At 42.1% G+C, this 124,995-nt stretch overlaps 1 protein-coding gene and 1 non-coding gene across 2 annotated transcripts; both read right to left on the bottom strand.

Annotated features, from left to right (window-relative positions):
- Positions 1-13,500: 13,500 nt before the first annotated feature.
- On the bottom strand, positions 13,501-46,759 carry LOC106577945 (sterile alpha motif domain-containing protein 9-like). Its single transcript, XM_014156422.3, has 4 exons — positions 46,706-46,759; positions 17,308-20,299; positions 16,868-16,903; positions 13,501-14,354 (listed from the first exon to the last, which is right to left on the bottom strand). Exons 2-3 carry the CDS (start codon positions 20,225-20,227, stop codon positions 16,887-16,889), a joined length of 2,937 nt encoding a protein of 978 aa, XP_014011897.1. The 5' UTR covers positions 20,228-20,299; positions 46,706-46,759; the 3' UTR covers positions 13,501-14,354; positions 16,868-16,886.
- A 6,300-nt stretch (positions 46,760-53,059) lies between these two features.
- LOC106577978 (uncharacterized) lies at positions 53,060-109,253 on the bottom strand. The gene is made up of 9 exons (XR_014381316.1): positions 109,172-109,253; positions 106,057-106,342; positions 105,613-105,751; positions 86,459-86,474; positions 71,809-72,079; positions 69,306-69,451; positions 68,576-68,855; positions 67,925-68,073; positions 53,060-53,968 (listed from the first exon to the last, which is right to left on the bottom strand). It is a non-coding gene; the product is annotated as an uncharacterized LOC106577978 (transcript).
- Between the last annotated feature and the right edge of the window lie 15,742 nt (positions 109,254-124,995).

Raw genomic sequence — 124,995 nt, forward strand, 5'->3', positions numbered from 1 at the left:
GTCACCTTCCCTGACTATCCTGGCCCCCAACTGAGGCCTGCCCTAGTGGACTCAGGTGCTGCAGGCAATTTCCTAGACCGGTCAGTGGCCTTATCATTACGCATTCCTCTAGTCCCTATCCCAGTCCTTGCCCTAGACAACCATCCCCTAGGAACAGGACTGGTGCGCCAGACCACGATTCCCATTTCCCTGACTGTTACTCACAACCACCATGAACGCATCACTTTCCTCATCTTCGACTCTCCTGCACACCCTGTAGTTTTAGGTTTCCCCTGGCTACAGTTGCATAACCCCAGTATATCGTGGACAGAGAAGATGTTGTTAGGAGTGTCAGGGGAGGTGTCGCTCTGTGTCACTCTGTGCCACCTCCGTGGAAAGTCCAGACCAGGCCACCCACGTCCCTATCCCGGAGGACTACCGGGACCTACAGGTGGCCTTTTCGAAGACTCAGAGACCGAAGCCATGGAGGCCTACGTCCAGGAGGCGCTGGCCCAAGGAATCATCCATCCGTCCACCTCTCCGGCCGCCTTCAGCTTCTTTTCCGTGAAGAAGGAGGGAGGTCTCTGCCCCTGTATCGATTACCGGACACTGAAAAAGGCTGCTGTTAAATTCAGTTATCCCCTGCCTCTCATACCCACTGTGATCGAACAGATGCACGGTGCTAAGTACTTTAATAAATTGGATTGACGCAGTGCCTACATCCTGGTGCACATCAGAGAGGGGGATGAATGGAAGACCGCCTTCAGCACCGGGCACTACAACTACAGGGTGATGCCCTACGGTCAACTATTTCAGGCGCTACAATAGGGGTTTCAGCACAGTGGTGGCCACTCTCACCTGAAGGGAGGTCATCGACAGCTGCGATGGACTGGGGAAGCCAACGAAAGCCTTCTGTGTGTTCAAGGAATGTTTTACTAACCTGTTCTGGTTCATCCTGACCCATCCCTGCCCTTCATCGTGGAGGTGGATGCCTCCGAGGTGTTTTTTGAGCACAACAGTGTTTGGGTTTTGTCCCGCTTTGATCTATGGTGCTTAAATACATTCAGTAGTTCTAAACCTGTGACTGCCTCCTGCATACTCCTCTCTACACCAGTGACAATCTAGCGTGATCTTGTTGTCAGCATGCACATTAATTATACTTCCAGAACATTGATGTTCTGCTATATAAAAGTAATGTAAACTTGACTTGGTGAAGAATGTGAACAGTGATGACAGTTACAGATGATTACCTGCAGTAGTGCCATATACTTCCAACTCACACAGAGTGAGAGTCTTGTTCTGTCCAGGGATGACCACAACAACATAGCGACCCTCCATCTCATTACATTGGAAGGTGTGGGTCTCTCCTGCTGGGATGTGGGAGATGACAACACATCTGAAAGAGAGTCAGAGAGAGAGAGTGTGTGTGTGTGTGTGTGTGTGTGTGTGTGAGAGAGAGCACATTAGAGGGAATGAGGACGCTCTACAATGCACCATAGAGAATACAATCATTCTGTTAAACATATAGCCACAGAAGCATGGATGAAGACCAATGTATCGAAACACCTTCAAGACAGGACATAAAAATGTACAAAGTTGTTGATGCCATTGTAATATAGCCACAGAATAGCTCCAGAAGCATGAAGACCATATCTGAACACCTACAAGAGAATAAATATGTACAAATGTCTACAGTATGTGTCACCTGGGGTTGTTGATGCCGTTGTTCTCCAGTGAGTTACCGATGCGGATCTCAGCACCATCAAGTCTCTCAGGAACAACATCTCCTCTGTTGGTGATGGTGACAGCTGTCACTCTACACATCCAGCAGGTCCACTCTCCACCAGAGGTTGGTGTTAAACACAGTGCTGCTGCAGGATCCACCACTGTTAAAGTTAGAGTTGCGGTTTCCATCGATGACTTTGCTTGGACTACACCATAAATCCCAAAGGGAAGACTGAGAGGCCACTCCTCTCAAAGCCACGTTGTCTGTTTGAGTGACAGATACAGATTTAATAGACATGTTTATTTATTAGTGAACACCGTAGCAATATGTTTTGCAACTGAAAATGTTTTGCAGGTTAGTTCAGATGAGTCTCTCCCTATTTGGTCCATTTTGTTCCGTTTGGTTCCTAGTGAATATACCTCAGATAAACCCATCCCCATCCCCCTGTACACACACCTGCACCAACTTGTATTAAATGTAAGTAGTTACCGTTAATTGGGCACTTTAAATCAATGAAAGTTATTACTAGGCCTAGCTTCTGTCACAGCGGCCAATGCTTGTACTTCATGCAGTGAATCATTGATTTATTAATTTATTTGTTTACTTATTCATTAATATTTAAAAAAAAAAACGTAATGCATTTACCTATTTGCACGGTAACCCTCAGAAAGTAGGTTAGTCATAATTAATAATATGTGAATGATTAGTCATAATTAATCATATGAATGTGAATGATTAGTCATAATTAATCATATTAATGTGAATGATTAGTCATAATTAATCATATTAATGTGAATGATTAGTCATAATTAATCATATTAATGTGAATGCACTATATGACAAGTTGTGTAATGTGCTGGAGGGTAATGCTGATCATCAGAGATCTCTGACTTAGAGATGGAAGGGTTGGGGTCAATTCAATTTCAATACATTCAGGAAGTTCACTGAAATTCCAATTTCTCCGTTAAACTCTGAGTGGTGGTTTTGGTCCCTGCCCGGTGAGTTAATCAGAAAATAGAAAGTGACACATCATTTGAAAGCTACAGGCCTTGTCATTTTGGAAATGGAACTAAAATCTTACTGCTGACAATGTCATAATAATCTCTCAGAGTTTAACAGGTTAATTGGATTTTGGTTTACTTTCTAAATTGACAGGAATTGAAATAGAATTGACCCTAACCCTTGTAGGTATTTAGTTCTCACCAGAGACAGGGATAGCTCTCCTACTCCACTCCATGGATCTGGGGTGTAGCAACATATTCATCAGTCAATATGAATTAATAACATAAAACATTTCCCCCTTTTAATTATCAGTTAATATGATCTATTTCTGGATATCCAACACCTGCCATGTATAGGATGTGGATGTACTATTCTTGTCCTTTTCAGCATTAAACATTACCACACATACCACAACAACAATAACCTTTCACTAATGTGATAATAACCCATTTTCTTTACTTATATATTATCATCATTCTTTATTATAGTATTAGCCAAGGTTTTGAATAATAAAACAGTATATCCAAACATAAAATTAACATACCTGTATTGACAGGGCTATCTTGTCCTCCTCTGAATCCCTCGCTCCTCTCCTCTGTCTCAGTGTGCGTGATGGATTCTTCTTACTCTCTTTTCTCTCTGTCTGGACAACATGCAAACCTGAGTCATGTCGTGTCAAATCAGCATCACTACTCTGGACGGCTCTGACTTAGAATACGTGACCAACTACAAATACCTAGGTGTCTGGTTAGACTGTAAACTCTCCTTCCAGACTCACATTAAGCATCTCCAATTCAAAATTAAATCTAGAATCGGCTTCCTATATCGCAACAAAGCATCCTTCACTCATGCTGCCAAACATACCCTCGTAAAACTGACCATCCTACCGATCCTCGACTTCGGCGATGTCATCTATAAAATAGCCTCCAACACTCTACTCAACAAATTGGATGCAGTTTATCACAGTGCCATCCGTTTTGTCACCAAAGCCTCATACACTACCCACCACTGCGACCTGTACGCTCTCGTTGGTTGGCCTTCGCTTCATACTCATCACAAAACCCACTGGCTACAGGTTATATAGAAGTCTCTGCTAGGTAAAGCCCCGCCTTATCTCCGCTCACTGGTCACCATGGCAGCACCCACTCGTAGCACGCGCTCCAACAGGTATATCACACGGGTCACCCCCAAAGCCAATTCCTCCTTTGGTCGTCTTTCCTTCCAGTTCTCTGCTGCCAATGACTGGAACGAACTGCAAAAATCACTGAAGCTGGAGACTCATATCTCCCTCACTAGCTTTAAGCACCAGCTGTCAGAGCAGCTCGTAGATCACTGCACCTGTACATAGCCCATCTGTAAACAGTCCATCTATCTACCTCATCCCCATAGTGTATTTATTTATTTGCACACCAGTATCTCTACTTGCACATTCATCTTCTGCATATCTACCATTCCAATGTTTAATTGCTATATTGTAATTACTTCGCCACCATGGCCTATTTATTGCCTTAACTCCCTTATCTTACCTCATTTGCACTCACTGTATATAGACTTTTTGTTTTCTTTTTTGTACTTTATTATTGACTCTGTTTTGTTTATTCGATTTGTAACGCTGTGTTGTTGTATGTGTCGAATTGCTATGCTTTATCTTGGCCAGGTCGCAGTTGCAAATGAGAACTTGTTCTCAAGCAGTCTACCTGGTTAAATAAAGTTGAAATAAAAATAAATAAATAAATGTTCATTAGGGCACACAAACAGAAATAAATTGGAAACTTTTTACAGCGGAAAACAAACGTTTGTGTTTGTAAATTGGATAAGATAAGGTAGTCCCTCACTCCTGTTTTCAATCTGTTTTCTTCCGATTGGTGCCTTATAAACACAACCCTCTATTAGCCAAACATGGGGAAGGTAAGGTGAAGTGTATTTGGTTGGCAGTGAGCTGTAGCTCAGCACCGTGTGTGTGTGTGTGTGTGTGTGTGTGTGTGTGTGTGTGTGTGTGTGTGTGTGTGTGTGTGTGTGTGTGTGTGTGTGTGTGTGTGTGTGTGCATGTGTGTTTGTGTGCATGTGTGTTTGTGTATGTGTTTGCATGTGTGTTTGCATGTGTGTTTGTGTGTATGTGTCTGTGTGGTGTTGTTTGTCGGGAAACTTATTGGAGGAGGGGTCTATACTCAAGACAATTATTAGCTAATTATGCTCTTTTAGTATTTCATAAATTTGAGGATTCCATTGATCATTTTTTGTGTCTAAATCCAGTGTAATTTGTTGTTACTGTAACTAATTGAAGGGAAATAACATTGTGAGCATAATTATTCATAATTTCACTTTAGTAAATAATAGTTTTATGATTGATTTCAGAAAAACCTTCTTTACCTGAAATGTCTCATTGGTGTTACTACTCCTACTGGTGGCACAATGTTATAATGGTAAGAAATATTTAATGTCATTAAGCTATGATTTAGAATGGGGGGAAAAGTAAAATGTTTCGCAAGAATATTACATTTTTTTTTATTTAACTTGGCAAGCCAGTTAACCCCTTTGGAAACTGTGAATCTGATGGAAACTTTGTGAAGCTGTTGGAAATTCAATATTTCATTGTAAATATTCAAAAAACCATGAGGAAGGCCAATAGCCAAAACAAGTTGGTTCCACTTTTAACAATAATTAAGCTTTTTTATTTGTTTCCGTTCTCCTCCAAGTTGCTGAATCTGCTCTCTTCTTCAGTTTCCTCCTTACCTCCTAACCAATTGTCTTTACTTATACTGTATCTTATCAACATTATTATTTATAATATTAGCCAAGGTTATGAACAATCAAATAGTATATCCAGACATAAAATAAACATACCTGTATTGAGAGTCACTCAGTCCCTGTTTCAATCTGTTTGAAGTGTTGCTACCTGGGTGTATTTCATTTAGTGATGGGTCATTCGCGAACAAAAGCCGGCTCTTGTAGGTAAACGTTGGGAGATGGCTCGCATGTCAGAAGAGCCGAATCTATTTATAAAAATATAAAAAATGAAGATATGAATAATCAAAAGATTTAAATAATAGAATTAACTAATTCAAAGAATGAAAAAATAAATAAAATAATATAGGCCTAAATGCTCAAGCGCACACACATTCATTCTGACTGTCTGCTCAGACTAACAGCCTCACTTGTTGTTCCTGTCAATCAGACACGCAGTGTCAACCAATGAACCAAAGATGTGTGAGGGAGGTCCGAGCCAACTCACTCACAGTCACACACTTAGCAGCGAGGAGAGAGAGGAAGGACAGCTGTGAAAACAACAGCTGGAAAATGAGTCGGGAGCACAGGAGCATTTGGATGCATTTTAATAATGTAGACAATGTTAGAGCAGTGTAGTGTAGAATTTGCCAAAACAAAATCTCATATAAAGCTGGTTCTACGCGCAACCTACACCGGCATATGCGAACTGAGCACCCAACTGTGAAGCTAGCTGTAGCGGAGGTTCGAGAAACTAGCGGGCCTGCTAGTGATAGTGGTGGAGCCAGCACCTCCACACATGGAGATGTTTCCACTCAGTCAAGTAGACCTACTCCGCAACCCACAGCAACGCAGTCTTCTATGGACCAGTTTATGCCAAAGTCTATGTCGGTAGCAAAACAAGGCCAAATTGATATTGCATTGGCTAAAATGATTGCCACAGATTTCCAGCCATTTTTGATCGTAGAGGACAGAGGTTTTAGAAATTATAGCAATAGTCTAAATCCAATGTACACAATTCGAAGCAGGAAAACTCATTTAAAATCGCTTATTCCACAACTGTATGAGAGCGCACAGGCTATAGTGCGGGAAAGAGTCCAAAAAGCTACTGCAGTTTGCCTTACCTCTGACTGCTGGACATCAAGGGTAACCACTTCTTACATGTCGGTTACATGTCACTTCATCAAAGATTTTTTTTGTCTTCTGGACTGCTTTGAGTTCAGTGACAGACACACCTCAGAGAACTTGGCAGAGGAACTGTTGAGAGCAGCCAGAGAATGGCAAGTAGATGGAAAAGTGGTCTGTTGTGTTAGCGACAATGCAGCTAACATAACCAAAGCCATGAAAATGTTAAAATGGACCCATCATCCATGTCTTGCCCACACAATCAACCTGATTGTAAGAGATGCTCTGAAGGTGATGAAGCCCACTGTGGACAAAGTGAAAGCAGCTGTGGAATACTTCCACAGGAGCACAGTAGGTGCTGAAAAACTAAAGTCTACACAACGCCAGATGGGGATGCCTGAGCTAAGGCCTAAACAAGACTGCACAACAAGGTGGAATTCAACATTTTATATGTTGAAGCGGTTTCTTGAGTCAAAGGATGCCATCATATCTACCCTGGCCATTGTCAACGCACCTGTTGATTCTCTGACCCAAGAGGAATGGGAGGTGGAGGAGGAGGTGTGTAGAGTCCTGGAACCCTTTCAGCAGGTCACTGTAGAGATCAGTGGAGAGAGGTACAGTATGCAGTTATTACTACATCCTATTTAAGCCAGCAGCATACCACCCTGCATCCCACTGCTGGCTTGCTTCTTAAGCTAAGCAGTGTTGGTCTGAGTCAGTCCCTCGATGGGAGACCAGATGCTGCTGGAAATGGTGTTGGAGGGCCAGTAGGAGGCACTCTTTCCTCTGGTCTAAAAAGAAATATCCCAATTCCCCAGGGCAGTCCACTGTGTAGGGTGCTGTCTTTTGGATGGGATGTTAAACGCGTGTCCTTACTCTCTGAGGTCATTAAAGATCCCATTGCACTTATCGTAAAAGTAGGGGTGTTAACTCTGGTGTCCTGGCTAAATTCCCAATCTGGCCCTAATACCATCATGGCCAACTAATCATCCCCAGCTTACAATTGGCTCATTCATCCCCCTCCTCTCCCCTGTAACTATTCCCCAGGTTGTTGCTGTAAATGAGAATGTGTTCTCAGTCAACTTACCTGGTAAAATAATGGTAAAAAATGTAATCCAGTATTATATATGTATATGAGAATGTAGTATCAATAGTCAAAACCTGAATTAATATGTTACTGTTCTCTCTTTTCAGCTATGTGACAGCCTCACAAATGACACTCCTGTGTAAGGGTCTGCAGTGAATCACAGCCAGCCGCCAGAGAGAAGCAAATGTAACCACAGGACATGTGACAGAGTTGATGGACGCCCTATGTTCATCAATGGACAGAAAGTTCCACAGAATGGAATATAATCATGTGCTATCAGAAACCGCTGCACTTGACCCCAGGTTTAAGAAGTTAGCCTTCAGTGATGCCAGAGCGATTGATGAGGCTCTTCAAAGAATAACCCTGTTCCCTCTGAGAGGGTCTTCTCGAAAATGGGACAAATAATTACTGAGAGAAGAAACCGCATCAGCCCCTCGAAAGTGAGGCAGTTTGCATTTCTGAAAGCAAATCTCTAATGAAAGCAAAATATGGTCAGCATTGCTGTGTGCTGCTGGTTATAACATGGTAATAAAGAGAGAGAAAAGAGGGACCAGTTTAATGTTTTAAGTGGGATGCTGCAGTTTTGCACATTGTTATTTATTTTTCTTTGATATGGTGCAATATTCTATTATGCTGTTCAGATTGTATTACTTTTGAATTGTTAGATTTATATGCACTTTGTTTATATACATTAAAAAGTTATACTTTAAATGCAAATGTTTAATAGCATTCTTTTTCATAACAAACCAATGCATTTTTAAATACATTGTGGTTAAGGTAGAGTAAGATTTCATTTAATAATTTAATTAGAATTGTTTTAACACCAATCATAGTCAAACTATCGCAAACTGTTTGACTTGAAAAAATACACAACATATTTTTTTTTAAAGAGCCGTTTGGGAGCCAAAAGATTTTATATAGGAGAGGTCGCAATTTACGCGATAAATTGGTTCATACCAACTGCCGGCCACAAAAGAAAATCAGCCAGGCTCTTTTACGCCCTCTTCCAAATGGTAGCTATAAATGCAGAGGATGCGCAAAGTGCAACAATATGATGAAGTGTGAATATTTCTGCCACCCACATACAGGAAAACGGTTCCAAATAAATGACATTATTACGTGCTCCACCACCCATGTTATCGACATTAATAAATGTCCACGTGGGCTGTGTTAAGTAGGTAAAACCTCTCGTTCTCTCAAACAGAATTAGTGAACATAAAAGTTCAATCAGGAGAAACGACAGGGATTATCCAGTCACAGTACATTTTAATGATTTAAAGCATGACATGTCTACCTTTAGATTTTGTGGCATAGAGAAAGTTAAGATATCAGACAGGGGAGGTGATAATAATAATACTCTGAGTAAAAGAGAATGTTTTGGGATTTTCACCCTCCAGACATTGTTTCCTAAAGGTCTTAATGATGAAATGCCTATGTATGTTATGTTGTGATTTTGAACATGAGTTATGCCCCTATTTCAGATTACTCTTCTTACACTGTAGCCAATGATTTATGAAAACTTGCTCAGTAGCTCGATGTCCTCATTGTGGTTTTACAGACGTGTTTAATACGTCTTTACACACTTTATTCGAATAATAATGAAATGCATATTGTTATATTTGGTAGCACTTATTTGTTTTTCATTCGCCTCCAACCCCTTTCGATGTGTGGAACGGATGTGGGTGGGGCTTGGTCTACATAAGGGTGCTAATTTTGAAAAACTCACAAAAGCTCTGACGAAGGCCTTGAGGCCGATACGTAAGCTTATTAAAGATCAGTGATACTATCAAGAGCAGTGTGCGGTTTCCTTTTTCCCTCATCTTGTAACTCTTATTTAATAAGAAAACATATATAAGTCCTTTATACTGCAAAACATATATTTTTATGCGCTGTAGAAACAACAGGGGACTAGCAAATCAGCTTGATCCACTGGTGATGTGTAGAGGTGTAGTGACATTCTTCTGGGATATAGAGATATTTATCTATTATTTTGAATGATTGAAAGTGAACAAAAGTATTTATTATATTGTTTAGATCAATAAAAACATAGGAAGATATTAAAATGCATGTTGTATTTGTTACATTTCTGAATCGTATTCCACACTGCCCTTTCCCACCTGGACAAAAGGAACACCTATGTGAGAAAGCTGTTCATTGACTACAGCTCAGCGTTCAACACCATAGTGCCCACGAAGCTCATCACTAAGCTAAGGACCCTGGGACTAAACACCTCCCTCTGCAACTGGATCCAGGACTTCCTGACGGGAGAACCCCAGGTGGTAAGGATAGGCAACAACGTCTGCCACGCTGATACTCAACACTGGGGCCCCTCAGGGGTGTGTACTTAGTCCCCTCCTGTACTCGCTGTTCACCCACGACTGCGTGGCCAAACATGACACCAACACCATCATTAAGTTTGATGATGACACATCAGTGGTAGGCCTGATCACTGACAATGAGGAGACGGCCTATATGGAGGAGGTCAGAGACCTTGCAGTGTGGTGCCAGGACAACAACCTCTCCCTCAATGTGAGCAAGACAAAGGAGCTGATCGGGGACTACAGGAAAAGGAGGGCCGAACAGGCCCCCATTAACATTGACGGGGCTCTAGTGGAGCGGGTTTCAAGTTCCTTGGTGTCCACATTACCAACAAATTATCATGGTCCAAACACACCAAGACAGTCGTGAAGAGGGCACGACAACACCTTTTCCCCCTCAGGAGACTGAAAAGATTTGGCATGGGTCCCCAGATCCTCAAAATGTTCTACAGTTGCATCATTGAAAGCATGCCATCACCGCCTGGTATGGCAACTGCTCGGCATCTGACCGTAAGGCTCTACAGAGGGTAGTGCGAACGGCCCAGTACATCACTGGAGCCAAGATTCCTGCCATCCAGTACCTATATAATAGGCGGTGTCAGAGGAAAGCCCAAAAAATTGTCAGAGACTCCAGTCACCCAAGTCATAGACTGTTTTCTCTGCTACCGCACGGCAAGCGGTACCGGAGCGCCAAGTCTAGGACCAAAAGGCTCCTTAACAGTTTCTACACCCAAGCCATAAGACTGCTGAATAATTTATAAAATGGCCACCGGACTCTTTACATTGACCCCCCCCCCCCTCCATTTATTTTGTACACTGCTGCTACTCGCTGTTATTATCTATGCATCGTCACTTCACCACTACCTACATGTACCTTGACTAACCTGTACCCAAGCACATTGACTCGGTACCAGTACCCCCTGTATATAACCTCGTTATTGTTATTTTGTTGTGTTACTTTTTATTACTTTTGACTTTGGTTTAGTTGGTAAATATTTTTTAACTCTTCTTGAACTGAACTGTTGGTTAAGGGCTTGTAAGTAAGCATTTCGCGTTAAGGTCTACACTTGGTGTATTCGGCGCATGTGACAAATAAAGTTTGGTTTTATTTTAAATCTCTCAAGAGCACCTTGAGACTCTGGGTGATAGGCACTAGTGGGGCAATGGGTTACACCCAAGTGTTGTCGTAGCACTTGCTGGAAGACCTTTGACATGAATTTTGAACCTTGGTCCGACTGCACTACCCGCGGAAGTCCAAATGTTGAAGATCATTTCACCAGGGCCTTAACAATAATGAGAGCCGTGATTTTCCTCAGTGGAATGGCCTCAGGGAAACGAGAGTCAGCACAAATTATGGTTAAGAGAAACTGGTTACCACTCTTGGCTTTGGGCAAAGGACCAAAACAATTCACCAGAACCCTATTGAAAGGTTCATCAAAAGCATGAATAGGCTGCAAAGGTGCCATCAGTACAGCTTGGTTCGGTTTACCCATCCGCTGGCAAATGTGACAAGATTTACAGTAAGCCACAACATCCTGTTTCAGACCAGGCCAGAAGAAGTTACGCAAAATACGGACATACGTCTTGTTGACCCCAAGATGGCCTGCCATGGTAACATCATTAGCCAACCTCAGTATCTCTTGTCGAAGTGTAACTGGAACGACAACGAGCTGTCGACTCATGGGCATTGTAGAATTTGGCTTGTCATTTTTCTTTACTGTCCAAATACATACTGAGGGGAGTGTATTTGTTTTTTATATATATTTCTATTATATATTTTGTTGTCTGTAAATCCAGGGCATCTAGGTGACATGGTTGAGCATTTATCTTTTCAGAGGACTTCCTTGCTGGAAATTCCAAGCCAACTCCTACATTCTTACATATCCTATATTTGAGATTCTTCAAACTAACCACCCTTTGCCTTGATGACAGCTTTGCACACTCTTGGCATTCTCTCAACCAGCTTCATGAGGTAGTCACCTGGAATGCATTTCAATTAACAGGTGTCCCTTGTTAAAAGTTATTTTGTGGAATTTCTTTCCTTTTTAATGCGTTTGAGCCAATCAGTTGTGTTTTGACAAGGTAGGGATGGTATACAGAAGATAGCCCTATTTGGTAAAAGTTCATATTACATATGGCAAGAACAGCTCAAATAAGCGAAGAGAAACGGCAGTCCATCATTACTTTAAGACATGAAGGTCAGTCAATCTGGAAAATGTCAAGAACTTTAAACTTTTCTTCAAGTGCAGTCGCAAAAACCATAAAGCACTATGATGAAACTGGCTCTCATGAGGACCTGCCACAGGAAAGGAAGACCCAGAGTTACCTCTGCTGCATAGGATAAGTTCATTAGAGTTAACTGCACCTCAGATTGCAGCCCAAATAAATGCTTCACAGAGTTCAACAGACACATCTCAACATCAACTTTTCAGAGGAGACTGTGTGAATCAGGCCTTCATGGTCGAAGTGCTGCAAAGAAAGTACTACTAAAGGATACCAATAATAAGAAGAGACTTGCTGGGGCCAAGAAACACGAACAATGGACATTAGACCTGTGGAAATCTGTCTTTGTGAGATCCAGAGTAGGTGAACGGATGATCTCTGCATGTGTGTTTCCCACTGTGAAGCATGGAGGAGGTGTGATGGTGTGGGGGTGCTTTGCTGGTGACACTGTCAGTGATTTATTTAGAATTCCAGGCACACTTCACCAGCCTGGCTACCACAGTATTCTGCAGCAATACGCCATCCCATCTGGTTTGCGCTTAGTGGGACTATCATTTGTTTTTCAACAGGACAATGACAAACACACCTCCAGTCTGTGTAAGGGATTTTTGACCAAGAAGGAGAGTGATGGAGTGCTGCATCAGATGACCTGGCCTCCACAATCAGCCGACCTCAACCCAATCAATTGAGATGGTTTGGGATGAGTTGGACTGCAGAGTGAAGAAAAAGCAGCCAACTAGTGCTCAGCATATCTGAGAACTCCTTCAAGACTTTTGGAAAAGCATTCATTAAGCTGGTTGAGAGAATGCCAAGAGTGTGCAAAGCTGTCATCATGGCAAAGGGTGACCACTTTGAAGAATCTAAAATCTAAAATATATTTTGATTTGTTGAAAACATTTTGGTTACTACAATGTAGAAAATAGTAAAAATATAGAAAGCCCTTGAATGAGTAGGAGTATCCAAACTTTTGACTGGTACTATATATTTACTTTTGAGTTTGTCAGTATTGGGTATTGAATAAGGCTGTAACGTAACAAAATGTGGAAAAAGTGAAGGGGTCTGAATACTTTCCAAAAGCACTGTATGTATACATTTCAGTCATTTAGCAGACCCTTATCCAGAGCAATTTACAGTAAGTGAGTGCATACATTTTTTTGTATTTGTCCACCATGGGAATTGAACCCAAAACCTTGGTGGTGCAAGTGATATGCTCTGCCAGCTGAGCCACAAGGGCTCAAATGTATATTCATTTTAGCACACTAACAAAATTGCATCATTTCAGTTTAGTCTCATTTAAATCAGGACAAAGCCACATCTGTAGGTAGATATTTATTTCAATACATATTCTAAAACCTGTGTTGTGAAAATGTCACAAAAATTCTCACATATCATTACTGTTTAAAAAGTTGTATTAGGCTTGTACATAAAGCTTTACAAAGTCATATCATCATATATGTATTTAGATCGCTGGTATTCCTTACCCTCACTGACTTGTCAATCACTTAGTAGCCAAAATAAAATAATTGAATTGTTCTTTTATCATCAATTCTTTACACAGTATACTTTTGTATTTTCATAATATATTTGCTTTATATATTTTCTTGTCTGTAAATTATCCAGAGTATCTAGGTGAGATGATTGAGCATTTATCTTCCAACCGAACTTTTACCAGACCCCCAAGCTCCCCCAAAATGTTATATCTTTGGCAAAGCCTCTAGGCTAAAACACTGGGTTGCAGTTCTGCTGGCTACTAATATTTACATGTGGAAAAATAAGAATGATAAAATAATCATGCTATACTCCTCTTAGGTTGTGTTTTACTGTAAGCACAAAGTAATAAAACAAAGCGTAACTGCCATAATTTATGCCCTTTTCCCCTAAAACAAACTTTAAATGTCCCCAATTCACCATTCCAGCTCCTCATTCACCCTTCAGGTCTTAGCAGTGGCCCCAACTCCTTCAGGATTTCATAGAAAATATATTTTGCTCTAATGCCGCTTGCCCTCAGTGGTCCCGTGGAGAGCTCCCTCATCTTGTCCTGTGTGGTGCGTTCAGCCAGTACTGAACTTTAGCCCTTGTCAGTGATGAGTTTATCCAAGATGGGCTTCACTTGGTTCACTCTCTGGATCAGGTATGGCCGGTGGAAGTCCTCAAAGTGCTGGCCTGAGGTCTGAGGTAAAGATTGGTCGCAGAACAACTGCATTTAAACACGATGACATCCACAAATGTAATACACTAAAAACGAAATTAAAAACATGATAAATGGTGCTGAAGCTTGGATGCTACTGAAGATTGCTAGGCCCAAGTGAAGATAAAAAAAATTATGAACGGCAATAGGTGGTGGTACTTGGATTATTATATATTTTTTAAATGATATAAAACATTTAAAAAATCGAAATAGTCTAAATTCAATTTTGTGAATAAAGTCGCAATATTTCGACTGTAAAGAGGAAATATTTCGAGAACAAAGTGTCAATATTTAGAGAATAAAGTGGCAATACTTTGAGATCAGTCTAAATTAAATTCTGTGAATAAAGTGGCAGTATTTCAAGAAAAAGGTATCAATATTTCAAGAATAAGGCGGCAGTAGTTCGAGAATAAAGTGCCAATATTTCGAGAATAGACTCTAAATGTAATTTTGAGAATGAAGTCAACGTTTTGAGTATAAATTAAGTTATATTTCAAGACAAAGTATGGGATTTGGTTAAGTGCATGTCTCCCTGGCTCCCTGTTGCTGTGCGCGCCACCGTTGAAATTCCTGCAGTTTGATGACCTGGTGAAGCTATACTTTAGAATTGACTTTAGTAACAAGGAAATCCTTTCACTTTTAGCACATACTAACCATATTATTATAAGTAGACCTTTTAGGACCTGCAAGAGGTTGTGCCATAGATTATTTTCAGAAGAAGGAACCACACGGAATTGCGTGCTCAGCCCCCTCCTGTACTCCCTGTTCACCTATGACTGCATGGCCATGCACGCCTCCAACAAACGGAAATTGTCCACCCACACAGACAGCGTGGTGAAGAAGGCGCAACAGCGTCTCTTCAACCTCAGGAGGCTGAAGAAATGTGGCTTGTCACCTAAAACCCTCACAAAGCTTTACAGATGCACAATTGAGAGCATCCTGTCGGGCTGTATCATTGCCTGGTACAGCAACTGCACCTCCCACAACCGCAGGGCTCTCAAGTGGATGGTGCGGTCTGCACAACGCATCACCGGGGGCAAACTACCTGCCCTCCAGGACACCTACAGCACCAGATGTCCCTGGTAGGCCAAAAAGGTCATCAAGGACAACAACCACCCGAGCCACTGCCTGTTCACCCCGCTACCATCCAGAAGTCGAGGTCAGTACAGGTGCATCAAAGCTGGGACCGAGAGACTGAAAAACTGCTTCTATCTCAAGGCCATCAGACTGTTAAACAGCCATTGCTGCTGCCTACACACAGACTCAAATCACTGGCCACTTTAATAAATGGATCACAAGTCACTTTAAATAATGCCATTTTAATAATGTTTACATATCCTACATTACTCTTTTCATATATATATCTACTGTATTTTATACCATCTATTGCATCTTGCCATCGCTCATCCATATATTTATATGTACATATTCTTATTCCATCCCTTTACATTTGTATATATAAGGTAGTTGTTGTGGAATTGTTAGATTACTTGTTAGATATTAATGCACTGTTGGAACTAGAAGCACAAGCATTTCGCTACATTTGCATTAACATCTGCTAACCATGTGTATGTGACCAATAACCTTTTATTTTATTTGAAAACAAGAAAGAGTTGGCTTTAAGCACGAGCGCATCGGCCATCGCAGGTGAATGAGCTGAGCATCATTGGGTGATTCAGTACAACTAGAAAGCTTTACTTTCCTCCTTATATTGTACAGTATGTTTCTCCACACACCAATGGCGACCCATCATTCAGGGCAGGTGGGGCAGAGATCTATTTAGCAACAAAAATTATAATTTTTTTTATTGTGTAGTGACTTTGCTGGAAAGCATCTAAACATTTTTGGGGGAGTTTGCCCCACCAAGATTTACATGCTAAAATCGTCACCGCCTAAGCTATTGATGGATACAAGACATGGTTGTTTTTATTGATCTCAGATTCTCAGTTTGTCGGTGTCAAAGTAGCCTGACATTTCGATAATTTGTGAGGTATTATAGTCTGCTAAGGTCTCCAGTCATCTAAAATTATGTAGAATTGCATGAAATGCATGCAAAAAACTTTCCTGAACCCTAGGCTTACATTTTTTCCCCAACGTGTGCAACTTCTGCAAGAAGCTCTGCTCTACTGCTGTATGCTAGCACGCAAAAGCGATGATAACGCATGCAATGCTTGATTATAAACGTTTTTTTTTCATGTGTTCTGGCACCTGAGAGGCCCCCAGGTAACACCCCTTTCGCGCTCACTTTTTGTTCCATCACCTCCCAATTTGACAAATTATGCACTCAAATTACGAATTCTAAGAGTGCAGCTGCCAGCTGCGAAACTGTAGCAAAATGTAGGATTTCCCCATCCCATTTGTTATTTTCATGAAAACTATTTAATATTCATGAATACAGAGCTCAGTCAACATAGGTAATGGTAAAGTTGCATTAGTCAAACATTTATCTATTACTATTATACGCTCTATGAATACTGTAACAAACATTAACTCACCATCACATTGGCACGTTGTTCAACTTCTCACAGGCCCTGGGGACAGACACATCAATCAGAAAATCAGACACACCAAGCACTAACCTCAGTGATAATACAGTGGTCTTAATTTCCTGGTACACAAAGCATTTTAAAATCAATGATATCACAAATATCATAACAATGATGTTTAGTGCTAACAATGATCTCCTTTGAGAGGAGTAAAAAATACTCCCAGCGTCACTGTTTCCCCTGTGTAGATTTTGGACGTCTCATGTTTATATTATTATTATATTATACTATCTTATATTATTAGCACATTAAAATATAAAGAACTTGAAAGAGTAAGAGAATATAGAGATGAAAATTAGAACATTAGAATTAGAACTGTACCGGTCTTTGATCAATTTGATGTCTGGTACTTCCAACATTTTTGTGAGGCTCCTCCTCTTTAATCCTACCTGAATGGGATGGGTAGTGGATATCGTAGGCCACAGGACCTCTAATGGTGAAGCCAAGGTAGAAGCAGACGTCTCCGGACTTCCAGACTTTGCTTTGTTGGTCGGCACAAACTTTAATCTCCTTGCCATTAATGCACGCAAACACCCTGTGCTGTCTAACAACTCCATTGACTGGAAGTAGAAGATCCTGGACACTGGGTTCTCTCCACACCTCACCACTGCTCCACTTTTGAGAGGTAAAGTCTTGCCTAGCCTGTGGCCTTGCCATTGGTTTCTCCTCTACCAATAGGTTGTCTATTTTTGATCTATGAACCAATCTGCTCAAACCCTCACCCTTTCCCAGGAAAATAAGGGGGCGAAGGTACCTTGAGCGAAGATGCTTCTTGTATGTGTTTTTGTAGGACTCTTGCATCTCCAGAACACATTTGTTGAGGTCAATATTGAAATCCATTTTCTTATGCTCCTCAGGCCAAAACAGCAGAAGGACTAAGAAGTAAAACTCTGGGGTTTGGTTACTGAGATTAGCCAATAGATTTCTCTCCAGAATTCTTTTTAGGATTGGCAACGAGGTAAGCATTGGAGATGCTGCTTCCACTTCGCTTAAGATGATGTTGGCAAGGATGAAGTTTTGGGAAGCGTTATTCTCACCATCACCATCTTTCTTTTTTTCCCACTCTTTTTTTATTACCTCCCTCCCCTCATCATAGCCCTTATCAAGACAGCAAAGCAGTCCAGGGAAGGCAATGGCCATTTCTTCTTTGAGCTTCTGGAGGGGTACATCTATTGCAGACTCTGAGTGTATAGGTTTGCATGTCCCCACGTATTTGTGGTAGCAGTTCTTGACATCAGTCTGAAAGTAATGCGGTTCATTTTCTTTTTTGCTGGGCTTGGAGTAAGTCAGGTAACCATCAAAAAACTCACATTTCCTCTCCACCTCATCCCTGAGGCTGATGATGAGTGGCTTGTACTTGAAGAGCTTTTTCTGTCCGATTGATATGAAAAAGGAGTCAGCGGATATTTCCATGGTAAGGACCTTTTGCCAGTTTTTATCAAGAGAGACAAGCGAGTCAAAAACAATGTTGGCAACCTGTAGATAACCAAATAGTCCCCTGTTGTTATAGATGTGTGAGACGTTGTTAATACCATCGTATTGCGTGTCTGCTCCCTGCTCATTTTCAGCAGCCTTTTCCTCATCTTTGAAAGCCTCAAAGGCCATTGTTGATAGTTGCAAGATTTCTTGTGCAGAGATGGAACCCAGCTCTTCAGGAACCTTAAAGGAACCCTGCGGTTTAGTAACCCTGTCCCAGCCTTGTTCTTTAGGGACCCTGATGGAACCCTGCTCTTTAGAAATCCTGAAGGAACTCTGCTCTACTTTCACCCTGCTCATCAAATGGTTCTTGTATACTTGCCCCAGTGTGTCAGCAACAAATGAATTGTTGGGATCTCTGTCTTTTGCTATTTTTGCCCACTTCTCCGCTTTGGAATAGGCTCTCTTCACAATGTAAAAGAAACGAGCAAGAGCTTGAGGAAAGAATGGGTTTTGCTTGAATTTATTTGAAGCTAGTTGTAAAACAGATACACAGTTGCTTTTGGATTCTTTGCCTTCAGTATCTTGAATATCTTGAATCAACCTGGAAAACTTGCCTTTTCTCTCTTCTCCCATTTCCCCTTTCGTTAACATGTCTTGTTTCCATTCTGCATTCTGCTGATCATCCACAGTGATTTCCCTTTTAGTTAGCATATCTTTGATGACAGACATCAAATGTTGCTGCACCTCTTCTACACAAAAGTCTGTCAGAAAGTGCCTTGCTGTATCACTCCTGGTCACACCTGCTGAAGCCAGTAACTCAAAACACTGCTGTGCAATCAGTGGGTGAGCCATGCGGACATGTTTGTCTTGTCCTTGTTTTGAAGGGAATGTCACTATCAGATGAGTGAAAGGCTCCATTCGCTGCTCAAAGGAACGATATCCGTCTTGATGTCCAAGAAATGCCTGACATTGAGACTGCAGAAGGTGGGATCCAGGGACGTAGGCATTCACCAGTGATAAGAATGCAAGAAGCTGGGAATTTTTAGGTCTTCTTTTTTTCCTGACATTTAAAAAGGCACACGTTTCTTTAACATAATCTCCACAGAATTTTTCTTGCATTATGTTAAAGCCATGAAACTGTTTGTGTTCATTGCCGTAGCTTCGACTGATCTCAATCTGTTTCTCCTCAAACTGTTGTCTCTCTGCTTCAGAAAGTTCCATCCTGAGAATAACATGTCTTGAGTTGTTACGGTCCTCTTGTTTGATAACTGCCTTACGCAAACAGTTTAAAATGATGACCACTGGCATGTGGGTTGTAATGTTTCGGTCTGTAATCTCTTTCATGATGGCATCCTGCAGATTCTTCTGAATACACACATCATTCAGCAGTAAGAGCACAGTGTTCTGCTGGCCTTGATCCCCTGCAGTGAAAAGGTGAATCACCTGCTTGGCGATAGCGGAGATGTCTGACGTAGGGCCTGTTAGAACAGCACATCTGAGCGTTTTACGCATATCCCAGAGCACCTGCTTGGCCAGAGTGGTTCCTCCGCTGCCTGGCTGATGCAGCAGCTTGATGGTAGAAGTCAGATCGCCCTTACGCCGTTTCTGAATATTTTGTATCAGCTCAGTGTACCCGTCTCTTTTGATAAAGGGGGTAGTTTTATCAGCTGACATTGGCCTTTCAGCCCAGCAGAAGTTAAGCCATTGAGGTGGGGCTCCTCTGTAAAAATCGGCCTCTGCCTTTTTCGCTACTGCTGAGTCTATGTCCTCTTCTTCAAATGCATTTGCGTACAAAACATCCAGAAGTGAAATGGAATCCCTGATTTCACTTCCAACATAAATATTACTACCACGGGAATTGGACAGGGATGGCCCCTTGCTGTGTGCCATCTTTGTTGTCTCCCGTCCCAAGCTGAACCAGTGTTCTGAATATTAGTTGTTCTTCATGTGGTGGCATGGACTCTGGGGAAGGAGACAATAGTGTTTAAGTAAGAATGTTGAAGGTCATTCATGGTTATAAACAAAAGGCTGATTACAGTACATCTTTGACTTTGTTGGACTTTCATTTATATAGCTGATAAGTTGGACATCGGTTGGATTTATCTACTGACACTGCATGGAGCTGACCAATACAGACTGTGTTTTGCTTCTTGTTGCTACCCTCTCTAATAAATAGGCATCTATTGGATCAACCCAACACCTAGCGACCTTGTGAAGAGGTTCGGATCTCTTCATGTAATGGCTAAGGTGTTGGGTTGAAAGTCGTGGGACCCAGGGTCATGTCCCGGGGCAGGGCTACACCCCGAATTCGGTGCATTGGTGTCAGAAGTTGGATGGCACCTGAGGCCATCGGAGGGGCGTGTACACATGAGGGGCGTGGTATAGCGAAGCATGGGGACACACTCTTCCAAGGAACGGGGAAGCGTTATGAACTTAAACCAACATCTAGCGATGGCTGGGTTGACAGTCATGGGACTGTCCGGAAATCCAGACATGTTTTGTGCTAAAGTTACACTCCTTAAGCTCCGTGTCATACAGTGGCTAGAAAATGTATGTGAACCCTTTGGAATTACCTGCATTTCTGCATAAATTGGTCGTACAATTTGATCTGACCTTCATCTAAGTCACAACAATAGACCCACACAGTCTGCTTAAGCTAATAGCACAAACATTTATACGTTTTCATGTCTTTATTGAACACACCGTGTAAACATTCACAGTGCAGGGTAGAAAAAGTATGTGAACCCTTAGATTTAATAACTGGTTGACCCTCCTTTGGAAGCAATAACCTCAACCAAACATTTTCTGTAGTTGCGGATCAGACCTGCACAACGATCAGGAAGAATTTTGGACCATTCCTCTTTACAAAACTGTTTCAGCTCAGCAATATTCTTGTGATGACAGGTGTGAACCGCTCTCTTGAGGTCATGTCACTGCATCTCAAATCGGGTTGAGGTCAGGACTCTGACCTGGGCCACTCCAGAAGGCGTATTTTCTTTTGTTGAAGACATTCTGTTAAGGGATTTATATGTTTGAATGTAATGATTAAATAATTCTACCCTGAAACTTAACTATTATGGATATGGTCTATGTAGCATGTAGAATGAGTAAATAAAGGGTTAAGCATAAATCTAACGAGGTTGGACTGGGAAAGAGAAGAATGTGTCTCTGTGTGTTTAAGTAAACACCAAGAACTGTTAAACTGTGGTTGACCTGCCCTAGCTTGAACTCTGAGGGTTTAAGATATGAGAGGGAGTACCCCTCAAGATTTCCCTAATCTCAGAGGAATGAAACTGTCAGCTGGGTAATGATCTACAGTGTTAAGAGATCTGGGGCCTTAATGTTTTTGGGTATGTGTGTGCGTAAGGAAGGAGTGAACTATAAAAATGATGTCTCTGTACAATGGACTTCAGAACGTTCTCGTGAATAAACATTCTGCCTCTTGTAAGTTGGGACTCTGTCTGTGTTATTCAACCAGAATCTTACCAATTCCGGGTTGCAGATTGAGTATTTTAATTGAAGTTAATATTGAGAACATAATTCTCCTAACACATTCCGTTGTTGATTTACTTCTGTGTTTTGGGTTGTTGTCCTGTTGCATTACCCAATTTCTGTTGACCTTCAGTTGGTGGACAGATAGCCTTACATTCTCCTGCAAAAAGTCTTTATAAACTTGGGAATTTATTTTTCCGTCTGTGATAGCAAGCTGTCCTGGCCCTGTTGCAGCAAAGCAGACCCAAACCATGATGCTCCCTCCACCATACTTTACAGTTGGGATGAGGTTTTGATGTTGGTGTGCTGTGCCTTTTTTTCTCCACACATAGTGTTGTGGGTTCCTTCCAAACAACTCAACTTTAGTTTAATCTGTCCACAGAATATTTTGTCAGTAGCGCTGTGGAACATCCAGGTGCTCTTTTGCGAACTTCAGATGTGCAGCAATGTTTTTTTCTTCTTCCGTGGTGTCCTCCCATGAACACCATTCTTGTTTTGTGTTTTACGTATCGTAGACTCATCAACAGAGATGTTAGCATGTTCCAGAGATTTCTGTAAGTCTTTAGCTGACACTCTAGGATTCTTCTTAACCTCATTGAGCATTCTGCGCTGTGCTCTTGCAGTCATCTTTGCAGGACGGCCAGTCCTAGGGAGAGTAGCAACAGTGCTGAACTCTCTCCATTTATAGACAATTTGTTTTACAGTGGACTGATGAACATCAAGGCTTTTAGAGATACTTGTATAACCCTTTCCAGCTTTATGCAAGTAAACAATTCTTAATCTTAGGTCTCTTGATATCTATTTTGTTCGAGGCATGGTTCACATCAGGCAATGCTTCTTGTGAATAGTAAACTCAAATGTTGTGAGTGTTTTGTATAGGGCAGGGCAACTAACCAACATCTCCAATCTCATCTCATTGATTGGACTCCAGGTTAGCTGACTCCTGACTCCAATTAGCTTTTGGAGAAGTCATTAGCCTTGGGGTTCACATACTTTTTCCAACCTACACTGTGAATTTTTAAATTATGTATTCAAAATAGACAAGAGGAGTACAATAATTTGTGTCTTATTAGTTTTAGCACACTGTGTGTGTCTATTGTTGTGACTTAGATGAAGGTCAGATCAAATTTTATGACCAATTTATGCAGAAATCCAGGTAATTCCAAAGGGTTCACATACTTTTTCTCGCCACTGTATGTCAAACATTTGTTAAGACAAGTAGTGGAATGTTGGCACAAACAGACTGGTCCCTTAGCCTCATCTGAATGAATAAAACAAAGAAATCTTGTTTATCAGGTCTTAACCCTCTCTATGAACGGTTACGCTTCATAGGTAGGGCCTTCCCACTTTGCACAAACTGGTTCAATCAATCTTGTTTAAATGTAATTTGTCAATGTATTGTGACGTGGAATGCATGTTTAAAATACATTGGATTTGCAAGTCATCAACATTGTTTTGAGCATGACATTTTCATCACAGGATTATATCATTATGGTAACCAATTTTCAACATAGATAAACCTTGTATAAAATATGTTGACTTTGTACCTTTGAAAAAACATCATATCTTCAAAGTCATATCCACTATCAGAAAAAAACAACAGGCTGTGCAACACTTCCTACTGGAGTATTGATCGATCTACAGCTATCCCTTTTGTCTCCCATCCAGGATTTTAACCAAGCCCAGCCATGCTTAGCTTTAATATTTGTCACTAACTACCCACTGGGCACACACTGGTTGAATCAAAGTTGTTTCCACATCATTTTAACAAAATTTTGTTGAACCAACGTGCAACAGAGGTTGAATTGACATCTGTGCCCAGTGGGTATTACCAATGTGCTATCGTTAGAAAAATTGTTGTGATATCTCCACTTAAAAATGTAATAGATTCAATTTTGCTATCAAAGTCATTCCAAAGGGTACAGAGCAAATTAAATGTAACCACACTTTATCAATCATATCTCATCAATTATGGTATTTAAACCTATAGCATTTTCGAAGTCATGAACAGCTATTGTTTCAAATCAACCCAGGATTCACCTAAAAATAGACAATGCATATAAGCCTATAGAGTTTCAAGCTTTGGTTGGTTTAAAATGTAATCTACAAGTTAATAATTTATTTGTTGGATTCACGTCTCCATCTGAACCAAAAATCTAAGTTAAAGAATAGGACTAAATCCAATCCAAAAAAATTGAAAGTGTATATAAAGTTTGATTTGATTTAATTATATTATTTCACTTAGATTTTTGTTTGAGATGGCGACGTGAATCCAACATATAAATTATTAAATTATAGACAAACTGGAATTAAAGCCAGATTAAGTCAGTGGAACAGATGGAACTATCCAAGCAGAAGATACAGTACATGTCTTTGAAATGTTGATATTTGGTTGTGTTGACAACCAAACATAATTCAGTATCACTTTTGCAATAAAGTAAATAGCATATTAACTTGTCGACAAGTTAACAAATTATATGTTGGATTCACATCTCCAACTGAACCAAAAATACAATTAAAAACTATACAAGCAGACGATACATCTCCTTCAAATGTTGATATTTGGTTCCGTCAAGGACATTTTTATTTGTACATTTTTTTAGGGGGTAGATCAGCTTTAATATTGCAGATAGATTGTAGCTTCCATCAATGTAATTGTCTGCATCATTTCCAATCCCCCATAACTTTTTGGGGGTAAATATAAATACACACACATACCCACATACATATATACATACATACATATATATATATATATATATATATATATATATATATATATATATATATATATATATATATATATATATATATATATATGTACTTTTAAAATATATTTTCCTTTATTATTTCGCACAAATCAGTCTGAATGTCAACAGTGAAGAGGCAACTCCGGGATGCTGGCCTTCTAGGCAGAGTTGCTAAGAAAAAGCCATATCTCAGACTGGCCAATAAAAAGAAAAGAGTAAGACGGGCAAAAGAACACACACACTGGACAGAGGAACTCTGCCTAGAAGGCCAGCATCCCAGAGTTGCCTCTTCACTGTTGACGTTGAGACTGATGTTTTGCGGGTACTATTTAATGAAGCTCCCAGTTGAGGACTTGTGAGGCGTCTGTTTCTCAAACTAGACCCTGTAATGTACTTGTCCTCCTGCTCAGTTATGCACTGGGGCCTCCCACTCCTCTTTCTATTCTGGTTAGAGACAGTTTGCGCTGTTCTGTGAAGGGAGTAGTACACAGCGTTGTACCAGATCTTCAGTGTCTTGGCTATTTCTCGCATGGAATAGCCTTCATTTCACAGAACAAGAATAGACTGACGAGTTTCAGAAGTAAGTCCTTTCTTTCTGGCCATTTTGAGCCTGTAATCAAACCCACAAATGCTGATGCTCCAGATACTCAACTAGTCTAAAGAAGGCCAGTTGTACCACTTCTTTAATGAGAAGAACAGTTTTCAGCTGTGCTAACATAATTGCAAAAGGGTTTTCTAATGATCAATTAGCATTTTAAAATGATAAACTTGGATTAGCTAACACAATGTGCCATTGGAACACAGGAGTGATGCTTGCGGGTAATGGGCCTCTGTACACCTATGTAGATAGTCTGTGCTTTTTCACAAAAGTTCTGAACCTATATACATTTTACAGACACAGTATATTTTACATTTGTTATCTTGTTGTTATTAGTCCGACCCTTCAGCTCAATTCAACCCCTCCCATCTATCTCTTAACACCATCCACATTGGATTTCTATTTGCAATATATTTTTCTACTGTGCTGTGATACTTCACAAAAGTTCTAAACCTTTCTATTCTCATGGTTCCTACAGATTGTAAATTAATAAAGATACACTTTTTTGCTAAAAGTATTATTATATTATTGATCGAATGACTATGGCTTTTCAAATCAGCCAGTATTGCTATCTGCAAACCACGCGGAGTTCCAGGTCTCCGGCAGCCTCTGGAACTGCCGGTCTGCGGCCAACAAGGCTGAGTTCATCTCAGCCTATGCTACCCTCCAGTCCCTAGACTTCCTGGTGCTGACGGAAACATGGATTACCACAGAAAACACTGCTACTCCTACTGCTCTCTCCTCGTCTGCCCACGTGTTCTCGCATACCCCTAGAGCATCGAGCCAGCGGGGTGGTGGCACTGGAATCCTCATCTCTCCCAAGTGGACATTCTCTCTTTCTCCCCTGACCTATCTGTCTATCTCCTCATTTGAATTCCATGCTGTCACAGTTACCAGCCCTTTCAAGCTTAACATCCTTATCATTTATCGCCCTCCAGGTTCCCTTGGAGAGTTCATCAATGAGCTTGACGCCTCGATAAGTTCCTTTCCTGAGGATGGCTCACCTCTCACAGTTCTGGGTGACTTTAACCTCCCCACGTCTACCTTTGACTCATTCCTCTCTGCCTCCTTCTTTCCACTCCTCTCCTCTTTTGACCTCACCCTCTCACCTTCCCCCCCTACTCACAAGGCAGGCAATACGCTTGACCTCATCTTTACTAGATGCTGTTCTTCCACTAATCTCATTGCAACTCCCCTCCAAGTCTCCGACCACTACCTTGTATCCTTTTCCCTCTCGCTCTCATCCAACACTTCTCACTCTGCCCCTACTCGGATGGTATTGCCCCGTCCCAACCTTCGCTCTCTCTCTCCCGCTACTCTCTCCTCTTCCATCCTATCATCTCTTCCCTCTGCTCAAACCTTCTCCAACCTATCTCCTGATTCTGCCTCCTCAACCCTCCTCTCCTCCCTCTCTGCATCCTTTGATTTCCTCTGTCCCCTATCCTCCAGGCCGGCTCGGTCCTCCCCTCCTGCTCCGTGGCTCGACGACTCACTGCGAGCTCACAGAACAGGGCTCCGGGCAGCCGAGCGGAAATGGAGGAAAACTTGCCTCCCTGCGGACCTGGCATCCTTTCACTCCCTCCTCTCTACATTTTCCTCTTCTGTCTCTGCTGCTAAAGCCACTTTCTACCACTCTAAACTCCAAGCATCTGCCTCTAACCCTAGGAAGCTCTTTGCTACCTTCTCCTCCCTCCTGAATCCTCCTCCCCCTCCCCCCCCTCCTCCCTCTCTGCGGATGACTTCGTCAACCATTTTGAAAAGAAGGTTGACGACATCCGATCCTCGTTTGCTAAGTCAAACGACACCGCTGGTCCTGCTCACACTGCCCTACCCTGTGCTTTGACCTCTTTCTCCCCTCTCTCTCCAGATGAAATCTTGCGTCTTGTGACGGCCGGCCGCCCAACAACCTGCCCACTTGACCCTATCCCCTCCTCTCTTCTCCAGACCATTTCCGGAGACCTTCTCCCCTACCTCACCTCGCTCATCAACTCATCCTTGACCGCTGGCTACGTCCCTTCCGTCTTCAAGAGAGCGAGAGTTGCACCCCTTCTGAAAAAACCTACACTCGATCCCTCCGATGTCAACAACTACAGACCAGTATCCCTTCTTTCTTTTCTCTCCAAAACTCTTGAACGTGCCGTCCTTGGCCAGCTCTCTTGCTATCTCTCTCAGAATGACCTTCTTGATCCTAATCTGTCAGGTTTCAAGACTGGGCATTCAACTGAGACTGCTCTTCTCTGTGTCACGGAGGCTCTCCGCACTGCTAAAGCTAACTCTCTCTCCTCTGCTCTCATCCTTCTAGACCTATCTGCTGCCTTTGATACTGTGAACCATCAGATCCTCCTCTTCACCCTCTCCGAGCTGGGCATCTCCGGCGCGGCCCACGCTTGGATTGCGTCCTACCTGACAGGTCGCTCCTACCAGGTGGCGTGGCGAGAATCTGTCTCCGCACCACGTGCTCTCACCACTGGTGTCCCTCAGGGCTCTGTTCTAGGCCCTCTCCTATTCTCGCTATACACCAAGTCACTTGGCTCTGTCATATCCTCACATGGTCTCTCATATCATTGCTATGCAGATGACACACAATTAATCTTCTCCTTTTCCCCTTCTGACAACCAGGTGGCGAATCGCATCTCTGCATGTCTGGCAGACATATCAGTGTGGATGACGGATCACCACCTCAAGCTGAACCTCGGCAAGACGGAGCTGCTCTTCCTCCCGGGGAAGGACTGCCCGTTCCATGATCTCGCCATCACGGTTGACAACTCCATTGCGTCCTCCTCCCAGAGTGCTAAGAACCTTGGCGTGACCCTGGACAACACCCTGTCATTCTCCACTAACATCAAGGCGGTGACCCGATCCTGTAGGTTCATGCTCTACAACATTCGCAGAGTACGACCCTACCTCACACAGGAAGCGGCGCAGGTCCTAATCCAGGCACTTGTCATCTCCCGTCTGGATTACTGCAACTCGCTGTTGGCTGGGCTCCCTGCCTGTGCCATTAAACCCCTACAACTCATCCAGAACGCCGCAGCCCGTCTGGTGTTCAACCTTCCCAAGTTCTCTCACGTCACCCCGCTCCTCCGCTCTCTCCACTGGCTTCCAGTTGAAGCTCGCATCCGCTACAAGACCATGGTGCTTGCCTACGGAGCTGTGAGGGGAACGGCACCTCCGTACCTTCAGGCTCTGATCAGGCCCTACACCGAAACAAGGGCACTGCGTTCATCCACCTCTGGCCTGCTCGCCTCCCTACCTCTGAAGAAGCACAGTTCCCGCTCAGCCCAGTCAAAACTGTTCGCTGCTCTGGCACCCCAATGGTGGAACAAGCTCCCTCACGACGCCAGGACAGCGGAGTCAATCACCACCTTCCGGAGACACCTGAAACCCCACCTCTTTAAGGAATACCTGGGATAGGATAAAGTAATCCTTCTAACCCCCCACCCCCTTAAAAGATTTAGATGCACTATTGTAAAGTGGTTGTTCCACTGGATATTATAAGGTGAATGCACCAATTTGTAAGTCGCTCTGGATAAGAGCGTCTGCTAAATGACTTAAATGTAAATGTAAGGTTAGCTCCAGGTAAATGTTGCAATTCTTCAGACATTCCTGGACCTGTGACCAAAAACGAGCTACATATGGACAGTACCAAAATAAATTATCTGGGAAGGTTGTATCCCCCACATATATAACAATGTCTTGGTTGCAAGAATTTTGTATAATAATTTCAATTGAAAAATTCTACGTTTTGAATCCGGCGTCGTTTTTCGTGTCAGTTCATAAACCATCGAAAATATCTTCCCAAATATTTTGCTATCTATATGGCACAGCTGTCAATTTTTTGGTTCTTAAATGAAACTTGTATATTTATCACAACCAATTTCGGTCTTTAATGCAGGGCCGACAGAAAAGTTCCTTACTTTTCCCCCTTCCACTTGCCTCTTCCATTTTTGCGGTAATGCTGCAATTAGTTGGTTGTAATTTTGGGTAGAGCAGACATTTCCATATATGTGTGTTAGCTGCATGTGTGACATAACTCCACCAGTTTTATTTATGATATCATTTTCAAAGATTATACTTAAAAAACAAAAAATATAAAAAAATAACGTTTTTTTAATCAATTAGTTTGAGTTTAACCACAATATTTGCTGTATTATTTGTTCTGTCTTTTCTGGTGAATTAAACTGAAATTGAAACAACTTTCTATGGCGTGTTTAAAAAATAAAGACATTTTGGAGATTATTTCGTTTTCAAATAACTGAAAGTGAGCAGTTGTAATCTGAAATCAGGGAAAAGGGCCATTTTTGAACATGGGGTGAGACATTGTGTCACGTCCTGGTCTGTTTTACCTGTTCCTGTGATTGTCTCCACCCCCTCCCAGTTTCCCTTATTTTCCCCAGTGTATATATCCCTGTGTTTCCTGTCTCTCTGTGCCAGTTCATCTTGTATGTTTAGTCCACTAGCATGTTTTTCCCGTACTCATTTTACATTTACATTTTAGTCATTTAGCAGACGCTCTTATCCAGAGCGACTTACAATAGTGAATGCATACATTTCATACATTTAAAAAAATAAATAAAGTCCGTACTGTTCCCCCGTGGGAATCGAACCCACAACCCTGGCGTTGCAAACACCACACTCTACCAACTGAGCCACACGTACTCCTTTTGCTATTCTCCTTTTTCAAGTCCTCCTGGTTTTGACCCTTGCCTGTTTTCTGGACTCTGTACCCACCTGCCTGACCATTCTGCCTGCCTTGACCACTCTGTATCTCCTGGACTCTAATCTGGTTTTGACCTTTTGCCTGTCCACGACCATTCTCTTGCCTACCCAGTTGGATTATTAAACATTGTAAGACTCCAACCATCTGCCTCCTGTGTCTGCATCTAGTTCTCGCCTTGTGTCTTGATACATTGTTACTAATTTGCTAGAGAACCAGTTCGGATTTAAGTATAACTTTTGTATGACTGACGCCTTAAGTGAGCGGTCTAATGCTTTAATAATTTCTGCCCCCCGAATTCATATTCATTATATAAATAGGCCCTTTTAATTTTGTCTGGCTTGCCATTCCAAAAAAAATGTATTCTATTTTGCTCATTCATTTAAAAAAACAGGACAGGCAGAGGTTCGTAAACGGGTCAGAGTCAGGCAGGTACAGTACGGCAGGCAGGCTCGGGGTTAGGGCAGGCAGAATGGTCAGAACTGGGGAAACTAAGAAACAGAACTTGAGAAAGCAGGGAGACAGGAAAACACGCTGGTAAGTCCTGACAAGACGAACTGGCAACAGACTAACAGAGAACACAGGTATAAATACACTGGGAATAATAGGGAAGATGGGCGACACCTGGAGGGGGTGGAGACAAGCACAAAGACAGTTGAAACAGATCAGGGTGCGACAGTAATACAGTTTTGTATCGCTTGTAGGGTCGATAAATTATTATATATATTTTCAAAGAAGCGTTGATCATCATTATTTGGACCGTATAGGTTATTGAGCCATATCTGTTTATGGTCCAATATCATATTTAAAATCATCCATCTACTTTGAGGATCTGTTTGGACAATTTGCACATTTGGATCAAAATTACTGTTATTATCATCACCCCTTTTGAATTTATTTTCCCATGGGAGAAATATATTAAGCCCCCCCAGTCCTTTTTCCACACAACTTCATCTATAATGGTTGAATGAGTTTCCTGTAAACAATAGATATCATATTCCTTCTCTTTTAGCTAGGTAAATACTGACCATCTTTTCTTATTATATGCTAAGCCATTACAGTTATTACTGGCTATACTTATTTCAACATTTACCATAATGAAACACAAGTTTCAAATCTATGCATCATAATATATGTACGTAAACTCACCATTAAAAAGTACCATAGTGTTTGAGTGTCCATATAGCTGTACCATAATATTTGCATTGCTACTAAGTAAACCTTCAATTGGTCCCCACTATTTGACCTGTTAAAACCCCTCCTCATCCTAAGTTGGGTTGCCATCCCAGTGACCGGCAGACCACCCCGTCCCCCTGGATCCCAGGGCCCCCGAGAGATTGGGACCCATCCTTCGAAAAGAGCACAGAGTGCCACCCACAGAACAGAAGCAGATCAGCCGCCAAAAGCATTTCCATAGCTCTCACCTCGATTTGCATCATAAATAGTAACAACAAATATATATATATATATATAAACATCCTGCTTATCTTCATTTCCCTAATTAACAAATAACATTTGTAATAATGTAAGCAGTTCATGCAAAGGATTGGTACTTCTTACAAGGATTGTCTTTACAAAAATTACATTTTTGCCAAGCATTATTATTTTAGCAAACAATTATTGTGATTAATCCTATATTGTCCCTAACATCTTTACTCCCTAGCAACATTTGTGGGATACGCACATACACAAACACTCCTACACACTCCCCCACAAACAACCATAAACTCAGATGCTCAACAGTTGTTCATCCCAGAGCCCAACTCAAGAAAGGACTTGATTTACAAATGCATATACAGTTGCAGCTGTATGAGAAAGCATGCAAAATTTAGCACAAATGGGCAAAAAATGGGAAATTTGATTAACCATTGTCAAGTCCTAGGTGATGGAGGTCAGATACAGCCCTTCCCCTGAAACACACAGACGCTGGTCCCCCTCATATTCCCAAGCATCTCTGTGCAGTCAAACCTTTGATAATTTTATGCCACCAGGGCCACAACAATATGCCCCCTCTCTGAATGTCAGAGTGTGACCCCCTCCCCATGGGTTACTGCAGCTAGTGTTGCCAGCACTGCCACTGCCTGGGTGGGGGCACCCCACCGGAATCCCTACCGGCTAGGTATAAGGTCATCAAGGTTCTCATTAGGAGCTTTGAGAATTTCCTTGTATATTATGCTCTCCCATCAGGGGGCTTTGGCTTTGTAGGACCAACCCTGCCATGGAGGCTCAGAATCTTGAAGGGGCGGTGCTGCTTTAGTGGGTCTCTGACCACATTAATCTTTCTGATTTTTCTGCGTATAGACTATTTACAGTAGGCCCATAAAACAGATAAGGACTTCTCCTGAGTATGTGGTTCGCTGAGGTGGGTGTCTAGGGTATATGGTTGGGGACCATTCCATCATGATAGGACAATAAATAAATAAACTGTATTTATAATTGATTTTAAAATGTATATCCCATATCTGCACATGTCCTCTGTGTTTTATCTCTACCATGTTGATTGAATAGTTTTGTGTTCCAGGTCCTTATATTTGAAGATGTTTTATTTCGCTAATTATCTTTTCTTCTAATGCTGTCTTATCAATTTATGAAATACTATCAAATGGAAAGTCTAAAACTAATTATTTCCCAACATTCCCTATCTAGAATGGTACAATGTAGTTGTAGTTTATTTCTTTAACAATTGTTGTATCGCTTTTCTATATATTTTTTTATTACAATCCCTAACATAACTAGTATTGGGTGTTCCTTTATTCGACTCCTCTATGGGAACTTTGTCATTTTTAGAATAGCCATGGATTAGTCTGTGTGTCTCGGAACATTTGGTTATCAATATACAGTTTATCGACTACGAGAGCTACACTTTTCCCTTTTTATCTATTCTCCTTGAAGATTGGGTACAGAACTTTGAGCCGTTCTGCAATTTCCTTCGGGAACTGACCATGCCTATTTTCGTGCCAGCAAGTATTATTCCCAGGCTTTTAATCATTCTTTTACCTTTAAAGAAAGCAACTTTGGCAACGATTAGACACTTATATCTCTGTACACATTTGAGTTGGATTTTGTTGACAGCTTCGCGTGGGATCTGAAACAATGTAAGGAGGAACTCCCTCACTAAACCCACTAAACTCCCTCACTAAACCCTCAGGAACTTCTCCTTCTTTCTCTTGGATACCATCAAGTACCAGATTGTCTCTCATGGATCTAGTCTGTCTGTCAAGTAAGGCTTTTCTCAGAAAGATGTTCTCCTTTTTTAAGTTCATTAATGTCCGTTTCAATCTTATTGACTGTCCTTTTTAGCTTGTTTCTTTCTCCATTGTCGCAGCTTTTTCGTCACTTATCTCGAGACTCGCCATCAACTCTTTGATATCTTTACTAATTAAAGTATGCCTAGTTTGTAATTTATCGGTTTCCACCCGTACTATACCCAGGGGTGAAAATATTAAATTGTCTGTGTCCGTGGAAGGGTTGCGTTTTCTTTTGGGGATTGGTTCTCCTTTTCTTATCTCCCTCATGTTTGGGTGTTGCTTGTTTTTGTAATATTTGTTGATACATTTCTCTAGCACAGGGTTCCCCAACTGGCGGCACACGGGCAAATCTTACCCACCAGCAATATTGTTTAGCCCCCCAAAGCCCCCCAAGTTAATTCTGAACAAAATATTATAAAAGAAATCTCAATATTCAAAAATGTCCAAATGCAATGTGCAAAGAAGGAAGTAACCCTACCTAAATAACACAAAAGTTACATTTACATTTTCACTTCATTCATGAGGAGAGTGAATGCAGGAGACAGTCAACTAACAAAGCAGGTGGCGAACAATTTTGTGCTGCTGAAATGTAAAGCTGCAACTTCAGCGCAATCAAAAGGATGTGAACAGTGCCTGGTTCTGAAAATATATTTAACTTGTCATGCAAGTGTTGCACACCAACAGATGGAGAAAACCTATACCAGTCGAGCGATTCATTTCATCAATAATCCTCATTTTAATTTGACTTTGCAAACAAGAGGGCTTAATTGGAGTCTATTTCTTCCGAGCCTAGGCCTATATCAAATAACTTAACTGTCTGAGGTAGGGTATGAGGCTTAACAGCCTTAACAGCCAAATAGAAGTGGCATTTTTTTATTAGACATAATTACAATTGCAACTGGTCAAAAATGTAGCATCCTACATAAAACAATAATTTCAAGAAAAAAAGGTGATGTCTGTGTCTGAATGTATGTATCGGGATAGCCTGCTCCTGTAACGGCTGAACAAACAGAACATACTGTCAGCTTAAGACCTAAATATCCCAGGATAAGTACTCACAATAATGTTAGTATTTACTAAATACAGTCATATAGGCCACTAAGTTACTTATTCAATTGGAAAAGTTGCATTTCCCCTTGGACACAATCTTGTGGATGTCGGGTTTGTTTTTGATGTGCAGGCATTCCTCGATTGACTTATGTGAAAGCCGGTTCCTTCGTTCATAGAGGAAAATGAGTACTCGCAGGTGTAAGTCGATCCAAACATTGTTAGCACATAACATGCAAGTATCTTTATTGTGCTGTATTCCTCGGAGCATGCCACCCAAAACGCACACAAGGACTCAGAACTCCTGTGCGCATTCCTGATTTAGCTCGATGTCTGGAATTTAATCAGCTCAGTTTGAATTGCACCCTCATCTGGCGAGGGTATCATTTTCTTAGCAAGGGAGGAGTATTCTCCACCAGGGTGGACTGTGAGAGGATCACAAACAATCACAATGATATCCTTGGGCATGCTGTAGTCTTCAAATCTGGTGGAGAAGTTGTCCCTCAGCTGCTTGATGATATCTTCCATCACCTCTGTAACAATGCTGTTGCCTGTGTACCCCTGTGGCTCAGTTGGTAGAGCATGGTGTTTGCAACGCCAGCATGTTGTGTGCAATGCCAGGGTTGTGGGTTTGATTCCCATGGGGGGGCCAGTACAAAAAAATAAAAAATAAAAAAATATGCATGAAATGTATGCATTCACTACTGTAAGTTGCTCTGGATAAGAGCGTCTGCTAAATTACTGCTAAAATGTAAAAATGCTTGTCGTTTCTTCAGTGTGCTGAAGTGCAGTAGACTTACAAATGACAAGTCCGAATTGAACAACTCAAGCTTCCTAGTAAAGGCCTCAAATTTCGCCAACATGACTGTTTTCCCTCTTCCTTGTAACTGCAGATTTAAGTTACAGAATATATCCGCAAAAAACAGCTGTGCCTGCAGTTAACGCTTCAATGTTTCTGCGTCGGGTCTGGGGCTGGAAGGCCACTTTGAAAGTTCTATGCTTAGATTCATAATGACGTCTGAGATTGAATTATTTGCAAACAGTGATATTTTAATTGCAAATAAGACACACTGGCTTGGCATTGGGAAAAGATGGAAAGATGAACATATCTCTCTGTACATTCTTCCCTGAAACTTCAATTTTCAATATCCACTTTTCTTCTTGATACTTTTTGAGAGCGACATTTTAAATGTTCTGAACAAATGTTGACCTTAAAAAAAGTAGTGTAGCCTACAGTAGGCTACGTAGACCTGTTTCCCCCCCCCCTCAATCAACGCACAGAGAAATATACAAAAATAATGATTGAATCAAGATATGGTGATTTTAAGAGCCTAATCAGATAAAAATTATCTTACTGTCACTGAATTTATTACGTACTAATCAGATTTGTTAAACATGTTCAATTTGTAGTGTAGGCCATTTTATTTTGCTAATATTATATACTTATGTTCTGGCCTGCCAACTATTGGCTCAGAATTGTTTTTGTCCCGAGGCCATACCTAGTTGACGAACCTTGCTCTAGCCTTATGATTTGTTGTGTGTTGTAATTCAAATGGAAGATTATTACAAACCAGTTTGTGAAGTGCTAATATTTAGTCTAACTTACAGATATTGAGGTATTGTACACTGCTGTGTTCAGTCCGCCATTTAGCCTCTGCTTCCCCCTGAAGCCTTTGCTTACCAAGGCTATCTTACAAACTTATGTAACATTCAACCTTAGATTGAGTAACACATTCATGACCAAATTGTGGTTACTGTAACTATACATTTCTATAAAACGTGCATGTTAAATATAGCATTTATAGGTCGCCACTGGTCTGTAGAGATCTAGGTGTAAGCTAAACAGGTATAAAAACACCCTCATTTTCCATCAAATACCTAAACAGCAATCAGTAAAGCTAAGCTGTGTTAGTACGCCACTGACAGAATAAGCAAATGTCTAAAGTATTGTGTATGTGTCTATATGAGACGTGTACAATGTGTATGATAAGGGTAATGTGCAGTGTATGTATTATGTTGAGTTTGGAACTGCGTTGGAGCTGTCAGATCGGTGAGCAGCTGCTCTTGTGATCATTGTCACGAAGCCATACCCATTCCACTCCAGGTAGAAGTTCAGAATGAGAAAGTGTAGGCTATATAGAAATAATGACGCTCAAAGTGAAAATCAATAAACGAAATAAAGAGGTCAACTTTAGGCACGAAAAAAGGTCCAACTCTGCCTGTCTCAAATAAAAGTCCCTCATTAAAAATGAGGCTCATGGATGCAAATACTGGATTGAATCATGCCATATTTGTACTAGATAATTCTAAACAAAGTAGGGATGTTGTTAAAAATCCGTTGAAATAGCACTGTGGATGTATTAGACTTTCAGAATAGCATTGAGGGCATACTCATAAAACCTCACCTATGGATAATGGATCAATGAAATGGGGTATCAGACCACTCAGTGACACCCACAGAACACAACTGTGAAGAGTTTCAACAAATACTAGTGCAATAGCTGGTATTAAGGCTGTACAGTGCAATATCAGTGTCCAATACACATATTAGGTTGACTGGTAATTTAATGTAGCACATTTCACAGTGGCTTCAGAGTCCCGCAATATGAGCTATGAAGCTAATATTTGTGTTATCTCTTCACCGTTTTGTTCTGTGTGTGACACTGAGTAGATTGATACCCATTTCATTGATCCACAATCCAGAGGTAAGGCTGTACAGTGAAATATATATGTATGCCCCCAATGCATTTTTTAAGTCTAATAAATCCACAATGCGATTTCAACTGACAACTAGTCGAAATATGGCATGAGTCCATTTGTAAACATTTGCATCACTTTCAATGAGTGACTTTTATTTAGAAGGCGAACCACAAATTCCACAATTGTGGCTAATCCTTATTGTGTCTTGCTTCACATAGGTCTAAAGTGGTTCCACCTCCAACACCGTCAAAACATCAGCTATGTGGATGCCGGCTAAAGCGGATTTGATTGAATCTGGCCCTTTGTTGTTGTATAAATAAACAAAATATCTGACAATGGCTGTGTCCCAATCAACATTGTAATCCCATTTGAACTTTGTTGCACCTTTTAATGGTATAAAGTGCAGTGATAACACATTTTGGTAGCACAAATCTGACATTGCTTTTTTTCTGTGTGTTTATAGACGGTTGATGGCATAGTGGTAACACATTGGGTTTTCAACAAACTGTTGGTTGTCTTTTTGAGTGGGTGAATATAGGTTGTAATCTCATTCAAAGTTGAGGGGGGGGCTTATATTTTATTTTTCATATTTATTTTCATTTTTTCCTTCTATTATTTGTTATGTTAAATGTTTCTGACTCTTTCCTCAATGTTTATTCCATCTGCCCAGAGTCTACAGATGAATACTAGCCAGTTGGCTAAATCATAATAAAAAAGTATGTTTAAAGGGGCTATCAGCAGTTGCTACATACATTTTTGGAATTATAAATTAATGATCTATACCCATTGATTCTTGAAGAATATGACTTATGTTCAGTTCAACTGTCGTACTCCTTCAGAACCCTGAATATAAGCTTGTTTTACTCCAAAGTTTGTCAGCTAAGTAAATGTAAACAAACAAATAGCCTAATAACATGGTTAAAACTAAACTACATGACCAAGCATACAGTACAAGTCAAAAGTTTGGACACACCTACTCATTCATGTGTTTTTCTTTATTTTTACTATTTTCTACATTGTAGAATAATAGTGAAGACATGAAAACTATGAAATAACACATATGGAATCATTTAGTTACCAAAAAAGTGTTAAACAAATCTAAATATATTTTTTATTTGAGATTCTTCAAAGTAGCCACCCTTTGCGTTGATGATAGCTTTGCACACTCTTGGCATTCTCTCAACCAGAATTCTCATTTACAACTGCGACCTGGCCGAGACAAAGCAAAGCAGTGCGACACAAACAACACAGAGTTACACATGGGATAAACAAACGTACAGTCAATAACACAATAGAAAAATCTATATACAGTGTGTGCAAATGTAGTAAGATTAGGGAGGTAAGGCAATAAATAGGCCATAGTGGCAAAATAATTACAATTTAGCAATTAAACACTGGAGTGACAGATGTGCAGAAGATGAATGTGCAAGGAGAGATACTGGGGTGCAAACGAGCAAAAAAATAATAATATGGGAATGAGGTAGTTGGGTGGGTTATTTACAGATGGGCTGTGTACAGGTGCAGTGATCGGTAAGCTGCTCTGACAGCTGATGCTTAAAGCTAGTGAGGGAGATATAAGACTCCAGCTTCAATGATTTTTGCAATTCGTTCCAGTCATTGGCAGCAGAGCACTGGAAGGAAAGGCGGCCAAAAGAGGAGTTGGCTTTGGGGAAGACCAGTGAAATATACCTGCTGGAGCGTGTGCTACGGGTGGGTACTGCTATGGTGACCAGGGAGCTGAGATAAGGTGGGTCTTTACCTAGCAAAGACTTATAGATGACCTGGAGCCAGTGAGTTTGGCGATGAATAATGAAGCGAGGGCCAGCCAAAGAGAGCATACAGGTCACAGTGGTCGGTGGTATATGGGGCTTTGGTGACAAAATGGATGACATTGTCATAGACTACATCCAATTTGCTGAGTAGATTGTTGGAGGCTATTTTGTAAATGACATCGCTGAAGTCAAGGATCGGTAGGATAGTCAGTTTTACGAGGGTATGTTTGGCAGCATGAGTGAAGGATGCTTTGTTGCGAAATAGGAAGCCGATTCTAGATTTAATTTTGGATTGGAGATGATTAATGTGAGTCTGGAAGGAGAGTTTACAGTCTAACCAGACACCTAGGTATTTGTAGTTATCCACATATTCTAAGTCAGAACAGTCCAGAGTAGTGATGCTGGACGGGTGGGCGGGTGCGGGCAGTGATCGGTTAAAGAGCATGCGTTTAGTTCTACTTGTATTTAAGAGCAGTTGGAAGGAGTGTTGTATGGCATTGAAGCTTGTCAGGAGGTTTGTTATCACAGTGTCCAAAGAAGGGCCATATATATACAGAATGGTGTTGTCTGCATAGAGGTGGATCAGGGAATCACCAGCAGTAAGAGCAACATCATTGATGTATACAGAGAAAAGAGTCGGCCCTAGAATTGAACCCTGTGGCACCCCCATAGAGACTGCCAGAGGTCCGGACAGCAGGTCCTCCGATTTGACACACTGAACTCTGTCTGAGAAGTAGTTGGTGAACCAGGCGAGGCTGTCATTTGAGAAACCAAGGCTGTTGAGTCTGCCGATGAGAATACGGTGATTGACAGAGTCGAAAGCCTTGGCCAGGTCGATGAAGATGGCTGCACAGTATTGTCCTTTATCGATGGAGGTTATGATATCGTTTAGGACCTTGAGCGTGGCTGAGGTGCACCCATGATTTCATAGCGGAGAAGGTACGGTGGGATTCGAAATGGTCGGTGATCTGTTTGTTATCTTGGCTTTCGATTTGATTTAGACAACCCCTTTGAAGGTGCAAAATATTTTTTTATTGTGAAATAAACAAGAAATAAGACAAAAAAACGGAAAACTTGAGCGTGCATAACTATTCACACCCCCAAAGTCAATACTTTGTAGAGCCAGCTTTTGCAGCAATTACAGCTGCAAGTCTCTTGGGGTATGTCTCTATAAGCTTGGCACATCTAGCTACTTGGATTTTTGCCCATTCTTCAAGGCAAAACTGCTCCAGCTCCTTCAAGTTGGATGGGTTCCGCTGGTGTACAGCAATCTTTAAGTCATACCACAGATTCTCAATTGGATTGAGGTTTGGGCTTTGACTAGGCCATTCCAAGACATTTATATGTTTCCCCTTAAACCACCCGAGTGTTGCTTTAGCAGTATACTTAGGGTCATTGTCCTGCTGGAAGGTGAACCTCTGTCCCAGTCTCAAATCTCTGGAAGACTGAAACAGGCTTCTCTCAAGAATTTCTCTTTATTTAGCACCATCATTCCTTCAATTCTGACCAGTTTCCCAGTCCCTGCCGATGAAAAATATCCCCACAGCAGGGGATGGTGTTCTCGGGGTGATGAGAGGTGTTGGGTTTGTGTCAGACATGGTGTTTTCCTTGATGGCCAAAAAGCACCATATTAATCTCATCTGACCAGAGTGCCTTCTTCCATATGTTTGGGAGTCTCCCACATGCCTATTGGCGAACACCAAACATATTTACTTATTTTTTTATTTAATTAAGCAATGGCTTTCTTCTGTAAAGCCCAGCTCTGTGGAGTGTATGGCTTAAAGTGGTCCTATGGACAGATACTCCAATCTCCACTGTGGAGCTTTGCAGCTCTTTCAGGGTTATCTTTGGTCTCTTTGTTGCCTCTCTGATTAATACCCTCCTTGCCTGGTCCTTGAGTTTTGGTGGGCGGCCCGCTCTTGGCAGGTTTGTTGTGGTGCCATATTCTTTCCATTTTTTAATAATGGATTTAATGGTGCTCTGTGGGATGTTCAAAGTTTCTGACATTTTTTAATAACCCAACCCTGATCTATACTTCTCCACAAGTTTGTCCCTGACCTGTTTGGAGAGCTCCTTGGTCTTCATGGTGTCGCTTGTTTGGTGGTTCCCCTTGCTAAGTGGTGTTGCAGAATCTGGAGGCTTTCAGAACAGGTGTATATATAGTGAGATCATGTGACAGATCATGTGACACTTAGAATGCACACAGGTGGACTTTATGTAACTAATTATGTGACTCCTGAAGGTAATTACTTGCACCTGATGTTATTTAGGGGCTTCATAGCAAGGGGGGTGAATACATATGCACTCACCATTTTTCCATTTTTGACATTTTTTGCAACAAGTTATTTATTTCATTTCACTTCACCAATTTGGACTATTTTGTGTATGTCCATTACATTAAATCCAAATAAAAATCAATTTAAATTACAGATTGTAATGCAACAAAATAGGAGAAATGCCAAGGGGGGAATACTTTTGCAAGGCACTGTATGTGGGAACTCCTTCAAGACTGTTAGAAAAGCATTCCAGATGAAACTGGTTGAGAGAATGCCAAGAGTGTGCCATATTTTCATCAAGTCAAAGTATGGCTACTTTGAAAATTCTCAAATACTAAATATATTTTGATTTGTTTAACACTTTCTTGTTTACTACCTGATTCCATATTTGTTATTTCGCAGTTTTGATGTCTTCACTATTATTCTACAATGTAAAAAATGGTTAAAATAAAGAAAAACCATTGAATGAGTAGGTGTGTCCAAACTTTTGACTGGTACTCTGTGTGGACACCCCTTCAAATTAGTGGATTCGGCTATTTCAGCCACACCCGTTGCTGACAGGTGTATAAAATCGACCACAGAGCCATGACATCTCCATTGACAAACATTGGCAGTAGAATGGCTCCGTCATAGGATGCAACCTTTCCAACAAGTCAGTTCATAACATTTCTGCCCTGCCCCTGGTGAACTGTAAGTGCTGTTATTGTGAAGTGGAATTGTCTAGGAGCAACAGCAGCTCAGCTGGGAAGTGGTAGGCCATACAAGCTCACAGAACGGGACCGCCGAGTGCCGAAGCACGTAAAAATCGACTCGGTCCTCCGTTGCAACAGTCACTACCTCCTTTGGAAGCAATGTCTGCACAACAAACTGCTTGTTGGGAGCTTTATGAAATGGGATTTCATGGGCAAGCCTAAGATCACCATGCACAATACCAAGCATCGGCTGGAGTGGTGTAAAGCTCGCCGACATTGGACTCTGGAGCCTTATCTGGAGTGATGAATCACGTTTCACCATCGGGCAGTCCGACGAACGAAGCAGGGTTTGACGGATGCAAGGAGAACGCTACCTGCCCGAATGCATTGTGCCAACTGTAAAGTTTGGTGGAGGTTCTAGGGCTGTTTTTCATAGTTCGGGCTAGGCCCCTTAGTTCTAGTGAAGGGAAATCTTAACACTACAGCATACAATGACATTCTAGACGATTCTGTGCTTCCAGCTTTTGTGGCAACAGCTTGGGGAAGGCCCTTTCCTGTTTCAGCATGACAATGCCCCCGTGCTCAGAGCGAGGTCCATACAGAAATGATTTATCGCGATCAGTTTGGAAGATCTTGACAGGCCTGCACAGAGCCCTGACCTTAACCCCAATGAACACCTTTGGGATAAATTGGAATGCCGACTACAGGCCAGGCCTAATCCCCTAACATCAATGCCCAACCTCACTATTGCTCTTGTGGCTGAATGGAAGCAAGTCCCCGCAGCAATGTTCCAAACTCCAGTGGAAAGCCTTCCCAGAAGAGTTGAGGCTGTTATAGAAGCAAAGGGGGGACCAACTCCATATTAATGCTCATGATTTTGGAATGAGATATTCGACAAGCAGGTGTCAACGTACTTTTGCCCATGTAGTGTATCATTTTGATATCATGCATGGTCAGTCCATAACTCTGTTCATGAATTTGAGAGTGGTTTAATTTATCCAGCCCCATCCCTCAGCTCAGGGGTGGGGAGTACACTTTGTTATCGGAGACCTTCTCCCCTTCCTCACCTCGCTCATCAACTCATCCTTGACCGCTGGCTACGTCCCTTCCGTCTTCAAGAGAGCGAGAGTTGCACCCCTTCTGAAAAAACCTACACTTGATCCCTCCGATGTCAACAACTACAGACCAGTATCCCTTCTTTCTTTTCTCTCCAAAACTCTTGAACGTGCCGTCCTTGGCCAGCTCTCCTGCTATCTCTCTCAGAATGACCTTCTTGATCCTAATCAGTCAGGTTTCAAGACTGGGCATTCAACTGAGACTGCTCTTCTCTGTGTCACGGAGGCTCTCCGCACTGCTAAAGCTAACTCTCTCTCCTCTGCTCTCATCCTTCTAGACCTATCTGCTGCCTTTGATACTGTGAACCATCAGATCCTCCTCTCCAACCTCTCCGAGTTGGGCATCTCCGGCGCGGCCCACGCTTGGATTGCGTCCTACCTGACAGGTCGCTCCTACCAGGTGGCGTGGCGAGAATCTGTCTCCGCACCACGCGCTCTCACCACTGGTGTCCCCCAGGGCTCTGTTCTAGGCCCTCTCCTATTCTCGCTATACACCAAGTCACTTGGCTCTGTCATATCCTCACATGGTCTCTCCTATCATTGCTATGCAGACGACACACAATTAATCTTCTCCTTTCCCCCTTCTGATAACCAGGCGGCGAATCGCATCTCTGCATGTCTGTCAGACATATCAGTGTGGATGACGGATCACCACCTCAAGCTGAACCTCGGCAAGACGGAGCTGCTCTTCCTCCCGGGGAAGGACTGCCCATTCCATGATCTCGCCATCACGGTTGACAACTCCCTTGTGTCCTCCTCCCAGAGTGCTAAGAACCTTGGCGTGATCCTGGACAACACCCTGTCGTTCTCCACTAACATCAAGGCGGTGACCCGATCCTGTAGGTTCATGCTCTACAACATTCGCAGAGTACGACCCTGCCTCACACAGGAAGCGGCGCAGGTCCTAATCCAGGCACTTGTCATCTCCCGTCTGGATTACTGCAACTCGCTGTTGGCTGGGCTCCCTGCCTGTGCCATTAAACCCCTACAACTCATCCAGAACGTCGCAGCCCGTCTGGTGTTCAACCTTCCCAAGTTCTCTCACGTCACCCCGCTCCTCCGCTCTCTCCACTGGCTTCCAGTTGAAGCTTGCATCCGCTACAAGACCATGGTGCTTGCCTACGGAGCTGTGAAGGGAACGGCACCTCCATACCTTCAGGCTCTGATCAGGCCCTACACCCAAACAAGGGCACTGCGTTCATCCACCTCTGGCCTGCTGGCCCCCCTACCTCTGAGGAAGCACAGTTCCCGCTCAGCCCAGTCAAAACTGTTCGCTGCTCTGGCACCCCAATGGTGGAACAAGCTCCCTCACGACGCCAGGACAGCGGAGTCAATCACCACCTTCCGGAGACACCTGAAACCCCACCTCTTTAAGGAATACCTAGGATAGGATAAAGTAATCCTTCTAACCCCCCCCCCCCCCCCCCTTAAAAGATTTAGATGCACTATTGTAAAGTGGTTGTTCCACTGGATATCATAAGGTGAATGCACCAATTTGTAAGTCGCTCTGGATAAGAGCGTCTGCTAAATGACTTAAATGTAAATGTAAATGTTATTTTTCCTACTGCTGATTGCCCCATTAAGCAAGAGATGTCAGATGACAGAGCTACAGCAGTGTTTGTCAGACCAGGAGACGTCTGAAAATCGGTCTTCGAAATCATCTGTAGTGTCCAAATAGTTTGATAATAATATGACCCCACCATCGAAAGGTGAGACTCTCACGAACACGTATGTTTGTTGTTTTGCTCTAGAATGCCATAGAGCCTCATAAGACTCGTCTGAAAGTAGCCCGGTACCAGTTAAAAAAATGAATGGAAGTACATTGCATTCGGAAAGTATTCAGACCCCTTGACTTTTTCCACATTTTGCTACATTACAGCCTTATTCTAAAATGGATAAAATAAGTAAACTTCCTCATCAATCGACAGACAATACCCCATAATGACAAAGTGAAAACAGTTTTAAGAAATGTTTGCAAATGGATTAAAAATAAAACCGAAATACCTTATTCACATAAGGTTTGCTATGAGACTCGAAAATGAGCTCAGGTACATCCTGTTTCCATTGATCATCCTTGAGATGTTTGTACAACTTGATTTCACTCCTCAGTCCAAAAAAACTGTTTTTGCTTTGCTATTATGGGGTATTGTGTGTAGATTGATGAGGGGGGAAAAACAATTGAATCCATTTTATAATAAGGCTGTAACCTAACAAAATGTGGAAAAAGTCAAGGGGTCTGAATACTTTCCAAATACACAGTATATATGGAAGTAGTTTAGTTCCAAAAAAGGGGTTAAATATGGATCACTAAATGTTTTATATAATTTTCTGATCTTTCGTATATCGCTCAGACACTTCAAAACAAACTTCCTGTTTGTTTTTTGACTATCTGGTCACGTCTCCAATGGACGGGCCTCTGCACACACGCCTACAGTAAATCATTCAGGCCAGCGCCATAGACAAAGAATACAGGGAAGAAACCACGATTTAGGCTCCGTACCAATAGGCTGCTATAGCCTACATATTTATTACGTTTGTCATTCTATTGTTTTCATGAAATTTTAGTGGAAATTAGGCCCAAAAACACTGAACAAATATATAAACACAACATGTAACGTGTTTGTCCCATGTTTCATGAGATTAAATACAAAATCCCCGAAAATGTTCCATATGCAGAAAAAGTGTATTGCTCTCAAATTTTGTGAACAAATCCGTTTAAACCCTTGTTAGTGAGCATTTCTTCTTTGCCAAGATATTCCATCCACCTGACAGGTGTGGCATATCAAGAAGCTGATTAAACAGTATGATCATTACAGAGGTGCACCTTGTGCTGGGGACACTAAAAGACCACTCTAAATGTGCAGTTTTGTCACACAACAGAATGCCACAGATGTCTGAAGTTTTGAGCGAGTGTGCAATTGGCATGCTGACTGCAGGAAAGTCCATCAGATCTGTTGCCAGAGAATTAATGTTTATTTATCTAACACAGACTGCCTCCAACATCAATTTAGAGAAATTGGCAGTACGTCCAACCGGCCTCACAACCACAGAGCATGTGTAACCATGCCAGCCTAGGACCTCCACATCCGGCTTCTTCACCTGCAGGACCGCCTGACAACTGATGAAACTGAGGAGTATTTCTGTCTGTAATTTAGCCCTTTTGTGGGGGAAAACTCATTCTGAATGTCTGGGCCTGGCTCCCCAGTGGGTGGGCCTTGCTCCCAGGTGGTTGGGCCTATGCCCTTCCAGGCCCACCCATGGCTGCGCCCCTGCCTAGTCATGTGAAATCCATAGATTAGGGCCTAATGAATTTATTTAAATTGACTGATTTTGTTATACGAACTGTAACTCAGTAAAATCGTGTTGCATAGTGCGTTTCTATTTTTGTTTGGTGTAGTTTGCCATCTATGAACATGTTATTCAATGCGTTTCTATGGACTAAGGTCAAATTCAATGTTTAATCAAATAATTGTTGTATATATATTGTTTTTTCCCCTTCCCTACAGGGGTCTTAAAATTCAATATCAAATTGCAAAATTATCCATGGTATGAGCATCTTAAAACAATTCCATATGTTAGCTTAGCAGAACCCCCCCTTAGACTTGTATGGGTCAATTGATGTGCATTGTCCATGTAAAATAAATACATTGATTCTGTTAGAAATTTGGCCATGTCCATATATGACAATTCCCCCGAGTGTAAAGTTAATCAATCATCTTATATTTCTGAATGTTGTTGACTAATGGCTCAATTCAATCCGTAATGCTGAAGTTCTGCGTTACAGCATGATTTGAATTTAAAGGCAATGTTCCCATGTTCGTGGAGACTACATTCACGGTAAATGCTGCATGAGTCGGCTCAACCACAAATTACCTTTACATTTCAAGTGCGCTATAGCAAGGAACTTCGGCAATACAAATGTATACCAATACAAAATGGAAAATATTGGCATTGTCGTTACCTTTGTCTGTTTGAAGACGGTTCTATCTTTCTGTGGGAATCAGAGCCGAATCTGCAAAGGAACGCATGATATCACAGTTACATTATCTGTAAAACTTCAGAGAATCAATTACTTTTATCTGAAATAAGGTTAATCTAAAGGTACAACCTTTTTATTGCATGCATTTTCTGGTTAATAATCGTAGGTTGCTACTTTATTACCTGTCTTGGTTCGTGTAATGCAGTGGCTGGCCCTGGATGATGTGTCCTTTTATAGTCAAATTTGAGTTGAGTCACCCACATTCAAACCGGTTCAGGTTGATGTTTTTCCCCTGTGTAGTTAGTCTCTATGCATCAGTCTGTGCCAAGTTTCCAAGGTAAACTGGATGACATTGACAGATTAGATGCCAGTGATGATTAAAATGTCATTGTTAACTTCAGTTACATTTCACAGTAAATGAAACCGAGTTGGATGGTTGTGAATGGTGCTTTGTTTCGTTTTCCTGCAAAATGTGCAGCAGTATCACAGGAAATGCATTAACCTGTTTGGGATAGGGGGCAGTATTTGCACGGCCGGATAAAAAAGCGTATTCATTTTAAACTGGTTACTACTCTTGCCCAGAAACGAGAATATGCATATAATTAGTCGATTTGGATAGAAAACACTCTGAAGTTTCTAAAACAGTTTGAATGGTGTCTGTGAGTATAACAGAACTCATATGGCAGGCCAAAACCTGAGAAGATTCCATACAGGAAGTGCCCTGTCTGACGATTTCTGGTCCTTCTAGGTTATCTCTGCTGTAACGTGACAATTTCTAAGGCTTCCTATAGACTGTCTGAAGGCGCCAGAAAGTGGATTGGGATCTCTGCTGTCTCTGGGCAGGGTCCAGCAGCTCTGTTTGTGAATGGTCAGGCTAGTGGCTCAGAGCCTGGAGACACGCGCGCCTGAGAGGACTCCTGTTTTTTCTTCACCTGTTTGAATGAAAACAATATCGTCCGGTTGGAATATTATCGCTATTTTATGAGGAAATTCGCATAAAATTAGATTTTTTTTTTACATGCTTCTAAGTACGGTAAAGGAACATTTAGACATTTTTTGTCACGATACGCGCCTGCGCGTCACCCTTCGGATAGGAACCTGAATGCACGAACAAAACGGAGCTATTCGAATATAACGATGGATTATTTGGGATCAAAACAACATTTGTTGTTGAAGTAGAAGCCCTGGGAGTGCATTCTGACGAAGAACAGTAATCCAATTTTTCTAATAGTAATTCTGAGTTTACTGAGCCTCGACGTTGGCGAGTGTCTAAATAGCTAGCCGTGATTGCCGAGCTATGTACTCAGAATATTGCAAAATGTGCTTTTGCCGAATGTACATGGCAGATGTACATGTTAGTTTTCCAGGAAATGGTGTGACAGAAAGAACACTGCAGTACGTGCCAAGTTCGCATTCCCAACCCACCTCTCTTCATCATCACATCACTTCCACAATAGTGGAAACTTATAAATCATAGTCATTATGATGTAATAGGAATGTTAAGAGCACATTTTAACATTATGGGCAAGAATTGTAGTACTCATCATTGTATTCTCTACCAGAAAGTTTGTTGGCCGCCTTTGATGTCATATAGGTTTATACATTGCTATGTTTTCGTTTATAAAGCCTTTTTACAAAAAGTCCCACTGTAGGCTACTAACCTCTTTGCTAAACTTGAGACATAGGAGTTACCACAGGGATGTCTAACTCTGGAAATTCCTTTGGTCTCTAATGAGTTAGCTAGGTAAATCAGCTATTAGTTTTCTTGAACCATATTTGTGGAACAATCTTCTAAATGTTCTTACATTTGATGTTTTGGTGCCTCGAGGGATATTCAGAAAGCTGATTGAGGACCTTATTACTGATGATTTATTTGTATTTTTTATGACCCTGTTTTTCTTTCTGCTTACATTTTGTATTTACATTTTGATGTATTTTCTATACTTGATGTAATTCAGGGCTCATCTGTAAAAGAGACCTTGGTCTCAGTATGACTCACTGACAAAATAAAGGTTAAATAAAACATGTATATATATATTGAAAAAGCCCTAATGAATAACTAAATATCAGTTGAAATAGAGTAGTCTTGGTCTTCCCGGGCACTTATGAATGAGTGAATATCAGTTGAAATACAGTAATTAATGAGTGAATATCCATTGTAATACAGCAGGTGCATTCCAAGAGCAGACAATACACTGCGATATTTCTAAGGTTATTGCATTTATTCATATTAAATGGGGGGGGGGGGGGGGGTCTACTAAGCTAACATATGGGATTGTTTTTAAGACGGTGTCACGTCCTTACCATAGAAAGCTGTTATTTTCTATGGTAGAGTAGGTCAGGGCGTGACGGGGGGTTTTCTAGTTTAGTTTTTCTATGTTGTGATCTTCTAGTTTTGTATTTCTATGTTAGGCTTTGTTTGGGATGATTTCCAATTAGAGAAAGCGGGTCATCGTTGTCCCTAATTGGAGATCATACTTAAGTAGGTGTTTGTCCCACCTGGGTTTGTGGGAGATTAATTTTGAGTAGTGTATGTTGTAATTCTTCATCACGGTTTGTTGTTTTGTTCGTTCAGTTTATTTTGTATGTATCACATAGTTTCACAGTTTAATAAAATATGTGGAACGATAATCACGCTGCACTTTGGTCCGCTTCATCTTCAGACAACCGTGACAGACGGTCATACCAAGGATCATTTAGCTATTTGATTTTGATTTTAAGACGATTTTAAGGTATCAAAATATATATATATTTGATGACACATTGAATTTGTCATTAATGCTATTACCCAATAGAAACTAATTGAATAACAGATTACAGAAAATATAACGGGAGTTTGTATATAACGGGAAGTTTCTATCCTATATCTGAGAGATATAAGAAAGATCAGGAAACAATTTAAATTATACTTCCATTCATTTTTTTTTTTACTGATACCGGGGACCTTCAGACGAGTCTTGTGAGGCTTGTGCGCATCCTAGAGCAAACACCATGGTCTCAGCTTTCCACAGAGGGGTCATATTAGAGGGTGGCCCAAACCGTTACTATGCTACAGATGTTTTCGTGAGATGCAGAAGGGCGATATTGGTGGATATGGTGGAGTGAGACGTAGCCCATGCAAAAAAACAGATCTCTGATTTTGATGGGGATTTTTTTATTATGTTAACTACATTTCTGCAGGGCAACTTTGACTGTGCATTTTGGTCAATTATAACGTTTTCCGTGGGTCTGTACTCCCAAAGTTGTTGAAAAATAAAAAAGAATCCTTGACAGAAAGTTAATCTCCTCTTTGACTGTGCATTTAAGGCAGTTCCTACGTTCACCACTAGAGGGCGATCATACGCTTTCTGGGGGTCTGTACCCTCAAAGTTGTTGACTGCTTTTGTGCTTGCCAGTTAGGTAGCAGTTCTCAGCTGTTAGCAGCCCATGGCTAGAAGTTAAAACCTGTTGGGGCTAGGGGGCAGTATTTTCACGGCCGGATAAAAAAACGTACCCGATTTAATCTGGTTACTAATCCTACCCAGTAACTAGAATATGCATATACTTATTATCTATGGATAGAAAACACCCTAAAGTTTCTAAAACTGTTTGAATGGTGTCTGTGAGTATAACAGAACTCATTTGGCAGGCAAAACCCTGAGACATTTTCTGACAGGAAGTGGATACCTGATGTGTTGAATTACCTTTAAGCCTATGCCATTGAAACACACAGGGGCTGATTAATGTTTTGGCACTTCCTATTGCTTCCACTAGATGTCACCAGCCTTTACAAAGTGTTTTGAATCTTCTACTATGAGATCTGACCGAACAAGAGCCTTGGAACGGTGATGGCCGATTAGACTCTGGCGCGCGAGGTCATGTTGGGTACCCTCGTTCCAATACGTTTTAAAAGAGAATGCATTCGTCCACCTTGAATATTATTCATGTTCTGGTTAAAAAAGGCACTAATGATTTATGCTATACAACGTTTGACATGTTTGAACGAACGTAAATATATATTTTTCCCCTCGTTCATGAAGTGAAGTCCGGCGGGCTTAGATCATGTGCTAACAACACGGAGCTTTTTGGACATAAATGATGAGCTTTTTTGAACAAAACTACATTCGTTATGGACCTGGCATTCCTGGAAGTGACATCTGATGAAGAGAATCCAAGGTAATGGATTATTTACATAGTATTTTCGATTTTAGATCTCTCCAACATGGCCGTTTGTCTGTATCGCAAAGCGTATTTTTCTGGGCGCAGTGCTCAGATTATTGCAAAGTGTGATTTCCCAGTAAGGTTATTTTTAAATCTGGCAAGTCGATTGCGTTCAAGAGATGTAAATCTATAATTCTTTAAATGACAATATAATATTTTACCAATGTTTTCTAATTTTAATTATTTAATTTGTGGTGCTGACTTGACTGCCGGTTATTGAAGGGAAACGATTTCCTGAACATCAACGCCATAGTAAAACGCTGTTTTTGGATATAAATATGAACTTGATAGAACTAAAAATGCATGCATTGTCTAACATAAAGTCCTAGGAGTGTCATCTGATGGAGATTGTCAAAGGTTAGTGCATCATTTTAGCTGGTTTTATGGTTTTGGTGACGCCTGTCTTTGAATTGACAAAACATTACACACAGCTATTGTCAATGTACTCTCCTAACATAATCTAACTTTATGCTTTCGCCGTAAAACCTTTTTGAAATCGGACAACGTGGTTAGATTAAGGAGATGTTTATCTTTCAAAGGTTGTAAGATAGTTGTATGTTTGAAAAATTTGAATTTTGACATTTATTTGGTTTCAAATTTGCCGCTCTTGAAATGCACCTGCTGTTGATAGGGTGCACCACGGGTGGCACGCTAGCGTCCCACATAGCCCCAAGAGGTTTTAAGGTCGAAAAAAATATATTATTACTGAACTAAACAATTCGGAAACAATTCATGGTAAACAATTAATTTAGTTATTTTAATTTGAAACAGGTGTTTATTTGCTGAAATGTGTGCTGTTGCCTGGCTATTTAAAATGACAGGCGGATATTTGAGACTTTTAATTGAATGTTTTACAGTAGATAGATTGTCATCAATACAGTCCAATCTTAAAACTATTGTGTCTCCTTGGAGTCTCTCACCAGGCTAGCCCCCTTCAGTTCCACAGACACCTGGAAGAGAGATGACATACAGAAACTCTTTCATGTATTATTTTAGTTATCACTTGCTAACACTTTCTCTTCTTACAATAACAACTTGGCAATAATATAATAAGAACCAGAGTTAGGGTTGATTCAATGTCAATTCAGTCAATTCAGGAAGTAAACTGAAATTCCACTTCTACATTTTCATAATTGAGGAAAATTGGAATAAAAATGTCTGTTTATTTCCTGAAATGGAAGACCCCAACTCTGATAAAAGCACAATGTTTTAATTGCCTGTCTGTGCAATAAGGACAACAGTCTGTAATATGCTCCTTGTTGTTACCTGTCTATGTGGATCCACCCTCCTCTGCTTCCTCATGGTGGAAAATCTGTCCATCTGGCTGAGTCCTCCAGCGCAGTTGAACGTTAGACACACTGTTTCACGAGTTCTACATGCAGCTAGATGAAAGTACAAGAGGTTTGATTATTCTCTCTCTCTCTCTCTCTCTCTCTGTGTTGGCGCTCTGTGGGGTCTGTTGTTGTTCGTGAGCAGAGTCCCCGTACCAGCTGACAGAGGGCACTCTTCTCTAGGTTCATCTCTCCATATATGAGGGCTTTGTTATGAAAGGTTTGAGAATTACTTATTTTAGCTGGTTGTAGAATTGAATTGCTCTTCTCTGGATTTTGATAATTAATCACACACACAGCACTCGAACACAAATGTTCATAAACAAAGACACATTCTCTTTCTCTCTTTCTCTTTCCCTCCCCCCTTCCCTCTCCCTCTCTCTCACCTGCTGTAGGAGCTCTTCACCGACCGCCTGGTCCGTCAGATCAGCATCTGATTGGATCTTCATTCTCACCACTGTTCTCTTTGACTTGGGTGTTGAAATACAGTTGCTGATATTTTTTATGGTGCAAAATAGTTCAAATCTGTGCAAAATACCAGGAATACCACAAAACTCATTATGACTTGACAGTATGATTTTATTTGACATTATTTGACATATTTCTTTAACAATGTGCTGTCCAAAAAGGTGATTGTTTTACTAAGACTGAGACCATGGAGTTGGGCACGATGCACATTCCCCCTGAGGAACGTCAACGCCGCCGTCAACAGGGTCTCTGCTACTACTGCAGGGAGTCGGACCACCACTGGAACACCTGTCCCAGAAAAAGAACCAGGCAAGGAAGTGACAGGCCGAGGAGTGCTCCTGCACCTTCCCAGGTAGGCATGGACGTGCCTTGCTCCTCTCTGTCCACCCAGCCCATCCTCCCTGTCACCTTCCTTGACTATCCTGGTCCCCCACTGAGTCCTGCCCTAGTGGACTCAGGTGCTGCAGGCAATTTCCTAGACCGGCCAGTGGCCTTACCATTATGCATTTCTCTAGTCCCTTTACAACCCCTATCCCAGTCCTTGCTCTAGACAACCATCCCCTAGGTACAGGACTGGTGCGCCAGACCTCGTGTTTGGGTTTTGTCCCGCTTTGATCTATGGTGCTTAAATACATTCAGTAGTTCTAAACTTCCGACTGCCTCCTGCATACTCCTCTCTACACCAGTGACATTCTAGCATAATCTTATTGTCAGCAAGCACATTAATTATACTTCCAGAACATTGATGTTCTACTATATTAAAGTAATGTAAACTTGACTTGGTGATGAATGTGAAGAGTGAAGACAGTTACAGATGATTACCTGCAGGAGTGCCATATACTTCCAACTCACACAGAGTGAGATATTCCTTCCTGTCAGGGATGACCACAACAACATAGCGACCCTCCATCTCATTACACTGGAAGGTGTTGGTCTGTCCTGCTGGGATGTGGGAAGAGGGAAGAGGGAAGAGAGAGTTACCGAGTTAGCGAGTTACCGATGCGGATCTCAGCACCATCAAGTCTCTCAGGAACAACATCTCCTCTGTTGGTGATGGTGACAGCTGTCACTCTGTACACATCCAGCAGGTCCACTCTCCACCAGGGGTTGGTGTTAAACTCAGTGCTGCTGCAGGATCCACCACTGTTAAAGTCAGATTTGCAGTTTCAATCAATGACTTTGCTTGGACTACACCATAAATACTAAAGGGAAGACTGAGAGGCCACTCCTCTCAACGCCACGTTGTCTGTTTGAGTGACACATACAGATTTAATAGACAGGTTTATTCATTAGTTGACACCGTAGCAATATGTTTTGCAACTGAAAATGTTTTGCAGGTTAGTTCAGATGAGTCCCTCCCTATTTGGTCCATTTTGTTCCGTTTGGTTCCTAGTGAATATACCTCAGATAAACCCATCCCCATCCCCCTGTACACACACCTGCACCAACTTGTAGTGAATGTAATTAGTAACCGTTAATTGGGCACTTTAACTGAATTAAAGTTATTACTCGGCCTAGCTTCTGTCACAGCGGCCAATGCTTGTACTTCATGCATTGATTCACTGATTAATTAATTAATTAATTTACTTATTCATTAAAGTTTTTATTAATTATTTTTGTAAGAATTGCTTCTGTCACAGTGGCCAATACTGATCATTGATTAAATGATTTGGATTGTTTGTTTTATCTGTCTTTTTTGTGTGATTGTTTTTGTGTCTGTCTGCTTTATTAAAAAGGCATTTACATATTTGCACGGTGACCCTCAGAAAGAGTAGGAAAGTCCCTGTAATGCCACAATAATAATATGAATGATTAGTCATAATTAATCATATGAATGTGAATGATTAGTCATAATTAATTATATGAATGTGAATGCACTATATGACAAAATGTCTAACATGCTAGAGGGTAATGCTGATCATTAGAGATCTCTGACTTTTAGATGGAAGGGTTGGGGTCAATTCAATTTCAATAAATTCAGGAAGTTCACTGAAATTCAAATGATTTGTTAAACTCTGACTGTGTTTTTTGGTCCCTGTACAGAGCCCGGTGAGTTCATCAGAAAATAGAAAGTGACACATCATTTGAAAGCTACAGGCCTCGTCTTTTTGCAAATGGAACTAAAATCTTACTGCTGACAATGTCATAAGAATCTCTCAGAGTATAACAGGTTAATTGGATTTTGGTTTACTTTCTAAATTGACAGCAATTGAAATAGAATTGACCCTAACCCTTGTAGGTATTTAGTTCTCACCAGAGACAGGGATAGCTCTCCTACTCCACTCCATGGATCTGGGGTGTAGCAACATATTCATCAGTCAATATGAATTAATAACATAAAACATTTCCCCCTTTTAATTATCAGTTAATATGATCTATTTCTGGATATCCAACACCTGCCATGTGCTTTAGCATGTAGATGTACTATTCTTGTCCTTTCCAACATAAGACATTACCACACATACCACAACAACAACCTTTAACAACCTGTGATAATAACCCATTTCTTTACTTATATCATCAGTCTTTTTATAGTGTTAGCCAAGGTTATGAACAATAAAACAGTATATCCAAACATAAAATAAACATACCTGTATTGAGAGGGCTATCTTGTCCTCTGCTGAATTCCTCGCTCCTCTCCTCTCTCTCAGTGTGTGTGATGGGATCTTCTTCTTCTCATCCTCTTATTATTATCTCTGTCTGGACAACATGCAAACCTGGGTCATGTTCATTAGGGCACACAGCAGAAAAAATGTAGCAACTTTTTGCAAGGGGATAAAAAAAAGAAATGTTTGTTATTGGGTAAGATCATGTAGTCATACTGTTTCAATCTGTTTTCTTTCAATTGGTGCCTTATGAATACAACCCTATATTAGCCAAACAATGGGAAGGTAAGGTGAGGTTTATTTGGTTAGCAGTGGTCCGTAGCACACCATCCCGTGTGTGTGCGTGCATGTGTGCGTCCAGGGGGGGATTTGGTTAGCAGTCATCCATAGAACCTCATCTACTACCTGAGTTGAAATATGTAAACTGTGGTTTATTTAACAACAGTGTTTTTTCTCAGAATACATCTCACTTGAAATGATTACAATCAATCAATATATTATTCAAATGTACAAATAATGCATATTATACTTTGAAGTTTATTTATTTTTATTAAACCTCTACTTTCAAGCATGCACTGTACCTTAGAGGTGATATACACTTAAAGACAGAACCATACAGAAAAACTGAATTATCCATAATAATTTATGAAGTCATATGCTTTCTCCCAGCAAGAAAGAAAGAAATGTATATCGATGGAAATTCAAAATAGATACAATGAACAATATTTATTATCAATTCAGTTTAATCTAAAACTATTTTGTCTCCCTGGAGTGTTTTTGTGCTGGTGTCTCACATGTCCATAACCCACCACCTCAAGAGTGTGTGTGTGAGAGTGTCCTTTTCCAGAGACATCAAACCTGATAACATTCTGCTGGTCGAACACGGTAAGACAGCTCAGCCAATCATATCTGATTTATGGTATGCTTAGCTAGCCAATGTAACATAAATCAATACAATTAGTGGGATGGTTAAACTGTGTATTGTTGTAGGTGGTACAGAATAGGATTCCACCAACATGCACGTCCAACCCCTAGCTCTGCACAAAGTGAAGGTAAATTGGCCAAAATATTTACAAGCTGACAGCTAAGATAGCTAAATTTACAGTAAGCATAGTATAAACATGAATAGGGTATGGTTTGTGTTATGAGGTTACAGGTGGTTAGAAGTAGCCTGAGGACCACAGAGTACCCTCCAGACCATGTTATCAAGTTAATCTACCACTATTCTCTTCTGACTTCTAAAACTCAGGTTATCTGGAGTCATTCCACTGTGCCCTGCTGAAAAATGCCCCAAAGCAGGGGCATTTTAGGTACACAAGCATGAGGAAGCGGACACTCCTTGCGGTTATGGAGGACAATAAGTTTGCGGGACAGAAACCAGCAAGGGGCTGGTTTCTGTCGAGCAAGGGGCAGCAGGTAGCCTAGTGGTTAGAGCATTGGAATAGTAACCGAAAGGTTGCAAGATTGAATCCCCAAGCTGACAAGGTAAAAATTAGTTGTTCTGCCCCTGAACAAGGTAGTTAACCCACTGTTCCTAGGCCGTCATTGAAAATAAGAATTTGTTCTTAACTGACTTGCCTAGTTAAAAAAAGATGTCAAGACAACAATAATGTCACAACCACCTCATTTTTCTCTCTGCAGATTCTCAAAACACAATACAAAATTCCCTTGCAAAGGGCTACTATTGACAAGAATGATCTGTTAAAGTCAATGAACTGGGGGAGGTTTAGACAGTACTTAGAGATGAGGGAGTTTTTTTTGGATGTGATATATTGTAGATCTATTGATTGTAGATCTATACAGTAGATCTATTGTTGTGTATGGAAATGATTGAGGTGCCATTTCTCCTCAATCTCCCATACACAACAATTCATACTGTGTAAGAACTGCCTTCACAAGACATTTCAAACCTTCTTTAGTACCCCAGCCCATTCACTTTGTTGACTGATCTTTCCTCGCAAAAGCAGCTCCCAATGTCCCCTCGTTGTCCCTAAACAACACGCTATCCGGTCCCATTCGGTTGACACCTTTACCAACAAGGGCGTGTTGCCCTACGTCCCTTCCACAAAAAGCGTAAAATGCTAAGACCACAACCATGTCTTTCCAGGAGACGTGCAGTACCAGCAAATCTCCTGCAAGAGGACCAAACATTTGGTGGTTAAGAAGCCCAACAACCCTTTCGGCAGAGTCTTATCCAGCTGGCCGTTCACCGCAGAAAGCACAAGACCATCGCCATAAGCACAGAGTCTCAGCTTCCCCAGCCCACGTTCGCCAGTGTACTGAAGCCGGACAAAGGACTATGGCTGCGTTTACACAGGCAGCCCAATTCTTGCTTTTTTTCATTAGTTCTTTTGACCAATCAGTTCAGAAAAAGATCTGATTTGATCAGAATTGGGATGCCTGTGTAATCACAGCCAGTGTGGCACAGCATAATACAGCGTTTTCCAAACTTGTTCCTGGGGACCCCAAGGGGTGCAGGTTTTGGTTTTTGCACTAGCACTACTCAGCTGATTCAAATAATCAAAGCTGGATGATTTAGATGTTTTTTTGGAATCAGCTGTGTAGTCCCCAGGATCGTGTTTGGGAATCCCTTGCATTAGACCACGTAGGACAGGGGTCTCCAACCCTGTTCCTAGAGAGCTACCCTCCTGTAGGTTTTAACTCCAACCCCAGTTGTAACTAACCTGTTTCAGCTTTTCAACCAGCTAATTATTAGAATCAGGTATGCTAGATTAGGGTTGAAGTGAAAATCTAGAAGACGGTAGTTCTCCAGAAACAGGGTTGGAGATCCCTGATGTAGAACAACCATAAAATACATTTGGATATTTTCTATCACTCTTTGAAATTAGTGACACTTATGGATTCAAAGAATATATGTATATTATCTGTACAGGGCTTTGTAGATTCAAAGAGATGCTCGACATTCAGATTGACAAATAAACAAACATTATTTGGATATCTAAATACAGGAGAATGTACACTATTTAATGTTAACTCAACAGAACTGGGTATTCAACAACAATGTTACATGCTAAAAGTAACATACAAAAAACAGTAGTACATTTCAGTGTGTCCGAGTGTATCTCAGATGTAGAAACAGAGTGCAGAGAACTGTAGCTACAGATTGTTACACCAGATAATGTGATTTACCCAAAGGTTTTTGCCGACATCTTGTCAAATTCAAGACTTCTCTCATTGATGTACCCCCCAAAGTGCTGAATGTCATGATGACAGAGACCTGTCTCCATCAATGAGTGAGAAGACTTGAAAGAGACACGATGACAGCGCACATATTTTTGGATTACCTCATGGAGCAAAAAAAGTATTCATTTTCATAATGGAACATTTTCTAAATTCAAACTAACCCCCGCAACTGGACACAGACCTTTTATGAGACTCCTGTTTCTCCGAATCGAGGACGAAGACCGCATCGTTAAGATTGGTAGAAAATTCTGTGCTACACCTAACAGTACCTCTCCAGTAACTCCCAGTGGACATCTGGTGTAACATTCTGTAGCTAAGAGAAGTAGTGATCAGGAGATGATGGGAGAGCAGTGGTGACCCACCATTCAGGGCACCTGTTTTGTGCCGTGAATGTTTTTTTGTTTTTTTTATTTGGGGGCTTGCCTGTTTTGCATTTTATTTTGGCATTAATACATGTCACTTATCAGTTTGCAAACAATGTAAAAAAATATATATATATAATTGAGTTAATAAAGCCGCATATGAACAGGCAGCTCCAAAGTGCACTGTGATTGGCTCAGTGTTCTGCCTTTAGTAAGGGTTCCTGCCATAGACTTAGATTAGAAGTGCCCTTCCAAGAAGACTCAAGGTCATTGGCCATAGATAAAATTACGTTAAATCACATTATATCTACAGTAGCTTTGATTGGACTGATGTCAACATCTTACTTTCAAAATCTTAGCTAGCAGTCATCATCATGAATCAAGTAGACAATCTACTGGCAAATCCTTTTCAATCCTTGTCATATGAAGAGAAATAATGACGATAAATTATAGATAAAACGTATCAGACTCGTCGCCCATTGGACATAAACATTACAACAAGTTGGAAATTGCAAATTCAACAATGAGTTGTTTGGAAGGAATCGGTGATAGTGGCTTACCGCAAGCATTGCAACTGGGAAGTCGGGAATAAACGCACTCAGACTGGGAAAATACGCATTGAACGGTCATCCAACTTGGAATTGTAAATCTTTCTCTATCTTTGATGACAAAATATGCCCACGAAGAACCGCCGCGCCATCTTGCTGTTCAAGTGAGCACATCACAACAAGGTGAGTCCAAAAATGTCTTATATGCTGCTGCATAAATAATATGCCAGGGAGATATGCGTGCTGTAGCTAAGAAAGTAGTAAGCTGTTAGTAAGCTGTTAGTAGCCCATGTGCCTTACCCTAATAATGTGGTCCCTTTTCCCCTCATAATTTTGCCTACTGTTCTGACTTGGTGGTGCACATGTAGCCACTAGCCTATTTCAGAGAAATGTCAACATCGAATATTGTAAGAGCTTTTATTGTCTGCTTATATTTCCCCTTTATTTATCCTACTGTTCTAACTTGGTATGCAGGGAGAATACTGTATGAACAACCCATGTTCTGAATTCTGTCGCTGTAAATTTCAAAAAAGTTCTCAACAAAAACACCAGTCTCAACGTCAGAATTGAAGAAGCGACTCCGGGATAATGGCCTTCTAGGCAGAGATGAAAAGAAACAGCCACATCTCAGACTGGACAATAAAAATAAAAGATTAAGATGTTCAAAAAAACACAGACACTGGACAGAGGAACTCGGCCTAGAAGGCCAGCATCCCGGAGTTGCCTCTTCACTGTTGATGTTGAGACTGGTGTTTTGCGGGTACTATATAATGAAGCTGCCAGTTGAGGACTTGTGAGGCGTCTGTTTCTCAAACTAGACACTCTAATGTACTTGTCCTCTTGCTCAGTTGTACACCGGGGCCTCCCACTCCTCTTTCTATTCTAGTTAGAGCCAGTTTGCGCTGGTCTGTGAAGGGAGTAGTACACAGCGTTATACCAGATTTTCAGTTTCTTCGCAATTTCTCGCATGGAATAGCCTTCATTTCTCAGAACATTAGAGTGTCTGACGAGTTTCAAAAGAAAGTTCTTTGTTTCTGGCCATTTTGAGCCTGTAATCGAACCCACAACTGCTGATGCTCCAGATACTCAACAAGTCTTAAGAAGGCCATTTTTATTGCTTCTTTAATCAGGACAACAGTTTTCAGCTGTGCTAACATAATTGCAAAAGGGTTTTCTAATGATCAATTAGCCTTTTAAAATTATAAACTTGGATTAGCTAACACAATGTGCCACTGGAACACAGGAGTGATGGTTGCTGTACGCCTATGTAGATATTCCATAAAAATCTGTTGTTTCCAGCTACAATAGTAATTTACAACATTAACAACTGTATTTCTGATCAATTTGATGTTATTTTAATGAACAAAAAAAAATGCTTTTCTTTCAAAAACAAGGACATTTCTAAGTGACCCCAAACTTTTGAACGGTAGTGTATGTCTAACGAAAAGATGATAGTTCCTGATTGTATAGCCTCCCCGTCCTCCCCAGCCATATCAAGGGGACAAAAGATGGTCCCCTGATCAATTTCTTATAATACTATATTTTCTGTCATGGACTCTTGGAAGATTATTCCCCATTGGGGACTTAAAGAGATTCAACTATACAAACAAACAAACAAACTCCTCTGCAATGTTGACATTAATAGTCAGAGTTGGATGACTTAAATATATTTTAAATAACTGTATTTATTTTTAGAGAGCTTAGCTTGCAATAGGCATGGTGTAATTAACTCACGAAAAATGTTTCGCCTCAATGTTTGCCTAAAATGACATAGCCAAATCTAACTGCCTGTAGCTCAGGATCTGAAGCAATGATATGTATATTCTTGATACCATTTGAAAAGAAACACTTTGAAGTTTGTGGAAATGTGAAATTAATGTAGGAGAATATAACACATTAGATCTGGTAAAAGATAATACTAAGTAAAAACCATGTGTTTTTTTTGTACCATCTTTTAAATGCAAGAGAAAGTCCATAATGTATTATTCCAGCCCAGACACAATTTAGATTTTGGCCACTAGATGGCAGCAGTGTATGTGCAAAGTTTGAGACTGATCCAATGAACCCTAGAATTATTGTTCGAAATTTTGTATCAAGACTGTCCAAATGTGCCTAATTGTTTTATTAATAACTTTAAGTTCATAACTGTGCACTCTCCTCAAACAATAATGTGGTATTCCTTCACTGTAATAGCTACTCTAAATTGGACAGTGCAGTTAGATTAACAAGAATTTAAGCTTTCTGCCAATATCAGATATGTCCATGTCCTGGGAAATTTTGTTGTTACTTACAACCTCATGCTAATCGCATTAGCCTATGTTAGCTCAACCATTCCGCGGGGGACCCACCGGTAATGTAGAGGTTTTAATGAAGCAGAAAACCAATAGTTATTTCTGGAGTTTTATCAAAGTTAGCTGGCTAACTCAAACAATAGTATGGTATTCTTTCACTGTAATACATACTGTAAACTGGACAGTGCAATTAGATTAACAATGATTTAAGCTTTCTGCCATTATCAGATATGTCTATGTCCTGGGAAATGTTCTTGTTACTTACAACCTCATGCTAATCGCATTAGCCTACATTAGCTCAACCGTCCCGTGGGGGACCCAACGGTAATGTAGAGTTAATGATGCAGAAAATCAATAGTTATTTCTGGTGTTTAATCAAAGTTAGCTGGCTAACTGATTGCGTCAGGATTAAAACACTAGGGGTGAGATTATTTAGTTACACTCATTATTTAGTGGCAGATGTACATTTTAGTTTTCCAGGAAATGGTGTGACAGAAAGAACACTGCAGTATTACAGTTATGGTTATGGCCTAACAGTTATGGCCTAACCTGTCCCTTATCAATGAGTGAATATCCATCGTAAAGCAGTATGTCTCCCCTGGCCCTTATGAATGAGTGAATATCAGTTGTAATACAGTAGTTATGGTCTACCCTGGCCCTTATGAATGAGTGAATATCAGTTGTAATACAGTAGTTATGGTCTACCCTGGCCCTTATGAATGAGTGAATATCAGTTGTAATACATTAGTTATGGTCTACCCTGGACCTTATGAATGAGTGAATATCACTTGTAAAACAGTAGTTATGGTCTACCCTGGACCTTATGAATGAGTTAATATCAATTGTAGTAGGAGCTGCATTCAAAAAGCAGTCAAAACACTGATGTTTCTAAGATTATTGCGTTTATTCATATTCTATAAACTGTTAATACATTCACTTACGTTCTTTGCCAACTCTTTCTCAATGTTTTAACAGGGGAGTACATCCATTTCTAGAGATTTTTTTACACTCATTTGTATGGTTTCTGCACAATGAAATGAAAACACTTAAAGCTAAGCTTATATTTAGAGAAGACCAGATGGGGCATACTGTCAAGCAGAGTTAGCCACTACCATGCCGAAATATTCAGAAATCACTTTTTATTTTTTGAAAGATAAGCTTGGAATGGGCATGGTCTAATTGACTAAACAACCCAAAACATATATTGATGTTTATCTTTCTTAGTGTACCTGAAAATCAGTCTTTATTTAGTTTTTTTTAATCAAAGTTGGCAGGCTAACTCATTGGTGATGCAATGTAGTATACCCCTTAGGTGCCTTTTGATAAGTCAAAAGATTGCAGGCTTGCAATAATATACTTTACAAAAACATGTTCATTACTTTAAACAAATAGGAACCAAACTGCATATTAACTCAAACATGTTGAAAGGAATAATGTTGTTTATACAGACATTTAAATTAGAGCTGGGCGATATGGCCAAAATATTATATCACAGTATTATATCACAATTATATACTGACAGTATTATATCACAATATTATATCACAGTATGACGGTATTTTTAGTTTTTGAATAATAAATGTTCTACATTTGCTTTATGAGTAGTGAGTGATCCCAGGATGCTTTATGAGTAGTGAGTGATCCCAGGATGCTTTATGAGTAGTGAGTGATCCCAGGGTGGCAACACATACATTCCAAGTGATTTCAATTAGTCTTTCTCCACTCTGATTGTTTTATACTGTTCAATTCAACTTCAACCAAAACAAATTTCAGCACTTTTATGATGTCTGCATTTCCTGCACTCAATTGCAGTGGTGGAAAAAGTACCCAATTGTCATACTTCAGTAAAAGTAAAGATAGGTTAATAGAAAATTACTCAAGTAAAAGTGAAAGACCACCAGTAAAATACTACTTGAGTAAAAGTCTAAAGATATTTGGTTTTAATTATACTTAAGTATTAAAAGTAAATGTAATTGATAAAATGTACTTCAGTATCAAAAGTAAAAGTATAAATCATTTCAAATTCCTTATATTAAGCAAACCAGTTTTTCTTTTTTTTTTAAATTTACGGATAGCCAGGGGCACACTCCAACACTCAGACATAATTTACAAAGAAAGCATTTGTGTTTAGTGAGACCTCCAGATCAGAGGCAGTAGATGACCAGGGATGTTCTCTTGATAAGTGTGTGAATTGGACCATTTTCCTGTCCTGCTAAGCATTCAAAATGTAACGAGTACTTTTAGGTGTCAGGGAAAATGTATTGAGTAAAAAGTACAGTATTTTCTTTAGGAATGTAGTGAAGTAAAAGTTAAATTTGACAAAAATAAAAATAGTCAAGTAAAGTACAGATACCAAAATAAAATGACTTAAGTAGTACTTGAAAGTATTTTTACTTAAGTACTTTACACCACTGCTCAATTGAGATAATTTCCACACTGCCACGTAGGGCTGCACAATATGGGCAAATAATCGAGGATTTATTTTTAACCAAATGTTGCAATTGCGATTTGACTTGCGAATTAGAGCAAAACGTTTGGAATCATGGAAATATAATGACTATTCTAATTCTATAGTTAGAATATAATAAGTGGGCACTTTGAATACAGTGTTGTTTGAGTTTACAACGAACTAAAATGCCAGGGAGGAGTTATTGTGACAGTGTTGATAAGTGTTTCCTAGGGGACCCTATAAACTTTGGCTACATTGCATGTTTTTTTCTTAGCTACTTGATATAGCTAACATATTCTTGCTATGCATATTCCTCTTTGATTTAGAAGATACTGTTGCACAAACAGCATGTTGATTTAGGTCTACACCATCACTGGTATTATCAGGCTGTATTAGCTAGCTACGTTTGCTCTTAGTCAGTACATTTATTAGCTAGCTAGCTAGCCATTATCGTTAGCGGCTAACAATTAGCGTCTCACAAGATTTAGGGCAACTTGCTAAGAAAAGACAAACTAGCTGTTTGCTGATGTAAGAAACACAAACTAATAGTGTCATTATAGAACGCTAGTGGATTTATATTAAGAAGCAAAGTGAAAACAGCATTGTTGTCATCAACATTGTTGCATGTGCTGCATTGACCATGCAGACTGAATGCAAGTGTCTCGTGGTTGAGGAACATCAAATGCGCGCCTTGAGTGACAGGTGGTTTGGCTAGGTCTTTGTGGAAAGTGGCACGGAGAGAAAGTGCGAGAGAGAGATGACTCAAGTAACGAAGTAAACTATACAAATTGGCATTACACATGGCGTATCACAATTAATAAACCAAACATTCAAATATTGGTATAGAAGGGAAAGAAAAAACCCAAACCGGTGGCTACATCAATACCGGTATATCATAAAATACGGTATACTGCCCAGCCCTAATTTAAATACAGTAAAACTTCAATTAATAGCCCCAGCGTTCATGTGCTTAAAACACTGAACAGAACAGTTGCATATTAGATACAGGCTTCTATTTGAGCCAGGCATCTATTTCTTTAATGCACACAGCTTTTACTAATTAGCATAGTTAGTTGTTTAATTCCAGCATTCACTTCCAGCATTTAACCTTTTTACCTGCACTAATGTTGTATCATTTACACACTGTGTTACGTGTCTTTTGTCTTAGAATGCCCCCATAAAAGAAAATCCTTAACAGAATAATGAAATCAAATTTTATTTCCCACATGTGCCGAATACAACAAGTGTAGACTTTACCGTGAAATGCTAACTTACAAGCCCTTAACCAACAGTGCAGTTCAAGAAGAAGAAAATATTTACCAAGTTGACTTAAAGAAAAAGTAATAATAAAAAGTAACACAATAAGAATAACAATAACGAGGGTATATACAGGGGGCACCGGTACCGAGTCAGTGTGCAGGGGTACAGGCTAGTTGAGGTAATCTGTACATGTAGGTGGGGCTGCTGGGTATAAACTGGCAAGCCCAAGTGACTATGCATAGGTAACAAACAAACAGCGAGTACATGTGTTCGTCAGTTCTTGCCCATTTCTTGGGGTTTGTACTCCCGAAGTTGTTTAGGGTTTTTGGGCTTGCCAGTTTATACATAGCAGTTCTCAACTGTTAGCAGCCAATGGCTAGCAGTTTCTTACTGGCAATAAAAACAGAAGATTGACCATTTTTCATTACTGAATGATTTAATGTAACAAATCAAACATTAAACCTGGTAAACAATTCATGGTAACCTGGTAAACAATTAATTAATCACTAGTCACTTTATACAATGCACTCTAAATAATGCCACTTTAATAATGTTTACATATCTTACATTACTCATATTATGCGGCAGGTAGCCTAATGGTTAGAGCGTTGGACAAGTAACTGAAAGGTTGCAAGATCGAATCCCCGAGCTAACAAGGTAAAAATCTGTCATTCTGCCCCTGAACAAGGCAGTTAAGCCACTGTTCTTAGGCCGTCATTGAAAATAAGAATTTGTTCTTAACTGACTTGCCTAGTAAAATAAAAAAATATCACATTTATATACTGTATTTTATACCATGTATTTCACCTTGCCTATGCCGCTTGGCCATTGCTCATCCATATGCTCACATGTACATATTCTCATTCACCCCTTTAGATTTGTGTGTATTAGGTAGTTGTTGGGGAATTGTTAGATTACTTGTTAGAAATTACTGCACTGTCGGAACTAGAAGCACAAACATTTCGCCCTACTGGCATTAACATCCGCTAACCATGTGTATGTGACAAATAACATTAGATCTGATTTGATTTAGACCCTGAGTTTATTTGAAACAGCTGTTTAGTTGCTGAAATGTGTTGTTGCCTAGCTATTAAAAAGGACAGGCAGCTATTTGAGACTGGGTTTAAAATTAAAGTTTTACGGTAGATTGATTGTCATCAATACGGTCCAATCTTAAAACTATTGTGTCTCCTTAGAGTCTCTCACCAGGCTAGCCCCCTTCAGTTCCAGAGACACCTGGAAGAGAAATGACATACAGAAACTCTTTCAGGTATTAATTGAGTTATGACTCGCTAACACGTTCTCTGCTTACAATAACAACTTGACAATACGATAATAAGACCCAGAGTTAGGGTCGATTTACATTTCAATTCAGTCAATTCAGGAAGTAAACTGAAAATCCACTTCCACATGTTCATAATTGAAACTCATTAAGGAAAACTGAAATTAGAATAAATAAATACAAGTTTATTTCCTGAAATGAAATAGACCCCAACTCTGATAAAAGCACAATGTCTTCATTGCCTGTCTGTGCAATAAGGACAACAGTCTGTAATATGCTCCTTGTTGTTACCTGTCTGTGTGGTTCCACACTCCTTCTCTTCTTCCTCACGGTGGAAAATCTGTCCATCTGGCTGAGTCCTCCAGCGCAGTTGAAAGTCAGACACCCCCTGCTTCACAAGCTCTACATGCAGCTAGATTAAAGCACAAGCTTTTAGGTTAAATTGTTAGATTATTTTCTCTCTCGCTCACTCTCTCTGGCTCTCTCTTTCTGTCTCTCTTTCTGTCTCTCTTTCTGTCTCTCTCTCTGTCTCTCTCTGTCTCTCTCTCTCTGTCTCTCTCTGTGTGTGTCTGTCTCTCTGTGTCCCTGTGTCTGTCTCTCTGTGTCTCTATGCCTGTGTCTGTCTCGCTCTCTCTCTCTCTCTTTCTGTCTCTCTGTCTTTCTCTCTCCCTCCCCCTTTCCTTCTTCCTCCCCCTTTCCCTCTCCCTCTCTCTCACCTGCTCAAGGAGCTGGTCACTGACCGCCTGGTCTGTCAGATCAGCATCTGATTGGATCTTCATCCTCACCACCGTTCTCTTTGACTTGGGGGCTGAAATACATTTGCTGATATTTGTTATGGTGCAAAATAGTTCAAATCTGTGCAATATACGGGGAATACAACAAAACTCAATATGACATGACAGTATGATTTTATTTAACATATTTCTTTAGCAATGCGCTGTACAAAAAGGTGATTGTTTTACTAAAGTTTAGCAAGCTGAGCAATGCGTAAATTACACTGATTTGTACTAATTTGCATTGTGAAAATGTCTTCCACATAGTCACAAAATAACATTCAATATAACAAAACATGAATTGTGGGGGGAAAAAGTATAATCTCCACTAAACCGAAGTCCGATACGAAAATAAGTATGTTCATTAAAGTTACTATTTGGCATATCTTCACTGACAGGATAAATAAATGTACCAGGAAAGAAGTACCTTCTGTGGAAGACTCAAATACTTCCACCTCACAAAGAGTGAGCCATTCTGACCTGCCAGGGATGACCACAACAACATAGCGACCCTCCATCTCATTACACTGGAAGGTGTAGGTCTTTCCTGCTGGAATGTGGGAGATGACAACACATCTGAAAGAGAGAGAGAGAGATGGTGAGAGAAGGAGGTGGGGGGATAAAGAGAGATGGGGTGGGGGGAGAGTGCGAGATAAGGGTGGTGGGAGATGGGGGTGAGATGAAAGAGGGAATGGGGGAGAGAGAGAGAGTGGGGAGTTGTGGGAGAGAGCGCGAGGGGGGTGGAGGGAGAGAGAGGTGGGGGGACAGGGGTTGGGGTGTTGATGGAGAGAGAGCTGAGGAATGCGTTGAGAGAGAGTGAGGCGGAGTGGGGGGAGAGAGGGGGTCGGGGGAACGTGGGGGGTGGGGTAGAAAGAGAGAGAGAGAAAGGGGTTGGAGGGTTAGAGAGATAGAGGGAGATGATTATTATACAGTGTGTTGCAATAGTGAAAATACCTCTTCACTGCAGGAAGACTGAACATATTAACATATTTCATGAATAACAGGTTTTTATTGAATCACAAACTTTACAATCAATCAGATTACAGTATAATGTTATTTATTCTATTTCACTACTTACCTGGGGTTGTTGATGCCGTTGTTCTCCAGTGAGTTACCGATGCGAATCTCAGCACCATCAAGCCTCTCAGGAACATCATCTCCTCTGTTGGTGATACTGACAGCTGTCACTCTGTACACATCCAGCAGGTCCACTCTCCACCAGGGGTTGGTCTCCTGTGTAGTGTGGGTGCAGGATCTTTTGTAATAGTCTGATTCTCTGTTCCCATCAATGGCATTATGAGCATTGCCATACCCATTCAGTGATGACTGGCTGGCCACTCCTTTCAATGCTACATTTACTACCGGGACATAGAGAATGTTTTAATATAAAAAATGACAAGTTATTCTTTATCATCTCACAGTGTATACATTTGACATGTTTAAAAGAGGGGGGATATTAGTGGTAGGAGGGGGAGTGTAGGGGAGAGGGGTGGATGTTGGAGAAGAGAAGAGAAAAGAGAGGTGACAGTGGTGGGAGGGGTGGAGGAAAGAGGGGTTTATGGGTATGAAGTAAGAGGTTAAGAGTTCAGTTATTATTACAATCTCTGTATAAGACATAAATACAACATTAAAAGTGTGAATGCAGAAGCAAGTCACACTAATAAGAATATGACAGAAATCTAGAGTGATGTTCCTGTCAGCAAGCACATTACTTATACTTCCAGAACATTGATGTTCTGCTATATAAAAGTAATGTAAACTTGACTTGGTGATGAATGTGAAGAGTGAAGACAGTGACAGATGATTACCTGCAGGAGTCCCATATACTTCCAACTCACACAGAGTGAGATATTCCTTCCTGTCAGGGATGACCACAACAACGTAGCGACCCTCCATCTTATTACACTGGAAGGTGTGAGTCTCTCCTGCTGGGATGTGGGAGATGACAACACATCTGAGAGAGAGAGAGAGAGAGAGAGGGTGGGGGAGAGAGAGAGATACATGATTATTGTACAGTGTGGTGCTGTAGTTCAAATGCTTCTTCACAAAAGTATTACTGAAAATATCAACACATTTAATGAATAACTGTTCTTTTTACTGAACTTTACAATCAATCAGAACTACCGGCTCTGATGTTCGTCAGATGTGGCGGTGCTTGCAAACTATTACGGACTACAAAGTGAAACCCAGCTGCAAGCTGCCCATTGACGTGAGCCTACCAGACGAGCTAAATGTCCAAGAATGTGAAGGTAACCTGCCTAAATGACTACCTCCCCGTAGCACTCACATTGGTAGCCATGAAGTGATTTTAAAGACTGGTCATGGCTCACATCAACACCATCATCCCGGAAACCCTAGACCCACTGCAATTTGCATACCGCCCCAACAGATCCACAGATGACGCAATCTCAATCGAACATCATACTGCCCTTTCCCACCTGGACAAAAGGAACCCCTATGTGAGAATGCTATTCATTGACTACAGCTCAGTGTTCAACACCATCGTTCCCACATAGCTCATCACTAAGCTAAGGACCCTGGGACTAAACACCTCTCTCGACAACTGGATCCTGGACTTCCTGACAGGCCGCCCTCAGGTAGCAAATCAAATCAAAATCAAATCAAATTGTATTTGTCACATACACATGGTTAGCAGATGTTAATGCGAGTGTAGCAAAATGCTTGTGCTTCTAGTTCCGACCATGCAGGAATATCAAACAAGTAATCTAGCCTAACAATTTCACAACAACTACCTTATACACACACAAGTGTAAAGGGATGAATAAGAATATGTACATAAAAATATATGAATGAGTGATGACAAGATGCAGTAGATGGTATAGAGTACAGTATATACATAGGAGATGAGTAATGTAGGGTATGTAAACATTATATAAAGTGGCATTGTTTAAAGTGGCTAGTGATTCATTTTCCCATTATTAAAGTGGCTAGAGTTGGGTTGAGTCAGTATGTTGGCAGCAGCCATTCCATGTTAGTGATGGCTGTTTAACAGTCTGATGGCATTGAGATAGTAAGGGTAGGCAACAACACATCTGCCACGCTGATCCTCAACACCGGTTCCCCTCAGGGGTGCGTACTTAGTCCCCTCCTGTACTCCCTGTTCACCCACGACTGCGTGGCCAAGCACAACTTCAACACCATCATTAAGTTTGCTGATGACACACTAGTGGTAGGTCTGATCACCGAAAACGATGAGACGGCCTATAGGGAGGAGGTCAAAGACCTGTCAGTGTGGTGCCAGGCCAACAACCTCTCCCTCAATATAAGCAAGACAAAGGAGATGATCGTGGACCACAGGAGAAGTAGGGCCAAACAGGCCTCCATTTACATTGACGGGGCTGAATTGGAGCGGGTCAAGAGTTTCAAGTTCCTTGGTGTCCACATCACCAACAAACTACCATGGTCAAAACACGCCAAGACAGTTGTGAAGGGGCTACAACAACCCCTTTTCCCCCTCAGGAGACTGAAACTATTTAGATTGGGCCCCCAGATCGTCAAAAAGTTATACAGCTGCACCATCGAGAGCATCCTGACCGGTTGCATCAGCACCTGGTATGGCAACTGATCTGTATCTGACCCTAAGGCACTACAAAGGGTAATGCGTATGGCCCAATACATCACTGGAACCAAGCTTCCTGCCATCCAAGACCTATATACCAGGCGGTGTCAGGGGAAGGAAGGCCCCAAAAAATTGTCAGACTCCAGTCACCCAAGTCATACAAGGCAAGACAAACAAGTCCATACTCTTTCAATAAGAGCATCATCGAATTCCACGTCAAGAGACAGGTTTTTAAAGTGTTCTCTGTTCTCTCTGCTACCGCACGGCAAGCAGTACCAGAGCGCCAAGTCTAGGTCCAAAAGGCTCCTTAACAGCTTCTACCCCAAGCTATAAGACAGCTAAACAACTAATCAAATGGACACCCTGACTATTTACATTGACCCCCCGCTGCTACTCGCTGTTTATCATCTAATCATCTATGCATAGTCACTTTACCCTTACCTACATGTATAAATTATGTATAAATGACCTCGACTAACCTGTGCCCCTTGAGTAACCTGGGCCCCCTGTATATATCATCGTTATTGTTATGTATTTCTACTGTGTTACTTTTTGTTTTTGACTTTATTTAGTAAATATTTTCATAACTATTTCTGGAACTGCACTGTTTGTTAAGGGCTTGTAAGTACGCATTTCTCTGTCAGGTCTACACCTGTTGTATTCGTTGCATGTGACAAATACAATTTGATTTGATTTGAGTACAAAGTTGTTTATTCGATTTCACTACTCACCTGGGGTTGTTGATGCCGTTGTTCTCTAGTGAGTTACCGATGCGAATCTCAGCACCATCAAGCCTCTCAGGAACAGCATCTCTGTTGGTGATGGTGACAGATGTCACTCTGTACACATCCAGCAGGTCCACTCTCCACCAGGGGTTGGTGTTCTGTGCAGTGTGGGTGCAGGATCCAAAGTTTGTGTTTCTGTACCCATCAATTGCATAGTGAGCATCGCGATCTGAAAACTGTGATGACTGAGCAGCCACTCCTCTCAATGCCACATTGTCTGTTTGAGGGACAGAGACAGATATAATACACAGGTTTATTCATTAGTGCACACTGTAGCAATACGTTTTGCAACTGAAAATGTTTTGCAGGTTAGTTCAGTTTAGTCAATCTCCATTTTGTTCAGTTTGGTTCGTAGTGAATACACCTCAGATACACACACATCCCCATCCCCCTGTACACACACACCTGCACCAACTTGTATTAAATGTAAATAGTTACCTTTAATTGGGCACTTTGTATTTGTATTTATTATGGATCCCCATTAGCTGCTGCCAAAGCAGCAGCTACTCTTCCTGGGGTCCAGCAACATTAAGGCAGTTTATAAAATTTTAAAACATTACAATACATTCACATATTTCACAACACACTGTGTTCCCTCAGGCCTCTACCGCACAACTACCACATATCTACAGTTCTAAATCCATGTGTATGTATAGTGCGTATGTTATTTGTGTGTGGGTATGCATGTGTCTGTGCCAATGTTTGTGTTGATTCACAGACCCCGCTGTTCCGTAAGGTGTTTTTTTAATCTGTTTTTTAAATCAAATTTTACTGCTTGCGTCAGTTACTTGATGTGGAATAGAGTTCCATGTAGTCATGGCTCTATGTTGTACTGTGTGCCTCCCATAGTCTATTCTGGACTTGCGGTATGCATGGTTGTCCAAGCTGTGTGCCAGTAGTTTAGACAGACAGCTCGGTGCATTCAACATACCTCTCATAAACAATACCTCTCATAAATAAAAGTGGTGATGAAGTCAATCTCTCCTCCACTTTCAGCCAGGAGAGACTGACATGCATATTATTAATATTAGCTCTTTGTGAACATCCAAGGGCCAGCCGTGCTGCCCTGTTCTGAGCCTATTGCAATTTTCCTAAGTCCTTTTAGTGGCACCTGACCACACAACTGAACAGTAGTCAAGGTGCGACAAATCTAGGGTCTGTAGGACCTGCCTTGTTCATAGTGTTGTTAAGAAGGCAGAGCAGCATCGCTTTATTATAGACAGACTTCTCCCCATCTTAGCTACTACTGCATCAATATGTTTTGACCATGACAGTTTACAATCTAGTGGTACTCCAAGCAGCTTACTCAACTTGCTCAATTGACACAATATTTATTACAATACTTAGTTGTTTTAGGGTTAAGTGACTTTAAGTGAATGAAAGTTATTACTAGGCCTAGCTTCTGTCACAGTGGCCAATACTGATACTTCATTCATTGTGTCACGATCGTCAAAAGGAGTGGACCAAAGCGCAGCGTGGTAAGTGTTCATCGTATATTTTATTTTACCTCAGAACACTACAAACAAAAGAATAAACAATGACAACGAGCATCTTGTAGGCTTAACAAGCAGTACAACAAATAAGATCCCACAACCACAGGTGGGGGAAAGGCTGCCTAAGTATGATTCCTAATCAGAGACAACGACAGACAGCTGCCTCTGATTAGGAACCATCCTCGGCTCAAAACAAAGAAATAGACACCATAGAATGCCCACCCCACACCCTGACCTGACCACATAGAGAAACAGACCCTCTCTCTCAGGTCAGGGCGTGACACATTGATTCATTGATTTAGATTGTTTGTTTTGTCTGTCTGTTTTTGTGTGTGATTGTTTTTGTGTCTGTCTGTCTGTCTACTTTATTAAAAAGGCATTTACCTATTTGCACGGTGACCCTCAGAAAGAGTAGGAAAATCCCTGTAAAGCCACAATAAGCATATGAATGATTAGTCATAATTAACAATATTAATGTGAATGCACTATATGACAAGTTGTCTAACATGCTATAGGGTAATGCTGATCATTAAAGATCTTTGACTTTTAGATGGAAGGGTTGGGGTCAATTCAATTTCTGTAAATTCAGGAAGTACACTGAAATTCAAATTATTTGTTAAACTCTGAGTGGTTGTTTTGGGCTCTGTACATGAAATGGAACTCAAATCTTACTGCTGACAATGTCATAAGAATCTCTTAGAGTTTAACTTAACTGGAATGTGGTTTACGTTCTGATTTGACTGGAACTGAAGTGGAATTGACCCTAACCCTGGTAGGTATTTAGTTCTCACCAGAGACAGGGATAGCTCTCCTACTCCACTCCATGGATCTGGGATGTATCAACATACTCATCAGTCAATATGAATTAATAACATTAAACATTTCCCCCTTTTAATTATCAGTTAATATGATCTATTTCTGGATATCCAACACCTGCCATGTATAGGATGTGGATGTACTATTCTTGTCCTTTTCAGCATTTCCATGTCACACATACCACAACAACGATAACCTTTCACTAGTGTGATAATAACCCATTTTCTTTACTTATATATTATCATCATTCTTTATTATAGTATTAGCCAAGGTTTTGAATAATAAAACAGTATATCCAAACAGAAAATGAACATACCTGTATTGACAGGGCTATCTTGTCCTTTGCTGAATCCCTCGCTCCTCTCCTCTGTCTCAGTGTGCGTGATGGATTCTTCTTACTCTCTTTTCTCTCTCTCTGTCTGGCAAACATGCAAATCTGGGTCATGTTCATTAGGGAACACAACAGAAAAAATCTAGCAACTTTTTCAACTTAAAACAAAATGTGTGTTTGTGATTGGATAAGATCAGATAGTCCCTCACTCCTTGTTACAATCTGTTTTCTTCCGTTTGGTGCCTTATGAACACAACCCTAGATTAGCCAAAGATAGGGAGGTTAAGGTGAGGTGTATTTGGTTTGCAGTGAGCTGTAGCCCACCACCCCGCGTGTGTGTGTGTGTGTGTGTGTGTGTGTGTGTGTGTGTGTGTGTGTGTGTGTGTGTGTGTGTGTGTGTGTGTGTGTGTGTGTGTGTGTGTGTGTGTGTGTGTGTGTGTGTGTGTGTGTGATGGTGTTTCCCGGGGGATTTGTTTAGCAGTCATCCAGATAACCTCATCCTCTCCCTGAGGTGTCAATAGTTACACAACTTCAGCCTTTTCCGTCCCTGATGGAAACTGTTTGAATCTGATGGAAACAATGGATGCTCCTCAGAGGAGGAAGGGGAGGACCATCCTCCTTGGTGAATTTCATACAAATTGAAATGGTGAACATTTTTAAAGGTGATCTTTTTTAGATACAACTAGTATATTAAATATAATCACATGTCAGCAAACAATAGATTAAAACATGGTTCTCACAGTGGACTGGAATACTAATTGGGACAACTTCAGGGATGAATTCGAGGACTATGCGCTGGCGACAGGTCTACATGAGAAACCCAGCGAGGTACAAGTGGAGTTTAATGGCAGCGAATGCAGGGATATCTACCGGCACAATCTCACCCTCACAGCACGACAACAGTGTGATGCAAAGGCTATATTGGATGCATTGGAGAATTACTTCAAACCCGGCAGAAACGTCATTTACGAGCGGTTCGTTTTCGGAAGCTGCAAACAGGAAGAGGGTGAGTCAGTACACAACTTTGTAACCCGTTTGAGGGGAAAAATCTGCTACTTGTGAATACGGGGAATTGAAAGATGAATTGATTCTTGACAAAATAGTACTGGGAATTGCAAATGAGGATACGCGCCGGCGTCTACTGAGAGAGAGAGGCTTAACATTAGTAACTGCCATTGAAATGTGCCGCACTGGTGAAGTCACTGACATGAGAATGAGCGCAATGGAAATCGAAACCCCACGCTCCGACGTTGATACTGTTCACGCTGTTGCCAGGCAGACATTCAGACAAAACCAATCGAGGCAGAGTAATTCACCACGAACGGTGAACACAGAGACCCCCATAGCATGTAAATACTGTGGGAATACACACACACGTGGAAAAGAGCACTGCCATGCCTACGGAAAACCATGCAGAGCTTGTGGAACTAATAATCACTTAGCAAAAGTGTGTCTCAAAAGCAAAAAAAGGGTGAGTGAGGGCAAGATTCACTGTGTTGATGATGTCACTCAATGTTCAGAGCAGAACAGTGAAAGTGACATTTACATGCATGAATCCACTGGGGCTGTACACTCAAGAGGGAAGAAATGGTTTGTGACACTACGATTACACAACAAGCAACAACAATGTCAACTGGATTCCAGTGCTACATGCAACGTAATGAGCTACAAAGACAAAATCAATCTGGCACCTGACACACATCTATTGCCCAGCGATACTAGACTAAAGCTGTACTCAGGAGAGCTAATGAGCTCTATGGGCACCTTTGAGACCGGATGTGTATTTCAGGGACGCAAACACAAGCTGGAGTTTGAGATTGTGAAAACCAGTCAACATCCTCTCCTCTCAGGCTCTACGTGCGAACGCCTGGGACTGATGCAGTTCACTATACCAAATGACCTGCACATTGTGGAGCATGTCCAGCATGGACCCCTGTCCAAAGAACAACTGCTCAGCAGATATGACGATGTATTCAACAGTCACGTTGAATCAGTGCCTGGGGAGGTACACTTTGAATTGAATGAGAGCGTCACTCCAGTCCAGTGTGCTCCTCGCAATGTGCCCATTGCAATGAAAGTGGCTGTGAAGGCCCAGCTGGACAAGTATGAGGCCGATGGCCACACAACATCTGTGACGGAACCAACTGACTGGATCAGCAATATGGTCATAGTGAAAAAAACAGAGAAGCTGAGGGTCTGCATCAACCCAAAGCATCTGAACCAAGCACTGAAACGGTCCCACTATATCATGCCGACACTAGAGGATGTCCTCTACAAGCTTCCCAAGCCCAGGATTTTCACCTTGGTGGATGCATTCCTTCAATGCAAGCTAAATGAAGAAAGAAGCTTCATGACTTCCTTCTGGACCCCTTGGGGTCAGAAATGCTCGCTCAAGATCCCGTTTGGTGTATCAGTGGCGCATCAGGTATACCTACGCAAGCAGCATGAGTTACTGGCTGGGCTAAAGGGCATTGAACCCATCGCCGATGATGTCCTGATCGTAGGCTGTGGTGACAGAGACAAAGAAGCAGAACGCGACCACGATGTGAAGCTCCTGGCACTGATGGAGCGCTGTCGATCAGTTAAGCTTCGTCTTGGCCTGAAGAAGCTACAGTTCAAGGTGAAAGACGTCCACTTCCATGGCCACATTCTCTCGGCGAAAGGCCTGAAGCCGGACCCAGACAAGGTCAGAGTGATCCTCGACATGCCAAACCCGTCTGATGCAAAAGGAGTACAGCGTCTCATCGGCTTTGCAAACTATCTTGCAAAGTTCATGCCACACCTATCAGCAGTCTGCCAGCCTCTGCGCCGGTTGCTGGACAAAGACACACCATGGCACTGGCTACCCAAGCACGAGGCCGCAGTGCAGGAGATGAAATCTCTGGCTTCATTCATGCCAGTGTTGCGCTACTATGACGTCACAAAGCCTGTCACAATCCAGAGTGACTCCAGCCAAAGGGGACTTGGATGCTGCCTTATGCAGGAAGGCCAGCCCGTTGCGTTTGCCTCGAGAGAGCTCACCCCCACCAAACAAAACTAAACACAAATTGAGAAAGAGTGCCTCAGCATCATCTTCTCCTGCCAGCGCTCCCATCACTACTTATATGGTCAAGAGCTGGTCACCGCTGAAACTGACCACAAACCACTCATTGCCATATTCAGTAAACCTCTCCTCAATGCGCCCAAGAGGCTTCAAAGCATGCTCCTGACTCTGCAAAACTACAGCCTGAAGGCCATTTACAAGCCAGGACCAGAGATGTACATCAGCGATACACTGAGCAGGGCAACAGCACAATGTACAGGCAGAGGCACTGCCTATCAGCGGCATGCCATCTGTTCGCTACAGCAGGAACAACAAGATGTTCAACAGATAAATCAGGCAGACTACTTAAACATCACAGATCACCGCCTAGCCCAGATCAGGCAACACACTGACAAGGACGAACACCTAGTCACTGAAGTCCATGGCTCTCGCAGGTTGGACACACCTGAAAGAGGAGACACCTTTCACAGTGAGAGAATACTGGACCTTTCGAGATGAGATCAGCGTGCAAAATGGCATCTTGTTCAGAGGTCAGAAGGTCATTATTCCCAAATCACTACGTCCAGAGATGCTTACCCGCATACACTCCAGTCACGTTGGAGGTGACGCATGATACTGCCAGGCTCGTGAAACATTATACTGGCTAAACATGCAAGCGTAAATTAAAGACTTTGTCAGCAGCTGTACCACATGCAACGAGTACGCTCATGAACAGCAAAAGGAAACCATGATGTCACACGAACTGCCGACAAGGGCCTGGAAAATCGTCAGCATGGACTTATTCAGCCACAGACAAAAGGTCTATCTTCTCATTGTTGATCACTACTCTGACTTTTGGGAAATTGAACTGCTCCCTGACTTGTCAGCAGAGACGGTCATAAAGAGCTGCAAGACGCAGTTTGCAAGGCAAGGTCAGCCTGACAAGGTAATCACAGACAATGGCCCACAATTCACTGTACAGTTCAAGCGTTTCGCCTCAGAATGGGAGTTTGACCACGTGACCTCCTCTCCAAGACACCCAAAAGCAAATGGCAAGGCAGAGTCAGCTGTCAAGATTGCAAAAAACTTGTTAAGCAGGGCCTTGCGTGACAGCAATAACCCATGGAAAGCGATCTTACAGTGGAGGAACACACCCACGGAAAACATGGGCAGCAGCCCAGCACAACGCCTTCTGTCCAGACGTCTGAAGACTACCATCCCCATAGCTAACAAGCTACTTGAGCCCTGCATCATGGTTGGCGTCACGGACAAACTGCGTCACAGAAAGCAGCTCGCTAAGTGCTTCTACGACCGGACTGCTCGAGACCTACCAGAGCTGGAGGTGGGTGAAATGATAAGGATGAAACCGCTGCCGGGAGACCACACAGGACTTTGGAGGCTGGGCACGTGCCTACAGAGAGTTGCACCACGTTCTTACCTGGTGGATGTTGGTGGCTCCCTCTATCGTCGCAATCGGGTGGATCTGCACGTAGCAGAGCAGACAAACCAGAACACACCATACACTCACCTAGATGAGCTGGATCACAGTCCAGGCCTAAATAAACATACATTCATTTGTCCAATAGCAACTCTCATTTGCAACTGTTGGACTAATGATTACACCCTATATCAGCTAGATGCAAGCAAGATTGTGCAAGGCGGTAATGAATGTCACTGTCTCGACCTTTGTGCACCTGCATTGTAAACTTTCATTCATAGGTTAAGTTGTAGCAACTTCGTTATGGGTATAGGGAAAATTTGAGTATCATGCAGTAGCCTAAACCTATTGCTGTTACATTGAACTGGATGAATAGAATATGAATGAGATTCATCCAATATGCTGTAATAGAAATAAGGCCATGTTCATGAGAAAAAACAATTGTCCTCCTTCATCTTACACGGCCTTGACCACAGCTAGTTAGAATCAGTGTAAATTTGATGGAAACTGTATGAATCTGATGGAAACTGTATGAATCTGATGGAAACTGTGTGATTCTGATGGTAATTGTATGAATTATATTGAAACTGTGTAAATCTGATGGAAACTGTGTGAATATGTTGGATACGGTTTGAATCTATTAGGTTATTCTTGAGTTGTGGCGTTAAAATCTGTCCCTTGACTTTGGCACCATGTAAAAAAACTTTAGAATGACAAAAACATGACAAATAATACATTTCCTGATTAATTTAACTGTTTTTTTTTCACCTCCGTTTTGTGTCATTTGTGTAATTGGTGTAATGCATTACAAGTAACTAATTACAAATATATACAAGGACGTTGAGCATTCTCTCCAGTGGCAAACTGTTGTCGGGGGAGGGGTCTAGGTTCAAGACAATTATTAGTTAATTACTCTCTTTTAGTATTTCATACATTTGAGGATTCCATTGATCATTTGTTGTCTAAATCCAGTGCCATTTGTTGTTACTGTAACTAATTGAGGCTAATTATTAATCATGTCACTTTAGTAAATAATTGTTTTATGATTGATTTCAGAAAACCCTTCTTTACCTGAATTGTATCATTGGTGTTACTACTCCTACTGGTGGCACAATGTTATCATAATGGTAAAAAAATATTTAATGTCATTTAAGGTATGATTTTAGTTAATTTAGAATGGGGGGGAAAAGTTACATTTTCTAAATGCCTAATTGCCACCGTAACTCAAGAATAACCCTTTTGGAAACTGTGAATCTGATGGAAACTGTGTGAATCTGTTGGAAATTAAATATGTTATTGTAAATATTCAAATACCATGAATAAAGCCAAAACCTGAAATGAGTTGTTTCTACTTTAACTGTCACGTCCTGACCATAGTAAGATGTGATTTTCTATGGTAGAGTTGGTCAGGGCGTGACAGGGGGTGTTTTGTGTTTTTCTATGTTTTCTATTTCTATGTTTAAGTTCTAGTTTTTCTATTTCTATGCTGTTTTTTTTGGGGTGATCTCCAATTGGAGACAGCTGGTCCTCGTTACCACTGATTGGAGATCATATTTAACTTTTTAAGGTATAGGGGGCAGTATTTTCATTTTCGGTTGAAAAGCATGCCCACAGTAAACTGCCTAATACTTGGACCCAGAGTTAAATATTTGCATAATATTAGTAGATTTGGATAGAAAATACTCTGAAGTTTCTAAAACTGTTTGAATGATGTCTGTGAGTATAACAGAACTGATATGGCAGGCAAAAACCTGAGAAAAATCCAACCAGGAAGTGGGAAATCTGAGAATTGTAGTTCTTCTTTTGAATCCCTATCGAAACTACAGTGTCTGTGGGGTCACGTTGCACTTCCTAAGGCTTCCATTGGCTGTCAACAGCCTTTAGAAACTTGTTTCCTTCTTCTCCTGTTACTGGGCAGAGAATAGTAGCTCAGTCAATGAGTGGACTGCCTATGGACAAAGGGCTTGGTTATGCGTGAGCCCGCGAGCACGCCGTTCCTTCTTTTTCTTCTTGAATGAATACGCTATTGTCCGGTTGGAATATTATCGACGTTTTATCTTAAAAAGACCCTAAGGTTTGATTGTAAACAACATTTGACATGTTTCTACGAACGGTAATGGAACATTTTGACTTTTCGTGTCTGGATTTACGCTCGCACGTTATGCCTTTGGATAGTGATCTGAACGCACAAACAAAACGAGGTATTTGGACATAAATATGAGTATTTCGAACAAAAAGAACATTTCTTGTGGAAGTAGGAGTCCTGTCAGTAAGAGAACATTTATAATACTAATTCTGAGTTTAGTTGACCCCAAAACTTGCCGGGTAGCTGTATAGCTTGCTTCGATTGCGAGCTATGTACTCAGAATATTGAAAAATGTGCTTTCTCCGTAAAGCTATTTTAAAATCTGACACAGCGGTTGCGTTAAGGAGAAGTATATCTATAATTCTTTCAATAACAGTTGTAAATTTTATCAACGTTTATGATGAGTATTTTTGTAAATTGATGTGTACATTCACTGGCGGTTTTGGTGGGAATACATTTTCTGAACATCACGCGCCAATGTAAAATGCAGTTTTTGGATATAAATATGAACTTTATCGAACAAAACATACATGTATTGTGTAACAAGATGTCCTAGGAGTGTCATCTGATGAAGATCGTCAAAGGTTAGTGCTTCATTTAGCTGTATTTTGGGGTTTTGTGACACATCTCCTTGCTTGGAAAATGGCTGTGTGGTTATTTTTGTCTATGAACTCTCCTAACATAATCTAATGGGGTTTTTGGATATAATTATGAACTTTATCGAGCAAAACATACATGTATTGTGTAACATGAAGTCCTATGACTGTCGTCTGATGAAGATCATCAAAGGTTAGGGAATATTTTAGATATATCTTTGGTTTATGTGATGCATGTCCTTGCTTGGAAAATGTCTGTGTGGTATTTCTTGTGATGTTTATGTCCTAACATAATCTAATTTTATGCTTTCGCCATAAAGCCTTTTTGAAATCGGACAATGTGGTTAGATTAACGAGAAGTTTATCTTTAAAATGGTGTAAAATAGTTCATTGTTTGAGAAAATTAAATTATGAGATTTTTGCTGTTTTGTATTTCACGCCATGCTATTTCACTGGCTGTTGAATAGTGTAGCGTCCCACGTAGCCCTGAGAAGTTAAGTAGGGGGTTTTCTTTCTGGGTTTTGTGGGTGATTATATTTTGAGAAGTGTTTTTCTCTCTGCGTCACGGTTTGTTGTTTTGTAGATTCAGTTATTCATGTTTGCAAAGTTTCACGGATTTAATAAAATGTGGAACTACAACCATGCTGCACTTTGGTCCGATCCTTTCGACAGCCGTGACAGAATCACCCACCCCAAAAGGACCAAGCAGCGTGCCCAGGAGCAACAGAAATTGACCTGGGAGGAAATTCTAGATGGAAAAGGACCCTGGAGGCAGGCTGGGGAGTATCGCCGTCCGAGGGAGGATATTGAGGCAGCTAAAGCGGAGCGGCGTCCTTATGAGACGCTGTACCAACAACGAGGCAAGGGTGAGAGACAGCCCCCCCCCGGGCACACGGGGAGATTGGCAGAGTCAGGTTGGAGACCTCCGGTTTGGAGCGAGCAGTCGCACCACGCTTCGCTCCACAGGTAATATTACACTTCACTACATTACAACAGCTTGATTTGTTTGATCTGAGCAATTCTTCTTAGCTAGCTACATAGCCGTCTTTGTATCAAAGATAATTGTGTAGTTTAGAGTAATTGAGTAATTATCGAGGCTAGCTATCTTCGTCCTCCTAACGTAGTCAACACTGCTAGCTGCTAGCTAGCTAGTCATCACTGCTAGCTAGCCAACTTCTACCGACTACCGACTAGCAGCACTGCAGAAACTATTACATTACAACTTAACGACTTGATTAGTGTGGTGTTAGTGTTAGTTAGCCAGCTACATAGTTGTCTTTGCTGTCTCTGTATCTAAGATAATTGTGTAGCTTGAGTAATTATCGAGGTGAGCTAGCCAGCCGCGACGCGGCGCCAGACTTAGTCAACACACCTAGTCATCATTAACCCACTGCCAGCTAGCCAACCGTTACCGACTAGCAGCGCTGTAGATACTAATACTTTACAACGGAACGATTTGACTAGTGCAGTGTTACCTAGCTAGCTACTTAGTTGTCTTTGTCATAGCTTGATAATTGTTAGCTAGCCAGCCATCGAGGTTAGCTAGCCAGCTATTTCCGTCCCCCGCAACGCCATTTTTTCCTAACCCAGCCAACTATTACCGACGAGCAGCATTGTAGAAACTAAATACATTACAAGGAACGTCTTGATTAGTGTTATGTTAGCTAGCTAGCTACAAAGTTGCTTTGTATCATGACAAGGTGTAGTACTGAAACTATCGAGGTTACCTAGCCAGCTACACGTTCAAAGTCAACAACGCAGCCACTGCTAGCTAGCCTACTCCACCAGCCAGCAGTACAGTATCATTTTAGTCAATAAGATTTTTGCAACGTAAGCTTAACTTTCTGAACATTCGAGACGTGTAGTCCACTTGTCATTCCAATCTCCTTTGCATTAGCGTAGCCTCTTCTGTAGCTTGTCTACAATGTGTCTGTCTATCCCTGTTCTCTCTCCTCTGCACAGGCCATACAAACGCTCCACACCGCGTGGCCGCTGCCACTCTAACCTAGTGGTCCCAGCGCACACGACCCACGTGGAGTTCCAGGTCTCCGGCAGCCTCTGGAACTGCCGGTCTGCGGCCAACAAGGCTGAGTTCATCTCAGCCTATGCTACCCTCCAGTCCCTAGACTTCCTGGCGCTGACGGAAACATGGATTACCACAGATAACACTGCTACTCCTACTGCTCTTTCCTCGTCTGACTACGTGTTCTCGCATACCCCTAGAGCATCGAGCCAGCGGGGTGGTGGCACTGGAATCCTCATCTCTCCCAAGTGGACATTCTCTCTTTCTCCCCTGACCCATCTGTCTATCTCCTCATTTGAATTCCATGCTGTCACAGTTACCAGCCCTTTCAAGCTTAACATCCTTATCATTTATCGCCCTCCAGGTTCCCTTGGAGAGTTCATCAATGAGCTTGATGCCTTGATAAGTTCCTTTCCTGAGGATGGCTCACCTCTCACAGTTCTGGGTGACTTTAACCTCCCCACGTCCACCTTCGACTCATTCCTCTCTGCCTCCTTCTTTCCACTCCTCTCCTCTTTCGACCTCACCCTCTCACCTTCCCCCCCTACTCACAAGGCAGGCAATACGCTTGACCTCATCTTTACTAGATGCTGTTCTTCCACTAATCTCATTGCAACTCCCCTCCAAGTCTCCGACCACCACCTTGTATCCTTTTCCCTCTCGCTCTCATCCAACACTTCTCACTCTGCCCCTACTCGGATGGTATTGCGCCGTCCCAACCTTCGCTCTCTCTCTCCCGCTACTCTCTCCTCTTCCATCCTATCATCTCTTCCCTCTGCTCAAACCTTCTCCAACCTATCTCCTGATTCTGCCTCCTCAACCCTCCTCTCCTCCCTCTCTGCATCCTTTGATTTCCTCTGTCCCGTATCCTCCAGGCCGGCTCGGTCCTCCCCTCCTGCTCCGTGGCTCGACGACTCACTGCGAGCTCACAGAACAGGGCTCCGGGCAGCCGAGCGGAAATGGAGGAAAACTCGCCTCCCTGAGGACCTGGCATCCTTTCACTCCCTCCTCTCTACATTTTCCTCTTCTGTCTCTGCTGCTAAAGCCACTTTCTACCACTCTAAACTCCAAGCATCTGCCTCTAACCCTAGGAAGCTTTTTGCTACCTTCTCCTCCCTCCTGAATCCTCCTCCCCCTCCCCCCCCCCCTCCTCCCTCTCTGCGGATGACTTCGTCAACCATTTTGAAAAGAAGGTTGACGACATCCGATCCTCGTTTGCTAAGTCAAACGACACTGCTGGTCCTGCTCACACTGCCCTACCCTGTGCTTTGACCTCTTTCTCCCCTCTCTCTCCAGATGAAATCTCGCGTCTTGTGACGGCCGGCCGCCCAACAACCTGCCCACTTGACCCTATCCCCTCCTCTCTTCTCCAGACCATTTCCGGAGACCTTCTCCCCTACCTCACCTCCCTCATCAACTCATCCTTGACCGCTGGCTACGTCCCTTCCGTCTTCAAGAGAGCGAGAGTTGCACCCCTTCTGAAAAAACCTACACTCGATCCCTCCGATGTCAACAACTACAGACCAGTATCCCTTCTTTCCTTTCTCTCCAAAACTCTTGAACGTGCCGTCCTTGGCCAGCTCTCCTGCTATCTCTCTCAGAATGACCTTCTTGATCCTAATCAGTCAGGTTTCAAGACTGGGCATTCAACTGAGACTGCTCTTCTCTGTGTCACGGAGGCTCTCCGCACTGCTAAAGCTAACTCTCTCTCCTCTGCTCTCATCCTTCTAGACCTATCTGCTGCCTTTGATACCGTGAACCATCAGATCCTCCTCTCCACCCTCTCCGAGCTGGGCATCTCCGGCGCGGCCCACGCTTGGATTGCGTCCTACCTGACAGGTCGCTCCTACCAGGTGGCGTGGCGAGAATCTGTCTCCGCACCACGTGCTCTCACCACTGGTGTCCCCCAGGGCTCTGTTCTTGGCCCACTCCTATTCTCGCTATACACCAAGTCACTTGGCTCTGTCATATCCTCACATGGTCTCTCATATCATTGCTATGCAGATGACACACAATTAATCTTCTCCTTTCCCCCTTCTGACAACCAGGTGGCGAATCGCATCTCTGCATGTCTGGCAGACATATCAGTGTGGATGACGGATCACCACCTCAAGCTGAACCTCGGCAAGACGGAGCTGCTCTTCCTCCCGGGGAAGGACTGCCCGTTCCATGATCTCGCCATCACGGTTGACAACTCCCTTGTGTCCTCCTCCCAGAGTGCTAAGAGCCTTGGCGTGACCCTGGACAACACCCTGTCGTTCTCCACCAACATCAAGGCGGTGACCCGATCCTGTAGGTTCATGCTCTACAACATTCGCAGAGTACGACCCTGCCTCACACAGGAAGCGGCGCAGGTCCTAATCCAGGCACTTGTCATCTCCCGTCTGGATTATTGCAACTCGCTGTTGGCTGGGCTCCCTGCCTGTGCCATTAAACCCCTACAACTCATCCAGAACGCCGCAGCCCGTCTGGTGTTCAACCTTCCCAAGTTCTCTCACGTCACCCCGCTCCTCCGCTCTCTCCACTGGCTTCCAGTCGAAGCTTGCATCCGCTACAAGACCATGGTGCTTGCCTACGGAGCTGTGAGGGGAACGGCACCTCCGTACCTTCAGGCTCTGATCAGGCCCTACACCCAAACAAGGGCACTCCGTTCATCCACCTCTGGCCTGCTGGCCCCCCTACCTCTGAGGAAGCACAGTTCCCGCTCAGCCCAGTCAAAACTGTTCGCTGCTCTGGCACCCCAATGGTGGAACAAGCTCCCTCACGACGCCAGGACAGCGGAGTCAATCACCACCTTCCGGAGACACCTGAAACCCCACCTCTTTAAGGAATACCTGGGATAGGATAAAGTAATCCTTCTAACCCCCCCCCCTAAAAGATTTAGATGCACTATTGTAAAGTGGTTGTTCCACTGGATATTATAAGGTGAATCCACCAATTTGTAAGTCGCTCTGGATAAGAGCGTCTGCTAAATGACGTAAATGTAAATGTAAAATGTAAATCCCCGTGCTTACTGTGTGATCGAGCAAGCACCAAGTTCTGCTGAGATACGCACTGTGTCGCCAGTGCGCAGCTACAGTCCGGTGCGCTCGGTGCAAGCTCCTCACAGGTGTCGTGCTAGAGTTGGCATTGAGCCAGGAAGGAGTATGCCTGCTCAGCGTTCCTGGTCTCCGGTGCGTCTTCTCGGCCCAGGTTATCCTGCGCCAGCTGTGCGACCTGTCACAATGCCTCGCACTTGTCGGGCTACGGAGGTTATCCAGCCAGGACGGGTTGTGCCAGCCGTAAGCTCCAGACCTCCAGGATGCCTCCACGGCCCAGTATACCCTGTGCCTGCTCCGCGCACCCGGCCTCCAGTGACGTTCCCTAGTCCAGAACTCTCAGCGACGTTCTCTAGTCTGGTGAGACCTATTCCAGCTCCACGAAAGACGCATCCAGTGATGATCCATGGCCCGGAGCCTGTAGAGATGATCCATGGCCCAAAGCCTGCAGTGATAATCCATGGCCCGGAGCCTCCAGTGATGATCCATGGCACAAAGCCTCCAGTGATGATCCATGGTGCGGAACCTGTAGTGATGATCCATGACACGGAGCCTGCAGCGACGCTCCCCAGTCCGGAGTCTGCAGCGACGCTCCCCAGTCCGGAGCCTGCAGCGATGATCCCCAGTCCGGAGCTTGCAGCGACGGCCTGCAGCCCAGAACCTCCAGCAATGATCTACAGTCCGGTTCATTCGACGACGATCCACGGTCAGGTGGTAATAAAGCAGAAGGATCAGCGTGTGGAGCGGGGAGTACACCACGAACCGGAGCCAAGGTTATTAGCCAAGGTTATTGAACAATCAAACAATATATCCAAACATATAAATAAACGTATTGTGCCTGTATTGAGAGGGTTATCTTGTCCTTTGCTGAATCCCTCGCTCCTCTCCTATATCTCAGTGTGCCTGATGGATCTTCTTACTCTCTTTTTTTCCCTCTTTCTGTCACGACTTCTACCGAAGTAGATGCCCCTTCTTGTTCGAGTGGTGCTCGGCGGTCAACGTCACCGGTCTTCTAGCTATCACTGATCCATTTTACACTATCCATTGGTTTTGTCTAGTTTCTTTTCACACCTGGTTCCAATCCCATTCATTACCTGTTGTGTATTTAACCCTCTGTTTCCCCTCATGTCCTTGTCTGAGACTGTTTGATGTTATTGTGTTCGTGTTGTTTTTATTAGGTGTGCGACGGGTATGTGTACCCATTGTGATTTTTGTATATATTCTCTTTTTGGAGTTTGTTTAAAAAGTTTATTAAACTTCTCCACTTATATTAAGTTTGTTTCTCCTGCGCCTGACTTCCCTGCCACCTACACACACGGCAATGACACTCTCTGTCTGGCAAACATGCAAATCTGGGTCATGTTCATTAGGGCACACAAAAGAAAAAAATCAACTTTTTCCAACAGGAAACAAAAATGATTATTTGTTATTGGATAAGATCAGGTAGTCCCTCACTCACTGTTTCAATCTGTTTTCTTTCCATTGTTGTCTTATGAATACAACCCTGTATTATCCAATCAATGGGAAGGTGAGGTTTCTTTGGTTAGCAGTGGTCCGGAGCACACCATCCCGTGTGTGTGTGTGTGCGTGCATGCGTGTTTCCCGGGGGGATTTGGTTAGCAGTCATCCATAGAACCTCATCTACTACCTGAGGTGAAATATGTGAACTGTGGTTTATTTAACAACAGTGCTTTTACTCAGAATACATCTATTATTCAAATGTAAAAATAATGTATATTAAACTTTGAAGTTGTATTTTTATTAAACCTCTACTATCAAACCTAAACTGTACCTTAGAGGTGACATACCCTTTAAGACTAAACCAAACAGAAAAATCGATTATAATGAAGTTATACATGTTTTCTCCCAGTAAGAAAGAATAACATATGTAGACAGAAATTCCAAATAGATGCAATGAACTATTTGTATAATAAATTCAGTTTAATCTAAAACTATTTTGTCTCCCTGGAGGGTCTTAGTGCTGGGGTCTCACATGTCCATAACCCACAACCCCAAGAGTGTGTGTGTTTTTATTTAACTAGTCAAGTCAGTTAAGAACAAATTCTTATTTACAATGACGGCCTAGGAACAGTGCTGCCTTGTTCAGGGGCAGAACCACAGATTTTTACCTAGTCAGCTCAGGGATTCGATCTAGCAACCTTTCGGTTACTGGCCCAACGCTGTGCGTGTGCGTGTGTGTGCATGTGTGATCAAACATGACAACATTCTGCTGGACGAACACAGTAAGATGGCTCAGCCAATCATATCTGATTTTTGGTATGCTTAGCTCGCCAGTCTAATAGAGATCAATATACTGGGGTGGATGAACTGTGTATTGTTTTGTTGTAGGTGGTACAGATTCTGATTCTACCAACATGCACTTCCAACCCCTAGCTCTGCACAAAGTAAGGGTAAGTTGGCTGAAGTATTTACAAGCTGACTGCTGAGATAGTTACATTTACAGTAAGCATAGTATAAACATGAATAGGGTATCGTTTGTGTTATGGGATTTTAGATAGCCTGAGGACCACAGAGTACCTTCCAGACCATGTTATCAATTTAATATACCCCTCTTCTCTTCTGACCTTTTCTTTCTGTGAAACTCAGGTTATCGGGAGTCATTCCACAGTGACCTACTGAAACAGGTTATCTGGAGTCATTCCACAGTAGCCTGCTGAAACAAGTTATCTGATACCCCAGGGAACACTCAAAGGGTAATAGGCCCGTGGCATACCAGGGAAGGGTGTTGCGGGCGTATTCGACCAACACAAGCTGCTGGCTCCAGGTGTTGGGGTTGGCAGACACCAGGCAGCACAGAGTAGTTTATAGGTCCTGGTTGGCTCGCTCCAACTGGCCTTTGGACTAGGGGTGGAACCTGGAGGACAGGCTGGCCGATGACCCAATGAGGGTGCAGAACGCCTTCCAGAACCGGGATGAGAAGTGAGGACCCCGGTCGGAGACCATGTCTACTGTTAGTCCATGGATCCGGAAGACGTGCTGCACCATGAGCTGCTTTAGCAGAGGGTAGCTTGGGGAGAAGAATGAAGTGGGCGGCTTTGGAAAACCGATATGCCACGGTCAGGATGGTGGTGTTGCCATCAGACTGAGTCCAGGGAGATGTGAGAACAGGGACGGTGAGGGACAGGCAGAGGTTGGAGACCAGCCGGAGCTTGTCGCAGAGTCTTGTTCTGTTCACAGACCGTGTAATCGGCGACGATTGCGGAGACATCAGGAACCATAGTATGCAACCAAAAGCGTTGTCGCACAAAAGCCAGGGTCCGACGGGAGCCCGGGTGGCAGGCAAGCCTGGAGGGGTGGCCCACTCCAGGACCGAGGAATGGATCACGCCAAGAATGAACATTTGGATATCTGAGTCCCCGCTGGGGTTCGGCTGGGAATGCTGAGCCTCACAAACCTGATTCCCTATTCCCCAGCTGAGTGCCGTCGCCAGGCACAAGGTGAGAAGGATGGTCACAGGTTCCGGGGTAGTATCCGTGGGGCTATAGCGGCGTGACAGCACATCCGGCTTGACATTCTTGGATCCTGGCGGGTATGAGAGGGAGAAGTTGAACCGGGTGAACAGCAGGGCACACCTAGCTTGTCTGGAATCGAGGCGCTTGGCGGAGCAGAGATATTCCAGGTTATTGTGGTCAGTCCACACAATGAAAGGATGTTCCACCCCCTCCAGCCAGTGCCTCCATTCCTTCAACGCCATCTTCACTGCGAGATGCTCACGATTATCCAGATCGTAATTTCTCTCTGTGGCATTGAGGCGGTGGGAGAAGAAGGCGTAGGGATGTAACTTGAGGTCCAGGGCAGACCGCTGGGTCAGGACAGACCCCTCTCCGACATCCGAAGCATCAGCCTCCACCATGAACTGGCGGGACGGGTCAGGATGAATCAAGATGGAAGCTGTGGTGAAGCGGTGTTTGAGATCCCGGAACGCCTGGTCAGCAGCTGGGGATCATGTGAACGGAACCTTAGGAGAGGTAAGTGCAGACATGGGGGGAAGCCAGGGTGCTGTAGCCCTGGATAAAGCGGCGATAAAATTTGGCGAATCCCAGGAAACATTGCAGCTGTAATCTGAACGTAGGATGGGGCCAATCCACCACCGCTCTCACCTTCCCGGGATCCATCTGTACACTCCCTGCAGCGATGATGTAACCCAGAAATGGGATGGTGGAGAGATGGAATTCGCATTTCTTTGCTTTTACAAAAAGATGGTTCTCCAGGAGGTGTTGGAGAACCTGTCGGATGTGGAGCACGTGTTTTTGGGTGGCGGGGGAGAAGACGAGGATGTCATCGAGGTAGAGGAAGACAAAACGGTTCAACATATCGCGGACAACATCATTAGCCAGAGCCTGGAACACAGCAGGGGCATTGGTAAGGCCAAATGGCATGACCAGATACTCATAGTGACCACTGGCCGTGTTGAAGGCAGTATTCCACTCGTCCCCTTCCCATATCCGCACCAGGTGGTAGGCGTTCCATAGGTCCAGCTTGAAGAACACGGTGGCCCCCTGGAGCGGCTCAAAGTCAAGGAGATGAGAGGTAGCGGTTCTTCACAGTTATGTCGTTGAGACTCCGGTAGTTGATGCACGGGCGCAGGGTTTTGTCCGGCGGGGGAGGCAGAAGGACGGATGCAGCCTGCTTCATGGGAGTCCTCAATGTAGGTCTCCATAGCCTTGGTCTCCGGACCCGACAGAGAGTACAGTTATCCCCAGGGCGGAGAGAAGGTCAATGCCTGGGAGAAGGTCAATCCCGCAGTCATATGGTCGGTGCGACGGCAGAGAAGTGACCTGGGCCTTATTGAACACCTCCTGGAGGTCCTGGTACACCACGGGAATGGCAGAGAGGTCCAGGTTAACTTCTGTGCCCCCAGGAAGACATCCCGGGGCAGGCTGCACTGACTTCAGTCAATGGGTGCGGCAGAACGGGCTCCAGACCATGATGGCACGTCATTCTTCGGAGGCTCTCGGGGAACTCGGGTAGCCTTATGTTCTCTCGGCAAAGGAGCCGTCGGAGACTTCCGGGATACCTTGGAGGCGAGGTGGAATCCTTGGACTGGTGAGTGAAATTCAATCTCCTCTCCTTCCATTGTTCCCGTAGTCGCCCATTAATCCAAATGGTCAAGGCGATGAGTGAGTCGAGATCCGTCGGTAGTTCCCGGGCTGCAACCTCATCCTTTACTCACAAATGAGGGAGCACTGAGATAGAAAAGCCTGGCAGGTTCCGAAATCTCCAGCATAGCGCTCCGGAGGTGGTAAGCAGGGTTCTCGGGACACTGGGGTAGGCTGGGAGATTATGGGTGTGACCCGCTGTCCAGTGGGGAATCCGCAGAATTTCTCCAACAAGGTATCGACAAGGTATCGAAAGCCTCGTTCTGTCAGGGTATGAAGTCCCTCCATAGGACCTTGAAGTAACTCCTTGTGTCTTCCAAGGGTGGCTCCTTGCAGGGAGACATTATTGTGGAGCTGGTCTGAGTCTGCTGGGTCAGTCATGGCCAGTTTGTCCTAGGAATGGCCGATTAACCTGTTGGGGATAGGGGGCAGTATTGACACGGCTGGATAAAAAACGTACCCGATTTAATCTGGTTACCACTCCTACCCAGTAACTAGAATATGAATATACTTATTACATATGGATAGAAAACACCCTAAAGTTTCTAAAACTGTTTGAATGGTGTCTGTGAGTATAACAGAACTCATTTGGCAGGCAAAAATGTGAGAAGGTTTCATTCAGGAAGTGGCCTGTCTGACAAGGTGTCGTTCTTCTTGTCTCTGTTTATTGAAGAGTGAGGATCTTAGCTGTCCCGTGACACTTCCTACGGCTGCCATAGGGTCTCAGAAGGCGGTAAAAAGCTGAATTGTGGCTTTGCAGGCTCTGGCTGAAAAAAAGTAGCGCGTTTGGGTAGTGGCTGGTTACAGTATTGTGAGACTCAGGCTCGTGCCCGCGTCGACCGAAAGCTTTGTTTACTTTCCTCAGTTTAGCTAAATGGACATTCCCGGTCGGAATATTATCGCTTTTTTACGAGAAAAATGGCATAAAAATGGATTTTAAACAGCGGTTGACATGCTTCGAAGTACGGTAATGGAATATTTAGATTTTTTTTGTCACGAATTGTGCCATGCGCAAGACCCTGATTTACCATTTCAGATAGTGTCTGGGACACACAAACAAAACGCCGCAATTCGGATATAACGATGGATTATTTTGGACCAAACCAACATTTGTTATTGAAGTAGCAGTCCTGGGAGTGCATTCTGACGAAGACAACAAAGGTAATCAAACTTTTATAATAGTAAATATGATTATGGTGAGTGCTAAACTTGCCGGGTGTCTAAATAGCTAGCCCGTGATGCCTGGGCTATGTACTTAGAATATTGCAAAATGTGCTTTCACCAAAAAGCTATTTTAAAATCGGACATATCGAGTGCATAGAGGAGGTCTGTATCTATAATTCTTAAAATAATTGTTATGCTTTTTGTGAACGTTTATCGTGAGTAATTTAGTAAAATGTTAGCGAATTCCCCGGAAGTTTGCGGGGGGGTATGCTAGTTCTCAACGTCACATGCTAATGTAAAAAGCTGGTTTTGGATATAAATATGAACTTGATTGAACAAAACATGCATGTATTGTATAACATAATGTCCTAGGGTTGTCATCTGATGAAGATCATCAAAGGTTAGTGCTGCATTTAGCTGTCTTCTGGGTTTTTGTGACATTATATGCTAGCTTGAAAAATGGGTGTCTGATTATTTCTGGCTTGGTACTCTGCTGACATAATCTAATGTTTTGCTTTCGTTGTAAAGCCTTTTTGAAATCGGACAGTGTGGTTAGATTAACGAGAGTCTTGTCTTTAAATAGCTGTAAAATAGTCATATGTTTGAGAAATTGAAGTAATAGGATTTTTAAGGTTTTGCCCTAACAGGTTAAAGTCAGAGAGAGCGCTTCCTGTTTGGAATCTTCTCAGGTTTTGGCCTGCCAAATGAGTTCTGTTATACTCACAGACACCATTCAAACAGTTTTAGAAACTTTGGAGTGTTTTATCCCCAACAGGTTAATGTAATCACATTGTCCAATTTCAAAAAAGCTTTACAGCGAAAGCAAAACATTAGATTATGTTAGGAGAGTTCATAGACAAAAATAACCACACAGCCATTTTCCAAGCAAGGAGATGTGTCACAAAACCCCAAAATACAGCTAAATGAAGCACTAACCTTTGACGATCTTCATCAGATGACACTCCTAGGACATCTTGTTACACAATACATGTATGTTTTGTTCGATAAAGTTCATATTTATATCCAAAAACTGCATTTTACATTGGCGCGTGATGTTCAGAAAATGTATTCCCACCAAAAACTTCCGGTGAATGAGCACATCAATTTACAAAAATACTCAACATAAACGTTGACAAAATACATAACAATTATTTAAAGAATTATAGATACACTACTCCTTGATGCAACCGCTGTGTCAGATTTTAAATAGCTTTACGGAGAAAACACATTTTTCAATATTCTGAGTACATAGCTCGCCATCAAAGCAAGCTATACAGACACCCGCCAAGTTCTGGGGTCAACTGAACTCAGAATTAGTATTATAAATATTCTCTTACCTTTGCTGATCTTCATCAGAATGCACTCTCAGGACTGCTACTTCCACAAGAAATGTTATTTTTGTTCGAAATAATCCATATTTATGTCCAAATACCTCCGTTTTGTTTGTGCGTTCAGGTCACTATCCAAAGGCATAATGCGCGAGCGTAATTCTAGACACAAAAAGTCAAAATGTTCCATTACAGTTCGTAGAAACATGTCAAATGTTGTTTGCAATCAATCTTTAGGGTATTTTAAACGTAAAAATGCAATAATATTCCAACCGGACAATAGCGTAATCATTCCAGGAGAAAAAGAAGCAACGTCGTGCTCGTGGGATCGCGCATCACCAAGCCCTTTGTCCTCAGGCAGTCCACTCATTGACTGAGCTACTGTTCTCTGCCCAGTAACAGGAGAATGATGAAAAAACTTTCTGAAGGCTGTTGACAGCCAATGGAAGCCTTAGGAAGTGCAATGTGACCCCACAGACACTGTAGTTTCAAAAGGGATTCAAAAGAAGAACTACAATTCTCAGATTTCCCACTTCTTGGTTGGATTTTTCTCAGGTTTTTGCCTGCCATATGAGTTCTGTTATACTCACAGACATCATTCAAACAGTTTTAGAAACTTCAGAGTATTTTCTATCCAAATCTACTAATAATATGCATATTCTAGTTTCTGGGCCCGAGTAGTAGGCAGTTTAATTTGGGTACGTTTTTCATCCGGCCGTGAAAATACTGCCCCTGCACCTTAGCAGGTTTTAATTCATCATTGAATCATAGCCTACCTCGCCAAACAGGTGATTTAACAAGCGCATTCGTGAAACAAGCACTGTCGTTGCACCAATATGTACCTAACCATAAACATCAACGCCTTTCTTAACCTGTTAGGGCTAGGGGGCAGTATTTACACGGCCGGATAAAAAAACGTACCCGATTTAATCTGGTTACTACTCCTGCCCAGTAACTAGAATATGCATATAATGCATATATTATTGGCTTTGGATAGAAAACACCCTAAAGTTTCTAAAACTGTTTGAATGGTGTCTGTGAGTATAACAGAACTCATATGGCAGGCAAAAACCTGAGAAGATTCCATGCAGGAAGTGGCCTGTCTGACAAGTTGTTGTTCTTCTTGCCTCTGTTTATTGAAGACTGAGGATCTTTGCTGTAACGTGACACTTCCTACGGCTCCCATAGGCTCTCAGAGCCCGGGAAAAAGCTGAACGATGTCGAGGCAGCCCCAGGCTGAAACACATTATCGCTTTTGACAAGTGGCCGATTAGAGGACAATGGGCTTAGGCGCGTGCCCGAGTCGACCCCATGCTTTATTTTCTTTCGTCTGTTTACCTAATTGCAGATTCCCGGTCGGAATATTATCGCTTTTTTACGAGAAAAATGGCATAAAAATTGATTTTAAACAGCGGTTGACATGCTTCGAAGTACGGTAATGGAATATTTAGAATTTTTTTGTCACGAAATGCGCCATGCTCGTAACCCTTATTTACCATTCGGATAGTGTCTTGAAAGCACGAACAAAACGCCGCTGTTTGAACATAACTATAGATTATTTGGCACCAAACCAACATTTGTTATTGAAGTAGAAGTCCTGGGAGTGCATTCTGACGAAGAACACCAAAGGTAATCAAACTTTTCTAATAGTAAATCGGAGTTTGGTGAAGGCTAAACTTGCTGGGTGTCTAAATAGCTAGCCCTGTGATGCCGGGCTATCTACTTAGAATATTGCAAAATGTGCTTTCACCAAAAAGCTATTTTAAAATCGGACATATCGAGTGCATAGAGGAGTTCTGTATCTATAATTCTTAAAATAATTGTTATGCTTTTTGTGAACGTTTATCGTGAGTAATTTAGTAAATTGTTAGTAAATTCGTCGTAAGTTTGCGGGGGGTATGCTAGTTCTGAACGTCACATGCTAATGTAAAAAGCTGGTTTTTGATATAAATATGAACTTGATTGAACAAAACATGCATGTATTGTATAACATAATGTCCTAGGTGTGTCATCTGATTAAGATCATCAAAGGTTAGTGCTGCATTTAGCTGTCTTCTGGGTTTTTGTGACATTATATGCTAGCTTGAAAAATGGGTGTCTGATTATTTCTGGCTGGGTACTCTGCTGTCATAATCTAATGTTTTGCTTTCGTTGTAAAGCCTTTTTGAAATCGGACAGTGTGGTTAGATTAACGAGAGTCTTGCCTTTAAAATGCTGTAAAATAGTCATATGTTTGAGAAATTGAAGTAATAGCATTTCTAAGGTATTTGAATAACGCGCCACAGGATTCCACTGGCTGTTACGTAGGTGGGACGATTTGGTGCCACCTACCCTAGAGAGGTTAAAATCAATACACAAGTATATATTTTTAAACCTGCATATTTAGTTAAAATAAATTAATGTTAGCAGGCAATATTAAACTAGGGAAATTGTGTCACTTCTCTTGCGTTCATTGCACGCAGAGTCAGGGTATATGCAACAGTTTTCGCCGCCTGGCTCGTTGCGAACTAATTTGCCAGAATTTTACGTAATTATGACATAACATTGAAGGTTGTGCAATGTAACAGGAATATTTAGACTTATGGATGCCACCCGTTAGATAAAATACGGAACGGTTCAGTATTTCACTGAAAGAATAAACGTTTTATTTTCTAAATGATAGTTTCCGGATTTGACCATATTAATGACCTAAGGCTCGTATTTCTGTGTGTCATTATGTTATAATTAAGTCTATGATTTGATATTTGAAAGAGCAGTCTGACTGAGCGGTGGTAGGCAGCAGCAGGCTCGTAAGCATTCATTCAAACAGCACTTTCATGCGTTTGCCAACAGCGCTTTGCAATGCTTCAAGCATTGCACTGTTTATGACTTCAAGCCTATCAACTAACCGATGTGAAATGGCTAGCTAGTTAGCGGGGTGCGCGCTAATAGCGTTTCAAACGTCACTCGCTCTGAGACTTGGAGTAGTTATTCCCCTTGCTCTGCAAGGGCCGCGGCTTTTGTGGAGCGATGGGTAACGATGCTTCGAGGGTGGCTGTTGTCGATGTGTTCCTGGTTCGAGCCCAGGTAGGGGCGAGGAGAGGGACGGAAGCTATACTGTTACAGTGGCAATACTAAAGTGCCTATAAGAACATCCAATAGTCAAAGGTATATGAAATACAAATCGTATAGAGAGAAATATTCCTATAATAACTACAACCTAAAACTTCTTACCTGGGAATATTGAAGACTCATGTTAATAGGAACCACCAGCTTTCATATGTTCTCATGTTCTGAGCAAGGAACTTAACTTCACTAGGATAGGGGGCAGCATTGGGAAGTTTGGATGAAAAGCGTGCCCAGAGTAAACTGCCTGCTACTCAGGCCCAGAAGCTAGGATATGCATATTATTAGTAGATTTGGATAGAAAACACTCTGACGTTTCTAAAACAGTTTGAATGATGTCGGTGAGTATAACAGAAATTGATGTGGCTCTCTGCAAATTCACTGGATGTTTTGGAGGCAAAACATTACTGAACATAACGCTGAGATTTGTTGTAAACTGAGATTTTTGGATATAAATATGAACTTTATCGAACAAAACATACATGAAGTCCTATGATTGCCATCTGATGAAGATCATCAAAGGTTAGTGATTAATTTTATCTCTATTTCTGCTTTTTGTGACTCCTCTCTTTGGCTGGAAAATGTCTGTATGTTTTTTTTGTGACTAGGAGCTGACCTAACATAATCGCATGGTATGCTTTCGCCGTAAAGCCTTTTTGAAATCAGACACTGTGGTTGGATTAACAAGAAGTTTATCTTTAAAATGGTGTATAATACTTTTATGTTTGAGGAATTTTAATTATGAGATTTCTGTTGTTTGAATTTGGCACCCTGCAATTTCACTGGCTGTTGGCAAGTTGGGACACTAGCATCCCGAACGATCCTAGATATGTTAAACGTTAGCTTTTTTACATGGCACATATTGCACTTTTACTTTCTTCTCCAACACTTTGTTTTTGCATTATTTAAACCAAATTGAACATGTTTCATTATTTATTTCATGCTACATTTATTTGATTGATGTATTATATTAATAAGTTAAAATTAAATTGTTTATTCAGTATTGTTGTAATTGTCATTATTACAAATAAATAAATACAAAAAATTGATTGGTCCTGCAATAATCGGACCGATTATGAAAAATCTTAATCGGTCAACTTCTAGTTTGTATTATCAGGTTTTAGATATGACCCAAATGCAGACAGTGTCGAAGAAACAAACGTTTATTTCTAGTACAGGAGCAGGCAAACGACAGGTCAAAGGCAGGCAGAGGTCAGTAATCCAGAGAGGGTGCAAAAGGTCCACAATGGCAGGCAGGCAGGGGTCAATAATCCATTGAGGTGGGGCAAGGTATAGAACGGCAGGCAGGCTCAGGGTCAGGGCAGGCAGAACGGTCAAATCCGGAGAAGGACTAGAAAATAGGAGCAAGAACAGACAAGAGCAGGGGAACAAACGCTGGTAGGTTTCACGAAACAAAACAAACGGGCAACAAACAGAGAACACAGGTATAAATACACAGGGGGTAATGGGGAAGATGGGCGACACCTGGAGGAGGTTGGAGACAAGCACAAAGACAGGTGAAACAGATCAGTGTGTGACAGTCTCAGCTTCCCCACCCACCATTGCCAGTGTACTGAATCCAGATAAAGGACTATGGCTACATTTACACAAGCAGCCCAATTATGATATTTTTTTCACTAATTGGTCTTTTGACCAGTTAGTTCTGATAAAGAGCTGATGTGATTCAGACCACGCAGTGGAAAAAATATCAGAATTGGTCTGCCTGTGTAATTAAAGCCAGTGTGGCACAGGATAAGACAGCATTTCACAAACTCGACCCTGGGGACCCGAAGGGCTGCAGATTTTGGTTTTGGCAAAAACCAAAACCTGCACCCTTTGGGGTCCCCAGCAACGAGATTGGGAAATCCTGGCATAAGACCATGTAGGACAGGGGTCTCCAACCCTGTTCCTGGAGAGCTACCCTCCTGTAGGTTTTCGCTCCAACCCAATTGTAACTAACCTGTTTCAGCTTATCAACCAGCTAATTATTAGAATCAGATGTGCTAGATTAGGGTTGGAGTGAAAACAAACAGGATGTTAGCGCTCCAGGAACAGTGTTGGAGAGCCTTGATGTAGAACCACTATGAAATAGGTTTGGATATGTTCTATCCCTCTTAGAAATTTGTCAGCCCTTATGGATTCACAGAATATATGTATTTAAGCTGTACAGGGCTCTGTAGCATCAAACAGATGCTAAACATTCAGATTGTCAAATAAACAAACTAATACAGGAGAATGTACATTATTTAATGCTAACTCAAGAGAGCTGGGTACTGAACAACAATGTTATATGGTAAAAGTAACATACAAAAAACATTTGTATGTACAGTGTAGTACATTCCTGTCCGAGTGTGTCTCAGGTGTAGAGACAGACAAGTGCAGAGAACTGTGTCTAATGTGATTTACCCAAAGGTCTTTGCTGACATCTTGTCTTTTACAATTCTTCTCTCATTGATCGAGACAGGTGGGTGTCCACCCCAAAGTGTTGCATGTCATGATGACTGAGACCTGTCTCGATCACGATGGCGGCGCACATATTGTTGGATTACTTTATGGAGCAAAAAAAGTATTTAATTTCATAATGGAGCATTTTCTAAAATCAAACGGACCCCCTGCAACGACACAGCCCTTTTATGACTCCTGTTTCTCCAAATTGAGGATGAAGACCGCATCGCTAAGGTTGGTAGAAAATTCAGTGCTACACCAAACAGTACCTAGACTGTATCTTCCAGTAATCTGGTGTAACATTCTGTAGCTAAGAGAACTAGTGATCAGCAGATGATGGGAGAGGTGGTCATTATGAAATTGTCATTCCAAAGAAACATGCAGTAAGTTCAGGGAATACTTGTAATGTTGTGGGAGGAGTGTGATGCCATTCAGTTCCTGATGAGTCATCTGCTTGAAATCGAGCATAATGTCTAATCCCTCGAGAGGGATACAGTTCACGGGATACAGTTCTGCTACAATGACGCATGCAAAGGCCTTCTGTTTCTGTATCTAGAATACAATTCAGGATGATGCCCAGGCACCACACGATATTGTCTGGAAAAACGAACAAAATTATATTCTATTGTGCAGTTTGAACCACAGTTGAACCGTGCCAGAAAAACATCAACATTAGGGTAGACTAGTTGAACATACATACATGGGCACAGGAACAGAGATTACATTTACAACAATATCTAGCCTAATAGAAAGAAATGGGGCATAACCCTCAACCTTTGCAGTGACCAGACCATATAAATGAGCCTAGGTAGGTAGGCAGACAGTATCTACCTACAGCCATGTCCATCAAGCATGCTTAGGCATGTATGTTTTATAGTACAATCAGCTTCAGTTTTACAGATTCACAACAGTAAATTGATGTATTATTGTTTCTCCTCACTGTTTGCTAGTAAACTTAGCTAGCCTGCTTGCTGGATATCCAATACTTGTGATTTACATCTGTTTGGAATCCTGTTTGGATCTGTTTGGAATCCTGTTTTGCGTCATGCCTATAGTTTTGTGATTGGTTATGATTATGACTTTGGATGCATTTCAATGTCAACCCTCATCAATTATGTTACATAGGTAGCTAGTAAAATTCTTTACAGTTCCTGATGTGACACGTTTGCTAACAAGTTACAAATGCGAGGCGTGGCACATAACACGTTAGCATGCGCAAGGCTAACAAACTAGCCAACTCCAGTCATGTGCTAAAGTTTGCTGATAAACCTAGCTTTAGGTGGCTGGTTGTAACGTTGTAGCTTGCTGTTTAGTAGCTAGAAGAGGTTTAACAATCAAGAAATAAGAGATCTTCTATTTGTAATCATAGATATGGCTACCTGTAGTTGTTTAGCTAGCTAGCTTGCTAAGTTAACAAACAGAAAAATATTTTGATTTCCCACCACTGTAACACCACTGTATGTTAGCCATCAATACACAATATGGGTTTCAGTAGATAAACTAAAGTTAGCTAGGTGGCTTGCAGGAAAAATATCTTACGTAGCTAGGCACCGTATTTGCCATCGGCCCTCTTGGGGCTGGCATCGGCTGTAGCTGAACTTCTAACGTTAGCTAAAGCCAGCTCTTTGTTTTGAATCCTCTTCTTTATAACGTGTGGATGAATGTCACCATGTAGCTAATAGATGCTCCATCATCGAATTTGTGTTGATGAGAGGAATCACTGGAAGCCATTGCATTTGGTCAGTTCTTTAGTGATGTTCCTTTTAAAAAAAGCCCGCCTTGGGGGAAGGACGGGGGCCAGAGCACAAAACCCTGCCGAACACAAATTGTAGTCTTTCAGAGACTGGAAAAATCTGTCTGCTTTAATATTTAGCAATGACTCCGCCAATAGGAACAGAGCTGAAAGTTGCCCAATGGCTCTATCGGACAAGCACAACCATACATACACCTACAAAAATGTAAAGTGCGATCAGTATAACATAGAGCCTTCCTAAAATGCCACAACAAATGCCCCCCCCCCCCACTCAGGGGCCACTCAGGAACATTCAATGTCGAATTAGTAAGCAACTCCAGTTAATTTTTGGCCTTGTGTTTTAGGTTATCGTCCTGCTGAAAGGTGAATCTGTCTCCTAGTATCTGTTGGAAAGCAGACTGAACCAGGTTTTCCTCTACGATTTTGACCGTGCTTAGCTCCTGAGGGGTTTCCTTCCTCTCCGGCATCTGAGTTAGTTAGGAAGGATGCCTGCATCTTTGTAGTGATTGGGTGTATTGATAACCATCAAGTGTAATTAATAACCATACTCTAAGGGATATTCAAAACAATGTTAACCTATTTTTGCATGGCATTGGAAAAACTCCCTGGTCTTTGTGGTTGAATCTGTTAAGCACAATTTTACTCCTGAACTTATTTAGGCAAGCCATAACAACGAGGTTATGCCTCCTCCCCAGCCATGTCAAGGGGACAAAATATGGTCCTCTAATCAATTTTCTTATAATAGGATATTTTCTATATTTTTCATGGACCCTTGGAAGATTATGCCCCATTGGGGACTTAAATAGATTCAAATAAACAAACTCCTCTGCCATGTTGACAACAATAGTAGGAGATGGACAACTTGCTAAAATATTTGCAGAATAACTTTATTTATTTTTTGAAATGGGCATGGTGTAATTAACTCAACAACCTTAAACACATCTAAGTTTAGATTTCTTAATGAACCAGAAAATCAATAGTTATATCTGGTGCTTTGTCAAAGTTAGCTGGCTAATTGATTGAGTCAGGTTACCATGCTAGGGGTGAGATTTCTTAATGAACCAGAAAATCAATAGTTATATCTGATGCTTTGTCAAAGTTAGCTGGCTAATTGATTGAGTCAGGTTACCAGGCTAGGGGTGAGATTTCTTAATGAACCAGAAAATCAATAGTTAAATCTGATGCTTTGTCAAAGTTAGCTGGCTAATTGATTGAGTCAGGTTACCACGCTAGGGGTGAGATTATTTAGTTCAAGTTATTATTTGGGGGCAGATGTACTTTTTAGTTGCTTGGACATGGTGTGAGAAAGAACACGGCAGTATCACAGTAGTTATGGTCTATCCTGGCCCTTATGAATGAGTGAATATCAGTTGAAATACAGTAATGAATGAGTGAATATCATTGTAATACAGCAGGTACATTACAAGAGCAGACAATAAATACACAGATATTTCTCAGGTTCATTTATTCATATTCTATAAACTGTTCATACATTAACTTACATTATTTCCCAACTCTGTCTCAATGTTTTAACAGGGGAGTACATCAATTTGTAGAGAATTTCTGTCACACATTTGTATGGTTTCTGCACAATTACATTAAAACACCTAAAGCTAAGCTTCTATTTATAAAATACCAGATTGGTTATACTGCAAAGCAGAATCAATGCGTTAGCCACTAACTTGCTTAAATATTCTAAAATAACTGTATATTTTAGAAAGATAAGCTTGAAATGGGCTTGGTCTAAACCAAAAATATAATGTACCTGAAAATCTGTCTTTATTTTGGTTGTTTATCAAAGTTGGCTGGCTAACTCATTGGTGCTTCTTTTGTAAGTAAAAAATAATGCAGGCTTGTAATAATATACTTGACTAAACCATGTTCATTATTTGAAACAAATAGGAACAAAACTGCATATTACCTTATACATGTTGAAAGGAATAATGTTGTTTGTACAGACATTTAAATACAGGAAAACTTCAAATAATCGCCTCTGCATTTATTTGCTTAAATCACTGAACACAACACCATAGCCTAGTGGCAGCGTAGCCTAGTGGTTAGACTAGTAACCACAAGGTTCCAAGTTCAAATCCCCGAACTGACAAGGTACAAATCTGTCATTCTTCCCCTGAACAAGACAGTTAACCCACTGTTCCTAGGCTGTCATTGAAAATAAGAATTCATTCTTAACTGACTTGCCCAGTTAAATAAAGGTAAAATATCAGATATATGCTTCTATTTAAGCCAGGCATCTATTTCCTTAATGCACACAGGTTTTTACACATTTGCATAGTTAATTGTTTAATTAATGCATGAACTTCCAGCATTTTAATCAATTTCCTGCACTAATGTGTTATCATTTACACACTGTGTCACATTTCTTTTGTCTCAGCATGCCTCTATAAAAAAAAACATTCCTTGACAGAAAAATGATTCCCATCTTTTAGTGTGTTTTCGTCACTTCTTACTGGGGTGCCAATTTCTGGGGGTCTGTACTTCCAAAGTTGTTGATGTTTTTGTGCTTGCCAGTTCATATCTAGCAGTTCTCAGCTGTTCGCAGCCAATGGCTTGTACTTTCTTAGACAATTAAAAACGGAAGATTGCCATAATTCTTTTGAATCCTTACTGAATTATTTCATGTGACAAATCAAACATTAAACCTCATAAACAATTCATGGTAATTCATGGTAGCCTTGTAAACAATTCATTTAGACCCAGTGTTTATTTGAAATAGGTGTTTATTTGCTGGAATGTGTGCCGTTGCCTGGCTATTTAAAGGGACAGGCGGCTATTTGAGATTTTGCATTTAATTTAAGTTTTATGGTAGATAGATTATGTCGTCAATTCAGTCCAATCTTAAAACAATTTTGTCTCATTGGAGTCTCTCACCAGGCTAGCCCCCTTCAGTTCCACAATCACCTGGAAGAGACATGACATACAACAACTCTTTAAGGTATTAATTGAGTTATGACTCGCTAACACGTTCTTTTCTTACAATAACAACTTGGCAATACGATAATAAGACCCAGAGTTAGGGTCGATTCCATTTCAATTCAGTCAATTCAGGAAGTAAACTGAAATTCCACTTCAACATTTTCATAATTGAAACACAATGAGGAAAATTGGAATTGGAATTGAAATATCAATTTATTTCCTGAAATGGAATTGACCCCAACTCTGATAAAAGCACAATGTCTTCAATGCCTGTCTGTTGCAATAAGAACAACAGTCTGTAATATGCTCCTTGTTGTTACCTGTCTGTGTGGATCCACCCTCCTTCTCTTCTTCCTCACAGTGGAAAATCTGTCCATCTGGTTGAGTCCTCCAGCGCAGCTGAACATTAGACACACCCTGCTTCAGAAACTCTACATGCAGCTAGATGAAAGCACAAGCGGTTAGACAAATGTTCATATACACAGATACATTCTATTTCTCTCTTTCTCTTTCTCTCTCCCTCCCCCCTTTCCCTCTCCCTCTCTCTCACCTGCTGTAGGAGCTGGTCACCGACTGCCTGGTCCGTCAGATCAGCATCTGATTGGATCTTCATCCTCACCACCGTTCTCTTTGACTTGGGGGCTGAAATACATTTGGTGCTATCTTTCACGGTGCAAAATAGTTCAAATCTGTGCAAAATACCGTAAATACCACAAAACTCAAAAGGTGATTGTTTTACTAGAGTTTAGTAAGCTGAGCGATGCATAAACAGTGTTCTTTGTATAACGCACATTGTTGAAGAAAAAAAATGTCACACTGCCAGATTATAGAGTTTTACGGTATATTTTACACAGATTTCTACTAATTTGCATTGTCTCCCACCGAGTCACAAAAAAACCCATTCAATATAAAAAAAAACATGCATTGGAAAACAATTATCATCTCCACTAAATGATGTCGGACAGGAAAGAAATTCTGGTCGTTAAAGTTATTATTCGGCATACCTTCACTGACAGAATACATACATGTACTGGTGAAGAAGTACCTGGAGGTTTGACCGTGGCAAATACTTCCACTTCACACAGAGTGAGAATCTTGTTCTGTCCAGGGATCACAACAACAACGTAGCGACCCTCCATCTCATTACACTGGAAGGTGTTGGTCTGTCCTGCTGGTATTTTGGGGATGACAGCACATCTGAAAGGGAGAGGGGGAGAGAGAGAGAGATAGAGGGGGAATGAGGACTCTCTACAATGTACCATAGAGAAGACGGTCATTGTGTTAAATATATAACCACTGAATAGCTACAGAAGCATGGATGAAAACCAATGTATCCAAACTCCTTCAAGACAGGACATAAAAATGTACTGATGTCTATGTATCACCTGGAGTTGTTGATGCCGTTGTTATACAGACACAGAATAGCTTCAGAAGCATGAAGACCATATCTAAACCTACAAGAGAATAAATAAATATGTACAAATGTCTACAGTATGTATCACCTGGGGTTGTTGATGCCATTGTTCTCCAGTGAGTTACCGATGCGGATCTCAGCACCATCAAGCCTCTCAGGACAGCAGTCTCCTCTGTTGGTAATTGTGACAGCTGTCACTCTGTACACATCCAGCAGGTCCACTCTCCACCAGGGGTTGGTGTTAAACTCAGTGCTGCTGCAGGATCCACCACTGTTATAGTTAGAATTGCGGTTTCCATCAATGACATTGCTTGGACTATATTCCCAATTAAAAAGGGAAGACTGAGCAGCCACTCCTCTCAATGCCACGTTGTCTGTTTGAGTGACAGAGACAGATTTGTTCATTAGTGCACACCTTAACCATACATTTTGCAACTGACAACGTTTTACAGGTTAGTTCATATTAGTCCCTCCCTGTGTCGGCCATATTGTTCCGTTTGGTTCCAAGTAAATACACCTCAGATATATAGAAAAACCTCCTGCACACACACACACACCCACACCTGCACCAACTTTTATCAAATGTAATTAGTAACCGTTAATTGGGACGGTAACTGAACTAAATGTATTATTAGGCCTAGCTTCTGTCACAGTGGCTAATACTGATACTTAATTCATTGATTAGTTGATTTGGTTTGTTTGTTTCTGTCTGTCTGTCTGTCTGTCTGTCTGTCTGTCTGTCTGTCTGTCTGTCTGTCTGTCTGTCTCTCTGTCTCTCTGTCTGTCTGTCTGCTTAATTAAAAATGCATTTACCTATCTGCTTGGTGACCCTCAAAAACAGTAGGAAAATCCCTGTAAAACAACAATAATATTATGAATTAATAATACACTTCGATAATATTATATGACAAGTTGTGTAACGTGCTATAGGGTAATGCTGATCATCAGAGATCTCTGACTTTTAGATGGAAGGGTTGGGGTCAATTCAATTTCAGTAATTCAGGAAGTACACTGAAATTAAATTATCTTTTCAATTCTGATTGGTTCTTTTGAAAGCTACAGGCCTTTTTGGAAATGCAACTCAAATCTTATTCCTGGCAATGTCATAATAATCTCTCAGAGTTTAACAGGTTAATTGGATTTTGGTTTACTTTCTAAATTGACAGGAATTGAAATAGAATTGACCCTAACCCTTGTAGGTATTTAGTTCTCACCAGAGACAGGGATAGCTCTCCTACTCCACTCCATGGATCTGGGATGTAGCAACATATTCATCAGTCAATATGAATTAATAACATTAAACATTTCCCCCTTTTAATTATCAGTTAATATGATCTATTTCTGGATATCCAACACCTGCCATGTATAGGATGTGGATGTACTATTCTTGTCCTTTTCAGCATTTCCATGTCACACATACCACAACAACAATAACCTTTCACTAATGTGATAATAACCCATTTTCTTTACTTATATATTATCATCATTCTTTATTATAGTATTAGCCAAGGTTTTGAATAATAAAACAGTATATCCAAACATAAAATTAACATACCTGTATTGACAGGGCTATCTTGTCCTTTGCTGAATCCCTCGCTCCTCTCCTCTGTCTCAGTGTGCGTGATGGATTCTTCTTACTCTCTTTTCTCTCTCTCTGTCTGGCAAACATGCAAACCTGGGTCATGTTCATTAGGGCACACAGCAGAATTTTTTTAGCAACTTTTTGCAACGGAAAACAAAAATGTGGGTTTGTTATTGGATAAGATCAGGTAGTTCCTCACCCCTTGTTTTAATCTGTTTTATTCCGATTGGTGCCTTATGAACACAACCTTCTATTAGCCAAACATGGGGAGGGTAAGGTGAGGTGTATTTGGTTAGCAGTGTTCCGTAGCCCACCACCCCATGTGTATTTGCGGGTGTGTGTGTGTGTGTGTGTGTGTGTGTGTGTGTGTGTGTGTGTGTGTGTGTGTGTGTGTGTGTGTGTGTGTGTGTGTGTGTGTGTGTGTGTGTGTGTGTGTGTGCGCGCATATGTGGTGGTTAATTTCTGTATTATCAAATGAGGAGAGACAAACTTATCACACAAGTCAGAGTTATACTTGAACTGAATCTTTATTAATGAGAGCTCTGCAATAGCGATGGCTGGTCGCCGAACCGCCCTCAGATGATTCGTTGAGAGCCCCGACACAAAGGCTACAAAAATGTTTTATAGCAAAGATCCACCCCTCAGTCTACATGAAAATCAACAGATGTGTGGAATGGGTCACAAGGTGAGAATTGATATATGAGAGAGGAGTCTCCCGTAGCCAGATAGCATTTGCTATGAAGACTGTTCTCATTGTTCAGTTTGGCCCCTAAAACAATCTCATTCCTGGTACTTCATAGCACAGAAACACCAATTCATTCTATGGCATAAATCAATTGTTAACTTCAGATACTCCCATCTCAAGTAAAACCCCTTCTTGACCACACGCCTGGACAAGCTCACTGAGGGGAGTGAGCCTCTAGGTCATACACTATCCCAGGATAGGTGCAACATCAGAGATGACATACAATAGTTCCAGACACAACTACACACATCTTTTCTCAGACCTTATCTCCCCCAAGGCCAAAGGAGGGAGTGACTGGCGCACAGACATTGTGGAGACAAGTAATTGGTTCACATATAATTCACATATAAAGACAATGTTCCCTCCTGTCCTCTTCTCTTTCTGATATTCTTCTATTCCAAGATGGCGTAGCAGTGCAAACGTGGTTTGTTGTCCTCTCATTTACTTTTTGTATTTTTTTGTATATATTCCAATTCATTTTTCAATCTCTTTTTCCATTTTTTTATTAAATATACCTTCCGGTAACCCGCCTCACTCAATGTGACACGGATCCACTTTTTGTTGTTGTTGACCCTATAGCCAAAACTTTCATCAGAAGGTAGCCAGCTAATTAGCTAAGTTACTAGCAATTTAATCATTGTTAGCCGCTGCTAGCGGCCTTTACCCTCTGCTCAGGCACCAGCCGTTTTTTTAGCCTGGATAATACCTGCCAGCCTCGGACTGTTTTTCTCCAATACAACGCCAGATTCCTGCTGTAAACCCTGGACCATTGATCATCACAGCTAGCTAGCTGCCACTGAGTGACCCAGCCCCGAAGCTAGCCATGAGCCAGGCGCATCTCCCGGCTAGGAAACGAAATTACCACAACTACAATACCTCCTTCGCCATCTGGCCTGGTCCCTTCGTCGACACGGCGCCCCACCGTACCACCACGACTGGTCCGCAGACGTAATTCCATCAGCTGTGCCTTCAACCAGCCTTTGCAAGACGACTGAGCAGACGCTCTACTTACCCCGGACTGCTAACTTTAAACGCCGTGTCTCCCGCGTGCTAGCGTAGCAACGACTACCCCGTAGCTTCCCTGTTCCATCTATTGCTGTACACTGGACCCTATGATCACTTGGCTACATAGCTAATGCCTACTGGACTGTTCATTTATCACGGTACTCCACTTTGTTTACCTTTGTTTATCTGTTGGCCCTAGCCCCGAACTCAGGCCCTGTATGTAGTTAACCGACCCTCTCTGCCCATTCATCGCCATTTTACCTGTTGAAGGTTGTCTTAGCTGATCAGCTGTTGTTGTCTTACCCGTTGTTGATTTAGCTAGCTCTCCCAATCAACACCTGTGATTGCTTTATGCCTCGCTTTATGTCTCTCTCAAATGTCAATATGCCTTGTATACTGTTGTTTAGGATAATTATCATTGTTTTAGATTACTGCGGAGCCCCTAGTTCCACTGTACATGCCTTAGATACCTCCTTTGTCCCACCTCCCACACATGCAGTGACATCACCCAGTATAACCAGTGTGTCCAGAGATGCAAACTCTCTTAACATCACTCAGTGCCTGGGCTTACCTCCACTGTATCCGCACCCCACCATACCCGTCTGCACATTATGCCCTGAATCTATTCTATCATGCCCAGAAATCTGCTCCTTTTATTCTCTGTCCCCAACGCACTAGGTGACCAGTTTTGCTAGCCTTTAGCCGTACCCTCATCCTACTCCTCTGTCCCTCGGGTGATGTGGAGGCTAACCCAGGACCTGCATGTCCCCAGGCACTCTCATCTGTTGACCGCTGTAATTGAAAAATCCTTGGTTTCATGCATGTTAACATCAGAAGCCTCCTCCCTAAGTTTGTTTTACTCACTGCTTTAGCACACTCCGCCAACCCTGATGTCCTTGCAGTGTCTGAATCCTGGCTTAGGAAGGCCACCAAAAATTCTGAGATTTCCATACCCAACTACAACATTTTCCGTCAAGATCGAACTGCCAAAGGGGGAGGAGTTGCAATCTACTGCAGAGATAGCTTGCAAAGTTCTGTCATACCTTCCAGGTCTATGCCCAAACAGTTCGAGCTTCTAATTTTAAAAATTAATCTCTCCAGAAATAAGTTTCTCACTGTTGCTGCCTGTTATAGACCCCCCTCAGCTCCCAGCTGCGACCTGGACACCATATGTGAATTGATTGCCCCCCATTAATCTTCAGAGTTTGTTCTGTTAGGTGACCTAAACTGGGATATGCTTAACACTCCAGCAGTCCTACAATCTAAGATAGATGCCCTAATCTCACACAAATGATCAAGGAAACCACCAGGAACAACCCTAAATCCATAAACATGGGCACCCTCATAGATATTATCCTGACCAACTTGCCCTCCAAATAGACCTCAGCTGTTTTCAATCAGGATCTCAGCGATCACTACCTCATTGCCTACATCCGCTGTGGGTCCGCGGTCTAACGACCACGCCTCATCACTGTCAAACGCTCCCTAAAACACTTCTGTGAGCAGGCCTTTCTAATCGACCTGGCCCAGGAATCCTGGAAGGATATTGACCTCATCCCGTCAGTCGAGGATGCCTGGTCGTTCTTTAAAAGTAATTTCCTCACCATCTTAAATAAGCCTGCCCCTTTCCAAAAATGTTAAAGTAAGAACAGATATAGCCCTTGGTTCACTCCAGACCTGACTGCCCTTGACCAGCACAAAAACATCCTGTGGCGGACTGCAATAGCATCGAATAGTCCACGTGATATGCAACTGTTCAGGGAAGTCAGGAACCAATACATACAGTCAGTCAGGAAAGCAAAGGCTAGCTTTTTCAAACAGAAATTTGCATCCTGTAGCTCTAACTCCAAAAAGTTTTGGGACACTGTAAAGTCCATTGAGAACAAGAGCACCTCCTCCCAGCTGCCCACTGCACTGAGGCTAGGCGACACGGTCACGACCGATACCATGATAATTGAAAATTTCAATAAGCATTTCTCTACATCTGGCCATGGTTTCCTCCTGGCTACGCCAACCCCGGCCAACAGCTCCGTCTTCAGTACTGTGCAGTACTGTGCAGCCGTCTTCATCGACCTGGCCAAGGCTTTCAACTCTGTCAATCACCGTATTCTTATCGGCAGACTCAATAGCCTTGGTTTCTCAAATGACTACCTCGTCTGGTTCACCAACTACTTCGCAGACAGAGTTCAGTGTGTAAAATTGGAGGGCCTGTTGTCCGGACCTCTGGCTGTCTCTATAGGGGTACCACAGGGTTCAATTCTTGGACCGACTCTTTTCTCTGTATATATCAACGATGTCGCTCTTGCTGCGGGTGATTCCCTGATCCACCTCTATGCAGACGACATCATTCTGTATATATCTGGCCCTTCTTTGGACACTGTGTTAACTAACCTCCAAACGAGCTTCAATGCCATACAACACTCATTCATTCTGTGGCCTCCAACTGCTCTTAAACGCTAGCAAAACCAAATGCATGCTTTTCAACCGTTCACTACCCGCACCCGCCCGCCCAACTAGCATCACTACTCTGGATGGTTCTGACCTAGAATACGTGGACAACTACAAATACCTAGGTGTCTAGCTAGACTGTAAACTCTCCTTCCAGACTCATATCAAACATCTCCAATCCAAAATTAAATCTAGAATCGGCTTTCTATTTCACAACAAAGCCTCCTTCATTCACGTCGCCAAACTTACCCTAGTAAAACTGACTATCCTACCGATCCTCGACTTTGGCGATGTCATCTACAAAATAGCTTCCAATACTCTACTCAGCAAATTGAATGTAGTCTATCACAGTGCCATCCATTTTGTTACCAAAGTGCCTTATACCACCCACCACTGCGACCTGTATGCTCTAGTCGGCTGGCCCTCACTACATATTCGTCGCCAGACCCACTGGCTCCAGGTCATCTATAAGTCTATGCTAGGTAAAGCTCCGCCTTATCTCAGCTCACTGGTCACGATAACAACACCCACCCGTAGCACACGCTCCAGCAGGTATATCTCACTGGTAATCCCCAAAGCCAACACCTATTTTGGCCGCCTTTCCTCCCAGTTCTCTGCTGCCAGTGACTGGAACAAATTGCAAAAATCGCTGAAGCTGGAGACTTACATTTCCCTCACTAACTTTAAACATCAGCTATCTGAGCAGATAACCGATCGCTGCAGCTGTACATAGTCCATCTGTAAATAGCCCACCCAATCTACCTATCACCATATTGTTTTTATTCAATTTGCTGCTCTTTTGCACACCAGTATCACTACTTACACACCATCATCTGATCATCATCATCTGCTCATCTATCACTCCTGTGTTAATCTGCTAAATTGTAATTACTTTGCTACTATGGCCTATTTATTGCCTTACCACCTCATGCCATTTGCACACACTGTATATAGACTTTCTTTTTTTCTATTGTGTTATTGACTGTACGCTTGTTTATTCCATGTGTAACTCTGTGTTGTTGTTTCTGTCGTACTGCTTTGCTTTATCTTGGCCAGGTCGCCGTTGTAAATGAGAACTTGTTCTCAACTAGCTTACCTGGTTAAATAAAGGTGAAATAAAAAAATACAAATTCTGCATAGCACCTGGGACATGTGAAAGACGAGCCTGACCTCTCCCCTCTCTGGGCCCCAAGTAACTGAGCCCCAGCTGAGGGAGGAAGTGCAACTGCCAACACCAGAGTCCCAAAGGATACATTTTAATACAAGCATTTTATATAAGCATATTATGCAGATAAGACATCTTAATTATCTATGTTACCTAACTAATTCTGATTCTTCCGCCACGTGTGTTTGTTTGTTTGTTTGCATGTGTGGTGTTGTTTTCCAGGGGGATTTGTTTAGCAGTCATCCATGGAACCTCATCAAATCAAATCAAATCAAATGTATTTATATAGCCCTTCTTACATCAGCTGATATCTCAAAGTGCTGTACAGAAACCCAGCCTAAAACCCCAAACAGCAAGCAATGCAGGTGTAGAAGCACAGTGGCTAGGAAAAACTCCCTAGAAAGGCCAAAACCTAGGAAGAAACCTAGAGAGGAACCAGGCTATGAGGGGTGGCCAGTCCTCTTCTGGCTGTGCCGGGTGGAGATTATAACAGCACATGGCCAAGATGTTCAAATGTTCATAAATTACCAGCATGGTCAAATAATAATAATCATAGTAGTTGTCGAGGGTGCAACAAGTCAGCAACTCAAGACTAAGTGTCAGTTGGCTTTTTCATAGCCGATCTTTGAGAGTATCTCTACCGCTCCTGCTGTCCCTAGAGAGTTGAAAACAGCAGGTCTGGGACAGGTGCACGTCCGGTGAACAGGTCAGGGTTCCAGCAGGTCTGGGACAGAAGGTCTGGGACAGGTAGCACGTCCGGTGAACAGGTCAGGGTTCCAGCAGGTCTGGGACAGCAGGTCTGGGACAGGTAGCACGTCCGGTGAACAGGTCAGGGTTCCATAGCCGCAGGCAGAACAGTTGAAACTGGAGCAGCAGCACAGCCAGGTGGACTGGGAGTCATCATGCCAGGTAGTCCTGAGGCATGGTCCTAGGGCTCAGGTCCTCCGAGAGAGAGAAAGAAAGAGAGAATTAGAGAGAGCATATTTAAATTCACACAGGACACCGGCTAAGACAAGAGAAATACTCCAGATGTAACAGACTGACCCTAGCCCCCCGACACATAAACTACTGCAGCATAAATACTGGAGGCTGAGACAGGAGGGGTCAGGAGACACTATGGCCCCATCCGATGAAACCCCCAGACAGGGCCAAACAGGCAGGATATAACCCCACCCACTTTGCCAAAGCACAGCCTCCACACCACTGGAGGGACATCTCCAACCACCAACTTACCATCCTGAGACAAGGCCGAGTATAGCCCACAAAGATCTCCGCCACAGCACAACCCAAGGGGGGGCGCCAACCCAGACAGGAAGACCACGTCAGTGACTCAACCCACTCAAGTGACGCACCCCTCCCAGAGTCGGCATGGAAGAATACCAGTAAGCCAGCGACTCAGCCCCTGTAATACCTCATCCCCTCCCTGATGTGTCAATAGTTACACAACTTCAACCTTTTCTGTCCCTGTCTGTCTCATCATCACTGACTGTGTCAACCTTTTGGAAACTGTGTGAATCTTTTGAGTCATTATTCAATTGTGGCAGTAAATGCTGTCCCTTGACATTGGCACCATGTAAAAAAAAAAAACACTTCCAAATGACAGAAACATGAAAAATAATACAATTTCCCATTTAACTGTTATTTAATTTGAAAACTTGTGTCCTTTATACAGCAAAACATATGTTTTGATGAACTAGAAACTACTGGGGACTAGCAAATCGGCTTGATCCACTGGTATTTTGTAGAGGTGTAGTGACATGTTTCTGAGATATCTATTATTTTGAATGCTAGAAAGTGAGCAAACGTATTTATTATATTGCATAGATCCATAAAAACATAGGCTATTAAGATACATATTTTTACCCCAGTTTTATTTATTTATTTACTACTTTAAAAATCACTGATTCCAAATATATATATCCCTGTTTCAATCTGTTTTCGTCCATTTGGTGCCTTGTGAACACAACCCTCTATTAGCCAAACATGGGGAAGGTAAGTTGAAGTGTATTTGTTTAGCAATGGTCTGTAACCCACCACCCTGTGTGTGTGTGTGTGGTGTGTGTTGCTTCCTGGGTGTATTTGATTATCAGTCATCCATACAACCTTAACTCCTCCCTGAGGTGAAATAAGTCAACAGTAGTGTATTTAATACCAGCGCTTTTACTCAGAATACTTCTTACTTTGTAATTCTTCAATCAATCAATTATTCAAATGTACAATAATTCTTATTAAACTTGATTAAGAAAATAACAGTACAATTTAGGATCAGATATTCTCTAGTATTAAAAAAGGGATGTATTTATTTCATCCAGATTTCTAAATCCATTCAAATGCAGAATTTAGACTGACTGTAAAATATAAAACTTTGTGTAAAAGATCACTGTTAATTTTTTTTAAAGGCATCCGATATAATTCCTACTTTGAGACGCATGATATGGTCCCCTCTTTATGGAAAATAGAGGATCTCTGCTGTAACATGACATTTTCTAAGGCTCCCATAGGCTCTCAGAAGGCGCCAGAACGGAGATTGATGACTCTGCAGTCCCTGGGCGAAAAACAGTAGGGCATTTGGAAAGTGGTCGATCTGAGAACAATGACACGGGTGTGCGCGTGCATGTGAAGAGTCCATTTTTCATTTTCAGTGTTTGAACGAATACAAGGTCTCCCGGTTGGATTATTATCGCTATTTTACGAGAAAAATCGCATAAAAATTTATTTTAAACAGCGTTTGACATGCTTCGAAGTACGGTAATGGGATATTTTGAAATCTTTTGTCACGATACGCGCCGGCGCGTCACCCTTCGGATAGTGTCTTGAACGCAAGAACAAAACGCCGCTATTTGGATATAACTATGGATTATTTGGAACCAAAACAACATTGGGTGTTGAAGTAGAAGTCCTGGGAGTGCATTCTGACGAAGACCAGCAAAGGTAATCCAATTTTTCTTATAGTAAATCTGAGTTTGGTGAGTGTCAAAATAGCTTGCCATGATTGCCGGGCTATCTACTCAGAATATTGCAAAATGTGCTTTCACCAAAAAGCTATTTTAAAATCGGACACCGCGATTGCATAAAGGAGTTCTGTATCTATAAATCTTTAAATAATTGTTATGTATTTTGTAAACGATTATCAAGAGTAATTTAGTAAATTCACCGGAAGTTTTCGGTGTGTTTGCTAGTTCTGAACGTCACATGCTAATGTAAAAAGCTGTTTTTTTATATAAATATGAACTTGATTGAACAAAACATGCATGTATTGTATAACATAATGTCCTAGGAGTGTCATCTGATGAAGATCATCAAAGGTTAGTGCTGCATTTAGCTGTGGTTTGGGTTTATGTGACATATATGCTAGCTTGAAAAATCGCTGTGTGATTATTTCTGGCTGGGTACTCTCCTGACATAATCTAATGTTTTGCTTTCGTTGTAAAGCCTTTTTGAAATCAGACAATGTGGTTAGATTAACGAGAGTCTTGTCTTTAAAATGGTGTAAAATAGTCATATGTTTGAGAAATTGAAGTTATAGCATTTCTAAGGTTTTTGTATTTCGCGCCACTCGATTCCACTGGCTGTTGACTGGGTTTCGTCCCACATACCCGAGAGAGGTTAAAGTGCATTCGGAAAGTATTCAGACCCCGTGACTTTTTCCATATTTTGTTACAGCCTTATTCTAAAATGGATTAAATAAAATAAATTGCTCATCAATATATACATACTGTAATCCCCCAGAAAGTCAAAGTGAAAAACAGGCTTTTAGAAGTGTTTGACAAATGCGTTATTTACATAAGTATTCAGACCCTTTGCTATAACTCTCGAAATTGAGCTCAGGTGCATCCTGTTTCCATTGATCATCCTTGAGTTGTTTCTACAACTTTATTGGAGTCCACCTGTGGTAAATTTAATTGATTGGACATGGTTTAGAAAGGCACACACACACACCTGTCTGTATAACGTCCCACAGTTGACAGTACATGTCAGAGCAAAACCAAGCCATGAAGTTGAAGGAATTGTCTGTAGACCTCCGAGACAAGACTGTGTCGAGGCACAGATCTGGAGACAGGTACCCAAAAATATCTGTAGCATTGAAGGTCTCTAAGAACACAGTGGCCTCCATCATTCTTGAGTAGAAGAAGTTTGGAACCACCAAGACACTTCCTAGAGCTGGCCACCCGGCCAAACTGAGCTATCTGCAGAGAAGGGCCTTTGTCAGGGAGGTGACCAAGAACCCAATGGTCAATCTGACAAAGCTCCAGAGTTCATCTGTGGAGATGGGAGAACCTTCCAGAAGGACAACCATCTCTGCAGCACTCCACCAATCAGGCCTTTATGGTATAATGACCAGACGGAAGCCACTCCTCAGTTAAAGGCATATGCCCGCTTGGAGTTTGCCAAAAGGCACCTTAAAACTCTCAGACCATGAGAAACAAGATTCAATGATCTGATGAAACCAAGATTGAACTCTTTGGCCAGAATGCCAAGTGTCACATCTGGAGGAAACATTGCACCATCCCTACGGTGAAGCATGGTGGTGGCAGCATCATGCTGTGGGGATGTTTTTCAGCAGCAGGGATTGGGAGACTAGTCAGGATCGAGGGAAAGATGAACGGAGAAAAGTACAGAGAGATCCTTAATGAAAACCTTCTCCAGAGCGCTCAGGACCTCAGACTGGGGTGAAGGTTCACCTTCCAACAGGACAACAACCCTAAGCACACAGCCAAGACAACAGAGTGGCTTCAGGACAAGTATCTGAATGTCCTTGAGTGGCCCAGCCAGAGCTCTGACTTGAACCCGATCGAACATCTCTGGAGAGATCTGAAAATAGCTGTGCAGCTGCTACGCACCCCATCCAACCTGACAGGGCTTGAGAGGATCTGCAGAGAAGAATGGAAGAAACTCCCCAAATACAGGTGTGCCAAGCTTGTAGCATTATGCCCAAGAAGACTCAAATTTGTAATTGCTGCCAAAGGTGCTTCAACAAAGTATTGAGTAAAGGATCTGAATATTTATGTAAATGTGATGTTTCAGTGGGTTCTTTTTTTATAAATTAGCAAACATTTCTACAAACCTGTTTTCGCTTTGTCATTATGGGGTATTGTGTGTAGAATGATGAGGGGAAAAACCCTATTTAATACATTTTAGAATAAGGCTGTATCATAACAAAATGTGGAAAAAGTGAATGGGTCTGAATACTTCCCGAATGCACTGTAGATGAGGGTAGCAACAAGAAGAAAAGCACTCACTGTCTGTAATTTTCAGAGGCATCCATTGTCAATCCATTAGCTAGATCAATGAACGTCCCAACAAAGTCAAAGATATACTGTAATCAGCCTTTTGTTTATAACTGTTAATGCCCTTCGACATTCTTACTGAAACATTACTGTCTGCTTTTTCAGAGACCATACCATCACCTGAAGTACAACTAATATTCAGAAAACTGTTCATTTTTGGTTTACGCTTGAGGCAGGACACAGTAAAGATGGCACACAAGGTGTCATCTCTGTCCATTGCCCGCAGTCATGACATTTATGGTGGAAGTGATATCAGGGATTCCATTTCACTTCTGGATGTTTTGTACTCAAATGCATTTGAAGAAGAGGACATAGACTCAGCAGTAGCTAAGAAGACCGAGGAGCCCCACCTCAATGGCTTAACCTCTACTGGGCTGAAAGGGCAACGTCAACTTATAAAGCAACACGCTTTATCAAAAGAGATGGTTATGATGAGGGTGACCTGCCTTCTACCATCAAACTGCTGCATCAGCCAGGCAGCGGGGGAACCACTCTGGCCAATCAGGTGCTCTGGGATATGAGGAAAACACTCAGATGTGCAGTTCTAACAGGCACTACCTCAGACATCACCGCTATCGCCAAGCAGGCGATTCAGCTTTTCGCTGCAGGCAGAAAAAGGCCACCCGAACACTGTGCTCCTACTGCTGGTTTCATGACTTAAAAATAATGATAGAACATTGCAGACTTGCAGACTGTTTACGCTGCTGTGCGTTTTGTTGCCGATCTTACTTTGCTACCTGACGGTTTTTTACTTTTTCATTACCGTATATTTTTACTTTTTCCCTCACTCAACTTTTTTCATTCAACTTTTTCACCCCGGAGGTTTTATCTGGACATGGTTCGTCAGGACTTCAAACAGCCGAAGCTAAGTAACATTAACATGATGCCTTCTAATTGCAGTCGTTGTACTTATAATATACAGGAGAACGATCGCCTTACGGCAAGGATAGCTGTGCTGCAAGCCCAGCTTCAGACGCGATCGTTAGGCAAGGGTAATTTCAGTGTAGGAAAGGATGAAACAGCGTCTGTGCCACCAGTAAGTACAGATAGTAACGTTAGTATAAACCCCCTCGCACGGTCCCCGCAGCCGGACATCTTTCTCATGGCTTCTGGAGGGAAACGCTGTAGGAATGCTCAACCGGTGTCGCTTATTCAGCAGACAGAAACTTTCAACCGGTTCTCCCCATTAAGCGAGTCGGAGTCGGAGGCCGAGACTTCTCTGGTCTCTACTCCTCCCGTTGTGGGGTCTGAGACGCCGACGGCTCCCACCATTAGCTCTGACAAATTGAAAACCCTAGTCATTGGCGACTCCATTACCCGCAGTATTAGACTTAAAACTAATCATCCAGCGATCATACACTGTTTACCAGGGGGCAGGGCTACCGACGTTAAGGCTAATCTAAAGACGGTGCTGGCTAAAGCTAAAACTGGCGAGTGTAGAGAGTATAGAGATATTGTTATCCACGTCGGCACCAACGATGTTGGGATGAAACAGTCAGAGGTCACCAAGCGCAACATAGCTTCAGCGTGTAAATCAGCTAGAAAGATGTGTCGGCATCGATTAATTGTCTCTGGCCCCCTCCCAGTTAGGGGGAGAGATGAGCTCTACAGCAGAGTCTAACAACTCAATCGCTGGTTGAAAACTGTTTTCTGCCCCTCCCAAAAGATAGAATTTGTAGATAATTGGCCCTCTTTCTGGGACTCACCCACAAACAGGACCAAGCCTGGCCTGTTGAGGAGTGACGGACTCCATCCTAGCTGGAGGGGTGCTCTCATCTTATCTACGAACATAGACAGGGCTCTAACTCCTCTAGCTCCACAATGAAATAGGGTGCAGGCCAGGCAGCAGGCTGTTAGCCAGCCTGCCAGCTTAGTGGAGTCTGCCACTAGCACAGTCAGCGTAGTCAGCTCAGCTTTCCCCATTGAGACCGTGTCTGTGCCTCGATCTAGGTTGGGCAAAATAAAAAATGGCGGTGTTCGCTTTAGCAATCTCACTAGTATAAAGACCTCCTCCATTCCTGCCATTATTGAAAGAGATTGTGATACCTCACATCTCAAAATTGGGTTACTTAATGTTAGATCCCTCACTTCCAAGGCAGTTATAGTCAATGAACTAATCACTGATAATAATCTTGATGTGATTGGCCTGACTGAAACATGGCTTAAGCCTGATGAATTTACTGTGTTAAATGAGGCCTCACCCCTTGGTTACACTAGTGACCATACCCCCCGTGCATCCGGCAAAGGCGGAGGTGTTGCTAACATTTACGATAGCAAATTTCAATTTACAAAAAAAAAAACAATGACGTTTTCGTCTTTTGAGCTTCTAGTCATGAAATCTATGCAGCCTACTCACTCACTTTTTATAGCTACTGTTTACAGGCCTCCTGGGCCATATGCAGTGTTCCTCACTGAGTTCCCTGAATTCTAGCTTGGAAAGACAGTACCGTGCAGTATCGAAGAGCCCTCACTGCTGCTCGATCATCCTATTTTTCCAACTTAATTGAGGAAAATAAGAACAATCCGAAATTTCTTTTTGATACTGTCGCAAAGCTAACTAAAAAGCAGCATTCGCAAATGGAGGATGGCTTTCACTTCAGCAGTAATACATTTATGAACTTCTTTGAGGAAAAGATCATGATCATTAGAAAGCAAATTACAGACTCCTCTTTAAATCTGGGTATTCCTCCAAAGCTCCATTGTCCTGAGTCTACACAACTCTGCCAGGACCTAGGATCAAGGGAGATACTAAAGTGTTTTAGTACTATATCTCTTGACGCAATGATGAAAATAATCATGGCCTCCAAACCCTCAAGCTGCATACTAGACCCTATTCCAACTAAACTACTGAAAGAGCTGCTTCCTGTGCTTGGCCCTCCTATGTTGAACATAATAAACGGCTCTCTATCCACCGGATGTGTACCAAGCTCACTAAAAGTGGCAGTAATAAAGCCTCTCTTGAAAAAGCCGAATCTTGATCCAGAAATTATAAAAAACAATCGGCCTATATCGAATCTTCCATTCCTCTCAAAAAATTTTGAAAAAGCTGTTGCACAGCAACTCACTGCCTTCCTGAAGACAAACAATGTATACGAAACGCTTCAGTCTGGTTTTAGACCCCATCATAGCACTGAGACTGCACTTGTGAAGGTGGTAAATTACCTTTTAATGACGTCAGACCGAGGCTCTGTATCTGTCCTCGTGCTCCTAGATCTTAGTGCCGCTTTTGATACCATCGATCACCACATTCTTTTGGAGAGATTGGAAACCCAAATTGGTCTACATGGACAAGTTCTGGCCTGGTTTAGATCTTATCTGTCGGAAAGATATCAGTTTGTCTCTGTGAATGGTTTGTCCTCTGACAAATCAATTGTACATTTCGGTGTTCCTCAAGGTTCCGTTTTAGGACCACTATTGTTTTCACTATATATTTTACCTCTTGGGGATGTCATTCGAAAACATAATGTTAAATTTCACTGCTATGCGGACGACACACAGCTGTACATTTCAATGAAACATGGTGAAGCCCCAAAATTGCCCTCGCTAGAAGCCTGTGTTTCAGACATAAAGAAGTGGATGGCTGCAAACTTTCTACTTTTAAACTCGGACAAAACAGAGATGCTTGTTCTAGGTCCCAAGAAACAAAGAGATCTTCTGTTGAATCTGACAATTAATCTGGATGGTTGTACAGTCGTCTCAAATAAAACTGTGAAGGACCTCGGCGTTACTCTGGACCCTGATCTCTCTTTTGAAGAACATATCAAGACTGTTTCAAGGACAGCTTTTTTCCATCTACGTAACATTGCAAAAATCAGACATTTTCTGTCCAAAAATGACGCAGAAAAATTAATCCATGCTTTTGTTACTTCTAGGCTGGACTACTGCAATGCTCTACTTTCCGGCTACCCGGATAAAGCACTAAATAAACTTCAGTTAGTGCTAAATACGGCTGCTAGAATCCTGACTAGAACCAAAAAATTTTATCATATTACTCCAGTGCTAGCCTCCCTACACTGGCTTCCTGTTAAGGCAAGGGCTGATTTCAAGGTTTTACTGCTAACCTACAAAGCATTACATGGGCTTGCTCCTACCCATCTTTCCGATTTGGTCCTGCCGTACATACCTACACGTACGCTACGGTCACAAGACGCAGGCCTCCTAATTGTCCCTAGAATTTCTAAGCAAACGGCTGGAGGTAGGGCTTTCTCCTATAGAGCTCCATTTTTATGGAATGGTCTGCCTACCAATGTGAGAGACGCAGACTCAGTCTCAACCTTTAAGTCTTTACTGAAGACTTATCGCTTCAGTAGGTCCTATGATTAAGTATAGTCTGGCCCAGGAGTGTGAAGGTGAACGGAAAGGCTGGAGCAACGAACCGCCCTTGCTGTCTCTGCCTTGCCGGTTCCCCTCTTTCCACTGGGATTCTCTGCCTCTAACCCTTTTACAGGGGCTGAGTCACTGGCCTACTGGTGTTCTTCCATGCCGTCCATGGGAGGGGTGCGTCACTTGAGTGGGTTGAGTCACTGACGTGGTCTTCCTGTCTGGGTTGGCGCCCCCCCCCTTGGGTTGTGCCATGGCGGAGATCGTTGTGGGCTATACTCGGCCTTGTCTTAGGACGGTAAGTTGGTGGTTGGAGACATCCCTCTAGTGGTGTGGGGGCTGTGCTTTGGCAAAGTGGGTGGGGTTATATCCTGCCTGTTTGGCCCTGTCCGGGGGTATCATCTGATGGGGCCACAGTGTCTTCTGATCCCTCCTGTCTCAGCCTCCAGTATTTATGCTGCAGTAGTTTATGTGTCGGGGGGCTAGGGTCAGTCTGTTACATCTGGAGTATTTCTCTTGTCTTATCCGGTGTCCTGTGTGTATTTAAATATGCTCTCTCTAATTCTCTCTTTCTCTCTTTCTGTCTTTCTCTCGGAGGACCTGAGCCCTAGGACCATGCCTCAGGACTACCTGGTATGATGACTCCTTGCTGTCCCCAGTCCACCTGGCCATGCTGCTGCTCCAGTTTCAACTGTTCTGCCTGCGGCTATGGAACCCTGACCTGTTTACCGGACGTGCTTGTTGCACCCTCGACAACTACTATGATTATTATTATTTGACCATGCTGGTCATTTATGAACATTTTAACATTTTAACATCTTGACCATGTTCTGTTATAATATCCACCCTGCACAGCCAGAAGAGGACTGGCCACCCCTCATAGCCTGGTTCCTCTCTAGGTTTCTTCCTAGGTTTTTGGCCTTTCTAGGGAGTTTTTCCTAGGGAGTTTTTCCTAGCCACCGTGCTTCTTTCACATGCTTTGCTTGCTGTTTGGGGTTTTAGGCTGGGTTTCTGTACAGCAATTTGAGAATATCAGCTGATGTACGAAGGGCTATATAAAAATAAATTTGATTTGATTGATTTGAAATTTGATTATGTTCAAAAAACATGTACCATTTCCTATTTTGTATAGTGCACTACTTTGACCAGGGCCCACAAGGCCCTGGTCAAAGTAGTGCACTATACAAAATAGGGTGCCATTTGGGACTCATAATGGGGGTAAACAGGTGTAGGAACACATTTAGCATGCCGATGACGAGATACCTGAGACTTTGGCCACATTCCAGAATGAATACATTGCAGACAATACCAGATCTTAGATCTCACAACGCCTGGATAGATGCCTGACTGCGCTATTGATGAAGTGGAACGGAACCATTGGTTGATGCAGTCAGTGCAACATCTGCAATGTAGTCGGCCTGGAATACGCCCACAAAGACTAGACATCCTCAGGAGAGACAAAGGGGAGAGACACAGACAGAGAGGAGGAGACTCCCCCTCCATCCAGGTATGTTTATATTTTTTGCTGTAATTATTGATAGTAGGCATTTTGCTGCACCTTTTATACCTGCTGTAAACTGTGTATGTGACTAATACATTTGATTTGATGATACCCTCCTTTTTAAGTTGCCTTACAATGTAGATAGGAGAATTTTAGAAAATACATTTTTACTGAGTTTATGATCTAGTTTGAGTTTCCCACTTGGGCTAGATAGAATTCTAAAATTATCTTTGAGTCACTTAAGATGAGTCTCCTCGGTGTAACTGTAAAAGACGGATGAGTCATCGTAATCGTCATCATACCTCACTTTTTTTGTAGACCCAAGGAGTTGAGTTGGAAAGCCCTACTTTTCTGTGAAGAGCATTATTATACATCTCTTTCTTATTAATGATATGACAGGGTGGCAAGTATCCTAGTGGTTAAGAGCGTCAGTGGTTTGAATCCCAGAGCCAACTAGTTGAAAAACCTGTCATTGGTCCCTGCATGTCGCTCTGGATAAGAGCGTCTGCTAAATGACAGAAGTGTAAATGAGGATTTGCATGTGAATATTTGATCACAATGTACAATTCAGTGAATTGTCTGAATCACAAATAGTAATTATCAACAGACTTTGAATTGATCTGGTTATCACCATATTTGTCACGCCCTGGCCATAGAGAGGGTTTTATTCTCTATTTTGGTTAGGCCAGGGTGTGACTAGGGTGGGCATTCTATGTCCTTTTTTCTATGTTTTGTATTTCTTTGTTTTGGCTGGGTATGGTTCTCAATCAGGGACAGCTGTAGATCGTTGTCTCTGATTGGGAGCCATACTTAGGCAGCCTGTTTTCCAGCATATGGTCTCACAAGGGGTCTGAGGATCTCATCTCGGTACCTAATGGCAGTCAGGCTACCTCTGGCGAGCACATGGAGGGCTGTGCGGCCCCCCAAAGAAATGCCACCCCACGCCATGACTGACCCACCGCCAAACCGGTCA

Source organism: Salmo salar, chromosome 18, assembly GCF_965601325.2.
Source record: "Salmo salar chromosome 18, fSalSal1, whole genome shotgun sequence".
NCBI classification, from domain to species: Eukaryota; Metazoa; Chordata; class Actinopteri; order Salmoniformes; family Salmonidae; genus Salmo; species Salmo salar.

Coding starts and splice junctions, on each gene's coding strand:
- LOC106577945 (XM_014156422.3), bottom strand. CDS start 20,227: ATGGCACACAGCAAGGGGCCATCCCTGTCCAATTCCCGTGGTAGTAAT.